At 33.7% G+C, this 144,179-nt stretch overlaps 1 protein-coding gene across 1 annotated transcript; it reads left to right on the forward strand.

The window, feature by feature from the left end:
* The first annotated feature begins 26,137 nt into the window (after positions 1–26,137).
* On the forward strand, positions 26,138–109,502 carry oc (ocelliless). The gene is made up of 5 exons (XM_068768336.1): positions 26,138–26,489; positions 66,379–66,766; positions 102,026–102,180; positions 106,354–107,115; positions 107,547–109,502. Exons 2-5 carry the CDS (start codon positions 66,514–66,516, stop codon positions 107,835–107,837), a joined length of 1,461 nt encoding a protein of 486 aa, XP_068624437.1. The 5' UTR covers positions 26,138–26,489; positions 66,379–66,513; the 3' UTR covers positions 107,838–109,502.
* The last annotated feature ends 34,677 nt before the right edge of the window (positions 109,503–144,179 follow it).

Raw genomic sequence — 144,179 nt, forward strand, 5'->3', positions numbered from 1 at the left:
CACTACCACGAGATTCTCGTGGTGATATTCACATGACATTGATTCCTTGGTGAGCTATAACATAATTAACGAAGCTATAAAAGCTAGATAAGCTATATAGCAGACCATAGATTCGAAAAAAGCTAGCTATTGCAGAGCAAAGTTCAAACAAATTTTATTAAAACACAGACAACAGCACAATAAGACATAATAAAACTTAAAATATTTATATATATATATATATATATATATATACATCTATATATATATGTACATCTATATATATATGTATATGTATTTACATGTATATTTGTTTCTTTAACAAGACCGTGCGCACTTAACATCACAGATCTGAGAAAAACCATCGCGGTCCCATTCTGAATAGGCCAGCTTGCACACATACAAAAACATGACTAACACACACATATTCTCATACACGGATACCATTACGGTCGAAACGACTAAGGTATATTTATGTGTGTATATTTCTTATTATATGTGTATATATATGTATGTTTAACTTAATATAATATAATATTATGTATTATTGTTATTGCAACAAATTATGAATTTGTAATACATAAAACCTATGTTAACCTGCAATTTTGAAAAAAGGTACAATACCTTTGGAGTCATTCAAACCATAATCGACATTATTTCAACCGCAATAAGTCCGCCTGCAAGGACAAACGACTCTATGAAGGTCGTCGCAAGCCGTTGAATAAGGCCACTTGGAACTTGGTCTTATTACAAATCTATGGAGGATGCACTTATTCAGTTTGTCCTGCGAATGAAATGATATTGTTGACTTTATTTCTAAAATTGATAAGGAAAAACAAACTAAATTGGTTTTGGGCTTTTTAAAATTTGACCGCGTTCAGAAATAAAGCCTCCAGGGCTATATTTTAAGTTGAATGTTATTATAGAGAAACTCAATATGATTCTAGATTCTATTAAATTGTTCTACTCGGCATTCTTGTCTTGATGTACAGGTGTCATCACTATCATTGACAGAAGGCGGCCCGGAGGGGCCTATATCCTCTCTCCTCTCACACCCGACCGCAGAGTAGTCCTCGCTTCGCATTTTACGCCTACACGGGTATAGTCCCGACAAGTAATATTTTTTAAACGCGGACCTCAGCTCTTGGAGGTGAATTTCGATGAAGCTGTACAAAGTCCTCACTACCTATTTTCAAGAAAAAGGTTAAGAACCATTTACTAGATCTATAATTATCTATCTCTTAGTTCATTTCTTTTTCTTCTTGCTTCTTTCTGAGGCAAGTGCGATCGAACCAATACTGATCGAAGTCAGTTAGATGTTTTTATTTATTATTATATTATATTTTTAATATGTATTAAACCTTTTTTATTATAAGTATATATGTTATATACGTATGTATGTATGTTTAAGTATGTATGTATATCTATGTATATTTATGTTCATTTGTGTGTGAATATGTGTTTTTTTGTACACGTGAACTACCCTTTATAAGTAATTTTATCTTTTCCTTACTATGGTTGTCTGTAAGAGATTGCCTTGTGTGATAAGACCGCTCATTGTACTTTTCTGTATATTATTGTAAAACTTGTTAAATGTATCTTATCTTGTACAATTAAGAATATTAAATAAATAAATTAAATAAAAATAAGGTCCATGCAAACACTGACAATGGCGCAAAGAGTCTAATAAAAATTTACAAGTATTATAATTTATTTAAAGTAATATTACCGAAAGTGTAAGATGTTAAAAACATATTGAAGGCAGCAGTTTACAACGTCATACAGTACTACACGAAACATAAAACAGATAGCGATCGAAATTATTCACAGCGACGAATATAAAAATTCCCAAATTATCTATACGTACAAAAAATATGTAAGCGTTTGTTACTGCTAATTCGACTAACAAGCGAAACTTAAAAACGAGAGTCGAACGCGAACAGTAATTAATTTTAAATTAAAATGTTTTAAATCCAACATTACGATTTTTTGTATCCATCGAAAATTCCAATGGATATTCCACGGGATATTTCTCTTTATAATACTTTGTATACTTCTTCGGCTATCATTTGACATTCTTTTGCATATTCGGTTAGGTACTCCACTGGATATTCCTTTCTATAATACATTATATACTTCTCCGTCTATTCCGGTTGATATACTATTGCATATTCGATAAAATACTCCACTGGATATTTCAATTGAAATTTTATTGCATATCCGATTAGATACTCCACTGAATATTCCACTTGATAATACATTATATACTTCTCCGGCTATTCCAGTTGATATACTATTGCATATCCGATTAGATACTCCACTGGATATTTCAATTGAAATTTTATTGCATATTCGATTAGATACTCCACTAGATATTCCACTTGATAATACATTATATACTTCTCCGGCTATTCCAGTTGAAATACTATTGCATATTCGATTAGATATTCAACTGGATATTCCTCTCTATAATACATTATATACTCCTCCAGCTATTTCAATTAAATTTGTATTGCATATCCGATTAGATACTCCAATGGATATTCCTCTTGATAATACATTATATACTTCTCTGGCTATTCCAGTTGAAATTCTAAAGCATTGCTGGATTTTTCCTAGGGCCGATAGGTCTTGGAAGTAATAACAACACGGAGTCCTAAAAACAAGTCCTAAAATCAATGTAAATGAACAATGACATTTCTGTGGAATTTCCCTTTTCGATGCGCCGCTGAAGATGACGTAATGTTGCTCAAACAGCATATCCATTTCTATTCCACTGGATATTCCACTTGATATTACTTTGTATATTCGTTTGTAGGTCACTCTTTAGTCAGGTGGACATGCCATGAAGTGCCATAGAGCTAAGCAAGTTCCTAATATTTATTACAATTTTTTAGTTGAACACAGTTTATGGAGTATTGTCAATGATTGTTCCTACTAACAATTGTTAGTACATTTTAATAGTAATATATGTGATTATTAGTGTAATATAAGCGCTTGTTTATCTCTATTTAGAGAAGCACAAGATAAAACAATCCGTTTTGGCAATTTAGACTCGTTATGCGGGGTAAATATATAAGGTTTCATATCGAAGCAAAAGAGAGTCTATAGAAGAAAGAATGTTACAAAGCCCTGTGGATAGGCATGTAGAAGTGACAGTGGGCAGATCACAGCAGAATAGGCTCCCTGAGGCTCTAAGGTCCTAGAGTGGAGACCACAGACCGGTAGACCAAGGAGGCTTGCTCACAAAATGAATAGACAAGTTAAGTTTGGAGACGATATATACAGCTCTATCTGATTTTAATGGAAATATAAAGGAGAGACCCATTTTCAGTGAATTTCTTGATTATGTATAAGTAAGTAAAGTGAATCGCTCAAAATCTGGCGGTTCTACGGACAACAAGGAGTACTCACAGGTGTGAAAATTGCCGATGTACAACCTTGACCAAAAGGTAAGTACCCCCGTAAAACAACTTAGAACTTATTGTAAAAACTAATTATCTGTTTGACAATACAGTCAAAGGCAATAACAAAACACTATTTTAAACAATAGACATGATTTTTTTTTGGGATCCATAAAACATCTGACCTGCATAATATAAGCAATGTTTTTGGAAGTACACTTCGACCTTTGAAAAGAGACAATCGGCTAATTTCAGCTTCGTGGAGCATTATCTCTGTCCCACACTGCCTATGTGACGGTTTGTCAGACGTGCGACAGAGATAACCCTCTACGAAGCCGAAATTGTCTCTTTCCAAAGGTCGATGTGCAATATTTATCGCCGGGTAATAGTCTTGTTTTAATTCTGGTGGTCTAAATGACGAAACAACGAAGCTTATTATCTATAACTAAGTTACACGTCTAGTGCCTGTAACAGAACTTAATTGTTACTTTGGTAACATCGGATTACTGTTTATGTTATATGTCCACGATTATGTCAATACTGTGTGTACAACGCATAAATTTATTTGCAATTCCAACTTATGAGATAGTGACAATAAGAGTGATGTTTTAGTAGCCTTGTTTTTTTATGACCTCCGCTATTGGGGGCCTTTCGTTTCTCTATTTTATTTATGGGACAGCGACGTTTTTATCGTTTAATGATTCACTTTCATTTCTTTCTTATTTCCATGCTCTTCTGTCATACTTCACATGACCTATCTTTCTTCTACTTACTTTCTACCGTTAATTCATCTCCTCACTTTCTTTCGCCTCGTTCCTTACTATCACAGCTTTTGATTATAACATTATTTTTACTTTATCTTGTCCTTTATTTTACATTTTATCACAGATTACATAGTTTTTGTTTTATTTACTTTATAATTATTTCTTATTGTTTTTAGCTAGTACCTGTATTAGTTTTGTTTATATTTATTACATGTTTTGCTATTTTTTTTCAATAATCAAGGAATACTGACCTGTCGGGTTTTTCTTCTATTAATGAGGCGATGGTGTTCTCACTTATTTTTTTACCCAACCTGCTTCGAAATCGCACCGAAGTCCTCCGATCGCGGGACAGTGGGCTGTAAAGGTAGACCGTATGGTCCATGCCCGGTTCACAGAAGCACGAGGGGTCCTCGTTGAGCTTGAACCTAAAGCAGCTTCGTTAAAGTCGTTCTGTATTAGAAGCCTTTACTAAATGGAAAAATATTTTATCATCATGTCAACAGTTAAACACACACTGCTCGAAAGATACGGACCTTGATTAAGTCGAAGACCTATCTAGAGTGGGGTCTCTCTACGGCGCATTTACCTCCTCATTGTCGTCACACGAGAACTTATTGACTCCAATGGCCATCAGTTTGTCAGAAAACTGGGTCCCTTGATCCTGATGAAATCATCGCTATTGTACGAGTTAAACTGTACTAAGTACATAGCTGACTAAGGGTTCCTATTGTTGGTATTCCAACAGTATGTATTTGTACTACTTTTACGAGTTAGAAATGAGGAAGAAAAGGACCAATATATAGCTACTTCCGCCATGCAGCAGTAGTCGTGTAATAAAATGCATCGCCCGCCAGTCCGCTGATAAATGCGCATGCGGCAAACAATACGAATTACAAAACTACCAAAGTTAAATCACTCAACACGTGTTCCACCCCTCTACGGGGCATCCTCAAGAGTAATGTTACACCGATTAGTGCCAAACACAGTGTCTGTGTTTGCCGCATATTGCACGGCTACTACTGCATTGGCGGAAGTAGCTATATATAGTTCTTTTTATTACTTAGCATGCACTTCCGACAAATTAACGCCTGAATCCATTAGATAGAAATAAGGAATCCGTGGACAAAGGATAATAACCGACATAACCCAATCAAGTTCAATTAGCAGTGGAAGCCACTAGCGCAAACAACTGATTTCCTTTCAGATTCTGGACTGGAGACCACAAATCGACAAACGCAAAATAATACATCCACCTCCACATGACTGATGATCTTATTAAAGTCTTCGGAAAGCGGCAGATGAAGACCGTTACCACCGGTCTCATTGGAAATATATAGGAGAAGTTTATGTCAAGCAGTGCAATTCATCAGTGCAAATAAGCTCATGTGTCAGTAAAATGAATTAAAGCTTTTATACCTAATTGAAATAATTTTATCAAAAGTGATCACTCTGATGTTGGATTTTTTTTATTAGAATGCATCTGGTTGATAAATTCCGGCAGTACAGTCTGCAGGGACTAATATTAAAAAAATATATTAATTCTAATGTGTAATCATTTGAATTTTGAAAACGCTTTTTCTTACTATATTATTACCATGTGATTTATTTTATCTGAAATCATTGATTTTTTATATAAGGTACACGCTTACACCATACATTAGTTGAATTTAAATACTTTCACCACTTCAAAACTTTTATACCTTTAACAAATCAACGTGTGTAAGGAAAGGTGTTCATTCATCAACGATTGAAAATTGCTTCACAACTCTACGATATAGATATTGATTTAAAGATGTTATAATAACATATATTTTATTTGTAAATGAACAAAGGTTCAACATTCAATGTTAATTTTATACATTAACCAAAGTAAATGAAGGAAAGGAACGTTTTGTATCTGTACCCGCCTGTGCCGTACCGGTGGAATGTCTTTGGCCGTTTACTTTTTTTCGGCGTTCCTTTTTTAAATATTCAAATCGAATCACCCAAATTAAGTAGCCATAAACGGAATCAGCTTCCAAATTTGAATATTTCATTCGTGCTCATACGAGCACGCGTTTTGTTGTTCGAATTGTATATGTGTGCGTGCGTTAGTGATGTCGAGAATAACACGTTATACGATATGATTTATCGGCGTACCGCGAAATAATTTTAAAATACAACAATTGAAATTTTATAGATTAAATCTGGAATAAAATTGATTATAAAAATACAATACAATAATTGATCTTAATCCTTTTTATAACTATATTCATACATATCTCCTGAGTATTATTTGCCTTATAATATTTAGTGTGCTTGTAAAAATTTATCGATTTGAAAAATGTACGGTACTGTTAATGTAAAATAATTTAAGTGTCGCAAAAATTAAATGTTTATTTTGCATATTTATTTTTATTTTGGACTTTTATCCTCGTTAGGATACATCCACCTCGTTGTGATCATGTCCCCCATTAGGTAAACCGACAATATAGTCAAGGTTGCAGAAAGATATTCATCATCTTGGCTGTCTTTAAGGAATGATTATGCTTTGCAGTGGGCGTCTATCGTGTAAGTATGTCACCATCATACTTTTCTTATTTTGGTTTTGATAAAATAGTGTGCGTGGTACCAACATCATATAGATTAAATGTCAATTGAATCGACTTTTGACTTATTCTTATATTACTGTCTAATTTAAAAATCGAATGCACCAAAAAGAAGAATCGATATCGATGAGACATAAAACTGTTAATCCCTAGAGCTTTTGCCGTAGCGCGCCGCGTTGATAAGGTAACATTTTAAATTAGTAGGAGAAGAGAAAAAATATTATAAAATTTATTTTTTATTTATATTTTATCACGCGAACACAAAACGGGTAGCCGCTTGCTACCAGCGCACCGATATAAATTATATCATTTTTCACTGCGACAACCCGAACGGACGTAAAAAATGACGCTCCATTCAGTTCCAAGTTTGAAAGTTTCGCCGCGGTTTTTATACGTTTCCGGACGATGGGATTCCATTATTAAATTTCAACCGTTTAAACATCATTTGATTATTCGGATATGATTTAAAGCAATGCGTGTTTTAAGGGACACGTTAGTAGAAATCTTCTTAAAAAGGAGCAATGTATGTCGCGTCACTAATAACACTCCACTAATTATTAATTTTAGTGATGACCTCGCTTTGACTTTTTACGATTGCCCTCTAGTTCGGACGATACCGGATTCTATGATCAGTAATAATATTGGAATTTATAATTGTGTCTCGGCGACCATTAGTCAAAAAGGTCTGTGAACTTGAATATCGCTCGGAACTTTCGATACAAAATTCTTTAGGGAAGTCTTAAAAGCGTAAGTACAAAATGTTATCGGAAAAAATAGTTTTTTTTTTATATATGTACAAGTAGTGTCATGAGTTATAGCGTGAGAAATAAATTTATAGTAATGACGTGAAAATTATTAGGACCTCACTGGTTGAACCACAAATTAAGAAAATAAATATGGACGTGGTAAATAATAAATCCATATTTCTATTCAATATATATTTTATATAAAAAAAACTAATCTTATTTAAATCTAAAATATGTATTTAAACAGATACCTAATTTAAATAAAAACAAATTAATAATCTGTTCGATGCGAATACTTCAAATGCACATTTGGCGGGAAATCAAATGTCAATCTTGAAACTGCCTTTAATAATCTTTTCTATTGATATATATTTAAAACTTAATTTATTATATTTAAGTAGATTAAATAAACTAATCTTTTAAATGTAAATAAATAATTTTTAAATTTATTTAGACAATATCGAATAGAGAAGGATTATTATTTTCGAACATCTATTGTTGAACATAGATTCTTTATAAGACATGTTGAAAGCGGTCTACATCCAGTGTCTTCTGAACTTAACAAGGTGATCCATCTACCTTGAAGGTGGAAGTCCTGTACTGCGCCGATCTCCACTCAAAGGCTTCTCTTTTCCTTATTGAAAGTCGTGGATTATCAATTAAACTGCTTTCAGCCTGTTCAATGAAGTTCTACTGCGCATTGGTGGTGGATTGTTCACAGTAGAAGCAGTTGCGCGGAATCTTTGTTCTCAGGAACAAATTTAATTCACTTGCGGTTCATCACTTATTTGTTGGATAAAGAATTTTTAACAAAATTGTCGAGAAGCAGTAAGAATCATTACAAGTAATAAATAGCTCTACTATAATCACTAGACTACTGTAAAGTTGTGATTGAGAAATTAATATTCTTCTAATTACATCACCCTTTCCACATACCGTTTATATTTTTACCACCAAACACTACTTTTTTATGGCCTCTATTTTTGGGAGAACTCTCATTCCAGCCTTGTTTATGTGGAAACAGGGTATTTATTTTCTATATTAAATTTTTCAATGTTTCATTATTTTTATTCTCATCTTCCATTCCTCAGAATATCTATCTTTCTGTCTCATTCATTCCATAATTCGTTCTATTTTTCTTTTCCGCTAATTAAACCTTTCTTCCATTCTCAATCACTGCAGTTAGTTAGGTCTAATTACTATTGATAATATCACAGATTTCATTTTTTATTTTTCTCTTATACATATATCATAGTTCTTTAATTTATTATGATTACGGTATTGTTGTTTCTTAAATTCTCACTTTTTCTCATATAATTAATAATAGTTCTCATTTTTTCTTGTCTGTTTTACTTATTTATTTTCATGCCTTAACCTGCAGAACTTGATGAATGATACTCTTCCTTCTTCTATCATGATGGAGGCGATGGTCGTCTCAATCTTTTTCTCCAACCGGCACTCGATGTCGATGTATAAAAACACACTACTAGAATAACTTTACACATGAAAGTTTTCTTTTAAAGTGTTTCGAACACGATACAAGGATCTTTATAAATCTATGCGAGGCATAAAATCCTCGGGTGCACAGCGTCCTTTCGTACAAAGTTAAACAGCCGACAAAAATATCATAAATTTATGTGCACCGGCCGATGTCGTATTGAAAAGTAAAAAAATGTCGCGTTTAAAATATATCTCACTTTTGTCGCTAGCCGACCGGCCAGCCTGCCTCGGAGCGGATTATACTCGCATCAAGCCTAATAACGTAAACGGAGTAGGAACGGCGAAATATAAAAATATATAAATACTTTTTGTTATTCACCCGAATATACTGATTAAAAAAAAAATTATGACACATAAAGATATAACAATCCTTTGACAAATAAATACATTTTTTTTTAATTTCCTTTTTTTGAAAATAGAACCTTACTCGAGCGTCATTCGCAAACTCCACAGATACGAGGCAGAGTATAGAGGGCGCATACCTTAAGACCTCTTTTAAGATAGTGAACCTCAAGTACCTCCGGATAAGACACAGTTTGGGCTACATACAGTAGTATAAAAAAGTATTTTCTATAGTTATACTCTGTCTTTAGTTCACGTATCCATAACCCTCAGGTGAAAGACACATTAATGTTAAATTAAAAAAAAAAAACAATTGTTATATAGGTCTTCCCAGATTTTTTATAGAAACAGTAGGAATCTGCCGTCTTCTTGTAAGCGTAACTGATAAAAGAAATCAATTATTACAGCACATGTAATGTATATTTTAGGTTTAATCACGGCAACGTCATTTTTAGGTATTTTTAGATTTATTAATCTGGCAACATTTCTTTTTCTTCTGTCATTATGCCTAATGCACATTAGATGCTGTATCTTGTATTAATTTAAACAATAAACAGCATTTTTTAAAATATTACCGCTATTTTACTTAACAGTCGTATTCAAATCTCTGGGCAACCTTCGAGAAACTTCGAAACATTTATTAGTATGATATTACTCAGTGTTATACTACTGTGTTACTTGTCATAATTATAATATTAGTAGCTACAGGATCGTCCACTGTTGAACATAGCCAACTCCTTACATCTCCAATAGTATCAGTGTGCGATCTGTTCGCAGCGTCTTCTAACCTTAAACAACCTTGTAAAGTAATAGTTAGACATGTGACAAAAATAAACAAATAAAACAATGTAATAGAGTAAGCATAACACCAAATAAAAATGTGAAATAATGTAAACAAAGTTGTAAAATATAGAAGTAAGAAAGCGATGTATGATCGAGAATTAGAACGAAAGAGAAAGATTGAATGAATTGTGGATAGAAAGAATTGAACGATAGATTATGTGATGAATAACAGTAGAGGATGAAAATAAAAAAGACAGTGAAAACAGAATTAATAAGACCTAAAACGAATTGCTTGCTATCGTCTTGCTTAAAGATAGCTGCGGTCAGTTCTGCAGGCTATACTGCTACTTCAACACTTCAGACCGTTGGGATAGGTCGCTTATTTTCGTTAGTCTACGTATCTCTTCATATGATTATCTCTCTGATTTAATCTCATAGAGAAAACCAGTGGATAATTCCCTCCGTGGTTCGTTGAACGACTATAATTATCACGTGAAGAACGAGTTGTAACAAGGCCAATAAAAAAGGTTACAGTTATTGTTACAATCTCATTTAAATGTTACAAAGTTACACATCCAGTTTATTGCATAATTTCATTAAAAAAATATTATCTATAAAGCGTATCCATGTTTTACCCCTTCATTAGTTCAATACATGAAATGACATTTACCTCCGCCGTTCAAATGAATAAACATTCTAACTTTGAAAACAAAATAATATAAAATCAACTTTATACCTTTGTAATAAAGTTTAGTATGTCATGAGAAAGGGTGTCGACTAAAGATGTTTTAGATACATAGCAAATGTATGACATTTCAAAATGTATGAGACTCGGGCGTAAATTCAAATATGATTTTTCGAACGTCGAACTCAAGTTTCTATTAGTTTTAATGTTGCCACATTGAAGGTGAAAGATTAAAATTCTTTTGTATTCGTTTACTATTTAAATTTGCATAGTTAAAAAAAGTTACTTATTGCCAGTATTATAAAAGTGTCATAAAAATTAACATCTGATGAACAAAAGACGAATTAATAATTTATTAATGAATTGTGAACAATAAAAATTATTTTTAGCATAAAACCTTAGAGGTATACAGGGTGATTGTTTAAAAATGTTAAAACTTTTAAAGTGGAGAATGTGTGATTCATTTGCTGTCAATTAATGTTTGATACACCCTATACAAAAATCAAAGGTTTCAGAAATAATAAATGACGTATTAAAATTTTCAACTTTGAACATTTTTTGCTGACAAATATGCTATATTTACACAGCTTAAACATATATTACAAATAAATTAAAACAAGAGAGAAAAGTTATTTTAAAATTACTTGAACGATTTATATATTGACCTTTATAAAATAAACTTATTTCACCGTCAACAACAGACAACAAAAACCGGAAACGGTGAGAATTGATTTTTTTTTAAATTTTTAACGCAATAAAATTCGAACGGCCAATTTATTTTTATCATATTTGAAATGATGATGAGATGAAACTTTATTGATTACCTACTTAAGATGCATCATATTAAATGGATGTTGAAATAAAACTATTAACACTATTCACACGTTTAAATATATCTTTTATTGTTTTTTTTTTAAATTGTGACATCTTTGACGTTTATTATTCAAGATGGCGTCGACGGGTGCGGTTTTTAATTAACTCTCTATAATGACGGGAGTGGATTGCAGTCAAAATTGTGGTTTAAATTTAATGATATATTTAAAAACGCTAAAATATATTTCTTATCTATTTATTTGATTGCGTCTTATAGTTTAAAAACTTATTAATTGGATCATATGATTAGATTTTCAAATGATCTTAACCATTCTGATGTATTTTGAATTATATATTTCACTTGGTTACGCCATTACATGAAAACGATTTTGTTATTTCAATCATCTATTTTTCATCATTATTATGTCTGCCGTGGAAAGTCCATCGCAGGTTATGTGCCACCTTCATAGATTTTAGAACCTACAACCTTCACAATGACTGTGGTTTTCACATCAGAAACATAAGGCCCTGCGAGCCTATACTTGTAAGTACTATATGATTTGCCCAATATACTACTTAAATTGGCTATTCCGCTGGCAAAGTCGGTTTAGTTTTGTACTTCTTTCAATGTCCTCATCCCTGATTCGATCTCGTAGAGAAATATCAAAGCAGCCTCCTTCATGACTCCCTGAGTCTTTACTAGTTTAAACCTTAATAACCTAGAGTTTCAATTTTGATACCAATCTTTTAAACCGAATGTTCACATTACTATTAGGTTTTTTATAGGTTGGCTGTACGGATTTTACTGTTGTATAATATTCTTTCCAACGAAATTAAAAAAAAATCTATTTTACCTTCATCTAGACCCTCAAGCAAACAAAGTAATATTAAAAAAAAAATCACTTTCGTAAATCAGGCTACTAAGGGTTAAGGCTCGAAGTGATCCAGACGCAATAAGTTGTAACAAATCTTATTTGAGGTAATATTTTCACGTATGTGAATATGAACTAGCTCTAAGAATTTATTATAATTTTATTTTTTGTGCCTTATTGAGACAATTAAAAGACAGTGTGTTTGGCAATAAAATCCAAAGTTTTAAGGCTCGGATGGTTATTGGACATAATTGTTTTCCAAAAGCAGACGAGAACCTACGATTGGACGGTATGCAGTTTCACCGTTGGCCCCAGGTACCTGAATACGAATAAATAACTTCAAAAATCCTTTTGTTTATCAGCCAGGAACATTTTCAATTTACTTGCAGCGAGATACCACGTTTAAAATTAAACAAAACATTTTAAAACTACTAACTCGACACTTATTATTATAAGAAATAATTTAATTCTAAGTACAATTAACTGATATGGATATAACGGTTTACTTATGTATTATTATGGCGTTAGAAAAGAGGATTATTGCAAGTACTCACCTTTAATAATAAACTTACATGTTATCGTAGACAAACTCAAATAATTTATTTATTACTAACTGTATTTATAAAATTATATTCAAAAGAAAAGATATTTTAATTTTTAAAAATCTGCTAGAAGATATATAATAGAAAATATATCATCATATCCGATAGAGGTCCACTGTAAGATGGAGCCTTCCCCAAAAATCGCCACTTTGACCGGTCTTACCCTGCTCGCAACCAGCTCCTTCGCAGCCTTAACTACATCGTTGGTCCGTCTAGTGAAAGCCTACCCACGTCTTAATAACATATAAAAATGAATCCTAACACCTATTATAGCAAATTATATAGTATAAGTATATATGTGTATTATTTGTTTATATATTAGAAATTGGAACAATCCTCATGAAGTATTTCAAGTTGGAAGATGAATACGGTAGCTCAATCTAATTCCAAATTTAATCAAATTGGGCTCATCTAAACGGAATAAAAATATGTTTTTTGACCTGACTTATATTTCTGCTTAATTGTCAGGCTTAGATGAAGCTTATACATACTGCTATGTTAAGTTTCGAAGGCTTCTTGGGTCGCCTCTACTCGAGTGGCTACAGACTACAGATTCATTGGATAACCCGCCTAGCTATTAGATCGCTTAGTGACTGGACATAATGTTTCCTTCGAGAAATCCTCGTACTGTCACTTGTAAATTTATAGTAATATGGATAAATAAAAGGAGAGAAAGCCGAATCATTGCAATCACTTTTACATGTATTATTAAATACTGTTTACATGTATTAACATGTGTGTTATGTAGACAATTGAATTTATTTGTTCGCGACTGAATGAACTATATATAACCTCTTTATATTTTTATTTGTTTTTTAAAACTTTATATATTGAAAGTTGGTGTAGATTTTCAGTTTTTTTTTATCATATTACTGTTACCGAGTATTGTAAAATTATAATTAAATTACCGACGATTATTTTTGTTTATTTATTTCTTTTATACAGTCTACACGCTTGTGAATATTTTTTGGACTAATTTAATCACTCACTTCGGTCGATCGACATCCAGTTCCCGGTGTATATATCCAATGTGACATCTAATAACTTCTAGCAGTACAAAGTCTGCAAAACGGATAAAAAATCAGTAGTTGATTATAATACGTTTTATAAGGTATTTTGAAAACGCTTATTCTTACTTCAGCATCATCTTATCTGCCCATAGACAGCCATTGCAAGGCATAACCACCCCCAAATCACCACAATGATATTCCACTGCCCAAATTAACAACTTCCTGCAACCTCAAATATGTCGTCAATCCATCTAGTGATGAGTTTAATCACACAGCTTTTTGTTTGTGTATGTTTATTATTTATGATAAAATATCATAGACAACCTATATTACATGAAAAAGATAAAGATAACATACGTTTAATCAACGTAGGAAGCTTTAACAGAACACTTGTTGATCGTCAACTTATTATCTATTCCATTTTTGACTCTATTCTGCTTCGCAAGATGTTATAGTTGTTGAGAAAACACAGAAAAAAACTCCACAACAACACATCTTTTAATAAATAAACAGATTTATACATGTATGTACAGATTTCACATGTACACTTTATATATAGCTTTAATGAAATAAAAATGATCAAGCGACATCACTGCCGAGGATTCTTGTCATTTAAATATTCGTTTACTGAATAATAAGCTTTTTCTGGGAATTATGTAAAATTTACATGATAGAAAAAATATTGTGTAAATGTTACCATATATAAAATACGTAATAATAATTGGTTAAAATAAAACCAGCAATTTTTTTATTTAATATATGACAAACATTTGACCTCTGTCTCGCATGACGTTATGTCGAGGTCTATGATGCTACATGCTTGGAAACCTATTCACACTTAACATAAAGACTCCCAAGTTATAGATACTCTAGTTGGTTATTCTTCGCTTAGGGTTGAAGGAATTTCAACCGTGTGAATATGTCGTAAATCCGTGGGTCTTGTTGTCAGAAGGAAATGGGGTATAATCAATAGAATTAGCTGTTATAGATATGACGGATTATGCCTATTGTTGTGGCATCGGACGAGAACAAGGATTATTGCAAATTCTTTTCTCTTAATCATCCCCTGTCATAGACAATTGGATTTGTTTTCGGAATTGTTACTTAAAGATTATATTAAAACAAAAGATTTGGAACACTTTGTTTTATTATAAATACGTGGTAAAGATAAGAAAACAGAAGAGCCATAACACGAAAGCATGTTCAAACTAAAAGTTTTAAAGGCTTCAATGAATATCTCGTTATTTAGTGTAAAATTATTTTTTATACTATAATGCGATTGGCTAATTACTCCTGGCAGTATAAACTACATGTAGAGACAGTAAATCAATAATTAATTTTAATACGTATTAATTTAAATTTTGAAAACAATTTTAGTCAATATTACGTTATCTATAAAAATAAAACCTTTGATTTTTGAATAGGGTGATATGTAAGTTATTTAATGGAATCAGGCGTTACCTTGCGGAAGTCCATCCTAAGTAAGAAAAAGGCCAATATTTAGCCACTTCCGCACATGCAGTCGTGCAATAAAGTGCACCGCCCGCCAGCCCGCTGATAAATTCGTATGCGGCAAATAATGCGAATCACACAACTGCCACCGTTAAATCACTCAACACGTGTTTCACCCCTCCACGGGACATCTTCAAGAGTTATGTTACACCGATTAATGCCAAACACAGAGTATTATGTAAGTTAGTTCATATTATAAAAAATATGTACAATTAAAAAGTATTCATGTAATTTTTTTAAAAGAAATTGTTCACTGTAATGGCGTTTTTGTGGAAGTGTAGACTAGACCTTAACATGAGTCTTCATTAATAAAATTATATTAAAATTTCGATCGTAAATAACACACAACCAGTTGATTGACAGAGTCGTTTCGTTTTTTTTTTTTTTTACTATGGCAACATTTTGTGCGAACGAATCGAGCTGTCAAAATAAATTGATATTTTTATCACCGCCAAAATAAGTAGCTATAACGTAGTGAATATGCAAATGATGTCGGGTGTTGAAATCCGTTATAATTTTATTTTATTAATTTCCCGCGAATCGCTATGCATATGATTAGAAACAATTAATTAATTTATTTATTTTGAAAAGCACACCACAAGTAAAACATATTAAAGTATCATAATTACGCATTATAATAATTATAAATTATGATGCACCTGCTTATATGTCTGTACACAATATTCATTACGGATCCCCGAAAACTGGCACGTCTAAATACGAATCAATTAAAAAAATATGTCATATTGCAATTTCAGTGACAGGCGACCGTGACATGCGCTTAATTAAAAAAAAGAATATTAAAAAACGATCAATAATTTAAAATTAAATTCATATATAACCAATATGATCTATTTTTTTGGCTTCGAGAAATATATATATATATATATATATATCTAATATATAAAATTTCCATGTCACTATATTATTTACCGTACTTCTCCGAAACGGCATGACCGATTTTTACCAAATTTAATATGCGTATTCAGTAGGTCTGAGAATCGACTACTATCTATTTTCCATACCCCTAAGTGATAAGGGTGGTTCACCCCTTAATGTTTTATTTTTATTTTTTTAGACAATTTTTTAAGTTTTTATTGTATTATGATACAGCATACAATAATACATACAACCCTAAATTTTCACTCTTCTACGATCAACCCTAATTTTTTATTTGTTAATTAGAAACTTTATTTTTTTTGCAAAACAACGTTTGCGAGATCAGCTAATATATATATTATATGTTATATATATATATATTAAACATATATAACTATAACAGTAACGATGATTTTTTAACGCTAAGCTTCAAAGATCATAGGCGAAAAACTACCAGTTTATATGTGTTCTATAGACTGTATTTAGAAGAATGTGCGTCGGAGATATATTCAATAAACTCCCCCATCTCCTTTCTTCCATCGGACAACAAGAAGCACAGATTCATGACATTTCTACACGGTCGAAATCCTTTTAACCCACACTAGACGTTTTGATATTACTTTTATACAGCGAACAGCCAAGGTATGGAATAACCTACTAGAGTCATTATAACTTGGAGTCTTCAAGTCAAGGGTGAATAGGTTTCTTCTAGGCAAGTCTAACATCGTAGACCACATCTCTTAACATCAAGCACACAGAGATCAAACGCTTTACCTATAGGCAATAAAAATAACATTTATTACATAAATTTATATATAAAATAATTATTCAAATTAAAGCAAATGTATCGATGCTTCTTTACATGCATATGAATGTACCAAGTAAACCAGACAACTCAAATATATCAAGCACCAACAAAATACATGTAAAGATGCCTTGTTCAAAATACTTTTTAGCTTTACAACATTACTAAGACTTACGATGGAAGGTCGTGGATTCGATTTCCAAGATACAATCGTGCTTTTTACATGTTTCTTTTATTTTAGTTAAGTGTGTTGAAAAAGAGCTATACATATATAAAAATATCTTCTTGTTAGAGTGGTCCTGGTCTTCCTCGGGTCAGATCTGGTGCCCATGCTGCTTTCGCTAAACGTCGCCATATAACTGTGTTTAGCGGAATAATACCATTCATTTATTGAGTTATTAATGGCAGTTTTAATAAGATCTATCCATGTTGCTGGAGATCTTCGAGATTGTTTGCCTTCCACTTTACCCGCACTACCAAATGTTCCATTCAATTCTCATTATGGGTGACATGTTCAAAGAATGATTTGAATATTCATATAAATCAGGTGGACCGAAAAGTAATGTCGCTTTCTTAAGTTTAATTCACGCAACTACATTGTTAACAAGTTTTTATTTCTAATCGACAATATATTTGTATATGTGTATAATTTATACAAAATCAATGCCGGAGCGGTAAAAATCCATCGGTTATTTATAAAATATATCGAAAGTACATTACTTTCCGGTCCCCGTGTAAATATATATATATATCCCAGCAGTAGCGGTCTGATACTTGTTATTCTTGGTTGCTGGATCGATTGCTGGCGTACAATCTTATACATACACTAGCTGATCCCGCAAACGTTGTTTTGCAAAAAAAAAATTGATATTTTAATTTACAAATTAAAAATAAGGGTTGATCGTAGAGGGGTGAAAATTTATGGTTGTATGTATTCTTGTATGCTGTATTATAAAAAAATAAAAACAAAAAATTTCGTTAAAAAAAAAAATTTAAGTGTGAACAACCTTTATCACTTAGGGATATAGAAAATAGATAGTAGCCGATTCTCAGACCTACTGAATACGCATATTAAATTTGGTAAAAACCAGTCAAGCCGTTTCAGAGGAGTTCAAGTTCGAACACCGTGACACGAGAATTTTATATATTAGATAATATTGCTACCGCCAACAAACAGATGATGGTCAGCAACGTATGCGTACCATAATACCGCACTATGATCGCCAACCCGCCTACCGTGGTTTACCGTTTATGGTATATCTCCCATAGATATCTTCAGTACAGGCTTATGCCTTGCAATAGACGTCTCTGGTCCGGACAACGACGAAGGCCTGATTATGAAACTATATATAACTTAACTTATTGATACAAGAACACTTATGCAAAGTACGCAAGACTAGTATCTATGTTTCTGCCAGGGTCGGCACTAGATCGTGTAGCGCCCGTGTGCAATGAAACCCTGGCGCCCTCTAGGCCTGACCCCCCCCCCGTGGCTATTATTAACTTTGTCGTCGTAACAAGAAAGTATTTTCATATTCCAACAAGCTATTTTATAAGTAGACTAGCTGATCCCGCTAACGTTGTTTTGCAAAAAAAAAATAGTTTTTAATTAACAAATGTTAGATAAGAGTTGATCGAAGAGGGGTGAAAATTTAAGTTTGTATGTATTTTTGTACGCTGTATCATAATAAAATAAAAACCAAAAAAATGGTCTAAAAAATTAAAAATAAAATTTAGGGGTGGACCACCCTTATCACTTAGGGGTATGGAAAATAGATAGTAGCCGATTCTCAGACATACTGAACACGCATGTAAAATTTGGTAAAAATCGATCAAGCCGTTTCGGAGGAGTTCAAGTTCGAACACCGTGACACGAGAATTTTATATATTAGATATAGCTTATAGAATGGTATTAGTTACGGCCTTTCTTCTTATGACGGCAAAATTATTTTTTTTATGCCTGTAGCACATCTCTGTTGTGAAACTAAGCGGCGAACCGCGATAGATTCCAAGACGATGCTCTTAGCGAGACGGCGGCGCCAGTGTGCATTGCACACCCTGCACTATATGTTAAGCTGTCTCTGGTTTCTGCTATGTAGAACCATTCTGCAGCAGTAAGATGTCCACGATTGGACATACACGTTCACTATAGAGTTCCCATAGGTCTGAAAGGTTTGCATGCTCCTTAATAATGTCGTCTAAGCTCCTTATTAATGGACATCATACGCTGAGGCAGCCGATTCGTGATCTCCACTTCGGAACCTTGAAGCCACAACAGCTATCTCTTATAGGCCATGTGGTCTGTCATTGCCTATTCAAGTTGCTATTGCGTTGGACTATATCGGTTACTTTTGTATTAATACTGATGTCCTCATTCCAAATTCAATTCCGTAAACAAATCCTGAGCATAGCTCTCTCTATGGCTTGTTGAGCAAATGTATGAGTTAAGGCTCCCGTTGGTGATGTTAAGCTTAGTTCAACGCTTAAAAACGAGCTCTAGACTAAACGCGCTCAATGCTCAATGCGCTATTATATCATTATAAATCATTGCAATGCATTGATGACAATAATAAAAGTACGTAGAGTGATAAAAAAATTTAAAGGGTTGAAGGTATAGTTCTTCATCTTTAAAGCTTCCCGAAACAAAGAAACATCATATATCTAACTCACATCCAGGCCGATAAACAAGTTGTCTTTACCCAAGGCTACGGTACAGGGACAGGTTCAAGGAAGCTCATCATCCACGAGGCTCAGGGGCTAAAGAGCGAGGCGATTGTCGTTGGCTGTTCAACAACAGACACCCTCGGACTTTATAAGTGTCCATCATGGAAAGTATATCACGTCACACGAACTCGTGCGAATTACATGGATGAAACTCAAGATATCGCCTACTCACGCCTTTCAGATACTAGCGAACAACTTGAGTGTATATATATATATAAATATATATATATATATATATATATATATATATATATACAATATGGAGTAGAGACGACGAAGTGGTCGCACGAAACGTAATCTTAAAAACTGGACATAGTTATGGCGTCGATAACATTGATTAAGAGACGTTATTTTTACTAGAATATTGATAACGTGTAACAACGTGAACATAAAAAAAAATCGGACGCATATATTTTTGGAATAAAGATAATAATAATAAAAACAAAATATAACCTATACATGTAGTAAATATGAAATATGTTACGTTATTTTTTTATACGACAACTAAAACTGCTTGGAGTACAAAATATGTTAGGACAGATAATATACAAATTATAATTTATTTTAAATATGTAGTAATTCGAATTTCGAAAAAGTTTTTCTTTTTTTATTTATAACCAAGTTATTAGCTGGCAAACGCACACAGCCAAGTATTGCCTACCGGTTTTGCGCTGTTTGTATATATAACAAAATTGTTATTACTTTATTTATTATTTATGAAACTATTTTTAGAAAAGGAAAACAATAAAATTATTGCAAAAAGTAATAAAACTTTCGCAAGCATTTGAGTTGATTTTATAATATAACAGCGTCATATTATATTGATCTTAGAAACACTGGTCAATAAAGTTTTACGAATACCGACAAACGAAAGTAATAGTATGCATTGAACCTTTTTTAAGAAATATAAAATTACCTGTATCGTCGCTTTACGCGGAACGGTTCCACTTTCATTGTGCTAACAGATTATTGTTTAGACACAAAATGAAATAATCCCCTAACAATGCATTCATTACCATATTTAGAATTGCCACTTTTTTACAAAGTTACCAGGTTTTTTTTTTTTTAGTTTCACAGTTTCAACTACTGACATTGTTCTCGAAATTCGAGCGAAATTTATGAAGCCTTTCTTTCTGTGTCTACCAAAATATATGAGTGTTTTAATGAAATTTCATTGTATTAACTTTTTTACTTACACCTTCGAATGGCAAAATAACTATTGTTTATATTGTTTAGAGTATGATTGCTTTTCGGTGTAAGACCATTGTTTTGTATGTATACCCTTTTTGTTGTTAATTAACATTTTTTTGAATTCGCTTACACTACTGTCGGAGTGACATTTGCAAGTTCTGCGGGTACGAGCAGGTAAACCTCTTTTAAGGTTGCGAAATTCGAGTGTTGCTTCATACTGCAATTATACTGGATGCTCCATGGAGTGTCTATGCTCAAAGGTCCCCATGACACGATCTCGTCTAGGGCTTACTCGTCGACGATACCTGTTTACCATGTGGGCTTAATGAACTCCCAAGAGCGTCGACATGGTTGGTTCTTATTACCTGTCTTATATTACTAGCACTTCGGAAAGCGCCACTTCTATCAATTGATCCAGGGTTTCTGAATCCTGTGATACAAAATTCCAATAATGTTGACAGTTTTTCAAATGGCTTGTAAAAAATAAATGGTATAAAAATAAATATCGTTATTCGGATTACAACATAAACAAATTTATTATTGTTGACTATCTATCCCTAACTTACCCATAAGAGAAAATTGTGTAAGAAAAATTGTAAAAAATAAAACGCTGTCGTGCCTCGCAGGTGGAAAAAAAAATCCGTATTAAATAGCGGCAACCCTCTCCCATCTGTCTGCGTTTAGTTTAAGCGAAAACTAAATATTATAAAAAAAAAACACTGGCGATACAAATTAGAATTAATAAAAAAAATCATCTGTCCTTGCATACTTTACTGCCGTAAGTTATTGGCTGTTATATCAAAAGAAAAATATATTAATGTAACATATTTCAGAGTGATCACTTTATGCAAGTTGATAGGAAATAGGTGTAAAATATAACCTTATGCTATTAAGTGAGCTATGCTTTCAAAAACTTTTACACCTATAACAAATCTGTGAATCTTTCTCAATAAAAATTCGATTGGTGCTCTTATGTTGTGCATTATTTCTTGGTGTTAATAAACTTTTTAAGTACAGATATTTAAAATACTATATTTGTAAAATTAAGAGTATATAAATGAGGTATACGAAATAAGATTTATATAGGCGAGCTATTTGTGAGATAGTATCTAATCTTTTTCTACTTCTTTTCAGTCGAAGCCCACAGCTGGAAGGTATAAGCTTTCCCAAAAAATCGCTATGATGACCAGTCTTGCATTGCCCAAATCAGCAGACTTCAGGCGACCTTATCTATATCTAATCAAAATACATTTAACCCTTAATAGCTTTGAGTTTCAATTTTGATACTAATCTTTTAAACCGAATGTTCACATTACTATTAGTTTGTTTTATAGGTTGGCTGTACGAATTTTACTGTTGTATAATATTCCAACGAAATTAAAAAAATATATATTTTTCCCTTCATCTAGACCCTCAAGCAAACACAGTAATATTAAAAAAAATCACTTTCGTAAATCAGGCTATTAAGGGTTAAGTCTGTTCTTACGTCGTCATTATAATTTAACTTTTAAGGAAACGAAATAACACGGTTTATACCTATGTTATCAATAAGAATAAATAAACACAGGCAGGAGACTTGACGATCGCAGTGTGGTATTATGGTACGTAATGAACGCTGCTGTTCATCCTCTAGAAACTTCTTTGTTAGCAGTGGCAATAATTAAGGCACAAAGTGTGAATTATTAGGTAATATATCCCGGGAATAGAACCCTCGACATACGATCGCAAGTCTCTGTCCTCCACCGCTCGACTACCACTGCTCAAGTTCTTATGGAAACATATCTATGCAGTAACGAAATACAATTAAAGGAATATGAAGTTATTCAAACTTAAAAATTGTGCTAGACGTATGTAGCACATCTAGTGATGATAGTACACTTAGTTCAGTTCCTAATAAACTAACAAGTTTGCTATGAAATATAGGTGATTAGTTCCTAAATTGATTTGTATTCCTAATTTAAACTTGTACTTTTGTTTTTTTTTAGTTTTGAATTCTGACTGTATACATCTATTTCTAATACACGGTACCCAGCGATAAATATTGCTCATCGACCATTGGAAAGAGACAATCGACTAATTTCGACTTCGTATAGCGTTATCTCTGTCGAACGAAATACGGCTGACAAAGGTCACATAGGTAGTGTGGGACAGAGATAGTGCTCTACAAAGTATTAATTAGCCGACTGTCTCTTTCCAAAGGTCGACGTGCAATATATATCGCCGGGTACTGTAAATCATCGGATGCAAATTTTTGAAATCATTATTTTAGCCTGTCGTCCACTGTTGGGCGTAGGCGTTTCCCATTCATTTCAATAAAACCGGTTGGAAGGGGTATTTGGCGTATTATGACAAAATTAATAAGGTCTTTTGTATTTGTTTTTGGGAGATAGCTTCCACTCTAAACAAGCCATAACTGCTGGAAGAATTTGTACAAGTTAGTCGTTCGTTGAATTATAGAGATATAAGGATAGAATGCCAAAGAGAAGTAAATGACAGCGTATTAAACGACCACGTGTTAAAGGTAAGTTTTTAATTTCGACTTTGTAGAGCACTATCTCTGTCCCACACTACCTATGTGACGTTTTGTCAGTCGTTGTATTTCGTGCGACAGAGATAACGCTCTACGAAGCCGAAATTAGCCGATTGTCTCTTTCCAAAGGTCGATGTGTAATATTTATTGCCGAATACTGTACTTCTTTTGAACGGTTTTTTGGAAGTTTGTCAGATTTTTCATCTTAAAATATTTTTAAAAGTTGAGTAATATGTACCCAAATTTACCGACAGACACATGTATTTTTACACTATTTATTTTAACGTTATTCTAAGGATTATATTTAACGTGTGAAAAAGAAGTGTTATATAAAAACGTATCCTGGTTTCCATTGATCACACCATAACTACAAACCTATGACCTTGAGCCTTTTTATAAGGCTCAGTGCAAGCGACCTCGTCTCAAACCGTATGTCATCACTGGGAACACACATTAGTCAAAAACCTATGCCTTCAGACATTGCGGAAATATGTACTAGATTTTTCGATAAGTCGTTTAACAACATTTTTTTGTTAAAATACTAAAGCTCAATAACTTATCGCAGTATAAAGTACAAATATATTAAATACTCGTAAATATATTATATAAAATTAATATGTAAGCAGAGTTTTACTATTAATACGTTTGTAAGGATATAACTTCCATTGCGAATGTTAATAATAAGTTAAAAATAAGTTAAATGAAAGTATATTGCGATAAGAAACTATAGACACGGCTTCTTTAATTCTTGAATCCGAAAAAACTTGAAATCGATATCAATTTACGACCAATCGTATACAAGCTATGTGAACGGTATACATTTGCCCGATAAACTGTTGACCATGTCTTCGTCGCCATTTGACATCCTGCCGGTCTCGTCGGAAACGAGGTAAGATCCTGTATCACAGGGAACATCAACCCCAGTATCATACTTGATAGAAGCGTTGCTGGAATATCTTTTGCCACTTCTTCTCCAAGCGCTAACGCTTTACAAAGAGGTAACAATGATAGCCAGCCAATAACCACCGGCCATGTCGAGGTGTGACCTTCTCCAGCGCCCTTGTGTCTAGTGACAGCCCTAGCTGAGGTCCCTTCTTAGGTGCCCTTGAATTTAATCACTCCATGGAACGTTTAACGAAGCGATCTAAGAGCTCGAAGACCTTTTAATTGAATATAATAGCAGTATGTAGCGAAACGAGCCAAGGCTATTCGGGAGCCCACGATTTGCAGATAGCAGGAAGTATCAAAGCATACTTCCTGCTATCTGCAAATGCCATTAACGCAGCAGTGAGAGTCTTTACAAAAATAAAAAATTGACCTACAGATACTAGACCTAAGTGAGATTTTAACAAGATTAAATGTCGTAATTAATAATTCTAAACATTTGTTTAAATAATAATTAATAGTACAATGAAAAACAACTTTATGTCATCATTTTAATTATTTGGTCTAGCACCGTAAGTTAAGATTGTCTTGGACAGCAGGCCTTACTAACTCATCAATCCTCGATGAAATCTAAATAAGGATCCTACTAACCACAGTTTGATCGCGAAGAACCCTGAAATACTTTGGCCACATTGCACGGAGGAGGTCAGAAAATCTAGAGAAGTTTATAGTAGTCAGCAATTAAGAAGGTTACCTAGTTTCTGGACTGACCCAATTAAAATATGGCTCCATAAGATTATCCGAAAACATAAAAAGCCTGGAAAATGCACGCAGAGATTGTTGTGATTCGCCACGCCTATATGTAAATATTTTACATAAATTCTAAAATTAAATTTGAATTTCGACCTGTCAAAAAACATAGTAAAATGTCTAAAAATGACAACCGCCCAAATTTCTGACTATATGGCCACGTTAAAAAAAACATCTAAACATAAATAACAAATAAAATCTGCTATATTATGTCAATTCAAAATATATCAAATATTTTTGGTTTATAAAAATGTATTGCTAACCTAGTTTGCTCTAAAAAATAATTGGCATGGGAATATCCATTTTTCATAACTACTGACAAATAATTTACCGATAATTGTAGTAGTTTTATGATATTTGTGTCAATTGCCATAATTATTATTTAAAAGAGATTATAAGTAGATATTAGTAAGTCTAAACAATTTTAAATGGCTTTTTGTAGCGCGTGCCTGAGGTATTACGCCCCTAAAACAAAGAGGTAGCTCACAAATCATCCGAACGGTTGGGACCACCTACCACAGTAACATTGTCCGACCCATATACAAAACTACTAATTCCAGGTAAAAGAATTGTGGAATAAACATATAGGCGTTGTTATCTGTATTTTTTTTTCCCTTTTTTTTTTACCTGAAAAAATGTTCGGGCTCCGAACGGAGGGGCAGTGACGCGAGGGGGCCACGGCGAGCGGCAGTCTGGCGCAAGCCACGCGACCGTCCGTGCTTGTGGTGTTCCGATCGAGTTCTATTTCAAGCGTCTATTTCTCTAACAACGTGCTCCGTATTATAATTATTGTAAGGCCTAATTAACAACGAAAATATATTTTTATTGCAAGACTGTTTTATATCGTGAATAATTTTTTTTTGGTTAATCAAAAAGGACGCGTAATTAGGAAATTTTATGTTTTTTTTTGACAATAAAGTTCATAGATAAGATATAAGAAACGCATCCATCACGTGTTCGTGCCCAGTGATTTATCGCTATTGACGTTTTGTGCAATTATCGAGTTTGTCACTTTCAGTGTTGGGTGTACCAGCTTATAAGTTTGGATTTTACCAATTTAAGAAGGTAAGTATCATATTTACAAGACAAATATTTTAATTCATATGCATATTACTATAATCTTTAAAACATTTAAAGTTAGTTAATCCGCCATTGGATCTTTTTGTCATCGAATCATAAGAATTATTGATAAGTACAGATTATATTTTGATGACAATTATTAGTAACGCACGGATGTCTTGACATTAATGCGACTGATTGCCACAGAAATTTTAAAACATAACATGTAAATGATAATTTACTTTTTCTTTTATATTAATGTAATTTATAAATCATTGTACGATTTATAATTGTTAATTATTATAATAGAAATTAACATAACCTTTTTGCGTTTTAAGAAAAAAAGCTTTTCGATTTGTTGTCCGTCGCCAAAATGATATTTCTGTAGATCAAATTCTAATCGGCCCGTATTGTAATTTATTATTATTCTTTAATAATATATCTATGATTTAAATTGCACGAATCTTTATTTATAATGAAACAAAACAAATATATTGTCTTTTGTTTTACGTTGTTGTTCAACACTGTTACGATTTAGGTATTTATTTAACAAGGCGATTTTAATACATATTTTTAAAAAGTAATTTTTCTAGAATTCCAGTACGTAATCAATTAAATCATTCCAAAAGATATATATTAAATATATCATTTTTACAATGATCCTCAGTCTATGGTAGGCCTAATCAGTTGCTACGTACAACATTTTTATCCACCTACATAGCTATCAGTTAAAGATATAATAACTATTTTTAATTATCTGATAGATTGGTTTAGTAACAATTTTTGAATATCGAAAGATCACGAAGGATTTGACGGTTTTTTTTTTTAAATCAAAACAATGATGAAACACTTCTGGACATTAGGTCAAGAATATTTAAATAAAAACTTTTTCATTTAGAAATAATTATCCCTCTGCAAAATTATTTTTAATTCAAGCTGACTTTCTTTGCATTTATAAAATTATATGTATAATTTCGTTGATGCATTTTAAACAATTGATAATTCAAAATTTAAAATCAATATATTTAAAAAAAATGTAGTCAATAAAAGGCTATCAAACAATATATAAAAATTAAGACTGGTAGCTAATTTTACATTAATTTACTTATATCTACTTTATCAACGCATTATCGAAAAGATTAATTATACGGATTCGTAGAAATGAAATGTCGATAATAATTTTGATAAATGTAAATCTATCTTTATATGATATGAAATTTAGTTTACGATTTGAAAAGTTTTACCAAATGTTTTGATCTACGTGAGATATATAATAAATCTTTTTTGATAATCTTATTCAGTTTTTGGATGACGTTATTTAACAAAATTTAAAGATCTGTTATCACGCTATAATCATGCTAAAATACGATATTTCTATGACAATGAATTCAATTCAATTTTTATCCTTATGGTTTTTATACTTTCATGAACTCAAGGTATTAATTATTTTATAATTAGTAATTAAGGTTATTAAAACTTTATACAGGGTGATCGGAAATGGTTGCGAGAGCTTAAAAGCTTTTACATCTAAAACTAATCAATCTGTATATAATATGACTTGAGACTTAGCAAAACGAACTAAATGCGTTTACAACTTTAAAGAGAGATTAATAATTATAGTATAAATAATAAACGATAGATTTAATTCAATAATCGCTTATTCACAAATGCACGAAATATATTTGATTAATATTCGTTAGCAAACAAATAAATTATTTATAGCATGCTATTTTTCAACCAGCCAGTTCTTCACTGCGAAAATACAATTTATATACAAACTTAATTTTTAGTGTTGTACTATTTATCGATGTTCAGAAAAATTATCGATAATATTCATGGTTTAATAATTTATTTTTAAATCTCTCCTTTTTTGATATTTCATAGTTTTGATATATAATACGGTTCTGGTATTGTTTGAAATGAATTTGGCTGTCGGCCATTTTGTAAACAGTATCACTGAAGACATAGCGACGGACTATTGACTTGTAACATATCTTTACAATGATTTTGTTTGGACTATAATGAAGTGAGACATGGTGAAATATTCTCCTTTGAGATTTCCATGTGAAATCGCATTAGAAATAATGAGATTGAGGTGAAGTGGCCAGGCTTTAGAAAAGATGGCCGCTGAGGATTTAAGTAAGATGTCACCAAGTGGACAGATAGACCTTAGAGTCGAAATACGTTAGATGGCGCTTAAAACCGGTTCTTTTTTTAAATCTTTGGGATCTATGTCCAACGGTGGACGCCTTGTAACTTTAATGGTGATGACATGATTAAATGAATGACTTCATTACAAACATGATCTATGATATTAGAGAAGAAATATTTCAGTATCAAGGATATTTTTTATTACTTATTATACAAATATGAAGTTTACTATAATGAGGTTATATGTACATTTATGCGATATATATGAAACTCAGAAAGTTCACTTTACACTATATGATTGCAATAGTAGAACGATTCATTACCAATTTTCATTATTACATAACTAAATAGTTTATACTATGTTAAGAATTTTATACAAGTTTTTGATTGATAAGCATAGGTCTTACCCTATATATATATATATATATATATATTTATATATATGGTGGTTTGGTGATCGCAGTGTATTATTATGGTACACAAAATGCCAATAATATGGTGCCGTTATTCTTAAAAGTTTTTTTCTGAACAGTGGCAATCCTATATAATTAATGCACAAAGTGTGAGTTACGTAACATTGTGTCCCAGGAACTGAACCAGCGACCTATTAGTCAATTATATATAAATCTATCACATGATAGTTCAAAGACATACACGTTAGTGTTTGTTAAAATGTTCAGTTTCCAACTATTACTAATTATGGAGATTAGAGAAAAGTATAACACGCTCGTGTAAAACTATAGAGTTCTTATATTTGTTTATATTATTATGCACATAGGTAAGTTTTTAATACTTTATCGAGGCCTCAACACAACTCTAGTTCGATTAAGTTGGAACCACGCTTGGACTTGTCGAACCGGCCATATACTTTCATAGAACCTAGATCTTCAGTGGTGAAAGATATGATGCAAGAAGGAGGTATATATTGGATGGAACGGAAAGTAATGTCGTTTCTGTCGACATATTTTACAGAAAAATCAATTGATTTATACCGCTCCGGCATTGATTTTGTATACTAGACGGCAAAAGGTTGTTGATACGAAGGTTAATATATTGTTGAGTAGAAGTAATAACTTGTTAAAAATGTAGTCGTGTGAATTTAACTTAAAAGAACGATATAACACTCCGGTTCCCCTAATATTTAGATTTATCACATCTAAGATGCTATGCATCAAATATATTTTACCAAAAAAATATTCTCGGAGACAAATTCGCGTTACTTAGTAGTTATATTTTTTTATTTTAACCGGTACAATGATACTTCAGACCCCCTGCCGCGTACAAGCCGCCTCTCCTGTTCAAGTTTGGGGGCACAAAACACCCCTAAGTTACGGAGGCGTGGCCCAAAACCACGCCCCATTTACGGGGTTGTAAATTCACGACGTCGAACTACGTTTTTGATATATGCTTCCTTATCTTACGGGATTTTTAATAAAAAAAAAGAACTGAATTGTCACTCTCGCAAATTCAATAATCAAATAGTTTTCATAGATTTTTTTACTTTAATTTAAAAGTGACAGAACAAATGTCGTGATTTATGTTAAAAATATAAAGTTTATTGTAATGATTTTTGATTAACAACATTGTTACCAGTTACATTAATGTAAGAATCTGGTCACAGAGCGAAAGAGAATGAAAGGAGAAATGTGTAAGAAAACTGAATGAAAGATCTTATAAAGTATACATGAAGAGAAATAAAATAAAAATTATGTGAATAATTAAATAAATTTGACCGTAAAGTCTCTGTCCCACAAAAGATAGGGGGTACGAGAGGCCCCCAATAGCGGGGGCCATTAAAATAAAAAAATGTAAGAATCTATTAATTATACGTACCTTCATTAAGTTTATGTTTAAGCTAGCATAAAAGAGCCACGCTAACAAGTTTAAGTTCACGGAACCGCTTCGTGAACTCAGTTATGATGAATTTGTAAAAACTAACAACATTAACTTCGACCGAAACCAAGTAATACGCCAACAAGCGACATCGAAACTCGAAGACTGTGCATGATAGTATGGCCTAAGTTCAAGTTTCTACCGCTTTTACATGTTTACAACACGTGAACATGCCTCGCACGATTACCTATGTAAATAAGCTAGACTTAATATCCTGATTCAAATTTTAATTGCTATATACATATACATATATATATATATATATACTAGCTGATCCCGCAAACGTTGTTTTGCAAAAAAAATTAAAGTTTTTAATCAACAAATGTAAGATAATGGTTGATCGTAGAGGTGTGAAAATTTAGGTTTGTATGTATTTTTGTATGCTGTATCATAAAAAAATAAAAACCAAAAATATTGTCTAAAAAATTTAAAATAAAATGTAGAGGTGGACCACCCTTATCACTTAGGGGTATGGAAAATAGATAGTAGCCGATTCTCAGACATACTGAATACGCATGTAAAATTTGGTAAAAATCGGTCAAGCCGTTTCGGAGGAGTTCAAGTTCGAACACCGTGACACGAGAATTTTATATATTAGATATATGTTTATATATATGTATATAGTAATATGTCGTGATATTTAACGTTAAAAAATTGGGCAATGATTAGGTTTTTGCAATTTTATCCAAAATAGGATCACTTGTCTTCACTTTTGACTCTTACATAACGACTCGAAGGCTATAAATTCTGTTACAAAGAAAATATCTGATAATTACTTTAAAATTTTATATATGATTCTGTAGAGTGAATAAGATATGTAAACGTACTGAAATAGTTAATCAAAGTGTCCACCCTTAGCTTTAAGGCACGCTTTTAAACGATCGGGCCATGCTTCGATGGATTCACGAACGATTTCCATTGGCAACTTGGTCACTACTGCCTTCAAAGATTTCTTGAGCGGCTCAATATTTGGGTGACGCTTAGAGCAGACCGTGTCCTCTAGCACTGACCAAAATTTATAGTATTTAATGGAATCAGGCGTTACCTTGCGGAAGTCCATCCTAAGTAAGAAAAGGACCAATATTTAGCCACTTCCGCACATGCAGTGGTAGTCGTGCAACAAAGTGCACCGCCCGCCAGCCCGCTGATAAATGCGTATGCGATAAACAATGCATATTACACAACTGCCACCGTTAAATCACTCAACACGTGTTTCACCCCTCCACGGGGCATCTTCAGGAGTTATGTTACACCGATTAGTGGACTCTGTGTTTGGCACTAATCGGTGTAACATAACTTCTGAAGATGCCCCGTGGAGGGGTGAAACACGGAAGTGGCTAAATATTGGTCCTTTTCTTACTCACAATTTATAGTCCAAAGGATTTAAGTTCAGATTACCCGAAGGTCAAATATCAGCCTTTACGAACGCTGGAATATTTTGCTTGAACCAAACTTGGTTAGTGCGCGTCTTATGTTACGTAGTATCACATGAACGTCTTCAGAAAAATGTAAGAAGTCCCCAATTTGATTGAAATTACAATCAGATTGAACTTATACTGGCATCCTTTATCTAAAAGCTGTTTCAATCATTTACAAAAATTTCAAACGCGTCTGGAACAAACAAGAGCCCACAACAAACTAAAGTTTTGTGCTATTTTCGAATTCAAACTCTGTATATTCGAAATTCGAAATTTGTAACGGCTGCTCGCAAATTTTTTTATAATCAAAGCCAATGATAAAACACTTATTAAGCTTGTCAGTGGATAGGTATTAATCAACATATAATCATATAATATCGACTGCCACCGGATAGTTGATACAATCAACATATATATGTGTATATATGTGGTCTTATCATGACCCCGCACTATATCTTTATATCGGTACGTTTAATTTCCTTATATAACATACAACGTTATATTTTATACAGAGATCGAAGGAAATTTTTATTTTAAATATCTATTTTACAAATTTTTAGTCACTCAATAGGAGCATGGAAGATATCCTACAGACAGACAGCCTACATTGCCTTGCAGATTTTCAATTAAAAGTGACAGAACCCGGTCTTAACTCTAGTCTTTCTATGATCTTAACAAAGATATCTGTCAACCATGTGAATGGACATTCTACTCCGTGCTTCCATGTTCGTGGTTTATATATCACTTTATATTTATTTAATATTTTTATAGTGGTAACACAAAGGCCTTCCGGATTTGAATCTGGAATGAAAAAAAGGTTTTATATTTACGTTTATATACCTTTCTCTAGACTATATTATATAATTCAGATGCAATTGTGAATATTATAATTTATTTATGGACCTTTGGCAAAGTATTTGACCTCTGTATATCCTTATATTAAGAGATGAAGAGATCTACGATGTTACTTAAGCTAGAAGAAACCTATCCACTCTTTACTTGAAGACTCCCAAGTTTTAGTTGCTCCATACCTCGGCTGTTGTTGTATAAAAGTAATAGCAAAACACTCAGTGCGGGTGTAAGGAATTTCGACCGTGCATCTTGTTGTACGATGGAAGGAATGAAATGGGAGAATTTATTGTTTAATACACTCTTATGTAATGTCTTTTAATAATGTGATATATTTAAAAAGTTTATTGTGCAAAAAATTTTAATTTAATTCTATAACAGTGTAAAAGAATTGCTCTATTATTTCTATATTTAAATTGAAGAATGCCATTATAAATATATAAATTTATTATTAATAATGACATAAATCAATGAATACATATAGTGATGTGCTACTTTATCGGTATAATATAAAGATGTACGAATAATTATCGATGTCTAGTGACGTAACAAAGGCGAATCGATAACGGAACCCTTGCGCAGAGGGAGCTAATTGGCCACTTGCCCATCTTTGCATCTCGCCGACAGATTATGCTATTCAAGGGTGGATTTATGAAGTTGTTTGTTTTTAACTTGCCTTGTTAAAAAAAAAACTCTTGTGTTTAGTTTATATTGTATACGAGCATATATTACGATACAATAAGGATTAGGTTAGGCGAAATAAGTAGGAATATATTCAAAGTGAATTTGTTCGCGATGGAGGTGGGTTCTGTGGTAGTCCAGTGGTATAGGATTAAGACCAGCGATCATAGGTCTCGGGTTCGATTAAGATGGGCATCACACAGCGATCTGCGTTGCGATTACGGTATTTCAAAGATATCTTTGAGGGATATATTATAATATGCATACGCCTTACAGAGAGAATATCATGTCATTTGTAACAGGCTTTTTAATTAGCATTTTAAGAAACATTTAAATTTGGTTAGGGGAGCCTGGTATATATATGTAAACGCCAATATATTGCAGAAGCTCTCTGAAACCGAAATCTAGTACGGATCTTTAGTCGCAAGCACTGAACACATTCCAACTCCCTACAACGCTATGAAACCCGTGGTCCTAGAACGAGTTAATTGAATGCTAAGAAAGTCTAATAATATATATATATATATATATATATATATATATATATATATATATATATATATATATATATATATATATATATATATATATAAAATGATGAAAGAAAGACAAATAAGAAATTTTAAAAATATATTCTCAATAAATGTTAAGGAAGGGCTTGGATAATTCGGCTAGTTATTTTCATATTTTTCTTTTGGTAGGAGATATTGTCTAGAAAAAAAAATTAAAAAAGCAAAGGTTATAATAAAAAAATACATTTATTCTTAGTTGTTTTGATTAGTGTGAATTAAAAATAAAATAATGCGAGTAGGACAGAATATATAGAGGCAGACTATATATGACATTAGTGGACAGAATATTAATGGCTTTAAAATTAAAAATGACAGCTGTAAAATCATGCTATATATGAAATAGGTAACTTATTTTTGTTAATAATAAATTAAATTAATAAATAAAATGGTCACTGTGAAATACGTTTTACATTTTTTATACTAAACTTAGACCGATAACTTTAACAATACGAAGATTGTTGTGTTAAATGCTTGTAGAATGCGTTATACATTTATTAGGGGAACCGGAAAGTAATGTTTCTATCGACATATTTTACAGAAAAACCGATTTGTTACCGCTCCGGCATTGATGCTAGATGGCAAAAGGTTGTTGATAAAGGTCAATATATTGTTGATTAGAAATAAAAACTTGTTAAAAATATAGTCGTATGAATTTAACTTAACCCTTAATAGCCTGATTTACGAAAGTGATTTTTTTTAAATATTACTGTGTTTGCTTAAGGGTCTAGATGAAGGGAAAATATTTTTTTTTTATTTCGTTGGAAAGAATATTATACAACAGTAAAATACGTACAGCCAACCTATAAAAAAAAACTAATAGTAATGAGAACATTCGGTTTAAAAGATTGGTATCAAAATTGAAACTCTAGCCTATTAAGGGTTAAGAAAGCGACATTGCGGTCCCTCTGATATTTGAACTTACGTTCGATTCATACGGATAAATAAAAACAAATAATGGACTAGTCAATCTAAAAACGGTTTAGTAAACATTGCACTAAAACTTTAATAGGGCGAGTCCACCTCCCCCAAACATTCCATTTTTAAATCGTCCGTGACGCAGATCAAAAAACCGTTTGCGCCGGTTAATTGGCCTTATCTGACGTCATTAGTTGAGCGTCTAACCCGTCACGTTTGTATGCAGCCTAATTATTGTGAATATTCCCGCCTCTAGTCCCTCTAATTAGTGTATTTCGCCCTTATGCACGAAAAACATATACACTTTACATATGTCTTACTGCATTGACATAAGAGCTAATTTTAAACTTTAAAGAATTTATTGCATAAATTTTTAATCTGTACTTCTGTTTGTTTAATTTAAACTGGCCAGTTGCCCTTTGCTGTCTTTAAAAATAATATAACGAAAGAAACTTTAAGAGCTGAATATGTTGCTTATTTAATCTATTAATGTATAGATAAGATGTGCCATTATAAAAAAGCCATTATAAATATAATTAATAACGTAATGATACCGTAGTAATAAAAAACGATTTCAAAATTCGAATTACTATAAATTATAATTGGTTTTTTTTTACTATCTGTACCTGTAGAGTTTATGCTGCCAGATATCATTGTTCTGTCGCATTCTAATAGAAAAAATAAATGTTACATATTTCAGAGTAATAACTTTCGGTCGGTTAATGAAAAAGAGTTTTCTTTTTTTGTTATAAATTAAAGATATGTGAGACCTGATAAACCAGGTATTTCAAGGTCACATATATCATCCCTGACACGCAGACAATGGCACGTGGCTTAAAATTGTGCTTCAAGATATACCCATAATAGTTGACACCACTTGAGTGTGACTTTTTGAACTCGAGGTGCTGGTGCACCGTGCAAGCCTTATTAGAGAGGTTCTCTTGAGATCTACGTCAGATGAATGTAAGGCTTATTTGCTAGCAAAAAACTAAAAACAAGTGAGTACACACATTCATGTTTACTCGAGTGATGTAAAGATTCTCATTGTTGCCTAAGTGACATTTGCAGATTGCTTGTGTTTAGGGAGGCATAGTGTAGATAGAATATAGCCTATCTAAGGTAGCAAAGCTCGCGGAGAAGCCTTATCTTTGACCATTTTTTGATATTTACCATCTCAATGAATCATCAAACAAAATCCATGTTCAATGATTGTCTGTAATAATCTCATAAAATGGCTAATCTGCCAATAGATTTGTATTACGCGTGTTATTCCCAACTTAGCCGCGATTCGGTTGCTCTCTTATCGATAATTACCAAAAAAAATAAAAAAATCGATAAGCGTCACGGTGTTTGGCAACGTCTAGAGATATTATCTGTGACAAGGCGCCGATATCGGTAATTGATGAGTTATTTTTTTTTAATCTGTTACTGTAATGTAATGAATTTAATTTTCTTTGTTCGATAAAAAAAACATTGACGTTTGCACGGAGATTTATAATAATTTTTAAACATTTTTTTTGCTAAATATATATAAGGTGATCGGTAAAATTCAACTAAAAGGTTTAAACCTTTTAAGATTCCGATCGTCCTGTATAAAGTAAACATTCTGAAAGAATAGAATGCTACAGATAAATAATTTCTGCCATACAGTATTTTCAATAATGAAGTCTATTTTTACTACTATATCATACTACACCTTATTATTTCTAGCTAACATTGATTTTTGAATGTATACCATACATTACATTCATCCCTTAGCTTTTACCTTTATAACTGATCACCCTGTATATGAGTTGGCTTACATTTAGTAGACGATTGCAGTCCGTTGATGCTTGACCTTATCTTATAGCAATATACGGACCTTGGCGTCGAATCGTCTTTAGTACAAAGCACAAAACGTATTCACCTTTGTTCGAACAGTGCGTCTATTGTGTCGAATGATGTTTTGAACATTGTTCATGCTATCAAATTGTAGTTAATCTCGCTTTAAAGTGGAATTAAGGGTAACCGTGACTTTAATGAGGTTTTTTTTAACAATGCTATGTCCAATAGTATTAACAGTTACACTGGTAAAAAGCGCATAACAGTCTAGAGCAGAGTTCCCCAAACTTCGCCATGTTTTTCCGTGTTGAGTAGACCCCCTACTTACCTGATATTGATTTCCTGTAAATTTCTAACTGTAGTGAAGTTTAGTGTTAAAAACACATGTTAATTTATACATTTATTAATTGAATTTAAATTAAAACTACTCAAAATAAAATTTTGTATCTGTTATGTAAAATATACGTAACATTAAATAAACTATAAATAAAATAACATAATCAATAATTTTTTTTACTTCATAGGTACTTTTATAAATAATGTAAATGTTTTGATATTATAAGATAGTATGATGTAAGTAAATAGGTACTATCAGTGTATGTGTTGAGATCCACTATCGTGGACCCCCATTTTCATTTCATGGACCTCCAAATTTTATTACGCTGACGTAGACCCCTTGCAGGTTGTCATAGACCCCTAGGGGTCGATATAGACCTCTTTGGGAATCACTGGTCGAGAGCTCTAAATACTTACATTCGTCGTTTCAACCCAAAGACACAACTGCAAAAATAACTGATGCAGTCAGCGCATTAACAAATTGAAGTGGCAATGGAAGACCACGTACCACCTCATGTAGAACGTCCGGTGTGATAAGATAGCATTGTTAAGGATCCTTCCAATCGGCCTCATTGAAAATCAATACTGGACATCTATGTCCAACTGTGGACATCTAACGGCTGCAGAATGGAGATTCTACTCAGCAGAACATAGATACTAATATATATGTGGGCAACCCCAAAAATGTCATAAATTTATGAGTAATAAGAATGACATTTGTGGGGGTTGCCCACATCTCCCCCTCCATTATTATTATTTAGAGTACTCCACGATCTCCACAAATATGACTTCTCTTAACTGCACTTATAACCATAAATTCAACCATACATAGTTTCGTAATGTCGTCGCCGTTTCAGCCCATAGACGATACAATATATATAGGGGATTTACCATAATTACTACACTTGGCAGATAGGTAGACGCATCATGATGTTGCTTAAATTTGTTTGTGAGCAATGGCAATCCTATATAATAATGCGAAAAGTGAAAATTTAAAATTGTATCTCAGGAATCGAACCCGTGACTCAGTTCTCTACCGCTAAACTCATTGGGTACAAGCTAAGATATTAAAAATGTTTTAAAATTATTAAATATCGATTGTTATGCAGTGAAAGATTTGTGGGTCAGACAATACAAAGCGATTGCGCCCACGGCAAATGCACGGTAAAATGAATATTAGATATGTTAATTACTCTTTTGTGTCTATTGCAAGACATATTGCCGCTTGTTACAATATACTCGAGGTATAGTACTGTTTGTGGATTTGTTTAGACAACCACTACAGAGTATAGGCCTCCACCAAATATAATTCTTTGTGGCCAGCATTCTTCATATGCTGCAGCAACTGATATAGGTTAAAAATAAAAGTAAAATTAAAAGGACTAGGAAGAAATAATAAAAACCCAAAACAATGTTAGGTAAATTTGTTATAAATTATCATATTAAATAAGATTGAAAAATAGGAGAAAATCCCAAATCTGTGATATTAGAGGAACGAAGCGAAGGAAGTTAGGCGTTGAATGAAAGGAGATATGAAAAAGAATGAAAGAAGAAGAATGATAGATCATACAATGAATGATAGAAGAGTACAGAAATAAAAGGAAAATAAACTGAAAAAATTCATTAACGAATATCATACCCATTCTTTCAAGATACAGAGTACGAGAGCCATATACATAACGGGGGCCATATATAAAATAAACACCTTCAAAAAGCATTCGTATTTGCACAGTCGATGATAACCTTTCATTGAAGTTGAGTTCTTTGAGGATAGATATGTTCGGTGTGACATCCACGGGATTCTGGACATCTGTCTCCATCACCACATATCCAGGAAGTCAATTACGATCCAGAATTCTTAATCCATGTCTGAACTCCGTTCAAAAATATAGGAGCATTTTGAATATATTACTATAATGTAAATGTCTTCATAGAAGGTATCACACCTGTGAATATCTTTTCGCCTACAGGCTATTTCAATATTTATTCTACGTTTAATTTATATATTTTTTAAAATATATAGTCCTACTAAGTTTTTTTTGTTCGAACATATGGTAGACTTAACTTTACGCCAGTGAATCTTGACATCGTCTTTTTGAATTAAAAAATTGAATTTCCAAGGTCATAAATAACTTTATATAGGGTGTTTGGAAATAGGTGTAAAAGCTTCGAAGCTGTTAACGACTAGGTTATATACACCAATACCTCGCTTTGCATCGTTTTGTTTTGCGATTTTTTCGAAGTTGCGTCGCTGCTTAATTAGTACTAATTTTCACTGTGCGTCGTTAGATGTTCGAGGTTGCGTTGTTTTGGGTTCGAGTCTTTAAATTTTTTTTTAAAGCGATGGCAACACTTGTAGCTAATTGCGCCATGCCATCAAAACTCGGGGATTCCCTTTCTAACTAAAAACAGCGCAATTTGAATACAATTTTATTTTCACTTTGTTTTGCTAATTTTAGAGTTCAGTTTCAAATACGTAGTGTGTTGTGCTTTTTTAAAAGAGAATAATAAATTTATATAAATTTTTACGTGTTGTTTCTGGTTACAAAAAAGAATAAATATTTTACCAATTTATATATTGGCAGAGTTATATTATGTTTGTTTTTGAAATGTTTACTTTGTTCAATTTACTTTTTTTTTAAAAAAAAGTAGTATTGTCGTAACCCTGGAACCTATCTTCGATTTTTACATGGTTTGCTATAGAAAATCTTAATTCTTCGTGTTTTTTTTTGGAACGTAACCACGACGCAAAGTGAGGTATTGGTGTATTAACACGTTTGAAGCTTTTATACCTATAGACAATCATCCTGTATTACGTATTACGTAATTATACAACTGTAACCTTACATTACGAGTCAGTCGTGTGGCTTCAGCAGTTGTATCTAATTGGACGTGTATATAAAACACGCTGAGTCAGGTTTCCTTTGTTGTTTTATTTACACAGCCACACCTACTGCGCGTGGTACAGCCTGTTTGTAAACTACAACAGCTGAATATATCGTCTATTAATACTGTAAACATCGGCATTAATTACCGAGGTATCCGATTTTATTAAAATAAACATCTAATATATAAAATTCTCGTGTCACGGTGTTCGAACTTGAACTCCTCTGAAACGGCTTGACTGATTTTTACCAAATTTAATATGCGTATTCAGTAGGTCTGAGAAACGGCTACTATATATTCTATACCCCTAAGTGATAAAGGTTGTTCACACTTAAAAAATTTTTTTATTTTTTTAACGAAATTTTTTGTTTTAATTTTTTTATACTACAGCATACAAGAATACATACAACCATAAATTTTCACCCCTCTACGATCAACCCTTATTTTTTATTTGTAAATTAAAATATCAATTTTTTTTGCAAAACAACGTTTGCGGGATCAGCTAGTTGTCTTATAAAATTCATACAAAGGTATATCGATTATAGATTGTAAAATCGTTGAAAGTGCAATCGAACAATCAATAATTTCAGAAATAATAAATGACTTAATGGTAATATATGTAAGAAAGTTTTTTCAAAATTCGAACTACACATATTAAAATTAATTATTATTTACTATCTGTCCATGTAGACTGTACGGCCAGAAGTCATTTGCCTCTCTCGTTCCAAAATTAAAAATTATAATATATTTCAAAGTTACCACTTTATACAGGTTATAGCTTACAAATGAGCTATTCATCCCTTTATAGCTTTTAGATATATAATAAATCATCGTGTATGAAAGCTCTTAACTATCAGCATAAAAAACCTAAGCATTGGCAGCTTAGTGGTTTGTAGACTGTCTTATGATCGAAGGTTGCGAGATCGATTCCAATGTGTATATTTTGAACAATGGTAGAGAATTGAGACATGATTGCACGTCGTGTATAATCGGCTAGTGTATTTACTGGCGTATGTTACATATATAAAAATACTATATATAAAAATTAATGCAATACCGTACTGCTATGGTAGTATTACATAGTTAATATCAAGTAAACGTTAATACTTTATAGCTAAAAGAATACTTAATATTGTCACCAAAAAAACATTAAACCTTTTGTATATTTCTCTTCACTTTGTCAAAGATATTGTTAAGTTTTGATTTTTTTTTGTTCTCTAGAAAATCTGTTAAAAATACACGACTAAGGTGAAGCAATACTATGACCTAGACAATGAAATATATAGAAATTATTTCAAGAAATATAACATTACTTTATTTTTGAAACGCGATTCTTAAACATGATACAGTCTTATATAATTCACATTTTGTGTATTAATTATGACTCTGTGTTTGGCACTAATCGGTGTAACATAACTCCTGAAGATGCCACGTGGAGGGGTTAAACACGTGTTGAGTAATTTGGTGGTGGCGGTTGTGTGATTCGCATTGTTTCGGGCTGGCGGGCGGTGCATTTTATTACATGACTACCACTGCGAGGAAGTGGCTAAATATTGGTCCTTTTCTTACTTAGGATGGACTTCCGCGTGGTAACGCCCGATTTCATTAAATATGTATTAATTATATATGATTGCTGTTACAAACAAGTTCCAAAGGATGGACAGCAGCGTCTTCTGCGTACCAAAATACCACACGGCGATCGCCAACCCACCTGATAATCATGGTGACTAAGGTATATCCCCCATAGATATCTTTGAGGGATGGCCTATGCCTGTACTGTACCAATGGACGTCTTTGAGCTGAGAAGAAGAAGAGTACTTAAGCCATTATGGAGAAGAATATAGTTTCAATCAAATCAGGCTATCTCAGATTCTTCTTTTAACTGTCGAAAGTCGACATTTGGTTTAATTAAACAAAAAAAAAATATAAAGAAATGTAAATTATTTTACATTTTCATTTCCCGGCCCATTGTTAAACCCTTTTAAAGGTAGCTCATAAATTTAATCAAGATATGTAACTTTATAAAAAGCTTAACTCGAATAATTAATTAAAATGACTTAGATTCGTGCGCGCTAACCTACCGTTAGATTTTAACAATTGTTAACTTACAAAAGGATTATCCTAGATTATTTAGTTGCTCTTTACCAAAATTAAATGTTTACGATTGTGTTAAATCTATTATTTATATTGTAATTTATTTTATGAATTACTTTAATGTTTTTGAGCCATTTAATTATTACGGATTCAATTAAAAATATTAGGTATTTTAGTTTATTCATTATTAGTTTAATTATTTATTTTACCTTGACGTCTCCGTCAGGAACCTTCTTTGAGATAAAAGAAATATTTTTCCGGATTGGAAAGTCGTCCAGTTATGATCGTTAGAAGGTACTTCTTCTTTGAGATAAAAGACCTATTATTCCGGGTTGGAAAGTAGTCCAGTTATGATCGCTCAAGCGACGATCACTAGAAGGTACTTCTTCTTTGAGATAACAGAAATATTTTTCCGAATTGCAAAGCAGTCCAATTATGATCGCTAGAAGGTACTTCTTCTTTGAGATAAAAGACCTATTATTCCGGATTGGAAAGTAGTCCAGTTATGATCGCTCAAGCGATGATCACTAGAAGGTACTTCTTCTTTGAGATAACAGAACTATTTTTCCTTATTGGAAAGCAGGTACTGAATGCGGGTAGCACAAAATTGGTCGTTATGGCTATCTTTGTTGGAAGCCTTTTTTCAATGGATTAAGACGCCATGAAAAATCCACGAGGTACCTAGGAGCAAGAGTTCCTGTGGAACTCAGCTATGGTCGTCTCTCGCGTTATATAATTTATTTCACCGGATTGAGAAAGCCTAAAGCTTTCAGGTAGTTTAAGTAGATGATATTGGGCGCGATAGTACCATCAGTCCTATTGGAGATATACGGGAGAGACCATGCCTAGCTGTGGACATTCTACTGCTGAAATGACGATGACTGAAGGCAAGGTATTGCGACTTAATCTTGATCAGACTACCCACGGAATAGCGTAATATTTAAACATTATAAGTAAGAAAGGGACTAATATATAGCTATTTCCGCTATACAGCAGTAGTCGTGCAATAAAGTGCACCGCCCGCCAGCCCGCTGATAAATGTGCGTGTGGTTAACAATCCGAAACACAACCACCGCCGTTAATCTACTCTACACGTGCTTTACCTCTCCACGAGGCATCCTCAGGAGTTGTTACACCGATCAGTGCCAAACACCGAGTCACTTGGACTCGGTGTTTGGCACTTCATTGCACGACTACTGCTGCCTAGCGGAAGTAGCTATATATTACTCCCTTTCTTACTTAGGATGGACTTCCGCAAAGTAACGCCTGAATCTATTAGATATTTAAACATCAAACAGAAGCCATGTTATTGTCTAAAATTGATGGCATATTACTGATAAGTGTGGTTTAGTTAGATTGTTTATGTAGTGAGTTTTATCCATAGACCTGGGTAAACAGACCCACGACATAAGGTCACGGAAAATCTCTGGGTGCGGGCAACGCAAGACAGGTCGTGGCCATCTTTGAGGAGGTCTATACCTTGCAGAAGGTATATGTGCTACCTATATGTTATTTTATTTATTCAATGTCAACTCTGACAGCGTAAATATAAAGATATATATATATAATTTTTTGTTCTATTATTTACTATAAAAATGTGTAAGTTTGTTACTAAAGAAAAAAGAAAAGAGTTCATAAATAGTTGAATATAATCTGTGGAGGCTACCGACCTGATATAATTACTGTTATTATCCCGAATGGGGACGGGTGACGAGGTTTTTGCCCGACCGAGGGGCGTTGTGGGGCGGTATTGTGATGCCCCCTGGGTTTTGGGGCGTACCGATGTTTTCGCTGTTTATTGTTATTACCGGGTGGAGCAGATACTCGTATGTGTACGAACATCTGCCTATTTATAAATCTGTGTTCGATTTTTGAATTCTTCTTTCTTCTGAAAGGGTTAAATTTATATATCTATTATAGTTTTAATTACTTCGTTAATACTACTATATATTTAGCGCAGTATAGTATGTCCACCTACAAGATGTATATAGGAACTTACTGAGCTGCAGACTACTTCCCATCGGGAGCCATTGGAAATATCAGATTGAGCCATCTCCATTCTCTTACCGGACTTCTAGGCGCAGGCAAAAGTTTCATCCATACGTTGTTGACATATCCAAAAGTCGAACTAAACGGTTTGACAGCTCGTTTTTGGTAAGAGTCGCCAAGATTTGGAACTACCTGCCTGGGTCTATTTTTCCTGATGAGTTGGACTCGGAAGCCTTTAAGAGTAGAGAGAACAGGTTTCTTTTGGATGGGCGTGTACCACCTTCGTCTTCATCTACACTTTCCATCAAGTGAGATGGAAGACATACGACTGTTTCATTATATATTCAAAAAATATATATCTTCGGGAGGCTTTTGATTAGCCGTGGAGGTTTTATAACTGATACATTGATAATGATGTTTCTAGCAATATACGTGTCTTCTACAAGATTGTTACAATAATTATTTAGACTCGTTCGAAGAACAATGTTGTCATTAGACAAATTAATATATTAAAAATTACTTTTATTAAATACATCTTAACTATCATTACGCATGTATTAATATTAATAATTATTAGATATGAATTGCGTGGTCGCTTACGATGGACATCATAAGAAGTTTGAAGTTCACCCAGAGAGCAATTGAGAGATATATGATCGTTTCAATGCGAAATCGAATTATAAATGAATGGAGAATCGCAGAGTAATTAAGGTCACAAGGTGTAATAATTGTTGTCTGTAGTGGCAGTGGTCTGAGCACATCGGGGCCATCCGTCCACATCCACCTACGAGACCGATAATCTTAGTGATCTTTGGCTGAAAAAAAAAAGATTCTCCTTACTTCGTATACTTCACTACTGAAATTATTGACCCTGTTTGGAAAGTTCGTCGCGCAATATATCGTCATCTGTACGAGTCTTCGTTTATTTTATTTAAACGGACCCCGCTATTTGGGACCTCTCATACAACCTTTGTATGGAATATAGGTGCTTACTATTTTTATGGAGATACTTCGGCTTATTTGAAACTTAACTACAGCATAGACTCCTTACATAACATAACACTTTATATTAAGACACTGTTATAACCTTTTCGAAGGCTTCTCGAATAATTCTAAATCGAAAGGTCGTTGGAATGATCTTTGGGGGAGACTTGTATTGCAGTGGGTATCCATCAGCTGACACGAGGACTAAACAAGCTAAACTATTTGCAGTAACCCATTATGTCCTATATCGCTTCATGTTCGTCGTTTTAAAAATTCGTCATCTGCTCGATGTAAGCCTACCATTGGACTTCGAAGAAGATAGGCTATAAGCGAACTGCATCCAGTGTCTTGTTTATTTTATAGGACGTCCAGCGCTTGCTGGTCCGTGGTCTTCACTCTGAGAACTTAGGTCCCGGCTGCCAAACGTTTTTTTTGTTTTATGGCCCCTACTAGTTGAGACCTCTCATGCAACCTCTGTGTTGTGTTCACAGGGACAGTTCTTATTTAATCTTTAATTTACATTCGTTTTTTTCTATCTGGCTCTTATATACATCTTATTATATCTCATTTATTCTTCTCTTATCCTTCGAAATACTTCCATTCTTATCTATTCCTTTAACTCTCATCCCTCTCCTCTTATTTTTCATTTTTCCTCCTGATTGCCACTTTATAGTTTTCTATTTATGTATTCATTTACTTATTCTGCATTTTGTTACATTATAATTTCATATTTTTATTGTGTCAACTTATATCTATATCACAATACACCAATACCTCGCTTTGCTTCGTTTCGTTTTGCGTTTTTTGCGAAGTTGCGTCGCTGCTTAATTAGTACTAATTTTCACTTTGCGTCGTTAGATTTTCGAAGTTGCGTTGTTTTGGGTTCAAGCCTTTAATTTTTTTTGAAATTTTCTTTTTTTTTTCTAAAAGATGGCAATGGCCCTTTCTAACTAAAAATCAACACAATTTGAATACAGTTTTATTTTCACTTTGTTTTGCTAATTTTAGAGTTCAGTTTCAATTACGTAGTGTGTTGTAATGTAGTGAGTTGTGCTTTTTTTAAAAAAAAATATATAATATTTTTACGTGATGTTTCTGGTTACAAAAAAGGTAAATATTTTTCTAATTTATTTATTGGCAGGGTTATATTATTTTTGTTTTTTAAATGCTTACTATGTTCAATTTTCTTTTTAAAAAGTAGTATTTTCGTAACCCTGGAACCTATTTGCGATCTTTACATGGTTTGCTATAGAAAATCTTAATTCACTTCGCGTCGTTTCAATTTGCGTCGTGTTTTTTTTGGGACGTAACTACGACGCAAAGTGAGGTATTGGTGTATTATTACTTATTTGTGCCGGTCTTCGGCGATGTATATTGTTTTAGCTACTATGTTATCATAATTTTAATCTGATCAGACCAGCTCATGGGGCTAAGACCTCTTATTTGCACACCATCACCTTTATCAGTGATCAAAAGTAAAAACTAGATATCAAAGTATAATCCCAAAGAAGTAATAAACTTATAAATTTATATTTTTAGGTTATATTTACGTCATATCAGGAAACAGACTAATCTACGTTCAGAAATAAACGCTACGTTCAGAAATCTCTCATGCGTATTGATGTCCTTAGATGTTTACAGAGAGTTAATAGATTTCAAATTCAAAATATCTTTATTTAAGTAGGCATTTAAATGCACTTTTGAATCGTCAATATTTTTTATATTATAAGTAGTAAGCCACCATCGGCCAGAAACTGTCATGCCTATTTAAATTTAATTTCAATAATCAATCATGTAAATGCGCCAACAAACAGATTTTACGAATTTTGATTAACAAAAAACATTGTTTTAATAAGATTTATTTAAGGTTCAAAATAAGTCTAGGATATGTAGTGGAACTTAATTATATGCGTGCACTAAAACCCATGAAGGTTTTGTTAAATTTTTGAAGTTAAATTTAATTTTAACAATAAAACCGACAATGAATCCACGACACATAACTCAAAAGGGTTCTTTTCATCTCATTTATACAATTAAAACACTTTTCCTGCGCCAACACAATCGTCACATACCGTTTGTAAACTCACGTATCCCATTCACTAATTTAAAACGGAACGAATGCAATGCAGCTTCTATTTAATAAAGTCACGTAGAGAGGAAATCGTTGAATTTTTTGGCGCGCTTTTTTACAAATGTCATTCGTGTTATACTTTTTCTAGCATCCTGTTGTGGCCAGGTATTATTAAAAAATGTTTTTTTTTAATACTAGAAACCAGACTAGAATTTGATTGATTAGTAAGATAGGTACGCTTAAAAAAAATAATTTTATAGCCCATTTGAAATTAATCGTTAAAAATAGTTCCATTATAATGTGAATGCTTTTTTAACTGTTAATAAAAGTGTGTAAATGTTATTTCAAAAATTACATTTCAGTTTGTTATGCGTTCAGTATGATTCTTGTTTGTATTAAATACGGCTTTTCTGGGATTCTTCTCATGACATACGCAATAATATGAATAAATGGATCTAGTATCATCTTTTTTTTAATAATAAAGAGTGATTGTCTAAATCACTTTATCAAAACGTCGACTAAATATCGTTTTGGCAAAAGAACAAAGATAAAACGTGACATCCTATTTTTAATACAATTTAAATATAAATTAGCCTATATATGAAATCAAAACAGATTATATCATTGCATATGTAAATAAGTCAGAAGCGAGGAAATATGGCGCGTTTTTTTGACAAACGTCATTCATTAGAGACATTTGTTAAAAAAACGCGCCAAAAAAGAACTGTCAAAAAATTTATTCAGAATTCGAAACTTTTTCTAGCTATTGAATAATAGCTATTGAATTAATATTACTGGCCGCTATTGAATAATAGCGGCCAGTAATATTAATTCTTTAATACTTTTAATTAGGATATTGTGATTTTTATTTTACCGTTAATTATGCTATCAATAACAAAATTTTATAAAACCAAATATGGTGCTAATCTGTAGCTCTCCTTTTTTAAGATGATGCGCCTTATTAGGAAATATAATCAAAAATTCTAAATTTTGAAATGGCCTGTTCGAACTCCGAATATTCATTAGTTTTAGACATTCTTACTTCTAGTAACATCCATCTAATTATTGAATTAACGCGTGAGCTCGAAACTGTCTGGCATAGACGCCGGATGGAAAAGAAAAAAAAAATAAACGTTGCGTATTCTTTTTTCAAAGATACTTTAAACGTGAATACCCTGTTATTGGCTCCACTATAAATAGACCAGTAACGTTTAAGATGATTTTTTTTATTTTGATTTGCCTGTTATAAGTCTAGAACAAATAAAGAACGCAATATAATTTTCTCGAAAAGCATATCATGTGTTATTTACTGTCAACCTAGGTCTCAAGCTGGACATAATAAAATAAACAGAAGTATATCTATCTCGTTCAGAGTGGCCTCCCTCGCACATAGTGTTACTCGACAAATTGAATTCTTGTTTACTAGGCGGGAGTCGCCACGCCTCTCTGCCCTCCTATAGCCCGTCCCTCTCCCTCTACCGTAGAACCCGTCGCTGTTTCCTTCCCTCTCAAACATCAGCTATCGATTTTACAACCGAATGTTCGTCGCCCGAATACCGGAGGCAGTTGTTTATGAACGTTGCCTTTTGAGTATAAGGTTTTTTAATCTTGCCGGGTTATATGTAATTGTGGGCAAATTTATGGTATTGCGAGCGCTCGGAATTATATCGCGTGGGCGATTTTACTCGTTTGCTTTCTTTTGTTTTTGTCGTGCGGTAGCAGAATGGGACCCCTAATGTGAATTTATAGTTTTTGATTCATTTCACTTTATTGATGCATATAACAGGCGATACATTTTGAAATTCATGATTTTAGATTATCAATTTGCATTTCATTAAGAAAACTTGTTATAAGTTTTAAATGGGTGAATTTATGGCTCATTTGCTGTGAACACGTTAGGGGATTTTCAAAATTTGATTTGCTACTTATTTTTTATATAGTTGTAATGGAATAGGCGTTTGTCTTCCATCTCACCTGATGGAAAGTGTCCCATCCAAAAGAAACCTGTTCACTCTACTCTTAAAGGCTCCCGATTTCAACTTATCAGGAAAAATAGACCCATGCAGGCAGTTCCAAATCTTGGCGACTCTGACCAAAAACGAGCTGTCAAACCGTTTAGTTCGACTTTTGGATATGTCAACAACGTATAGATGAAACTTTTGCCTGCGCCTATTATCATATTAAAGTTAGTTATTGTTTACTATCTATTCCATTATACTTACGACAGAAGTAACTGTTCTGTCGCATTCCAATAGAAGAAACAAATTAACACATTTCCGAGTGATAGTACTAGGTAGACATGAAGATAGTTGATAGGTGTAAAAGTTATGTAATTTACCTTTCCAAAGCTTTTAGACCTACACTCAATCACTTTGTACATTTTTATAAAAAAATATTTAATAAATACATGTAGTATGGATAGAACTTACTGTTCCCAGGGAACAAATATAACTAAGAGAAAGTAGGAGAGAGAGAGGTATAACAACAAAATTTGTATAACCTTGAAGGATTTTGTCCTGTCAAGAGTGAACATCATTCAGGAGCGAAATTCCAAGGCAGCATTGGTAGTCATTTAAAATGCTGGTAGGAAAAGGAGTCTGGTCAGTGAAGGTAAACGAAAGTATTGTCAGTAGGCCCTCCTAAACCCTCTGCGAGGGTCGTCAGCACCGCACTCAGTCGCTCTTCCCACAACGCCAAGGACCAGGCACCCTCACGGTGAATTCAAAGAATGCTGAGAATATATGGGTATATATCAACACTTTCAAGACGGAGAAATCCAATTGAAATAGCCGCTGAAAACTAAATAAACGAACAGATCAACCACACTTTCGTAAGAGAAAGGATACAGGTAACAGTAGTAGGCGTAAACAATTATAAATATCCTAAAGATGCGTTCACATATGTTTTAATTTGTACAAAATAACTATTTTATTTCCGCAAATATTATACAAAAACACGTTATTATTTCACATATGAAAAGAACATTGTTCGTGTAGAACAAAGATATTTTCCATTTTGTCATTTGTACTAATTACACATTAAATGTTTTATTTTACGTGTACTGTGACCACAAAACTATTTTACTTTCATGGGACATGTCATTTCTTCTTTTCTTTACGTTTTCTTAAATTCTAAAGATTGAGACTTTCTACCGCTTATTATACGCTATATCCACTAGTTGCAGGAATGTCCTTAATTTTTGAAACGATATAAATAAACCAGATATTTCCAGTCTCTATAAATAGAGTGTCCCATAAATCAACGTCAATCACAAATCTCGTGACAAAGCTAACATTGGATTACCACAGAAAATTAATAACATATTGAAGTAGTTTCAACAAAATGTCCTTTATATACGTCTTATTTACATATAATTCCGCAGTATGAAAGATAAATACTTAGTAATGTAAAGATATGTAGTAACAAAATCAATTACTTTTTTTCTGAAACAAAATTTTTAAATACGTAAAATCATTAACTTCATTTGAGCCGTAGTCTCTCACGTAGATTTCTAATAGATCATGTTAGAAGGGTAATGCATCCAACGTCTTCCGAGGACCTCAACATCATCTGCTGTTTACCATATTCTATTCTCCGTTGAAGTTAATGCTGTTAGCCCGGGGGTTTTTACAGCTTCATCTGAACTGAGTTCACGGAGCGGAAGGGTCCGTGAACTTAAAAATAAAACAGAAGCTGGACAAACGCATTTCAGTTGTAAGATGTTGTTCACACGTAGTGAACCGCTCTACCCGAGTAGAGCTGTGTAGTGTTGATGTTGTGTATGCGGTTTGAGACGATAGCGTTGATCACAGGCGAGCCAAGGAGTGATCCGTATTCAACCTTGGTTCGCCCACGCTGTTCAGTTAGGAAACGGGCGGCCACTCTCCAAACACGGGTGTTATGGTGTGGTCTACTCACCACACCATAACATTTGGTTCTATGGTGTATATACCCCGGAGTCCTGTGCGGAGTATCGAAGGTGCAGTGGTGTTCACCTTATATATGGACGTCAGCGGCTTGCCAGTCCATGTTTTCTAATCAAGAACCTTAAACCCTCGGCGGCCATCGTTTCCGCTATATGTCCTTCCCACCAATCATAGTAACCTGTTACCTATATCCTATTAATTGACGTTGATTTATGGGACAACGTATGTAATAGCATCGTGGTTACTCCACAAACCAAACGTAATAGATTAAAATAATTGTACGAACTAGATTAGTATAATCAATGGGCGAAATTAATCTTCTCACACAATGCCGGCACGTGGCGGTGAAGGGGGGCAATATAATGTGAAATAAATTAATATCTTTCGTTCATAGGAAGCCATATTTGTTTCGATTGCAATCTCTTCGGTACGGCGTGCGTAGACAAAGGCATTGCACGCACAGCCATTGTTCAGTGTTGCCTGTTAAGAAAATGCATTCGTTATAATTGTGATGGAAACACGCCACTTGGGTTCTTTTACTAGTCTCATTTAACTGATCAAAAGTTATCGTTGCATACAGCCTACAGATAGATGTGCAGACGCAGAAATTATTAAATTAATTAAAGCAAGTTTATTTGTGCAGGTTATACGTGGTATTCTTATGTATGTGTGTATATATTGTTGTTAAAGCTATTCATTCACTTTAAAAATTCTTAAAGATATTCTTGCAAATAATAAATCATTCTTGTACAGTTTATTTGTCGGTAAAACAGCTTCTAAACTTTTAAACTTATTTTCAATCAATTTGCATAGTGAATTTTGGAATGCCACAATCCAATAACTTCAGGCTACTGCCTGTCTGTGCAAACTATCTGTGCCTGGTTATAATTAAGTTAAAATGGTGAATGTAAAGTTCAACCGTCAGAAAAAAATTTAAAGCTGGTACATCCATTTCCGAACATCCTGTATAAAATGATGATTCTCATACTAAATAGTAATGCGATAAACCAATAACTTATGGCAGTAAAACGTCTGATATATAGTAAATAATAATTAATTATATTATGTAGTTATTAGATTTATATACGCTATTTCTTACTGTATGAATTATTTCTAGTATCATTCATTTATTCGATAAGTTTTACTACATATTAATTCATAGAATACCGGTTATTTCAATAACCAATCGCTCTGTACATCACTAGTATGTTATTTTAAAAAACGAACTTTTTTTAAAAAAAATAACTCGTCAGTGTTGCTAATTAAAAGTTTTTACGTTTTTGTTTAAATGTATCACTCAACCGAGAGAGTGTAAAAACTATCACCGAGCGAATGGCAACATTTTCCAACTCTTATTTTTAATCCCGTTTAATGGCTGGATGGTTTTGCACTCGGCCTGTAAAAACCACCTTCGTAATGTGATACGAAAAACTATTTTCTCTTTATTATATATTTTCGCGAACATACAACTTTTTATCTTGCAAATTGAGTACGTTTTATAACTATATGTATGTATTAGGTTATATATAATTATAAACATTAATTATACAGTACTAGGCAATACATATTGCACATCGACCTTTGGAAAGAGACCGTCAGTTTATTTCGGCTTCGTAGAGCACTATCTCTCTCCCACACTACATATGTGACGTTTTGTCAGTCGTATTTCGTGCGACAGAGAAAACGCTGTACGCAGCCGAAATGAGCCGATTATCTCTTTCCAAATGTCGATGTGTTATATTTATCGCCGGGTACAGTAAATGGAAGGGCAAAGTATTTCAAAAGCACCTTGTGTTAAGATATACGCTTCAATAATAAAATCGCTGAAGTTGTTGTTCCGTTAGTTCTCATTTAAGTTTGGCTGCATTTCCTAATGAATATGTAATCATATACATCCCGTCGCTTGCGCCGCAAGTTCTCCTGTAGTTGCACAAGTAATGAGGGTATCCGGTTACGCCCTCCGGGAGTGCGCTGATTTGCTTTTAACATTCCTCCTCCGGCGCCCTGGGGGCCTGCTCCGTTCTAATTGTTTTCCCTCAGTCCGCCGGGACAGCCTCCCACGTATTTAGAGCTTTGACTTAATCTTTATGGTACTTTCATTTGTTGATTTGATTTTATGACGTTGATTTACATTCTTTTTTAAATTAAGAATTCATTTTGATAATTAAATTTTTACTATTTTACTTATCAGACTTAAAAATATTACTTTATAAACTACTATTGAATTTAAAAAAAAACATACATATAATTCATTTTTAATAAATGAAACATTTCGAGAGAGATTTTTTAACCGGCTTCACTAAAAAATAAGATGAAGCGGCTCGTCTCAGGCATTAGGTTAAAAAAAAAAACAAATGGGTTTCATTGTATAGGACATTAATAGTTCAACTACTAAGTTTGACCGCGACGGTGTATTCCTTAGCTAAAGACCAGAACAAATTTTCATAGACATATACACTAAAGTAACATCTCAAGAAATAACGTTCATACATTAAAAAAAAATCTTTTGTGTATTTAAAAACATAATAAAATGAGTGTACATTTCGAAAAAAAAAATAATAACACTGGCATATAACACGGCTCGTATCGATGAATATTAGAGCAGCTCAATTTTCAAATTTCGAAATAGAGACGTTCCAATTTCAAAGCGCCCATTCAAAATGTACGCCGTAGAGCGGGAATGTTTGGCGAACTGTCACCGCGGACAATGCGCGGGCCTTTGGGATGCGTTCACAACGCGTGTCCGATGTCGAATTAATTTTTTTTTTTCCTACGCCTCCGACATACGAAAACAAATATACGCGTCTTGTTTACTTAACAATGATATGTTTATTTATAGATTTAGATATATTCTAGTGTTGTTTGCTATTATTATAATAGAGAAAAATTAAACATCCCAGCTGGCAGGAAATAATGTTTTTTCATTACATATGATTTTACTTTTTTATTTTAATTTTTGTGTTAAACAAATTATTATTAGCAACAAATTATTTATTACGGTAGAGGCATTAATTATATAGGAGATTGCCACTGCACAAATAAGTTTCTCTCTGTATTCAGGTTGATGAATTCGTTGTTAGCCTTCTAGGGCTTTTACAACTTCGTCGTTAAGATAAGTTTCTAGAGTGTAAATACTAAATTGCGATCGCCAACACGCATGCCAAGCGTGGCGATTATGGTATATCCCCTCATAGATATCTTTCGGAGAGGCATATTCCTTGTAGTTAGCGTCGATAGCGGAAAGTGAGAAATAATTAGAAACGACGTCGACTCCAAGGAGTCCCAGTTCAGGGCGATACATAACAAGCAACAATTACGCTTAGATCGCTTAGGCCATTGAGTAACCTAAAGAGACTACCTAACTCTACTTGGACTGTACATAGACATAAATTTAGTATTCCCACTAAAAAGCACCCGTGAAGGCCATACTCTACAACCGGTTTCTTATAGCGAATTACATTTCAATATTTATTCTTGGTCAGACTCTAACTTCCAAATGGCATTTGTGAACCCCGCCGGTTTGAAGTGGCAGGGCACATAGAGCGCCTATCCTAAGACCTCTTTCAAAGTAGCAAAGCTCAAAGGTTCCTGGAGAGCCGCGACTGAGGCCGCTCCATACTACTATTTCACCGGATTAGGATTCCACCGAGATCTTAGATCACTTAGATGTACTTTCCATGGAGTGTTCAAGAATTCCCACTAGTGGACCTCGTCGATATCCTCTTAGTATACCGATACAAGGGCGCCTGAGAGAGCCGAACCTCGGCTTGGTCTTGGAAATCGATAGCGCTGAGTGAAGTGATGGAAGAATCTCCAGCAAATCTAGGATTAGGAGGTTATCTCTCGATAAACGTTCAGCATTTCGATTAGTGCCAGGGTGTGTTAAATATATTTAGCTAATGTAAATAAAAATGGCCGCCGGGATCTAAATGTTTTAAACTGGAGATTACAAATAGGTCATTACTACAAAGGAAGTCCGTACATGATGATTAGATGACACTGAACGCAAGCCGCTTCACGCCTACTAAAAATCTAAGGGGGAAGAGTCCAATCGAAACCCCAACAGCTAAAATAGTAATGATATATATAAACATTTCTTTTGTGTTTGTGTTTAAACATCATATCTGATTGTAATGTATGGTAGGCATATGCCAAACAGTGGAAGTACTGCGGCTGAAAGATTTCTTCAACTGCAATCCAACATATACATACTATCAATTAGTGTATATGTTTTTCTACGATTTATAAGTTTAATAATAAATATACATTGAAATTGAACTTCAATTTTTATCGAGGTTATTCTCTGTATCGTATTTTTAGCTCTAGAACATTTTTCTAGCGTTTATATTGCATTACAATCCAATATGGCGTCTTTAAGATGAATTCGTATCAAAACACGCCCACCTTCATATTATTAGACTCGACACTGAACTTGGATCTCTTGATTGAAAGAGAATAGCATATTATATTAATAATACATTGGAACTTCTTTACGTATATCACGTTTTTACTATACGGGCTGATTAAATTTTAATTGTAATAACTTTTAAGGCTTTAATTATTTAATCTAAATTCAATGGTTACAGATAAAATAAAAAACAAAGTGGTAAAAAAGTAAAAAAAAAACGTTTTTAAAATTCGAATAACTACATATTAAGATTAATTATTGTTTGCTGTTTTTGTAGACTATCACATTTCAATAGGAAAAATAAATAAATGAAAAATATTTCAGAGTGATCTCTTTTTATGGCGTGATTAAATATAGGTATAAAAGTTTTGAAGTTTTTAGTCAACAAATAAGCTATTCATTACCAATCACCTTATATATAGATATAGTATACCTTATTACATTCTTTTATTGTATCTTATTTGTATCGCACTATTTCCAACGGTTTTTTAGTGTATATTTTACATTTATTATCCGTAAACAAAGTTGAAAGTAACTCTTTGTACTTTTAAAATGTTTTATAATTGTAACAATTGTAAAATGTAACAGTTTGTATGTTTTCCGAAATAAATAAAACAATCTGCAAAGTAGCGTAAAAGAATTATAAATCCTTTTGTTTGATTCTGTAGAAACAATACGGTACTCTCATTCGACGCTTTTTTTAAAAAAAAGTTTTTTATTGTTTATATTTTAGTCAATTGTTTCGCGAATATCTCCGCCCCCTCACTTCTCCACGCACCGTCGATGCGGGCACAATGGGAATTGGCAAAAAGTGCCGACAGCCCATGCGGTACGATCGACAAATGGTTACTCGGAAATTTGGCGAAGTGAAAAAAAAAACCACATCCATTGAAACTATAATGGCGTCCTCCGATGCGAGAAATTCGTCACAATGGCGGCCCTGGTCGACAATTATCGCGCCCAAAATTAATTCTTTTGTCACAACACCGTCACCTACGACGCATGGTTGCGTCTGAGTATATAACATTTTTAATAATACTTTCTAAAACTTCGACCATCCCATTCAAGATATTATATACATACTAGCTGATCCCGCAAACGTTGTATTGCAAACAAAAACTAAAGTTTTTAATTAACACATTAAAATAAGGGTTGATCGTAGAGGGGTAAAAATTTAAGGTTGTATGTATTTTTGTATGTTGTATCATAAAAAAATAAAAACGAAAAATTTCGTTAAAAATTTTTTTTTTAAATGTGAACAACCTTTATCACTTAGGGGTATAGAAAATAGATAGTAGCCGATTCTCAGACATACTGAATACGCATATTAAATTTGGTAAAAATCAGTCAAGCCGTTTCAGAGGAGTTCAAGTTCGAACACCGTGACACGAGAATTTTATATATTAGATTTACTCTGTGGAAAAACTTTTTTATTGCTAAAATTAAAAACATTTCTTTCTATATTTTTAAAAGTATCTTTGTCACCATTTCATCTGAACCTTCTTTATCAAAAAAGCCTTCTCCATTCAGTCCGGTTGGTAATGTTTTTATTGTAGGTACATATATATACCCATATCAAAAAAAATATCCTTTTAGCAATGCCACGGTTTGAAAGCGGCTTGTACCCTGTGTTGTACACTCCAGAACTTAAAGACCTGCCAATATTAGTTCTACACCCTACATAGCCTGCCAACTGTCACTTCGACTTTCAAATTCAACAAAGCTATATAGCTTACAGTCATTCATTTATAAATCTGATTCATGATTCTATCTCGTAGAGAAACATAGAACGAATACTATTTTACGATTGTTGTACCGAACCGTATTAGAAGCAAAATGTTTCCAAGGTCTGTGAAAATAAATTAGATGCAAGAATTTAGACTAATTTCATTTGTGCCTGCTATGTTATTTATTACTCAATTTCCTTCGATACCAAATGAAGAAGAGTAAAATTAGGGCCGAAAGGTTTGCGAGTGGTGACCACTTGCGTGTGGGCGCAGCGTGGGTAGGCCCACTAGGTAGACTTATTAAGGTCACGGGAAGAGGAAGTTGGAACCAAAAGGTTGTCGAGTGGTGACCGCGTACCTGTGGACGCAGCGTGAGTAGGCCCACTAGGTAGACTTATCAAGGTCGCGGAAAGAGGAAATTGGAGCCAAAAGGTTTTTGAGTGGCGACCACTTGCGTGTGGATACAACGTGGGTAGGCCCATTAGGTAGACATATTCAAGATGACGAGAAGTGGCTGGATGCGGGAAGAGGAAAAAGCCCAGAGGTTTTCAAGTGGCAACCAGGAACTGATAGGCGCAGCGTGGGTAGATATAGTCAAGGTAGATAGAAGTGGTTGGATGTCATCGCGGAACCTGTTCATTGAGCCGGATTTTTGGGACCCATAGGCCTCGTAGTATACGTCAAAATGAATGAATGAAAGTAACCCCATTTCCCCAAGGTCCAATTTGCCAATCCGCTAAGCTTTTACTTTCTAAACAAAACTTAATGTTTGTCATGATTATAGAACCTTTTTGCATTACTTTGCCTTTTGTATTATAATCGCTACTAGTGTTTATTATGAGAGCTTCCCTATGGCTTCGTATTGTCTAAAGCTACTGGCTTGTCATAGTACATTAGAAAAATAAAAAAAAAACAGGTTACATATTTAAAAAAAAGTTACGTTATTCAGAGTAATCACGCTATTTATTGATAGCTTTCAAAGACATAGTGAAAGGTTATAGGTGTAAAAGTACTAAATGGGTAAAAACATAGCTCATTTATTGACTGAATCAAGGATTTCATAAATAATATATACTATAATGATAATATGGTGAGATAAAAGATTTTAATAATTCTATATAATTATTTTTATTTACTATCTATTCCTGCAGCCTTTAGACTGCCATCTACTACTGGCCTTTCACATTCAAATAGAAAAAAAAAATTATTTTTTCTGTCGTTTGTATTGGGACAAAGAAGTGTTGTTTTACTATAACCTTTGCAATTATTAATATCTATATTTTTTATTTTGTTTTTAATAATTTAATACTTGCTAGTATATTTGTTGATTAATTATTTTTTAACGTAACCATGTTGCGTATCCTTAGATTTAAAATACACATTGTTTTGTGTAAATATTTCTCGTGTTATCTTTTTAGATGAATTTAAAAATAGAATACGATAAGATATCGTGATTTTTTTTAATGAAAATTAGAATTTAAAAAAAAAACGAAAGTGATGTATCGATGAAATATAGGAATATAGCGCATCACTATTTTGGTGTTGAACGCACCGATTTGTCACGGCAGCCTCCATTGCCGCCAACTGCGCAAACACGAGTAATTACATAGAAAGGGCGCGAAATGTTTGTTTTCCGCACAATATGGCCGCTGTTTGCGTTACGATATTATTTATGGCGTTTATTGCGACCCCGGCAAATAGATTTTTGGCGTTATTGACACCCTGTTAGGAGGGGACGCTGAATGGATACATTTCAAATTACAACCTACATGGTTAACTAAAAAAAAAATTTGTTCTTTTTTTAAATTTTCTCCTATGTCTCACACTGGAACATTTTATTACTCTATAACAAGCACGGCTCTGGACATATGTGGAACACTTGTCACCGACAGGATCGCTGGACTAAATACCAACTCGAAGCTCTTGATTCAGTAGCACAACATTCGACTAATAAGTGATAATCACTTAGTTTCTCTGAAAATTCTCAGCCATGAACCCCACCAGCGAATGGCAAATCTGTAAGTTTAATTACAGGATTCATTTTGGGTAGTGCGCTACGGAAATTAATGGCCTTATCCCACCATAAATGTTTCTATAAAGAAAGAGTAAGATATCAACCCACCACCATTCTGAAATAACGCTTGGTACGACTCCAAGGAAACTCAATGGAACGTTTCTGATACACATAGCCCTACTTGGGCTCTGGAAAAATCTTCCGGCGTCCATATTTCCCGAGAATTATATATTTACAATTATATAACTCAGCTCTCTTTAGGGTCAAAGTGATAGGTACCCTGAATCTGCGTTCATCTTAAACCACATTGTCTCTTACCATCAAGCGTGTCTTCACATAGCCCGACTTGGGCCCTGGAAAAATCTTCCGGCATCCATACTTCCCGAGAATTATTTATTTATAATCTATCTAGGCTCATGCATATAGTATATCTAGGCACTCTTCAGGGTCAAAGTGATAGGTACCCTGAATCTGCGTTCATCTTAAACCACATTGTCTCTTACCATCAAGCGTGTCTTCACATAGCCCGACTTGGGCCCTGGAAAAATCTTCCGGCATCCATACTTCCCGAGAATTATTTATTTATAATCTATCTAGGCTCATGCATATAGTATATCTAGGCACTCTTCAGGGTCAAAGTGATAGGTACCCTGAATCTGCGTTCATCTTAAACCACATTGTCTCTTACCATCAAGCGTGTCTTCACATAGCCCGACTTGGGCCCTGGAAAAATCTTCCGGCATCCATACTTCCCGAGAATTATTTATTTATAATCTATCTAGGCTCATGCATATAGTATATCTAGGCACTCTTCAGGGTCAAAGTGATAGGTACCCTGAATCTGCGTTCATCTTAAACCACATTGTCTCTTACCATCAAGCGTGTCTTCACATAGCCCGACTTGGGCCCTGGAAAAATCTTCCGGCATCCATACTTCCCGAGAATTATTTATTTATAATCTATCTAGGCTCATGCATATAGTATATCTAGGCACTCTTCAGGGTCAAAGTGATAGGTACCCTGAATCTGCGTTCATCTTAAACCACATTGTCTCTTACCATCAAGCGTGTCTTCACATAGCCCGACTTGGGCCCTGGAAAAATCTTCCGGCATCCATACTTCCCGAGAATTATTTATTTATAATCTATCTAGGCTCATGCATATAGTATATCTAGGCACTCTTCAGGGTCAAAGTGATAGGTACCCTGAATCTGCGTTCATCTTAAACCACATTGTCTCTTACCATCAGGCGAGTAAGTGCTCAAATGCGGACATGAAAGCGTTAAAAAAAGTCGAAATTTTCTCTATCGTTAATGAACTGTAACATGGTTTGATAAAAAACCGTATTTTGTGTGTTTATATTCGATTGCACTCTAACATTATTCCTGAGGTTGCCTCGTGGAGGAGTGAAACACGTGTTGAGTGATTTAACGGTGGTAGTTGTGTAATTCGGCTGGCGGGCGGTGTATTTCATTGCACGACTACTGCTGCATAGCGGAAGTAGCTATATATTAGTCCTTTTCTTACTTTGTATTTACATTCGATTGGTGTTCAGCGCTGTCACCTTTATATTTATAACAACTTTCTTTTCTTCAAAGTTCGGTATAAATTACAAAAAAAAAATACCTACGTAAGATGAGACGTCTGAAGTATTTTGTTAACTAAGCGATATGTACTCGGTTGTCGTAGGAAGAAATGAACTTCTTCACCGACAGACATTAAAAATACACTCGTTGAAATAATATGATATTGGGTTTCATTTTACCTGCGTCATATCACACGGCATTTGATTTGGCACATTGGACCGCGATTACCTAATTTTTTTTCTATTACGCACTACTAATGATTTCTTCATTAAAAATGATTATATATTTCCATAAGAATATACATATGGTTTTTTAGACAGTGTGAGACCTGTGTCTAGACAGGTGCTTTAATTAACACTGTAATATAAAGAATAAAATGTTAAATTAGTGGAGCCGCTCTAAAGATTGAGATTTATTCAACTGAAATTCTGAAGTCTAGGCCTCACTTAATATAACTTATATAAATGCAACTTAACGATAGGCCTCTAAATGGTTGACCAGACATCAAGGTCGCGGTATGTCAAAAAAGGCAGCAGAAGATCGGTCATACTGGCTACCTTTTGGGAGACCCATGCCTTGCAGTGAGCTGACATGAATTAAATTTTTATAAAACTCCATGAGGTGAAGAACAAAAGCAAAAGACGTTAAGAAATGTAAAGTTCACATAGGTGCAGTTTCATAATGTTATTCACACATAGCCGATATGACAATTCAATAATCAGCCAGTCGTTAGAAACGAGACTGGATTGTTTATCACAGAGGACTCCAAGTCATCAGGGGTTGGAGTCCCACTGGAAGCGTTGCTGGTGATTCTCCATCAACTTCTTTTCCAGTCGCTAATGCTTTCTCAAATGGTAGTCATGTGGCAAGCATAAGTCGAAGACTTTCTCTGGCGCCTTTTCATGAAATACTAATCGGGTATGATTGACGAGTGTCAAGACTATGCATCCTTTAAATCATGGATGCACAGACCGCGGCCCGCCGGTCGAATACTGGTGGCCCGCCGGCAGCAAAAATAATACTCTCGTACATTCGAAAAATATTGAATTCTAATTACTATCAATTCTTTATTGTCTTTAATTACCTATACTTCTGGCGGCCGGCCCGCCATCAGTTCATGATTTGCCCGAGTGGCCCCTAGTCTTTATAAGTCTATGCAACCATGCTTTCAATTATCTAAATGATGCTAGGCTACTAGGTGAATCAACGACATAGTCAAGATCACGGAAAGTCGATAAAGGCAGTGCAAGGCTTTTGGGGGAGGCCAATGCCTTGCAGTATATGATATATGATGATATCAGATGATGATGAATAACACTTTGAAATGCATAGTTGTATAATAAATAAGAAAAAATCAATAAGTATTAGAATTAAGCATACAAAATAGTATAGCATATAAATAAAGCTAAAAACGTAAAAAATGTGGTAATTAAAACACGTTTAGACGTGTGACATTTGAATAACGAGGTTATGAAACGGCGATGCGTGAAACAGATTTTAGTATGCAGAAGAATTCTAGAGAATTATAAAATAAAAGAAGAGTAAAGTTAGATGACATAAAATAAAACAAGACTGGAAATTAAAAAATATGCGAATATAATTACTAAAAAAATTTAAATGTAAGTATCCTATCCTATAATCAGACAGGGGAGTACGAAAGGGCCCTAATAAAGTGGGACCATATATATATAAGAAAAAATGCACGGGCGGTCTTATCACTTAAGATATGTAATCTAATAGACGTATGTGTATATATATATATATATATATATATATATATATATATATATAATAATGATTGGATTATTTTATTGTCTTTGTTAGTACTACGTTAAGAGATTCTGTTTTACTCTTAACAAAATAACAAAAAAATGTTATCTACATTTCCGAGAAATGTCCCCAAACGAGAGAGTTATTTTTTGTCTGCATTTCTTTAAAAAATCCAATGACGCGAAAACACTACGGAGTACAAACGAAAACCCCAAGTGTGGCCTTTCCTTATACAATCGAACACCTTTGGAGTAGTTCTTTGCAAATTCCGTTCAACCGTACATCCCTGCAAAAAAATTACCACAGCCTAAATTAAACTTTATCACCACCACTTAAAGTCCATATTTGTTTTAACACTGTTGTATTTTTGTTTTAAATCTCATTTGATTTTATATCTTATGGTGTATGTAATAGGGTTGAAATTAAAAAGACACTGTAATAAATAGAGATAGTATCTGCGGTTTAGGGATAATCTGTTGACAGAAGGCGTCTGATGAATAGGCGTTTCGTTTCCTAGAACCGATATCTATTAGTCGAAGGTAGGACGAAAGTGACAATGTGACGAAAATGAAATAAATGTAATTATTTAGTCGTACTTTCACTGCAAACAAATAAAAGATAATACGGAAAAAAGGTGACAATGATTTGTATCTTTTGTAAATCTATTGCGGGCTTGTTATAGGCTACCTAAAGCGTACTAATTTACTATTCTAATACGTTGTTTAAACAACATCTGAATATTAATTTTTTTTTAATTTACGCCGCAAATTTGACGAAAATATAAAATATTGACTATAATTATTTTAACGTACAGATTGTTCGAGTCTTGTTTGTAATATAACTTAGGAGCGCTTAACACTAAGATCGGAGAAAATATGTGTTAAATGTATGAACAATAAATGTAATGTTGCAAAATAAAATAGTAAGGAAACCTAGAATGTAGTAGTCGAGGATGGATGTATGGCTAATGAAATGAAAAAGAAAGACTGGGAAAATTGTACAACGAAAGAAACAGTGCGACAGATAATATGATACATGAAAGAGGAGAATGATAATAATAAAAAATTATATGAATAAATTATTAGAAATGAAAAGTCCCTGTCCCACACGAGATAGGAGAACGAGAGGTCCCCAATAGCGGGGACCAAATAAAAAAAAACACTGAGATCGGCACAGTGGAGGCTATTTGTCCGGTCCTAGAGGACTGGAGAAACAGGCGGTACGGTACTCTAACATTCCGGATGGTGCAGGTGCTTTCAAGGCATAGATGCTTTGGTAAGCACCTGTGTCGCATAATAGTGTCATTTGTGACAATTCGAACTCGAATGACGCCATCTTGTGTTAGACGCTTGACGCAGCGCGTTTGGCGTACGTGACGGTAACTTTACTCACGGCTTCCAAATTCAAATCGTCGTTCGAATTCGAACGCCCGAGATTTATTTTAAACTTTACTTAGTGGCCAGCATTTTTAAATTAACGACCCATTTTTGATAGTTCTATGCCATCTTTGCTCTAATTTAAGTTTTTTTTTATATTATTAGCTATCTTGTAGGAGTCGAAAAAATAACGCAGTCGGATAAAAACCACGGTATCCAGTCCGTTAAAGATTGATACAATTTAAAAAAAAAAAACTAGCAATGAAAATTATAAAAGATATTTACTCAGTTACATTTGCTCTTTCCGACTCATACGTCATCACTTGGATATACCCATTTGAACACAATGCGCCCGTGGCCCCATCAATTCGGCAAAAGAAATCTCAGGTAACGTAAGAAAAAAAAAATAAACGTGACAAAATGTCTGTAAACATGTACCTACATGTTACCTTTGCAAATGAAAGAAAAAAAAATATAGAAAAAGTGTCTATGGTGCGATCCGGCCACGTGTTGGAGGGCTCCGTATGTAATATAATTTGTTCATATTAAAGTGATCGCTTGAGACATTGACGTGAATGTATCACCAGTTTTATAAAGTCTAGAAAAAGAAAATTCATTGATATTCTTATATATAAAAACTGATATATATATAAATATATATATATATATATATTTATATATATATATATATATATATACATATATATATATATATATATATATATATATCATACATGTCTATAACTGAAACTTACGAACATAGATCACGGATTCGATACAGTGTTATATGCCACAGACAACCACTGCAAGGTATATGTTATATGCCTTGCAGTGGTTGTCTGTGGACGGAAAGATCAATCTATAAATGCTTGCAGTATTTGTACTAAAAATCCGAATAACAAAATTCTGGCGGCCAGCACCTGGGCAACCTCAGCTATATCTCAAGATGTCAAGGCTTACGTTTAACAGCGGTTTTCTATGGACTGAAACAACGACAACGACGACGACAATCTTGTCTAAAATAAACTAAGCCAACACCATTAACGCTATTGTATCCAAGGCTGTATACAATAGAACGGCATCAGATCTGGACAAGTAATCTAAACTTAATGTAATTGTAAATTTAGATTTTTATATATAATTCTAGGTTTAGATAGTATAGTGATGGAAGCGGCTTTCAAGTGGTTCAAAAAAAAAAGGTATTACATTTATGCATTTGTTGACAACTGTCTTATGTATTGCAATACAGTTCCATGCAACGTCTGTCTATAATGACGTCGTAAGTGTAAAAAGCTGTGTTAATAAAATTTGTGAAGTTAAACCGCCTAAGTTTGTTTCCGGATGCGTTTGGGAACCCATGTATCTTTTAGTCAAAGGATGACATTAAGAGACTTTAATTTGATTTTCGTTTCTACCAAAATAGACTTTTGTGGTATTCTTCTCATGACATATCAGCAGTACGCGCACTGTTGGACATAGGCTTCCTCCATAAATTTCCAGCATATCTTTCGGGAACCTTGTGGTCTTCCGTCCACCTTCGCCTGCTGGCCCGTGGTCTCCACATCAAAAACTTAGACTCTACCGGCCATCTCTTCTGTGCGCTGTATTCTGCCAACTCCCACTTTAATTTGCCAATCCCCTGCTCTACTAATCTTATTCCCTGATTTTTTTCCTATAAAAATCCTGAACATATAAATGTATACTAGAATTTAACGTTACAGTCTAAATATAATATATGAAAAAGGTTCCAAATATAAACGGAACCCAAAACCCATTTAATAATTACTTTTCGTCCGTTCGATTCGTTACGAATGCGAATTCAAAAAACTCACAAGGCGTTCCCGCGTTTTTGACTCGCATTGTGTTGCCAGTGCGCGAAAAATATCCCAATAACACGGCAATTGTCGGTACAAAGAAGCGATGCAAAAAAAATTGAAAGCCTCGATGCATAATTGCATATGATGCACTTAATTGAATGTTAAACTTACCGAATGATGCGGAAATATATTTAAATTGCAATTAACAACGCTTTTTGTGTATTTATTATCTGTTGCATTATGGTATTTCTATAGAAAATATATGAAATTTGTGTCGTATTTTATTTGATAGTAGTATTTTATGTTGTCATTCTGTTACTTATCTACAATTATTCAGGAAAACAATTTCTTTATTTTTATATCGTTTTTTAATTATTTTTTTATTTGCACTATCGTGCAATCGTTGCATTAAAGTCTATAAGATGGCAAAAGGTGTGAAGCTTTAAATCTTTTGCTAACAAATAAACTATACATTCACTAATATTAAGATTTTACACCTATAACCAATCATCCTGTAAAACTGCCGCTATAGCAAGTCAGTGAATAAAAAAAAATATTCTAGATAAAACGAGTCAATGCAAAATTGTTAATTTAATAAATTGTTGTTACAGATTAAAAAGCGAAAATGTCATCACAGCAGCCCTGCGTCGCCATAGATTAAAAAAGAATCAAACATCAACCATGTCAATACACACGCGGAAAAGGCTGACGCGGTGACTACTTTTGCTTCTTGAAACAAAAAGAAAATGGCGCTGCTGACGAATTCGGCATCGGCTACAGGTCCCACGGCCACGGGGCCTTCAGCACCACAGGCGCATCATTCCACCACACCATTGCACCACTACTTCCACTACCTGAAGCAGCCTTCGCCGCTGGCTCAAAACCCTTACGCCCATCACTCCAGCGCGCATCACATGGGCATGGGGCCTGGGCCTTTAGGTGGCTTAGGGCCATTCGGACTCACTCATCATGGACTTGAAGCGGTTGGCTTCCCACAAGGTATGTCGTTTTATTAAACTACCAATCTTACACTACTCGGCATTTGATTTGGCATGTCTGAAACCAGTGATATTCAAATTCAAAATATCTTCATTTAACGACGGTTTTAACAAGAAGGTTAATTATATACGAAATAAACAATAATTAATATTCCATGTTATGTTAAGTTTGGCATTGATATTTCGTTAATTTGAAAGAAATTTGAAGAAAATTTCTTTCATTACTTAAAAACCTTTACAGAATCTTTTTTTATACTTTCACCAAAAAGTTTTTATATATATCGCAAAAATAGCTTCAGTGACATACATGCTTTTACTGGCAGAAATTATTGGCATGTAACATTATAATAGAAAAAAAATATATATTTCAGATTGATAATTATATACAGGGTTAGATGGTTATAAGTTGTAAATGAGTTATATACATATCCAATCATTCTGTATAGAGAAAGAAATAGAGTTATAAAGAGATATTTTATTTCACCCGATTTCGTAAAGAAAAAAAAATTGCGTTTCGTGTTTACTTTTATAAACGAGATACGAAACGTTCTTCTGAATTCGCTTCGGTCGTCAGAGCTTCACCCGAATTATTTCGGTTGACGAGAGCATTATGAAGTCCATATTAAAACTCCATTAAAGCGACTGCTTTATACCCTCAAGTCGTCCGCTCATATTGCATTTACGTCGAGGTGGTCGTACGAAAAAAAAATTCATTAACATCAATTAATTATTCATAAGATTTTATATGTGTACTAGCTGATTCCGCAAACGTTGTTTTGCCATGTATGTTATTAACATAAAAAAATAAAGAGTTGATCGTAGAGGTGAAAATTTAAGGTTGTATGTATTCTTGTATGCTGCTTCATAAAACAAATAAAAACAAAAAAAATTGTCTAAAAAAAATTTAGGACCACCCTTGACATTTAGGGGGATGAAAAATCCGATTCTCTATCCTTGCCGATATGCACGCTAAGATTCACGAAAATAAGTCGAGCCGTTTCGGAGAAGTTCAATCACGCACACCGTGACACGAGAATTTTATACATTACATATAAGTGCGTTTTAATTTTTTTTATTATATAACATTCTTTATTGTACACGTAAAAGTAGAAATAACAATATAGAGTTGTAATACCAAAGTACAATGGGCGGTCTTATCAAGCGAAGCAAATTCAAGACAACTATAGTTTTGAAACAGAGGGACAAGTAGTGTAGTTTAAACACAAACGCTCACTGCAAGGAAGAGATCATCCCCAAACATATATATGGTGGAATATACTATAGTCACCACTCTTGGAAGGCGGGTTGGTGATCAGTGTGGCATTAGGATGTGGTGCCCATTCTCTAGGAACTTCTTTGTAAGCAATGGGAAACTTATTACTGCAGTAAGTGCGAACTATGATTTTAAGATTCGTTTCAAAATACGCATTTTAAAGGAGTCACAACTCAATTCTCCTTGCATGTAGAGTTTTGTCAAAATCTTAGCTGATCTTTACCCAACGAAAAGAATATTCATTTTAGATATCAAGTCTCTAAGTCTTATGGTTCAATAGATATCGTGATGAGTCAGTACATAAGTGTAAATGTGTAAACTCTTGTATGTCGGTGTGTTTTAAATCACGGAGTGATACCTAGAAAAATGCGTTCTAATATTTGATGTTCGAATGTAATATAAATATTTAATGAAACTAGTTCTCAACTTGGTCGCAGCATTTCCGACAAATTATCCAAATTATATATTTACGATACCGTCCCAAGGAGCCATCACAACAACGGGGAGCAGAACAGCGAGCGCCTTGCATAATTTACGTAGCAAGAAGACATCCTTCGAAATAATCAAAACAGCCCGCGTGCCCCCACTCTAAGCCGCTTATCCCCACCCAGCCCGGTGTTGCCAGTTGCCCGTGCCTCCCGAAATGCGGGGAAACGGAAGTCGCTTGTTAGTTGCTTTAATTAGTGTCTGGTTGGAGTTTTGATGTCGCAACGTTTATTGTGCTGTGTTATGATAGGATATTTAATTGAATACCACCAGACGCATTGGTAACACTATTGTTAGGTATTACAGTACATTCAAACCAGTTTTTAAATGGTACGGTATCAAACTAAAAAAAAAATACATAAAAGTTGTTTAAAACTTCACGAACTATTAAAAATAGTTTTTGCGATTATTCTTTTTGTGTGGTAAGAACCGCATAAAATAAATCTCACGAAGAAAATAACATAAAATAACTAGAAATTGCTTAAACATTACAACCATTATCGTTCTTAGTCTGACAATATGTGAACTTGTGCTAAACTGGTTTAAAATCGCTTTCTTTACTTAAAGATACTAACTCACACTTGCTTATAATTAAAGTTTTTTCAGTTACCACGTACAATTGTATATGTGTGACGTTTTGTCAGACGTGCGACAGAGATAACGATCAACGATGCCGAAATTAGCCGATTGTCTCTTTCCAAAGATCGACGTGCAATATTTATCGCCTGGTACTGTAATCGGTTATGTTTTTTCGACGACTGTTGGTCCACTAGATACGTATATATATATCAGACAGACATACAAGATGCTTCTTATAGTTTTTTTTAGGTTTGCATATGCATATATACAGTACTGGCTGAATCGAAATTTGAATTTAAATTTAGATCATGAACAGGGTTGATCTAGGTTACGCTATTCTTAAAATTATTAAAGATATAAATTATTTTTTATTAATAATTAATTAAAAAAAATACTGTGTCGACTTTGGAACGTCAAAAATTAATATTTAATAGAAATTTGTATCAAATCGAACTACCTTGTTATGGCATTATTTAACCAGCTAACTGTGACGCCCTCTTTGGCGAGCGTGCACTGTTTTGCGTCGCCTAAATCGAGCCATGACGAATATACTCGTCAATCACAGACTAAATCGGGCTTGTAGTATATTTGACGAAACAGATGCGTCTATTTTATTTGACACCCTTATTACTAATATATATTTATCTCGTTAAAATCATAGGTGTATTTACAATAATTTTTTACTCTTTTACTAAGCGCAGACAGTTGGGAGAGAGTTGCCGGTATTTGATACGGATCTTTCTTCTCCAGCTGCGAGTCATGACAAAGTTTTATCATTATTTACATTTTTTCTTATGGGTAAATAAAGCTAAAATGCATATATATATATAATACAATTTGGAAGTTTTACTCAATTATACATTAATTGGTGCATTATTTTATTGCAAATCACTGCCCAAGCGCTACAGACAGTTAAATGCCTTGAGGTTTAGAACAATGTGCCGGGCCGACTCATCAAAAGATTGAATCCTGAGAAGGTCCGGTAAGTTGAACGAATATTAAGGTTTTTGCATAAGGTCACGTGGTTACGTCTTTTGGATTCTTTAAAACCAATATTATAGCAAAATTTTAAAATCTTGCTGTGGCGTTGTATTCTGCAAAACAGGGTCTTACACGTAATGTAACTTTGAAACTGATACACCAATACAAGGATTCTTTCCTGACTTTGCGCTTATAACAACGCGTACACCATCTGGTAGGATTTTTCGTTTCCGATTTTCGTTTTGTTTTTGTTTTACAAATGCTGATTATATTGTAAAGTAGTTACAGATCGCTTCTAACTGGTTCGAAACAATAAATTACGTGGTAATTGATCACATTTTATTACGATTATAAACAATAATTATAAATAAATAGTTTTAATTTCATTTTTGAATTTCTCTCGCAAGAAAAATTAAAAGTTTAGTTTATATATAAATTCAAGATCAACATTCACTACTAAAGTATTTATTCGTAACCCTCAAGAGAACATAAAACATATAACAACAGTTAAAAAGGGGAAACGTTAGAGGTTTTCGAACGCAAATCCACGCGCCCGCAAAAGGGAGTTTCAGCGAGGAGTACCGGATTAGGGTATCCCCCGCGCTGTTCCATTCTTAGAACTCCATTCGGAAGCCGCTTGATGAAATCTTACCCTCAGATAAAGTCCGCCCCCAAATATTGATAATGGGCGCCTAATGTGGGTACTTCAAAAATACTTTCATCTAAGATTTTCATACGATATTTATCGTATACATTTTTAATGATCCGTAATAACATTTACTAAAGGTAACATGAAATAAATCGTAGAATTTAGTCAAGTTTATTTTTCTGTAATTGTGACATTTTATTTTCTAATCAATATTTCAGCGATAGAACCTCCTTTGCTTAACATAAACCTACTCTAGACATCCAACAAAACTAGTTTAAATATCCCTATATGTACGACTTTACAAAAAAAATAATGTAAATATCTTTATTCAAATAGGTATTTACATGCGCTTTTAAATCGTCGATTATTTTAACATTATAAGTAGTAATCTGATCTGTTGAGAAGAGCCGGAAAAACTCAACAATAGGTACATTAAATGAAATTTAATAATTTTTTACATATAAAATATAACATCAATCATATAAATGAGTCAACAAACCAAATTCAACACATTTAGATCGACTAGGATATATGTCTACCTGGTGGGGTGGTTCGTGGTTTCCATTCCAGAATTTTTAATCACCAGTCATCAGTTCTGCTCACTGTGCGGCTGTGATAGATGTGCATTCCGAATGTTCCTTATTATTTCTAGTTGTAGCATAAGATGTGTTAATATCTTTGACTTACACTGCTGAAATGTAAATCTAAATAAATTTTAAGTCAGAAAAGAAACAATATTTAGCCACTTCCGCACGTGCAGTAGTAGTCGTGCAATAAAGTGCACCGCCCGCCAGCCCGCTGATAAATGCGTATGCGGCAAACAATGCGAATCACACAACCGCCACCGCCAAATTACTCAACACGTGTTTCACCCCTCCACGGGGCATCTTCAGGAATTATGTTACACCGATTAGTGCCAAACACAGAGAGCACTAGATGATGGAGAGGACACTAAGGATGGACTTCCGCGAGGTAACGCCTGATTCCATTAAATATCTAAATAAATTTTGTTTTTAATTTATTTGAGGAAGGAAGAGAAAAAGAGCTTTTGAAGTTTTTATTATTTATTATAATAGCACTTGTTAGATTACTGAAGGAGATAGATATAGTGTATGTGTATGAACGCAGCATAGACAAATAATAGGGATAGACTTTGACAAGCTATGGCAACGCGTCCTCTTGCGAATATTGCGACTTAGGAATGCTTTCACAATTTGTAAAATTTTAAATTAAAATTAAATAATTGTGTTTCTCCAAGGAGTGTTTAATTAACATTACAGCCTCCTTCCATTTAAACAAGCCAATCCGCTGTTCTAAATCATTAGTTTATGCATATCTTTATTTCTGATTCAATATCATAGAAAACTCTTCGAGAATAGCTTTTTCTGTGGCTTGACTTTTCTTATGCATTAGCGAAAATATTACGAGTTTTTCTCGTGTTTTGTGTTTAGTACATCAGGCGATTAATTTTTATTTATGTTTATATTTTTGGTAACTGAAATCTCGGGTAGACAAATGAAACGTATATACAAATACACATATATGTATACAGAATATTGAAAAAAAAATTACTGTGTTGGCATTCATAAAAATAACCACGTGGTTGTTTAGAACATAAAAGTAAATTATAATAAAGAATAGGTAAAAAAATGCCAGTGCCTCGTAATCCTTAAAAGGGTTGTGTGAAAAAAAAATTTGCAATGTGTTTTTGTTCAAAGTTTCTCAGGTAGCCATCTTCATTTGAACGAATAGAAAAACGTCGTGCCGTCTGTTGTCAAATGTCTCGTGTGCGTCTTGTAGTTCGTGCTATCCCTCGTCTTACCGTTCGTGTACCTCAGACGGCTACATCATTTAAAAAATACCACTATTGTTAAAAATGGCTCTAACACGAAAATTAATTAATATATACATCAATGAGTACATATTAAAAAAAGATAACTATCATTATTACAGACAAAGTAAATAAAAATAAAAAATTAGTATGATTTAAATTTAAAAATTTTTAAATGCATTTAAACGGTTAAAAATCATCTTATTACATATGTCCTGCCAAATTAATTGTTTTAAAAAGTATAATATAATAATACGTAATATTATCAGTATGTAACAAAACATATACTCAAAAAGAAACTTCAGAGATTGTCATAAAAACGCACGTAAATAATTATGTTTGGTCAAAAGATGTATTCTATGGAATTCTCAACGTGAACTGGTTTCGGCTACTGGTCTTTTGGCCGGAAAACCAACATTCCTTTAAAATTCCGGAGCATTAATAAAACTAGTGTAAATCAGTAAACAAAATTAACGACTCGCGACCTATTAGAATTAAAGCCCAATACACATTTAATGCCGGAATAAAATTAATCCTCCCTATAATCCGTATACCTCTCCCTTTCACTCGTAATGTAGTTCATAATAACATCGTCCCCTTCGCACAATAGACGCTATGCGGCGTAACGCTGGCAGCTGGGCGTTCTTTTTTTAAATTTATTTTTTTCATTGTATATTTCCTTTTTAGTGGCCTCCCTTAGAATTTTATACGGCCAGTCGCTTTTTTAATCTTTTTCCCCGGGCATAATTAATTGATTTTTTTTTCTGGATGTCCATTTTCATTTTTGTAGCAATCAAGAATTAATTTTCAATTTAGAGAATAGAAAATGTAATTTCTTTTATCGTTATGATGTTTTATTGAAAAACATGAAAATACAGACTAAAATTTTCGTTCCCAGTGTTAATTGTTATGTACTTTATATCAATTTTTTACCACTTGACTGTTTACCGTTCTTTATTATCTATCAACACCCTCACATTTCTCTTTCTACATGTTTTTATACATTATAACGAGAGATTTTCTAACAAAATCTTAATTAAACCATTCAAAAGCCTCCGTCGATGGTGAGATCGGCTTGTACATCACTGGGGACCCCAATTCCTGGTTACATTAGACAAAAGCGTCGCTAGAATATCTTCCATTACTTCTTCTCCTAGTGCTAACGATTTCCAAAATGATATTAATGTTAGCCAGATGATAGCAACTGACCAAGTCAAGGTTTTGTTCTCACTCGGTCGCCCTTAATTCAGAATGCTAAATGGATTTTAGGTCACAGCCAAGCCTAGGTCTTTTCTCGAGCTCTTACGCCCAGAGCCCAGGTTCCTGAAGAAACCTTTACCTTTAACTTTGCCACCTATAAAAGAAGTTTTAGTTTCCCCTTGACGATGACTCTGATTAATCTAGATCATGGTTGCACAGACTTATTAAGACTAGGGGCCCTTCAGGCCAATTACTGATGATCATGAAAGAATTGATAATAATTTATTAAAATTATTCTGGAATAGAATTCAATATTTTTCGAATGTACGAGAGTATTATTTTTGCTGTCGGCGGGCCACCAGTATTCGACCGGCGCGCCGCTGTCTGTGCATCCATGATCTAGATAGAAGCGTAGGAGTTTTTACTGCAGTTTCTCCTAGAGTTAACATTTTCACGGAAAGGTTTTTGAGTGACGATCGCGAGCCGGCAGACACGGCAAGAATAGACCGCCCATTAGGTGGACCAGCGAAATAATTAAACTCTTGGGAATTCACTGGATGCGTAGGGCGCAAGATCTTGCCAAAGGTTTCCTTCCGAAGTGGAAATAGGTTTAGGAAGAGGAGGAGAACCGCCACACTTTGTAAATGCTATATGATCAATATGTGCTGAATGATAGAAATTATGATGGAAAAGAGAAGGAAGGTGAAAGTAGAAGGGTGTATAACCCTGTCCCAAAAATAAAAAGTGTGTATTAGTATTTTTAAAATAAAAAAAAAACTTCAGTGGTCTTTGTAGGGAAGTTTAAGCTTTGCAATGATTATTCATCATGAATTACATGATGGTGATGAAGATTGTATATATTTCCTTCTGTCATTTTTCTCCGAGCGTTAACGGTTTCCGAACTGGTAGTAAGATAGTAAGCAGAGTTTCGGCCTTCTGGGGCGTTTTCGAGTCGGAATGGCACGTACAGAGTGACAGTTCAAGCGGATAGCGAAAGATCGGTCATCGTGTCGATATTTGGGAAGGATCTGTGCCTACAAACTAAAATTGACTATTTGTAAATTTCAAAAATCATTTTAAAATCTAGATTTTTCTCGAAAGATCTTATTTAAGCAATTAACCGCATCAATTACCGAATGCAAGTACCGTTACTGTCGTGTCACAGCTGTAAGGTTTCCTGTTCCGCCCGGTTGGCACATTGACCCACTTATTGATCCTGTAAATGGATACGGCATCCGTATTACGTTTAATAAAGTTTTTTCAGGTGTGTGTTTTTTTAAATATAAATTCTATTACATTACAATATAGTTATAATAGTATTATTTTAAATTTACAAATATATATCTATATAAATGTAAAGAAATTAATTTTTTTTACAATTATATTTTGTATTATTCATACTTATTTAATGTCACTTGATGGCATTCTTAAAAATGTTGTTATGATCATTTCAAATTATATAACTGTGATAAAAAAAGTCAAGTGAAATCTTCATATAAAACTTACGGGCATTATGAATGCAGGTATTTTTTTCCTAAGTTGCCTAGGACTGTCAAAAGTTGAAATATCATTACGCTGAGTTATTTTGAAGGATGTTTTGTTTCTTAAACGCGTCAAGTATCGATTGGTCGATGTTATACTGCATTGGTTCTTTGATTTTAAGATTTTCTATAGCAAACCATGTAAAGATCGAAGGTAGGTTAGAAACTTGAACAAACTAAAAAGATTTAAAAACCAAAATAATGTAACTCTGCCAATAAACAAATTGGAATAATATTTACCTTTTTTGTAACCAGAGACAATACGTAAAAAATTATATAAATTTATTATTCTCTTTTTAAAAAGCACCACATACTACATTACAACACACTACGTAATTGAAACTGACCTCTTAAAATTAGCAAAACAAAGTGAAAATAAAACTGTATTCAAATTGCGTTGATTTTTAGTTAGAAAAGTAATCCCCGAATTTTAATGGCATAGCGCAATTAGAAACAAAAGTGTTGCTTCATCTTTAAAAAAAAAGAAAGTTTAAAAAAAAATTAAAGACTCGAACCCAAAACAACGCAACCTCGAAAATCTAACGACGCACAGGGAAAATTAGTACTAATTAAGCATCGACGCAACTTCGAAAAAAACGCAAAACGAAACGACGCAAAGCGAGGTATAGGTGTATATTATCATTACGTTATTTATTATTTCTGAAACCATCTCATCATTATTTCATGACTCCCCCAAAGATATCTATGGGGGACATATAATCATCGTTTCAAACCGCTTGGTTGGCGATCGCAGTGTGATATTATGGTATACTAAGGATACTGCTGCGCATCATTCAATCAACAAATAATCCTGTTTAAACTTGTAAGCAGAGCCATCATACATAATTAATGCACGAAGTATGAATTATATTATATTGCTTCCCAGGAATCGAACCCGCGACTAACACTCCTTGACACTGCTCATATAAAACATACCATGTATTGACTTGTAAATGCGCTTATAAACATAACTAATCATCCTGTATATGAATTATTTCATATATGTAAGATACATTTACGTCTTTCCCTGTAATATTCAGATAATCACATGACGAAATGTAATATGATTTCAAACTTTTAAAGTTAACTTTTGATGCAAGCGGAAACAACGAAAAAGTATTTGAAACGCTGATTTCATAACATAACTCGCAATCGCCAACTGGTGGACCATCGATTTTTGAATCCTTTGAAATTATATGATCGGTTTCTTCACAACTTCGTAACGGTTTTACAACCACCTTACGTAATATATTAAAATACAATCCTGTTTACTGTTTAGAATTTTGTTAAGATGACAAATATATGACGAAACTTCTTTCTTAATTTTCGTAATACATTGTTTTAACTTTTCATTGTTCAATCTGTGCTATTTACATTTGATATTTCGTGATCGCTGCCCGGATACAACATAAAATGACTGTAGGCTAAAGTTTCCTAACTTTTTTTCTAGCATAACCCACGTAAACCAATCTAAATTACTTACGAATTATATAACATACATAGATTTTTTTATCAAAGCGAAATAGTTAAACTAATACTGGGTGATGATGATAATAACAATCCAAATCTTCAAAAAACTAATAGAAGCCTATTAGTTTGACAATTACAAAATTAAATAACTGGCAGAATGCAAACGATGTCTTTGCCTTAGTAAGCTCCGATGCGGACGATGATATCATTAATATGTTTTTTTAGTTCAACCATCAAGTGATATGTCCAAAATAAATATTTTCTTTAAAAAATTCTTTAAGTAATGAGTCAGATATATCAAAAACGAGCTGGTCCTTCGACGGCGTGAAATCGGGGTCGGCGTAAGTTGAATTAACTATCATATTTTACGGGAACCCGCGGGGATATGACACGAGCTGTGTTTACCGCTCGGCATTTATGCACGCATCGAAAATATTACGTTCCATATTCAAACAGTACATAATTTTATTGGAGATTTCATTAATTCGTCTATTGTTACAATACCCGGCGATAAATATTGCACATCGACCTTTAAAAAGAGACAATTGGCTGATTTCGTCTTCGTAGAGCGTTATCTTTGTCGGTCGCAAGAAATACAATGATAGTTAGTGTGGGACCGAGATAGTGCTCTACGAAATTAGCCGATTGTCTCTTTCCAAAGGTCGATGTGAAATGTTTATTGCCGGTTACTGTAGTTTACTAACCAAATCTATACATGTATGTTTATAAAGAACTCTTTTACTTGTGGTGGCGCCAACAGATGGCGCTAGAAGTAGAATGCCTCACGCTATCGTTTGACGTGTAAAATCACAAGAGTAAAGCTCGGTACTGTCCAATCTAGTTCACCTAACCTTCCGCTCCGTGAACTCAGTACCGATGAAGCTGTAAAAGCCTTAGGGCTAACAGCATTAACATCAACAGAAACAATAGAACAATAGATCGGTAGTCTTCGGTTAGACCGAAGTCTCATAACGCTCTTCTCGTATCTGATATCAATTCAACTAAAGGTCATCGGAGAAGATAGTACACACTTTTCCGACGACATAGTAGATATAATTGTCAACACTTTTTTATGTACATTTTCGCAAATTTTGGACCCGTGAGTCCTTGTTCTAACGCTCTAAAAGTCAGAATAGCTAAAAGCGCTTAGCTCCAACATAGTATCCAAATTAGAATTATCGAAGAAACGACTATGTATAAAAAATACTGGAAGTCTCATGATCCCGCTGTATACAGGCAGAGCATGACCAACCATCATAGCTATATTTGAGGACGAAAATTAGGCGCAATAAATTTTTCTCTGTATATTGTTTTTATCTGTCATTGTCTTTCACTATTTTTATACAAGTATTTAACTTCTGACGCTTAAACAATACGTAAACATCTAGTATAAACTGTTTAAAGTGGTATCCGTAAATGCCATTTGATACCATAATATCATAAATGGCACGATACAAAATGCAAGAAATATGGAAATCTCTGTCACAGCATCATTTAATATATTTCCCGTTGTAACATCTCTAATTCGATCCGAAGCGTCATAAATTATATTAAATTTATCATTTATGAATTCCAACACGGCAAGCCGCTACCGTCGGCGCGCTTTGACGTGCCGCCATCTTGCGCCGCCATGTTTGTTTTGTTTTTTTCTTCTTACGGGCTTTAATGCAGTGGTCTTGTCGTCGTCATTCCTTATCAGATATGTCATTCTATTGGAAATTATATTTTGCTACTTTTAAATGTTTAAGGCTGAGTATAATGCATCTTCGGTACTTTCAAAGCTTTAAAACTCTTATTTTACACTAAAATGCAAAAATAATATATATAATATCACAATATATACTGTATAGATTTCCAACCTTTTTTTAGTTATAAATTAACTGGACTAAGGATTAGGTCTCTTAGCGATGAGCAACAGCTCTCCCAACATCATCGTCATCATTGTCTCAGAATTAGGACATCAACTACTGGATATAGGCCTCTTCCAAAGATTTCCAATATAACCGGTTGGAGTCTGCCTGACCACCTTATGAATAGACGCTCCACGATGTGCTTGCTCCGTAATCTCAACCTTAAACCTTCATTGACCATCAGTTCTGCGCGATGTGGCATGCTCTCTGCTCCCTGCCACTTCGACTTCTCAATTCGCGGGGTTACTTTCGTTCTTTCCATAGTTGAGCGACTGCGCTTTTTTCCAAGAAGTCTCATTTCCATACTGGTAAAAAACATAAAATTTTTACTGAACTAGAATTATATCCTGGTGAGAATTTTTAGGCTAGGAAAAAAAAGAAAGAATGAACATCAATGAACGTTAGATGTAAAAACACAAAAAAATAATATTTAACGTGTGATGACGATCCGATTTAACAATGCATTTATTTTTTTTATTATCATAGATAAAACAAATCTATCAAGCTTAACCCATCGCAGCTATATCGCTGCTAATTCTTGCAATAGTTCGTTATAACGATTAAAATATACCGTTAATGTAGAAAATAGCATATAATCCGCTAATCCGTATTAAATAAAGGAAAACAACGTGTTAATTAGCTTTTTTCGTTTTATGCTATTTTAGGATTATGGTTGATGCATCAGCTGTCTATCCGCGGTTTTAAAAAAAAGCGATTAAATTGCGACAGAATAATTTAATTTAGAAGATTAGCTGGCAACACTGGCCGCAATTGTTCGAAGTGACAACTTTTTAAAAACACAACGCGGTATAGTAAACATATTTGATTACATCTGATATAGATTTTCTTTTGGAATAAAACGGCTTTTTCTCAAACATACCACTAAGGACACGGAAAAATGAAAGTCACGATTTCTTTTTTTTTCTTTTTAAGAAAGAATACGTACGTAATGTATACTCACATATTCTCCAAATAACACATCACATGTGTTACATACAACGAACTTCCATATAATGGCATACAGTACCCGGCGATAAACATTGCACATCGACCTTTGGAAAGAGACAATCGGCTAATTTCAGCTTCGTAGAGCGTTATCTCTCTCGCACGAAATACGACTGACAAAACTTCAGATAGGTAGTGTGGGACGATTGTCTCTTTCCAAAGGTCGATGTGCAATATTTCTAGCCGGGTAATGTACTTCATATTAAAACTTCAATTTGCGTCTTAACATACATATAATATAGTCGCATTAAAACTGCAATTTGAGTAGAGCTATAGTCGAACTAAAGCTACAAGTTGCACATATATACAGCATGTTCGTATTTAAAATAAAATATTTAAAATCATGCAGTTTGAGTGAGAGCTATAGTCGAACTAAAGCTACAAGCTGCATATATATACAGCAATTCGTATTTTGTTTTACAAAAATCAGAGAGCATATCGCCCGAGTCCCAAATAATCTGTTTTTGTATTTTTAAACTAAGAAAAGCATTCAATTATGCAAACACCGTCAATATAACACGCAGTCAATCAAGCGGGCCCAATCCAGCCTCACCCCACGCAGCTGGCAATTCGCACGACGATGTGGACAAAATCACATTTTACATTCATTCAAGGAAAATTGTTTGTTGATGGTAACACCGTTTAAGATGAGGGGGATGCTCTTACATAGCCCTGCATGTTTTTTCAGCGACAATTTTGATTTGAAAATCAAAATATTACAATTAAATACAGTAAGTTTAGTGAAAGTGGCGTTTCCCAATAGGTTAGGGCATAGTCGATGTAGCTATCTTTTGGTTAGGTTTACACTTTACAGTGTTGCCCACTATCATTATCAACATTAATCGGCTGATATATATTTCACATTGACACAAATTATCAGTGATACACACAGCATCATCTAAAGTGACTGTAGTCGTCTTCCATCCAGTAACGGTGATCATATGTCCAAGTGTGTTTCGCGTGGTCACCACTTTTCTTGGCTTTAAGACCGTAAAACACGAATCAGATTTGTTAATATAGTGGAAAGGAGAGTAATTTGAGTTATATAAGTATGGATCCGTTGATTGTACAAGCAGACAAATAGAACAGAATACACCAATACCTCACTTTGCGTTGTTTCGTTTTGTGTTTTTTTTTCGAAGTTGCGTCGCTGCTTAATTAGTCCTAATTTTCGCAGTGCGTCGTTAGATTTTCGAGGTTGCATTGTTTTGGGTTCAAGTCTTTAATATTTTTTTTTCTAAAAGTTTGCATCACTTCTAATTACGCCATGCCATCAAAATTCGGGGATTCCCTTTCTAACTAAAATCAACGCAATTTTAATACAGTTTTATTTACAATTTGTTTTGCTAATTTTAAGAGTTCAGTTTCAATTACGTAGTGTGTTGTTCTTTTTTTAAAAGAGAATAATAAATTTATATAAATTTTTACGTGTTGTATCTGGTTACAAAAAAGTAAATATTGTTCCAATTTATTTATTGGCAGAGTTGTATTATTTTTGTTTTTTAAATGTTTCCTTTGTTCAATTTTCTTTTTATAAAGTAGTATTTTCGTGACCCTAGAACCTAACTTCGATCTTTACATGGTTTGCTATAGAAAATCTCAATTTACTTTGCGGCGTTTCAATTTGCGTCGTGTTTTTTTGGAACGTAACCATGACTCGAAGTGAGGTATTGGTGTATACGTATCGATTATATAATATTTTGTATACATTTGTTATGTTAAAAAAACAGTAGTGTTATTAAACACATTAACATTGAGATGCACTCAACGACAGGTGGTGTACGAAAGATTGTTTTCCCAGCGCCAACATCCCGGGGCTCTATAAATTGGTGTGCGAAAATTCACACCCAGCCCATGTTTATTTATGCTACGGGGAACCCCCGGCGCGTGGGGTTAACTGGAATTAGATTCGGAGGATTCCATCCGAGGCCGTACCGCTAATGTAACAACATACTGTTTTAATTTTCCCATCGATTCATGTTTTCATTGCTTTTTAATATGCTATTTATTATCGACCGTTATTTTCATTATTGGCAACATTGATTCACTCGAAGATGTCTGATAAGAGTGCGGAGGGACCACAACGTCAATAATAATAAGAAAATTGAATTTCTGAACAGCCTAGTGTCCATATATTTCTACGGTGTGGACTCTGGAGACTCCAAAATGACCTCCAAGAACTAATTGGCCTGGAAAATCTAGAAGTATCGAGGGGGCAAAGTCTTACCCTATTATCTGACCATATCAGCACCACTCAACATGAATGTTTCTGCTGCCGTATAAGTCGCAAGGAACCGGAACAGGCGGTCGAAGATCGTAGTATGACGTCACGGAGCTAACCTTTTAGAAAAAAAAGGCGTAAGGCAAAATAGGATAGCGTTACAAATCAATTTACACTATATGATAATCAGTGATAGCATAAGTTTATAGAACTGCGCAGTTTAAAAATTATTTAAAAAAACATTTTGAAAATGGAACGATTTACTATTTCTTTTTTATGAACGTGACGTTACTTCTTTCTGTCATTTATTTTCACGTAATGGCGGCAAGTTATAAATTACGTTCCGTCATCATTAAGAATTTAACATCTGAAATTTTTCGTTTTTATTTTTTATGATACACTTCGTTGGTTGGCGTTTATATTGAAACGCCATCTCGTCTATCATCTATTTGCGTTTGGTTTTTATAAGTACAAACGACTTACGTTTTATTACGTTACGTTACATGGTAATATTACCTAAAATATAATAGTTTTAAAAATAATGGATAAAGGATAATATTGTAAGAAAAACCGTTTTACTAATTCAGATCACTACATATAAAAATAATTTAACATATTCCCAAATGATCACATTATACAAGATGATAGGAAATGGGTGTGAAAGCTAGAAAGGTTTTTGCTTACAAATAAGCTATATATTCACTCTTTCAAAGGTTTTACACTGGTTTTAAATATCTATATAATAGATTAAAAATATGTTGACGATCAATAAGAGTTCTATTAAAAGTTGTAATGTTGAATAAATTAAATTTATCTTTTACAATGCTAAACAATCAGGAGTCATTATTCTGAATGGTGTTCCATAGTCAAAATCCATAGATTATTATTGTTCCTAATTACAAAAAAAAAAAAAGAAAATGGCAGTTATTCATATTTATTTATGCAATAGTACCGTAAGTGATATTTATAACGAAAACCACACTTGTATGCGGAGGAAAGTCATCGAGCCCGAGGGTGTTTTCCAACCCTCGAAGCAGGAAGTGTTACACACGACTCACTAATTGCAAAGTCAACACTCAATGTTTGCGGAGCCGTTTTACTGTTTGCTTGTTATTCTTTTTATACCACCGGCCAGAGGGCTACTGGAGTTCCACGATCTGTTTTAGATTTAAAATAACTTTATGAACCACGATAAATTATTAACCAGATTCGTATTGTACATCCCTGTAATGATATAAACATTCTTTTGTAATTTTATTTAACTCAAAGCGTACGATTTATTTATTTAATATTCTTTATTGTACACGTTAAGATACATTTAATAAGTTTCACAATAATATACAAAAAGGTACAATGGGTGGTCTTATCACACAAGGCAATATCTTACAGACAACCCTAGTATGGAAAAGGTAAAAGTACTAATATGATGTATGATCAAAAAAAAATTTACTAATTTTATTGCGAACATAGTATAAAGTTTACATTAATCCTTTCAACGTACTCTTCCTGGCCAACGATTCACATATCCCAAAGTTGATGCCACTATTAAAGGTTCTTCAGTTCTCCCAACGTCAGGAATTGTGTCAAAACATTTTCCTTTCAGCGTGCTTTTTAATTTTGTGATGAGCCGAAAGTCGCATGATACTAAATCCTTTAATTAAGGCAAGTGTGCACAGACAAACATATTTTTTTTTTCGCGAATCATCATGATAGAGAAAGAAACCATTGGCCTATTCTCCAGGTGTCTTATGACTCCATACGAAATATTAATTTCCTCGGCAAGCTCTCATATAGTCAATCCTGTTAGATAAAACCATTTTTGCTACACTTTGCACGCTTTCATCGGTTTTTAAGATCGAAATACGCTTCGATCTTTGCTTATACCACCTGTAAACAGTGTTAAAATTCACCACATTATAACCATACTCTAATTTTAACATTTCATTGTAATAGATGTAATTACAGTAGTTCCTTGTATAGATATAAACGCTATAAAAGTAAATGTTTAGCTTATTTACCATTAATTAATGACACGCCCTTTTTCAAAAATTAATGGTTTCAGAAGTAATAATGTAATAATGATATAGTAAAAAAAATTGTTTTTAAAATTCGAATTACTACATATTAAAATTAATTATTGTTTATTATCTGTCTCTGTAGAATTTATACTGCCAGAAGTAATTCGACTGTCGCATTTCAATGAAAAAAAGTAAATTAATGTACCATATTTATTTGTGACCATTTTATACAGAGTGATTAGAAATCGCTGTATCTTTTTAAATCTTTTATACCTATAACCAATCATTCCGTATTTAACGACTGCAGTCGACCATAATATTCTTAGTCAATACGTTAAATTATTTAAATACTTGGTTATATTTATTACGGGTTTCGAAAATGATGGATACATACATATATATACTAAACATGTATATATATACATATGTATATATACATATGTATATATACATACGGCCAACTTCTCTAGTCAAATATTCTTCTATCCTCTGCAATTTGAATTCTGACCGCCATAGGCAGGATTGATGCAATTTTTTACATATTCAGATGTTCTTAAAAATATAGCATAATATGATGTTCTTCCTCGTTTAGGGTCAAATCTTTTACTACACAGGCCATTCTATTGTCCAATGCGTACCGCTGAATATAACTGATGCTAAATCTGCTTATTTTTTAAAAAAAAATCGTTAAGAAAAATTGAGTAAACCATTGATTATTTATTATTTAATTCATTTTTTATTCCTCTGTTTATTTATTTTTTTCTGTGGCAAGTGCGATCTAAGTCACTTTGATGTTTTTATTTATGTATATACATTTATATGTATGTATATCTTGTCTATATGCACACGTAAACTATCCGTTATTTATCTCTCTACTGTTTCCATACTATGGTTGTTGAAGAAATTGTCTTGTGTGACAAGACCACTCATTGCACTCTTTTCTTTACTATTTTACAACTATATATATAATATCTAGCGTGTACAATAAAGAATATTAAATAACATATCAGTTTTAACAATCTTGATAAACCTATTAAAAATAGCAGTAGCTATAGCTAAAATAGCTTTCAATCGAAGCGTGTAATGCTAATAGAAATTAAAAAAAAAATCAATCGGTAGTTACAAAGCACTTTTTTCTCCTGGCAACGTTTAATCATCCGCTAATGGGCGCCCCGGGCAGTCCGGGGAATCAAACCGGGTCCCCAAATTGCGTTTATCTTCCCCGGCCACACAGCCCGTAAGTTTACGCTGTTCCAATGATAAGTTAATCCTCTGTGAGACGGCGGTATGCCTCCGTCCCTCGACCCTCCCGTTGGGGGGCACTCAACTATTTGTGAACAACCAGCTAACTTAAGTGTCTAGATTTTGTACTAAGACATTTATCATGCTTAGGTCAAACTATATTTCACTATTAAATCGTATTAATGGATAATATTTAAATCTATATCTTATTGTTATTATTCGTTGTTCGGAAAGTAGTTTGATTTTTGATTTTGTAAAAATTAAAGAAATTTTTTCGAATATTTGTTAGGTTACAACACCTTCAGCCATCTTTCTATAGCATTAGCGTGATTCCATGCTCATAAAACGTTTGGTTTTTGCTATAAAAAACCTGATTAGTTTATTTTTAACTATTTTAACAATGTCTCTCACCACCCTACGAGCAAACGGTGTTATAGTACGGATGCCGCTGTCTGTTCTCTGAAGACTTGTTTATGATCTGTGAAAATCTTATATAATTAATGCACAAAGTTTGAATAATTGTATTTCGGGAATCGATCCCGCGAACTACGATCGCATGTATCAACCCTCCACCACTGAGCTACCACTGCTCTTAAAAATATTTATATCTGTGGTCCGGCGAATATATCGTCATAGTCTATGACTTGATGGTGATTATATAGCTCTTTATCAGATGCGTTTCGACTCGCACGTGACTCGCACGCGTCCTCACTATCTGTTTGCGCAGCTTTCGACGCTGCAAATTAAGTTTTACACGCCCATTTCAAAGCATAAAATTAAACTTTTATCTTATGAACGCAATCTTAAACCAGACGAGTAACAAGATCGTAAAGTTCAAACAACAATATAAGAAAAACCATAACATCAACTATTTCTTTATTAGTAACTTTAAGTTTATTTTCTTTATATAAAATAACGATAAATAGTAAATGAACAAGAAAAGGACCAATATTTAGCCACTTCCGCACATGCAGTGATAGTCGTGCAATAAAGACAGAGTGACACTCTGTGTTTGGCACTAATCGGTGTAACATAACTCCTGAAGATGCCCTGTGGAGGGGTGAAACACGTGTTGAGTAATTTGGCGGTGGCGGTTGTGTGATTCGCATTGTTTGCCGCATACGCATTTATCAGCGGGCTGGCGGGCGGTGCACTTTATTGCACGACTGCATGTGCGAAAGTGGCTAAATATTGGTCCTTTTCTTACTTAGGATGGACTTCCGCGAGGTAATGCCTGATTCCATTAAATAGTAAATGAACCTTTTCATTCTTGCTTAATTTCTAAACGCTGAATCCGTCTTGAGACACATTGATCAAACCGAAGACACTCTATTCATACCACCATTTTCTTATTCCTCATGGCAATATGAAACTGGTCATTGTATTGATCAGTAGGTAGGTGATCGGAGATCAATAAATAATGTAATGATATACATAGTAAAAAGGGAATTTTCATACTTCGGTTAATTATGAAAATTAATTATTGCATACTATTCACTCCCACTAATGGTAACCTAGTGGGAGTGGGCAGATAGTAAGTAGTAGAGTGGAGTGACACTTGCGATAATAGTTTGGGTTCGATTCCACATTGTGCGTTAATTATAGGATAGGCAGCGGCGTCTTCTGCAATCGCAATCCCATCTGTCAAGCGTGGCGAATTTGATATATCCCTATTAGATGTTCATGTCATCTTATTTTCTTGACTTCAATAAGAGAAGTAATCCATTGTATGAATAAACAATTTTTTTGTATGAATTTCATTATAAAATACTTATCTTCTCTCAACCTTGACGTGGTAATTGATTTCTCCGCTTGAATTCCACTCTGCCACGCGCCATTGTTTTGTATGAGTTATATACATAAGACACGTGGACGTAACGACTACCACGCCAGATTCTAGTGTTTATTGTTTGCTAATACGTTCCTATTTTGAAACCCAGCTCTTATACAGGGCGATTGATTATAGGTGTAAAAGCTTTATAAAGTAATCACTTTGAAATATGTTTTTTATTCTATTTAATTGCGAACAGTACAAAAACTTTTGGCGATACAGATTCTATATCGTCAGATCCTCGTTGTTTACATAAACGCCCACTACAAGTCATAGTTCTCACCCAAAAGAGTGGTATCCAGCTACTTTTTAATTTTTTTGCAACTTATGGTTTTGGTATTTTAGAATCAGCACTAATTAAGTTTACTAATCAGTGTATACAAAATACTAAAACGTATACTTCACCCATAGATGGAATTACAAATTAGAAAATCATAAATCTATCTATAGCAGAAGTGTAAAGAAAAAGAAACAATTATATTTCTTAAAATACTCGTAAATAAACGAATCAACTATCAACGAATGCACATAAAGATATATATTCGCTATTGTAACAAATTTCCACAATATTTAGCACCCTTGTTCACACTGCAACAAATGGCCAATAATTTATTAGATAAATTTCAATTTACTAACAATTCTGTTAACGCAAGCCCACCCCTGCAGGGTTGCCAACATTATTATGCTAATAGAATAACTCATTGCATACGCTTTTACTGTTCAATCCAATTTCAACTGTAACATGGTAACTAGAAGAGCTAAAATCGAATGAGTTTACATATTAGAGTTTTCGCTAACGGTAATCTGTCACAAGTTGTCGCATCCAACCCCTAGGGCGGCGTTGGCAATAGAATTTATGTGTTAACATGATTTATAGCCCCGAACCCTTATATCACCGAATATTTTCATATATCCAACCATCCTTTATGTTTTATGTATATATGCTTTATTACGATATATAATAGTCCAGCGAAGTGATAGCATGGAACAGATGGACTCTAGAACCTTAAATCTAGTGAGACCACAGACTGACAAACGTAGTGTAGGTTTCGATTTCTTTTCACTCCCTATTTCTAGTGACATTACATTGACTTGACAGTTAAGCGTCAGAAAGCCAAAAGTGACAAGGTATACTTAAATTTTAGGTAAAAAGTAAATAAAAACCCATAAAAATATTTTGTCTTTAATGCACATATATATGTAATTACAGTTCGTGTGTTTAATTATGTTGAAGTATCAGCTTACTACTACCAGTTGTCTGTCGAAGTTGTTATGAACCTTCAAACTAAAAAAAAAAGATAAATTATCTTAAGTAAAAATTGTAAAATTATTTAATAAATAAATTCAACTATAATTTGTTAATGAAATGAATTAATAAAATCGGAAATCGTAATTTAAATTTCATAACATAATTCATAAATAAACAAACTCTGAACGCATCCAAAACAACCGCTAAGAAGCTGTCAATTTGACAGTAAAAGTCCCCGCCATTACGAAATAAATCACGCGTATTGCATAATATATTTTATTTCTTTGCGTTACAGTCTATTTGCCTGTATAAATAATAAACGCAGCTGTATCTTTCCCCCTAAAAAGGTTTACACATCATTAAAAGAGATGCTCTAGGGACGTATCCGGGGTCAAACTGCGTGAAAAACGTGAAAATAAATTATATGGATGGGGTGGCGTGGTTAGTTGATGGCGCGTGGCGCAATATAACAGAAATCTGTTGTGGTTTAAAATCTATGTATAGACGTAAAGAAACTAATTTATTACACAGCTTACTTGATAAAAATAAAATCTTATCATGTTCGATATTTTTATGGCTCCATAAACAGATACTACTGACGCGGCCGCAAAAACATATAAAAAATGCCAATATTTACTGTGATTGTACATGATGTTTATTTTATGTTTAAAAAAGGAATTGACGATACAAGTAACAAAACATAAATGACGTTTCCGTCTGTTCTGGTAGGGCATTTTTTTAGGTTAAACATTATATTGACAGTGGCTTGCATGTAAGATTGCACGTATCACTGAAATAATTACTATATCAGTGCTGGATTTTTTGTTATAGTCGCCATACACCTTTTTTCTGGAACGGCGTTCGTTTTTCAGTTTCACCGATTCATATCAAATTAATTTACTTGTAATTGATTTAAACCCTGTTTTATATAAAATTAACATTAGTTTTGTATTTCTTACTTTTCTATTTATATTATGCAAACTTACTTTTCCTGATCTGGCAGCGGCGCCTTAATATCACCAGGAAAACTTGTGCTACCATTCTTGGCTAGTACATTATTCATCACCTGTTATATCTCAAATACTGTCTTACATAGGTTTTAAAGGTTTTTATAGGTTTTGGTTTGTATAGTTTTCGTGACCTTTATTTTTTTGACGGCATCTCTTACCCCTAACTAGTTTGGTGTAGAGACTTTCATTTTTCTTTTAATTATTTTTACGAACTCTTCTACCGTTCGTATTAAGATCTTTCATTCCTTTTCTTACTTCCTACATTTCATCAGTCTTAATCTTTCATTCCACTTTTCTTCTTTTTCGATGCCTTTGATCCATCACCTCATTCCTCAGGTTTTACAATGTTCATTTTTATTTTGTTTACATTTTTAATTCTTATTTCTTTTTATTATCTGTGTTACAATTTTTTTGCATAGCCTAAGGGATTCAGGTCGCATTTCATCGGTCTTAATTAGCGAGGCTGTTGGGTCCTCGCTGATCTTAGTGCCTAACCGGCATTCTGAGTCGACTCTGAATGTTTATATAGCTGAAGTATGGCCATAACGTTTTGGAGTGGAATCCATGGATCGGTGATGTAGAACGACATATCAATTGTTAAAGTCATCGAAAGACGCTAAATACAGACTTCCAAGCTATCCTATTAGAAATATATGAGGAATACCCACTTTCAGCATTAGGTGTTTTACAGTTGAAACGGTGATGATAATAATTTTTGGCAATAGTTTTACGCGGTGACCTTTTACCAATATTTATTTGTATATTAAACAGAAAATTGTATATATCACTTTTCATCAAAAATATCTCAATTTTAACACCTATTTCTAATCATCCGGTATAATGTGATCTCTATGAAATATGTTACGTTTTTTATTGCAATACGAGAGTCCAATAACTTCTGGCTGTACAAAATCTGCAGATAGTAAATAATAATTAATTTTAATGTGTAGTAATTCGACTTTGAAAAAAGCATTTTCTTACTGTATTATCATTATTAAAAAGGTTGTTTTTTCGATGCAATGACAGCATACATTAATTGGTTGTCAAATGAGATATAATGTTTGTATGTTTTGTATACTTCATATCTGATTTAAAAAAAAAAGAATTAGTAAATGAAAGTGTACAACCATACCTCCGATTATATATCTTTAACGTTTCAAATGACTCGATAGATATGCATCCAAATACCAGAATCTATTGTTATGCGGTCCAGTAGGAACTAAGTGCCAATATCCTTTCCGACTAAAGAGATTATAAAAGAGAGATTCTAAACCGCACCTTTCAAAATTTATCGATACTCCGTAACGAGATCTAAACACGAATCTACCATTAGCAGTCATAGACAAGTAACCATAAACAAGCCTTATACGCAATAGGGTTGCCACAATGTTTCAAAAAAATTTAATATATATATATATATATATTTTAAATATTACCTTTTTAATTTCAATAACTTTATTACATATCATCATAAAAAATTGATGGAAGCAATCCGTAATTGCATATGACGTATTTAACCCGTAACTTTGCAGATTTTTTTTAATATTACATTAATATTCATACAACTTGACTTTTAAGGATGCCAACAGAAAAAACTGAAAAAGCGTTGGAAATTAAGAAATTACCTAAACATTCACATACATATGATTACTTTGCGTTCAAAATTGATGCCTTAATTTTTTTTAATTCTGATGTATCTCTGCAGATACATTATCAAGAAAAGGGTTAATGTTAAATATACCAAATGACGTGGAAATATATTTCAATTAACAATAATTTTTGTAATTTTTTTTTATCTGAGTTATCACGATTTCTATGAATAAATAATAAATTTGATTCGTAGTTTCATGTTGTGATATTTTTATCATCATAATGTCAGTCAATAGATGCCAACTTCAAGGCAAAATCAAAGCAAAATGATTGCCATAAATATCGGTCATGCGCTGCCCGAATGTACCGACTACCTTGACTATGTCTTCAAACAACATATTATGCAGCTCACCTGCGCAGCGTCTACATACGTCTACATATATTACATGTCATATATACCATAAAAACTTAGAAACAAAATTAAAACTGAAAATGGGTATATGTATGTATATGGGTATGGTTATGTATATAATAGGTATGTATATGTATATGGGGTATGTATATGGGTGCAATACATAAAGCTTTGCTCAAATAATAAAATATTATATTATTTTTTTAATTATAATATCACTATAAATAAAGCACAACATCATGTCTTACTAATTTAATATAAAAATTTTTCGTGTATAATTATTGTTTAAAAGTTCGTTTGGGTTTATACGATTTATTCTCATAATACTTATAAATAGTTTCCCAAAATGAGATATAATATTATATTATTTATACTACTTTTAAATCCGGTGAAGATACTCTGTTATACAAAGCATGCACAAATGTTTTAAGTGCTTTTTCAAATATTACAATATCATTACATTTCTTCAAATCATTAGGAAAGCTTTTGTAAAAGTGTTTTATTTACCTAAATTATATTGTTTCATCCTTCAAACAATATAGTTTTCTTTCAGTAGTTTGTTCTGACATTTATGATTGTACAGTACGCGGCGATAAATATTGCACATCGGCCTTTGGAAAGAGACAATCGGCTAATTTCGGCTTCGTAGAGCATTATCTCTGTCTCACACTACCTATGTGACGTTTTGTTAGTCGTGCGACAGAGATAACGCTCTACGGAGCCCAAATTGTCTCGTTCCAAAGGTCGATGTGCAATATTTATCGCCGAGTATTGCAGTGTATATCTGTTTTGTAAATTACAACTATACTGTGTTCTTGTAACATTTGTATAAGAATGTAATTTCAAGGTAATTTTTGATATATATACTTAGTATACGAGTTTTTTCATCTTCAGTTTAATATATTTTCCGTTTTATATAGTTTCAGATATACGTTTAGATGTAAACTAGCATGGTTGTTCTAAAATAGTTGTACATATTTTAAGTCTATATTAGTGTCGTCTAATTTAGTACAAAGTTCAGGGCTGTGCATCACAATGTGCAAACATATTTAAATTTTGTATATATACGAAACTAAGGTAAACTTTTTTAAATTTGAAATACTCGTATATTTTAGGACAGTCCTGGATAATGGTAGAAACGCAGCACCCCTACGCAGTAGCACTATCAGAAATCAACCGTGAAGATAATATCGGTAACTCCAAAAAAAAAACGCCGCCATGTCATGAGGATTAGCGTTCGAGCCCCCATTGTCAAATATAACAATCGAAAACATATCCGTCCCTGTCTTGCACGCGTACATTTACAATAGCAGAGAGAGATGGATAAACGTGTATTTATTTCCACTTTTCTATGGCAAGGTAATGTGACAGTTTTCGTATGAAATGTTTGTTTGGAATAGAGTGAATGGGGACGGTCTGCGACTAGTTTCAAATGGATGTTGTATTATTTTATTTTTAATCCTCGTACGTACGCGATTGAAAAGTCTAATAACAATTTGCGCCCCAGCTGAGTTCTGAACCATTGTGTAATGGGTTTTTCATTTTTAATTCTGGCCAGCTACAAATAAAAAAAATTAATTACTGAATTAAAATGCATTGGTCAGGGTGTCACATAGGTTCGATTTTGGGCGCCAAACTGAACAGTACAATATACACACATTTAACCCTTAATAGCCTGATTTACAAAAGTGATTTTTTTTATATTACTATGTTTGCTTGAGGGTCTAGATGAAGGGAAAAATAGATTTTTTTTTTTAATTTCGTTGGAAAGAATATTATACAACAGTAAAATACATACAGCCAACCTATAAAAAAAGTAATAGTAATGTTAATTTAGTTAAGTTTTAATTCGGTTTAAAAGATTGGTATCAAAATTGAAACTCTAGGCTATTAAGAGTTAAACGGTGAAGGTACATCATAAGATAAACTACAAATAAAAATTTAAAAAGTGTTTGCCCTGAAACCTACAAAGAGGTGAATGTATAGCAACGTAATGATAATAAAGTAAGTGAAGGTGTTATTAAAAATTTTAATTACAACATATTTACTATCTGTCCCTGCAAACTTTTTTTGCCAAAAGTCATTGAACTGTAGTATATTTTATAGTGTGATCACATTATACAGGATGATTAAAAATAGGTGTTGAACTTGAGATCTTTTTGCTGTAAAATGAACTAATCAATTTTTTGTTTGGTATACAATTGAAATATTGGTTAGAGGCCACTACATAGAACTACTACACATCATCATCACCTTTTCAACCGTAGCACATTTAGTGTTGGAAATAGGTCTACTAAATAGATTTCCAATAGTGATCACTTTGTACCGATATACTTTTTTCGACCAATAAACTGAGACTAGAATACTAAACCAAATTTACAGTACTACTCCTATTATACTTTAATGTAACCTAGATGTACCTAGAAGACCTTTCTAGATATGACGGAAAACTTGCATTTGAATTAATAACAGTATTTATACGTAGATAAATGTAGATTTTACTTCTACCCGCAAAATATCCTAACGGAAAAGGCCATAGCAATCAATTAATGACATCTACTAGATATGAAATGCTAATTTCCTGTCACCTACTGAATTAATATAGGATAGTGAAATAAGTATCCGGATACTCAACTCCGGTAACTGTCAGGATATAATTATGTATTTATCATACTACCCGCAAAATACTATATTCGCTTAACGATTCTATAGCTCTCTTTATAATATTTTTGTAAGAAAAGGACAAACTATAATTGACACCCAAAAATAAATGTAAAGGTTCGTTTACACGATAATATTTTTTTAATGCGCAAATAAATTGATCGTCTTTTTATACTCGAATGCGTATGCATATGACAAGGTTGAACGAAATGTCGAGAATCAGTAGACATAATCGAAGAGATTCAAGAGAACTCTGATATTAATATTCGAGTTTAAAAAATAATGTGATGTTAGAAAAACTATTGTGCATTCCATGGACTAAAGAACGCACCAACTCATCCTTGACCAGTTCAAGATAAATACCATGCTCCTTACAATACGCTACTAACGAATCTTAAGTTACTTTGGCCACTTGACCCGCAAATAACTAGATAAGTTCTAAAAAAATGTCTAGGTAAAATAGACTTTTTAAGACCACTGGATTACCTATACGCTGGATTGAACAAGCTGAATCAATAACTATACTCTCCGTCTAGACCTAGGAAAACTGATGATGGTGTTGTTGGAGCCAGTCATCGGCTCCTACAAGACGTTCCGACGTGAACACGTGAACACGACCTTTAGAAATAAACAAACAACTGAGAAGATTACCACTGCCAGATTCTTGCTGGTCGATGACATTTATCTTTGGTTCTGCTATTTTGACAATATATTTCAATTACAAGTTAAATAGAAATCAAACTAGAACAATAATTTGTAGGTAACACAGAGTGTTTGGCACTAATCGGTGTAACATAACTCCTGAAGATGCCCCGTGGAGGGGTTAAACACGTGTTGAGTAATTCGGCGGTGGCGGTTGTGTGATTCGCATTGTTTGCCGCATACGCATTTATCAGCGGGCTGGCGGGCGGTGCATTTTATTGCATGACTACCACTGCATGTGCAGAAGTGGCTAAATATTGTTCCTTTTCTTACTTAGGATGGACTTCTGCGAGGTAACGCCTGATTCCATTAAATAATTTGTAGGGTACGTTGGAAATGTTATCAAAGCAGTAAAACGCGTCTGCATCGTGCAAACGACAGATGTAGACTGACATTTTGCTGCTATGTGAAAGCCTCTTCGACTAGTAATACTTACTCATCTCCTCTGCGTACTACACTGCCATACACTGCCATCGCTAACCTGCCTGCCAAGCGTGGCCATTATGGTATATCTCTCCACATACATCTTTGAGAGCGTCATATGCCTTGCAGGTGGACGTCCGTCGACTAAAACGACGGCTACTTATATTCTGGCTTGAGCTTGGATTGGTCGAAAACCATTAGAGGGACCAGAAACTAATGTCGTATCTGCGCATATCGATATTTGATTGTCATTTGGTAGATCTTTACATACTTGAAAGACGTTGTATACTAGACGGCAAAAGGTTGTTGATAACGAAGGTGATTAGATATAGAAATTTTTTTAAAATATTGTCGTTTAAATTTAACTTAGGAAAGCGACACTACTTTCCGTTTCCCCCTAACATTTTTAACGTAATTAATTTTTGATTTATTAAAGAAAAATATGTTAAAATGAAAGCATGCGTCTCATAGAGCGTTTGACTAAAAACAACAAAGATTTGTCTATGCCCGTTCAGAGATTATCTGTGACAAACAAAAGCGCGCGCTTTTTGACATTACGTCAAGCAGAGTAACAATCTGTCAAAGAAATTTCTTTCTTATTTCATACAAGTATACATGACGTAAAACAGCCATTGTTAATTTTTATATTTGAGTAATGGCGTGCTATTTAAGTTTAATTTGTATAGGGATTACAGTGGAATAAGTGGTTAACACGTTCCGTTCTCGTGTACGAGCATGTTTGTTTTACATTTGTTTAAATGATTAATGACTGGGATCCGTTGCATAAGTGATGTTAAGTAAAGAAGTTTAATTAACTTAATTTATTTCATACTTACGATATTTTATAATTATCACTTGTTTATGTCAGTGGAAGAATGTCCGAAGAGCAAATTTTTTTTGTGAACTAGTACTAAATTAATTTAAAAATACCGGCACATTCTTTCTCGCTTATGACCAAATCTTTCAACACACAGACCGTTCGATTGTAAAATGATTTACCGCTAAATATAAGACGTGCTAACTCACTACCTGTTTTCAAGAAATTGGAAAAAAAAAAAACTATTTACTAGACCTATGATTATTAATCCGTTAATTCATTGATTTTTCTTCCTCTGTTTCTTTATTCTTTCTGAGGAAAGTGTAATCGAAATCAGTTAGACGTTTTTATTTATTATTGTATTGTATTTATAATAAGTAATATACCTTATTTATTATAAATATATATGTTATATACATATGTATGTTTGTGTGTAATACGTATGTTTTGTACACATCAACTACCCATTATTTATACTTTTACCTTTTCCATACTATGGTTGTCTGTTATAGATTGTCTTGTGTGATACGACCGCACTTTGTACCCTTTGAATATTATTTTTAAACTATTTAAATGTATCCTAACGTGTAAAATAAAGAATATTAAATAAAATAATTTGTACTGTAATGACATCAGTCAATTTTAAATAAAGCTACATGGTATCCAAATGTTTCCTAATCTGAGAAAAGTCCACAACATACTTGAATATTTTTTTATTATTTATTATGTTTATGTTTATGATTGTATAATTTAATACAGTAGTTAAAACAATTCTAGCTGTATTATCACTTAAAATACCCTTTGCTCTTTTGTATATTTGTAAGTATATATAGGATTTCCGGTGGCAAAATTCAAATTTCGGGAAAAAGCAACAGCAACCAACAAGCAGCAAACAGCGATCATTTCTTTAGTGAGAGGCACTAATAATCGAGTGAAGACAAATAAAATTTGTTAAAAAAAATAACGACCGTTTTGTAGATATATATATTTTTTAATTTCAACAAAACGAATCGTGTCAAATATTCAAAGATATAAGCATAACATCAGGCCTGTAGTGAGCAGGAGCCACAAAACGAAATACAGATTAGATTTTTTTATATCAATCATAATTCTATCGTATGTAGATTAAGACAGCGGCTCTCAAACTGTGACAGACAGATAAACAAAAGTTTTTCAGTATATATTTTTGTAAATATACACATCGATATATGCATTAATAAAGTTTCAAAATAATAATAATATCGTCTAAATAAAGCTTCATATTTAGGAACAGATAAATTAAAAAAATAATCTATAAAAGGTTATATCTCTATAACATATAACGTGGCTCTGGGCAGACCACAGAGCGTGTAGAGCAGTTAGCCGCTGACTGACTGTTGGAGGCTTTAGTTTCTGGACTAGACACGAATCGAGGTGGACAGGTGAGATTGCTGATCGTCGGAAGATGAGAAGAGTGATGATGAGTGTTGGTTGGGAGCCGCTTTCAAACGGTCCTATTTGAAAACTACCAGGGTTCCGAAATGCTGTAATGAAAACGATGTTGTAACATTTTAATTTCAAAATACATAAATTTTAAACAAAGGCATCTTAAACAATATTCACCTGTCTATTTTTTAACTTTCTGTTAATTTTGGATACTCTAGTTTCGTTATTTTAAAAGATTGAGAGGCAAACTATCTCCTACGATAATCACACCGTATCTAATGTAAGTACTCTTGTCGTGTACTCGTGTCTAAACCATATATATATATATTACATATATGGTTTAGTCGAATCCCTACATCAGGATTTAACAGAAATATTTCTTAAAATTGTCGTTAAAACCTAATGGTAATCGTAATGACATTTTATACATTATTTAGGTACGCCAGCAGTGCACATAAGTTAAAAGTACATTACAAAGTTAGCGCATAAATAATGGTCCTGTTGTTTGTTCCTTTATAGGTGACATAACATAAATTTACTACTTACAACATTGTACAAGGTCAGACCAAAAACCATAAACCAAAAAACATAGAAGTGAAAAGAGTTCGCACGTAAGAGGAAACATCTGACGTACGACTAAACACCAAAAGAGTTTTTTGAAAATGTTTTGTAATTTTCTTCAAGACTATATGCTAAAAATATGTTATGCATACAGTGAATTATAAAGATGTTTCAGAGAATATTTTACAAATACCCACAAAAAAATTTCGTAATGCCTTCAATATATTACAGTTTGAGAACATCTGAACAGTAGTAAAATCATAGGCCCGTAACACGGAGGCGGCGTTGTGGGGCATTAGCATAATTTTATTAGTACAAATTACAAATGCAATAAATTCTTGTATTTGATGTGATGCCGGTATATTTGTGCCTTGATAGGCAAGCTGGTGCTTGGTTATTTACGGGTTGTGATAAACGTGTGGACCTTATACTGTATCAGCCGTATTGATTGCTATTGTCGTATACTCTTGTAACGTTTAGTCTCACCGTCCATTCAGTGAAAATATACAGGATGTTTTTACGTAATTATTTAATGAATCTGTTGGAAAAAAAAAATATTTTTGTGATAAAATTTTGTGTCATTAGATATAGGTGTAAAAATTTTAAATAGATGAATGTATAGCTTATTTGCTGTCAATTAATTGTATGGGACAACCTTACAAAAATCAATAGTTTCAGAAATAATGAATAACGCAATGATGACATTGTAAGTGAAATCGTTTTTGAAATTCGAACAGTTTATTATCTGTGCCTGCACACTACACAAGGAGTATTTAGAAATGTTCACTTTATACAGTATGATCTATACATTTACATCTTCAAAGTATTTACATCTATTACTAATCAGTGAGTAGTTGTTGTCCCATATATCAACGTCAAACATTTGTAATAGAACAGATGTCCAACTCAAAAAAATATAAAAAAAAATCTATGACATATTTTAAATAAGATGTATTAATAATTATGAAATTTAGACAATTGCTTTATGACTTTTTGACTGACGTTCATGTTTTTCACGGTAACATAGAAATGGAAAAATAGAACAGTTTAGATGAACGGGGAATCCCTGCGGATTGGCAGGTTGAAGTGGCATGCTACATGGCCGCTGGGGACCTTGAGGTTCCGGAGGGAAACCACGAAATAGCTTACGCAACGAAGGACATCCACCCATAAGGTAGACAAATTACCTTATTAAGGTTGGAAGACGCTCGATGCAGTACGCTACCTAACGGGTTTATTTAAAATATATTTAAGAAGACTATGTCCACTAGTGGACGTTATAAAATATATGATACAGATATTTAAATAAATAAAACTGTCTCCTTTATCTGACTTCTACTTGACGTTGATATATGGGACACCTGTATGTATCTATTGAAGTAATCTATTTTAACTGACAGTTTGTACAATTATCCAAATTATAAATTAAATACAATATGAAATTAATGCATGAACACGTTTAAAAAAAAAGAATTGTCTTCAAATGGTCGCATTACTAAAAAGCACATCGAACTGGCAGCTGACGTCGGCTTGCTTTTGCTGTGAAATTAAAAACAAAAGATGCGCGGTGTATCCGGTTAGCGACGGATCGTATGATTAACATTTCAATTTCCGCATTCACACGACGGACGTCGACACGAACGGTTGTTTACCGCTAATGAAGAGTTTTTTATTTATTGCGTTAAATTGTTTTAGTGTTAATATGCTCATCGTGTATTTAGTATAGTCTGTTTTGTTACGTAGCGAAGCTAGATGTCTCCCAGAGGACCCTTGGGTCAGACCGCCGAGCTCTTAGATCGCTTCGGCTGACGATCCATGGAGTGACCAGACTCTGTGGCCCCCCGAGAGGACCTGGGTTAGGACTGTTACTCGACAATAAAGCCCAGGGCACGTTTAGTTAACCATAGCATGTTAGCAGTAAAACTTGCAACACTGTATATGGTGTGACAAATTTAACAAGACAACTGTAAAAAGAGTTTAAAGACGTTGGTAGGTTGCCGTTTGTCAGCTGATACGATGATCATAATAGAATATTATTGTATTGTTGTATTGTTTTGTCTGAAGTTTGTGCTGTTAGCCTTGCTGCTTTTACAGCTTCATCGGAATGAGTTCACGGAACGGAGGGGTCCGTGAACTATATAGAATATTATTCGTAGTAGTTCATTAAAATCTACGATTTTCTAGTTAGCATTGTACGTTAAACATACGTTGAAGGAATCGAAATACTGAATTGCTATATCTTGTCTCTCTCTCTCTCTCTCTCTATATATATATATATATATATATATATATATATATGATGGTTTTTCTACGTCCGTCATTCACATAGATAAGGAATATATTACATATATTTTGTTACAAGAGACAACGTAAATATTTCGATTTAACAATAATCATATCACTGCGAGTATAATGGATAAGAGATGAAATTTTACTTGACATTACTATTTAAATTCAAAACATATTTATCCAAAAAGTCATTTACAGGCGCTTTAGAATCGTCAATTTTTTCACGTTACAAGAAGTAAGCTACAAGCGATTCCGAATGCTAATCTGTTGAGCCAGCCAGGAACTTAGCAATTGCTATTCTTATATTTAATTTAACAATGTTTGATATATTCATTACCAGCTGTTAGTTGCGATTGTCGGTCGCGGGTTCGATTCCTGGAATCCAATCTTATATAATTAATACTGATTGTTATTTATAGTAGGATTTCCTTTGCTTACAAACAAGTTTCCAGCGGATTGGCATCTTCTGCGTACCATAATACCTTATTGAGATCGCCAACCCCCCTGCCAAGCCTGGCAATGTTGTTCCTTATATCTTTGGTAACGTACGCCTTGCAATGGGCGTCTATAGGCTAAGATGACGATCTGTACATTATAATGTCAACAGCGTGAACGAGTCCAAAAACAAACACATTTCAATCAACTAAAAACTATTTAGTGCTATAATAAAATTTATTATGACTTAGTAAAAGGAAAGTTTAAAATATATTATGGAGACAATACGGATCTTGGAGGCTCCGAAAGAATGCCGAAATTGAGACTTTAGTAGCACAGCCAAATATCATTGGCGAATATAAAGCTCAACGTATCCGCTGGCTTGGTCACTTGGAACGAATGGGATCGGATCGGAGCGTGAAGGTAGCGTACCTGGAAAAACCGAGGGGTCGAAGACCAGTGGGTAGACCCAGGTATCTTTGGATCGATCGCGTTGAGGCAGACTTGCGCGAATTGAATGTCAGCCAATGGCAGACGATGGCGCAAGATAGAGGAAAGTGGAAGTCTCTCGCTTCGGAGGCCAAGACCCACTTTGGGTCACTTAACTAGCGGAGTAGTAGTATTAGTAGTAGACAATAATAAACATAGCTACGTAAAGATAAGTTTTAATTGCCATAATTTTTTGGTGTACACAATTTAAATGTAAATGTTGTTAACATGTTTTCGTTGTTCACAATTTGCCGTGATGTTTTTGTATATGATTGTGTACAGTATCACTAGTAAAGGTTGTAGCTACATTATATTTACCTATTATATTATACTTTTATTGTACAGTATAGTTGCATAAGCAACACTTGGTCCGCGGACCGCTTTCAAAAATTGAATTTGTTTCATCCACTTTCTCCCATCAATATATTATAATAAAATTAATTATTATAAACTGGTAGTACATACTAAACCGAAAAAATTCTTTTGTGACTACTTGTTCAAACATGTAATACGTATACGTCGCATCTACGCGATTTTTTCGTATTAAATATGTGAATGAAAAGTTTATTATTTATACACTATTACATATTATTAGTTCTTTTTTTAAAATTATACATTTTTTTTATATTCTAATGTTTATTATGAAGATAGTTTTGGAGATTAATTACGAATGTTAGTTTATACGCGGCCTGCCTAATAATTAATTTTATTTTAATTCAACCCCAACAACCATCGGTTGTGTTAGTGATATGCGACTATCACTACAAACGAGATTCTTCGAGCTTCAATGGTGGCCTTGTGCCTTTTTATAAGAACCTATGACATATAATATAAAAATATTTACATTAAGATATTTTGAATTTGAATTTATATATATAGTCTATTACTGGTTCTTCAACTACATTTCTACTATCAAAAGATTTATACATCACGTTTTATTTAATTTTCGTTTCAATCCAGGTGTTAACCCGCGTAAGCAACGCCGTGAGAGGACGACGTTCACGAGAGCGCAGCTGGATGTGCTGGAAGCTCTGTTCGGGAAGACACGGTACCCCGACATCTTCATGAGGGAGGAGGTGGCGTTGAAAATCAACCTACCAGAGTCCAGAGTGCAGGTGAGTCTACAATAAACATATAATCATCTCCACTAACTTATATATATATATATATATTTATATTTATATATACACGTCAAGTTCTAAAAACATGTTTTCAAATTTGCTTTGTAAACCATGAGAACCTTTCTCTTGGGGCAAGGAAAATATTCTCGATTAGTCGAACCACTCTCAAGTTTCGGGCAATAATTTAAGCAAGATTGAATAATTTATTAAAAGGAAGAAACTGTATAATAATTCGAATAACAAAAATACATTGTCAATCCAATGCGAATTCTAACGACCTCACTTTACGAAGTTTGTCAAGCGACTGAGCATCGGCGGAGACTCGTAAGCGACACGGAGTGAGGCATTAGCGCGCAATCGAATTACACGTTCCAAATTTGAAATTCGAAAATCGAATCATCCAATTGTTTGACAAGGCATTATCCAATGCGGAAAGAAATCCCTTTGAGGTCTTTCGGCAATTTCTTTTAGCATTTAATAATCACTTTGAATCATGGAATATTTCATTAAATTCTTTTTTATTAGAAAGAGACAAGACTAGTAATAGGTTAAATATATCTAGATTACTATCATGTCACAGACTTCCGGTTCCAATATTACCGATAGTTGGCTATTGATTTCGATACAGGGTGTTTTTACTTGGGAAGATGCAACTAATGATTATATTTTCTCATTATTGTTAACTTAAATCAGTTTAAATGGATTGGAATGGAAACCTCGAGGTATAATTGCCAATACGACTGGTTGAAAGCGGCCTGTATACATTTATTATTTTTATTATAAAATTTTTATTAAACGTCAAAATAAAAACAATTAAATCTTCCCAGTTCTTCGCCATAGTTTCACTGCCATCATCGCGTTTATATTCAAATTAACCGCGAAATAAATTTAAAAAAATCCAACCGTATCCGTTTTCGTAATTCAAAGAAATTCATGTTGCGAAAAATTATAACATTTAACTTAACTTAATAGCGCATAAAACCGTTAATTAGCATGCTAAATGTAGCTTTTTCTTTAGTTTCATTTCACGCCCGTCTACCGCGGTAATCTTTCGCGCCCTTTTGTATCTTTATCGTCCAGAGAGAGATCTGATAGTCGAGTTGTATCTCTAATTGAATAATTTCGATCTCTGCCACAGATAGCATTAAACGGCACACTGGTGTGTTAATAATTATTATTTTTTATCTGTATTCTTCCGTCTGCAATGAGGAACAAATTAATATAACAAGATTTTATCTGCGAATCGTCTAGATGACCTTAGATTTTACGATTCCGTCTCTATTACGAGATTTTTGTTGTTTTTGAAATTGATGCAAATGATTGCGGTTCATTATGTAGCCTATTAGCGAACATTTTTCACGGTTAAAACTATTAAATGTATATAATTATCCAATTTAAAATCATGTTATCGCTTCAGATCTTTTGTCTGGCTGTAAACTTTGTAAAAACATTTGATTTATTTTTATAAGAAATTAATGTACATGTATTGCGTGATGAGTACACATGTATTGGCAAATGTCAATGTGAAATTAACACAAAATTACATTCATTTTTCTTGTACGGAACCAGTAACTTAAATTTAACCATTGGATAGATCGTTTAAAGTGCCTTCAACGAACGAACCGCTGGGATCCAGAGATAGCCAAATCCGCGTACTATTAAAACGCCATCTCACTGTTTAGAAATATCTTACACTGACACCGGTTTATTGAATACTTCGCAATATTTCATATTTAGAATTATTAAATTTACTTAAGAATTTGAAAAAAGAACAATAGATCAAATAGTAAAATAGATGTATAAAAATTAGAACCTAGATGATCGTGGATTTTATTGTGTTACCAGCTGTGTGGTTTCGGTTGAAGCCATCGCTGTTACTATTGACGATCCTAGTTGAGGTACTCTCATGGGAGCTTTTAAAGCCTAGTAACTTCGTGGAACTTCTCCCGAAGCGATCCAATTCGATGATTAGCCCTCGGAATTTGCTACCTTAAAAGAGGTTTTAAAAAGGAATTTTTAAAGAACCTGCAAATGCCGCTTGTGCAGCAGCCAAATTATATTAAAAAAAATATTAAAAAATCATAGCTTTTATCCTTTTTAAGGCTGTTACAGCTTCGTATGTTTCTAGATTTATCTGTTATTCTATCTGTTTCCTCCTACCCCTTCTCTTCTCTTTTGTTCTTCTTCTCCATAGGTTTTGTTCGAGAAATTAGCCAGTTTATTGCTGTAGATGTCGTGTTCGAACTGTCGGTATGTTAGTAACTGTTCCAACAAATAAATGCTCTATCTCTATGCAGTTATATATATATATATATATCAAATAGCATGTACCTATCATTAATTGATTGCTAAATATCTATATATTCACCTGTTAAAATTTTTAAAATTCATTATATGAAAACACAAGAAATATTCTTGATGGAAATATTTTTTAGGTTTCTGGACATAGAGGTGTAATTATATGCGTTTAATAGTTTTAACCGTAGAACATGTCCGTAGCGTCTACATATATATTCAATCATTCAGTATATATGTTATTAAATGTAATTAGATGTCAATTTAACATTGTGAAGTAGTTCTAAATTTAAATAAAATCGATGAAATAATTCGTAATAGCATATCGAGACATCGTGAATTCAACGAAAGTTATTTTCCGCTACCGTTGCATGCGGAGGCCCCGTGCCGTCGTGCACCCGCATCGGATTATACCCCCTGCCGACCCTCTCCGCATTGTGCGTCATGAATAAATGACTTAATATGTTTTATGAAAAAGAGCAAGTCCCATCAATGGCCGCGAGTAACAGATGCCGCGTCAAGCGAATTAGGCTCGCGAAACAATGGATTCGAATGCGTTCGCGCTTTTTTTTTTTCACGGCCGTGTTACTAGCCGTTAGCATATTTCATTCTATTTTTAAATCTGCAATCATTTTGATATTTAGAACGTCTATGTGTATTCGCCTCTTTGTTTCTACATTTCCAAAACTGTTAATAATTTTCCAGGCAATATTAACAGCAAATGTAGGTTACATTCACCTCTGTAAAGCCTTCACAGATATAACCAATCTCCATATAGATAATTAGCTAATACACTGACTAACAGATTTTAAAACGAATTATGGAAGGTCGATGCAAATAAATCACATCTCTACATACATTCTTAAAGCAATAAGCAAATTTTGGCGTGTATACATATTCAACTACTTGCAGTTATGTTGTTTTTAAATTAAGACGCCAACTAGCGACATCTATATTCTGTTTAAGAAACCTTAGTGTTTCAAGGTTCCATCCAGCCAAGCTGATCAAAGCATAAATCACGCTAAACTAAGTTGATCTTAAATAAGCTTAAGTTAGCCTGTAACTTTACCTACAAGCGATTATAATACAAGAAGATTGTGGCAAGTCTGATGAAATCAATTAAGTTGCGTACAAACAAAATATATCTAATTTGTCTTGTGCTAATAGCATTAATAGCTTTGAATCATTTTTAGTGATGACTCGTGTACGTCAAAAGATGTTATATCCCAATTTGATAGAATCTAGTATCAAATTGGGATCCTACATGATGGCATATCTTAAATTATAATAACATTACGAGGTTTCTTATACGCCCAGATCGAAGAATTCATAATTTTTGTGTACACATTAAAATATGACAAATTTCATTTAAAAGAGCAACTTTTGAGTTTCCGGTTCTTCTCAACAAAAATCAGCGTTCAGAAGGTGGTAGATTACTACTTATGTTAAAATAATCGACTATTTAAGGCACATATAAATATAAATGTCTACTTGAATAACGATATTTTGAATTTTATATTTTTTTGAATCATCATGTTAGACGATAGAAGCCTATTAGGTAGGCCTTCTCGCGACTTTGACTATGTCCAAAAAAAAATTACTAATGTAATAAGATCTTTTAACCCCTTTATCGTATGATTTCTAGATGAAGTAGAGTAATATGATATTATACAAAAGAAATCGATAATACACCGTATTTATCTGTAAATGCCAAACTCAGGATAAGTATTCTGGGGGTAGATGTATGATAAAGTTCTGTATATGGTTCTTCCAGCTACCATTACTTGTTGCTCAATGCCACAAATGTTTCTATTCCTCCAATGAAGACCGTGTAAAAGAAGAAAATATATTAACGTATCCTCTGTTCATTAGGTGTGGTTCAAAAACAGAAGAGCGAAATGCCGTCAACAGCTGCAGCAGCAGTCAAACACACAGATATCCAGCAAGTCCTCGTCCAGCGCCAAGTCTTCGCTCTCGTCGAGCAGCAATCTCAAAGGTTCCTCCAACAGCACCTCCAAAGCATCCACATCGAAAACCCTCACAAATTCTTCAAACACTCCCACATCCTCAAGCATCGCAACTTCATCCCCTAACCTTCCTATAACTCCTACCACCTCCGTCAGTCCTCCTATAAACGTGATATGCAAGAAAGAGTCATCAAACTATGACACATCACCGCTGACGAAGAATAACCTATCGATTACACATCAGTACAACTCAGAGGCCTTAAGGCTGAGTGGCAAGGAATCTTCGCCTTCGGAGAACATATCCAACGTCCACGGGTACGGTGTGACACCAAAGCAAGAACTCTATAGTAGCCCCAAGAGACTTGACTACTCCAGCAAGATCGACTACTCAGAAAAAACATTCGGAAGTAACTTAGTAAAGGACCAGTACAGTTCCCGCCTGACGGGGAACCTGACTCCTTTGGGGTCCAACTCCTCGATCATGACAACTCCATCACCACCCATAACGCCGCAGAGCATCAACGGTCCAGGGAACGTGTACCACCCGGAGACGTACAACAGCTTCCACTGGCCGGGCAGCTCGGACTACATTCGTAGCTACTCCACATCCCATCATCATCAGGGTTATGGGCAGAGTGCTTACAATTCGCCGTACTATCCTAGTCAGGTGAGATTTTACATTCATTTCTCTTATTTTATCTTTATTTTAGCGCCCAGAACAGTTGGCTACTGGGTTTTTAAGTTCTGGAGTTGAGACCACGGATAAGCGCAATGATGGACACCCTACAAGGTGCACGGTCTCGTTAAGGCCACTTCCAATCAGTTCTATTAGAAATCAATGGCGAAGGCTTATGTCCCGTGACGTCATACGGCCGAATTAATGACGATGGTCAAATACAAATTATTTAAAAAAAAAACATCTTTATTCTGTATTCCTTACGTGTAAGAAAATACATCTATAGCACTATGAGTACTAAATTCTTAGATCAGCTGGTCAACGTGAACACGTCTTTCTAATTTGACGTGTTCAAATTTGTCAAGAAATTAAGTGTCAAGATAAAAAAATTACTGTTTTCTTAACAACTCTTTTTTCTTCAGATGGAATACTTCAACGGGTCCTCGGTGAACCAATCGCACGGAGGACACCACGGACACAACCTGACTGCTAACGGTAACCAGCTCTACAACCAGGTATCCTTCGGAAACCCATCTCCCCCTGCCGCCTGGCCTTCCCACCACAACATTCTCTCTTCTGGACCGGAGTCACCAGAGAATCAGAGTCAGAACTCCCCGCACCTCAGCATGCTGCAGGCCTCGCAGATAACGAATTTCTCCAACTCCGGCAACACTTACTTCGCACCCGAAAAGTACGGAATAAACATGGTTTAGTGTCTCTAGTCTTCATTTTTAGAATTGTACATATGTTATAATATAAATATCATTTGTGTGCGACGACTTTTAACATTGGCTGAGTTATTTTATATTTCTTTGCTTTCTGCGTTTACAACAGGCAGCGGTTATATTTATACGTCACGTTTAAATTTCGAAATCGCGTTCGATGTTCAAATCCTTTCCACGTTTCGTGTTACGTAAGCGCTTAAAGTTGTTCCGAAACGTTGATTGGATTTGAAATCTAGCACAAATTTCGATGTAAATACATATCAAAGATTGCCACTTATTCACGGAGCAAATAGATTTGTTAATAATTCAACCAATTTTAGAACGGGTAATGTTGAAAGTTAAAACTTTATGGTGTTTTAATATTTTATGTCACGTCTCCAGGCGAAACTATAAACCATTCTTGTTTCAAATATTTCTTGAGTAAGTAAATATCTAATATTTTATTTAATAAAAAATCTAGACGAATGATTTCTAGATTCGCCCGGATTCCACAATATCAACTAAGGGAGACTATTGTGTGAACGAAAAATCAACGAATTTTGTTCAATGGCCTATTATTGAAACGAAATATTTGTCTTTGTCATATTTTATTACGTAGTTGTATAGAGATGTTGTTTTCGGTTTCATAGCTTCCTATACCTTGTAAATTCCCCGAGTCATATCAATTTATTATATTTAAATTAATTGTAAGACGCGGCGAGGATCGTTTACAACGGACAGACGAGCATTTTTGTACATTATTTTAGGTGTTTATATATAAACACACTTATTTTACATAAGTAATTATGATACTTTAATTTTTTTTATGAATGACAGTTAGTGACAGGTAATGTAGACGTCATTCAATTCGAATTTGACAGATTTATTCTAGTAAAATTCCATTTTATTTTTTTAAACTGCATGTTTATTGTTATAATATATAGGATAACGGAACATTAATGAAATTAAATAAAACACTTTAAATTAAAGTGTTTAATAAAAGATCGAAATAAGAGCGTTTCTTTTTTTTTTCGTCACCGGCACTAACGGTGCAGCCATACAGCTATACAGATAAAAAATCGATCCTTGCTCATGACGTTCGACGACGACGCGTATATATAGTTTGTAATATTGTAAATATGTGTTTAAGCAATTTCATTTTATTATTTTCTGAATAAAAAAAAATGTAAATGTGTGTGCTACATTTTGTATATGTGACTTACATATAGTATCTAAGGTTTTATTGTTATAACTAAAATTAAACCTGGTAAAGACATTTCGAGCGAACAAATTACAACATGATCAAAATGTAAATTTGTAAAAACTGCGAATGGACTCGAATCTATTCGGTCGAGTGGCCGCATGTCTCAGTTTCCTTCGCTACGAAAACTGACTAGTTTATTTTACTTGCATTTAAACTGTAATATGTTTGACTGCAATAGAATTTTTAATTAAAGAAAATTTTCGAAAGAAACTTTTCTTTATTTCTGTTACAGAGAGATTATTAGTTTTAATTATATGATTTTATATATTGTAGTAAGATTGGAATGTAATAAAAAAATGTGTAATTTATAGTAATATTAAGCTTGAACATAGCTAAGTTAATTAAGTACATTCACTGTATATGGGTTCGATGAAGTCAGTGTATTTTTTTTTAAGTTTAAATTGTATTAATTATTGATAGGTAATAAAATATTGAATCCGAATATATGCATACGAAAAACCAACGTCTCTTTTACTTGATGCCTTATTGTGACGATTTTACATTGAAGCAAAAACCAACACAATGAATAAACATTTAAGAAATTTTATAAAAGTAAACAGTAGAAATATAACACGAATAATTCGAAGCTTTTCAAATTTTTATAATTTTGATTCCTTTAAAAAAATGTTCAAATCTGATCAATTTAAAAATAAAATCAATTTTAATATTTTAAATATAGAACTAATTTTGAACAAATTGGCGGGAACTTAAAAATTACGTTTCAGCATTTAAAATTCGAACTACCACGTTCGTTTTTTATTAATAGTATTTACGAAATAAATTATAACTTGCCAGGGTTTATAAACATTTTTTTAGCAAACTAACTTAGTGCGCAAAAACAAACTTCACTTTTACAATGTAAATCATAAATTGATCCCACATTATTAAAGAATTTAATTTTAGTCACAATATAAGAAGGTCTTAAGAACATTAGTAAGGATTCTTACATTGTTACTAGCTAGGCATGGCAATTCATATGACGCCTTTAATTGAAAATGAATATATATTTTTTTAAAAGACACCTTCCATCTCACCTTTAAATTTTTTTCACAATTATTCGAATTTTGAATATCAACTAAATTTAACCCTATTTATATTATATATAAACCTAGTATTGTACAGAAAAAATCTCAAATTACAATTACATTGACAGATCGAGTGATGTTATTGACTTAGTTGGTTTAAGTGGTAAGTACAAAGTATATGTTGGACTGAACCTGATAATAATATTTCTGTATCGCTCTATGCCATTAATTATTATTATAATTGTATTATCCATATGTTTATTAGGACGGACCCACAGAGAGAAACATGCACAAACACGCACACACGCGCCCACACACACACTATAAGGTTACAATAGTATAAGGTTTATACAGTATCACCAACAGGCTTTCTAGACCAGGGGTGAGCAACCTTTTTTGGTCGGAGGGCCGCAGTTTTAAAAACAGTATGAAAAATAAAGTATATATTCAAGGTTCAAACTATGTTCTAAACGTAATTTATTTTCGTAATCAACCGATTTACATCTAATTAGACACTTTTATTATCTTTAAAGTCTTGATTCTAGCATTTTATTTAAAGTACAAAAATAAATAAATATTTACTTGCCTCGAGGGCCGCATGCGGCCCGCGGGCCGCGGGTTGCTCATCCCTGCTCTAGACGAATAGAGGACGGTAAATGGTTACCCTATTCACGCGGTGCAATAATTTGTGGAGTGGTATAGGGTCGTTCTAGAACTATGTCATGAAGTAAAAGGTGAGATATGTGTGCCTTACGAGTTTCAGAACTTGTACCTCCCGGACTTTAAGGTCAGGTAAGAGAGGTGAGTTCAGCGAGTGCTAGAGCGATGATGTATATGGTCTTGAAGGCCTTGTGATCCTGGTGGCGATTAAATCCTAACAAACTACCTACAAGAGAGCGCTTCGTGTAAAATCTAATATAAAATCTTAACACTCTTTGAGGCAAGTTTCGTCAATATAATATATATATATACATATTTTACAGAAAAACCGATTGATTTTTACCGCTCCGGCATAGATTTTCTATAATAGATGCAAAAAGTTAAAAACGAAGGTGAACATATTGTTGATTAGAAATAAAAACTTGTTAAAATGTAGTAGTGTGAATTTAACTTAAGAAATCGACATTACTTTCCGTTCTTCCTAATATATATCAACACAGTCTACATATATATACATGATAATCTTTTCAATGTGTATAAAATTAAGAAATTAATAATAATTACGATATACATAGTTCACCACTGCAAATAAACATTAGCTTGTTACACCTTCCTCTCCTAACTCATTGAGTCAAATCAGATTGTGACCGCTTATCACCACGCTTATCTTCTCCATACTGATGATGATATGATGCTGAAACTTGGATTGGAAAAGCGGGTCAATTAAGCATCGTCTGTATATTTCCCTTTCCACTACAGACGCAAAACGGATTTTGAGTTTTTCAGTCGCATAAGTCAGCAAAGACATTGAAAAGTTAGAAAAAACATTACCAGAAAAGTGGATGGCGACAATTAGATCGCATCCTCATCCGCTGACACTATCAGGTCTGAACTACCTTTCCACTATATGCAAAAAGTGGATTTTAACATTTTCGCATACCCAGGAAAGAGATTGACAATTTGGAAAATTCATCGGAAAAGTGCATGGATACCGGCAATTAGATTGCAACTTAATCCGTTGTTGCAATAACGTCCAAACTACCTTTCCACTATATGCACAAAGTGGATTTTAAGATTTTCGCATACGTGACCTTATGCGAAAACTTTAAAATAACTCCGTTCAACTTACCGGACCTCCTCAAGAAAATATCTACGGTAAACTTTGGAGGAGTTGGCCCGGCACTTTGTCCTAAACCTCAAGGCATTTAACGGTGTATAGCGCTTGGGCAAAGACTTGAAATAAAATAATGTACCAATTAATGTATAATTGAGTAAAACTTCCAAATTGTATTGTTTATATTGTATACATTTTAGGTGTATTTACCCATAATAAAAATTGTAAATAATGATAAAAGGCAGTCGAGAGTCGCAGCTGGGAGAAGAAAGATTCATATCAAATAGCGGCAACCCTCTCCCAACTCTTTGCGCTTGGTGAAAGTAAAAAAAAAATTGTAAACAAAACACTAGCAATACAAATAAGAATTAATAAAAGAATATAGTGTGTGATATTACTTCGTAAAAATATAAATTAGTAACCACTCACTCGCCGAATCAAATTCTATTGGGCAGCTTTCTAGAAGTTTCGAAATATCTTTTCATCTTGTGTATCGTGTTTAACCAGTGTGTTTTGCCGGAGATGACTTGCAGGGGGCCTTATATGAAGACTCCAGGTCACGTAGAGAAAATGGCGAAGAGCCATGCTTGGAGTTTCGCTGCGAATTTTTTTTAAATTGTTTTATTTTTGCGACTCGTTCCACCTGCTTTGTTTGAGATAGGTACGTTACAGTCAGTAAAGATAATCTTTTCAATCTTGTATATATATTTTTTAAATCTTTCTACTTTCTTTCTTCACAATTTCTTTTTCTCTTTGCTTGCATCCTTCACATTATTTTTTATTTGTTCCTTTTATTCGACCTTTCCTGCGAGATTGAACCAGAAATGAAATTCGCAGAACTACGGTCACCGACGAGGATCTAAAAGATGATCATCTGAAGTGACAGTGGTCGGGGTACATCCTTCATGCAACCGATTGCAGTTGGGGCCGAAAGTTTCTAAAGTGGCGACCACGATCCCGTAGACGCTGTGTGGTAACACCACCACTGTGTGAATCGACGACATATTTATGGCAACAAAAGACCGATCATCACGGCGATCTTTGATGCAGCCCTATGATAGTGGGCGTCCATTTGCTAAAAAGAAGAATAAGTTACTTAAGCTTTTACTAAATGATATTAAAACACTGACAGTGTATATTGAGTTAGAAAAGGACCAATATTTAGTCACTTCCGCACATGCAGTGGTAGTCGTGCAACAAAGTGCCCGCCAGCCCGCTGATAAATGCGTATGCGGCAAACAATGCGAATCACACAACTGCCACCGCCAAATCACTCAATACGTGTTTCATCCCTCCACGGGGCATCTTCAGGAGTTATGTTACGCATTTATCAGTGAGCTGGCGGGCGGTGCACTTTGTTACACGACTACCACTGCATGTGCGGAAGTGGCTAAATATTGGTCCTTTTCTTACTTAGGATGGACTTCCGCAAGGTAACGCCTGATTCCATTAAATAGTGTATATTGATCTATAGTTTTATCTCTAGTATTTAAACTACACCTAGCTCAGGTCTTAGATACTATAGTACACGTGTCTATAACATGGCATATACCAGGGGTACCCAAGTACCTTGATAGTTCGAGCCATTATTCGAAATTTGAAATTTTTAGCGAGCCGAATTTAATACGCATTTAAAACACGCAAATGTTTTTTTTTAACAAAAATCATATTTATTTAAATTTTATGATATAAGTACAAAATATGTGTATTGAAGTTAGATATAACGGTACACGTATATGACAGCACTCTTAATAATACTTAAGATGCCGGTTAGTTAATTACGATCGGTGTTTAAATTTCGATAATTTTATGGTGGAATAATATTAATAATTATTATTCACACTTGTAATTTGTTTAGATTTTCCAGAAGCTGACATAGGTTATATAAATTTAAATATTGAAATAATTCGACAATCAAACGGAGCAGAAAATAATCGTTCAAATAGATGTGGCTCGCGACAGTTTGACCACCCCTGGCATATAAAATTTTATAAGGAATCAGCTGATCCCGTTAACGTTGTTTTGCCATTTATGTTATTAACATTAAAAAATAAATATAAAATAAGGGTCGATAAGTTGGTATAGGGATAAAAATTTAAGGTTGTATGTATTTTTGTATGCTGTATCATAAAGAAATAAAAACAAAAAATTTTATCAAAAAAAAATTAGGGGTGGACCACCCTTAACAAATAGGGGGATGAAAATAGATATCCGATACTCCACCCTGGCCGATATGCACGCTTTCATGAAAATCGGTCGAGCCGTTTCGGAGGAGTTCAATCACGCACACCGTGACACGAGAATTTTATATATTAGATAAGCTATCATATTTGATGTCTGTTTCTCTTGCATTTCCTTTTGTGACTGACTGAGAATCATCATCATTTCAGCTGATGGATACCCACTGTTGGACACAGGTCTGTTCAAACATTATACTGGACATAGTACCAGAAGACCGGTTTGAAGCTGCCACCTTCCACAAGGTCTTTTATCCACGTTGTAGGTGAACATCTTATGCTACACTTGTCAGTCCAGGGTTTTCACTGAGTAAAGTAAAGGTCCCAGAGGCAATCTTTTCAACGCGCTATAGAACAACCCCGAATGTGCATTAATTTATTTATTTAATAGGAATTTTAATAATTGACAGAAACAAGTATCGATGTTTTGACATTCATATAACATAATCATTTTAAATAAAATTTATTAATAACTTGCCATATAAGTGTATTAATAATACTAAAATTTACTTGTCTTTTTACAATGTTTTTAAGTGATAGATGTGTTAATGTATGTATCACCATGTTTAAAATTATTACTCTAAAACCCTTCGAATTATACAGGTCAATAGCTTCTGGCAGTACAAAATCTGCAAAGACAGATAGTAAACTTTAAATAATATGTAGTAATTCGAAATTTGAAATCTGTCTTGCTAGCCCAGACAAGCCCCCTGCAAGGCATAAACCTCCCCCAAAATTGTGTCATTCGCAAAAGACGCGGCTGTTCATCATCGGAAAAATCTTATATCACTAATGCACAAAGTGTCAATTATAAAAAATGTATCGCGGGAATCGAATCCGCGACCTACTATCGCAAGTCTCAATCCTATACCGCTAAACTACCACTGCTCATTAGTTATTAACCTAGAGTTTCAATTTTGATACCAATCTTTTAAACCGAATTTTCACATTACTATTAGTTTTTTTATAGGTTGGCTGTACGAATTTTACTGTTGTATAGTATTCTTTCCAAGGAAATTAAAAAAAATTCTAACTTTCCCTTCATCTAGACCCTCAAGCAAATACAGTAATATAAATAAAATCGCTTTCGTAAATCAGGCTACTAAGGGTTAAATCATTAGTCGATAGGTGCACGATACATTAATTGGCAGCATATGAACTTTACATTCACCATTTTAAAACTTTTACACCTAACTCCAATCACCCTGTATAAGTATAAATATACTATAAGTGTGTTATTATTAAGTATATCACATCAGGTAACACTTGGCTATAATCAGTTTATTTAGAAAGGATATTACAGACGGCGCAGTAATAAGTCCTACGAGACTGTTTCAGTATCGAGTATCCCGCGGACACGGTGTCGCCGGGGTCGCGCTGCGTGACCACGCGGAAGGATATTTACGGACATTCCTTTTTTTTCGTGAACACCTCAATTAAACTAGATTACTTGCAGATGTCTTCGGTCATAGGAGATGTAATACAATAACACGCCTTACAACTGATAGCAGTAGTTTTATTAAGTTAAAATAACATCACCATCATCATTCCAGCTGTAGAACTGCTGCAGGACTTAGACCTGCCCCCATAGGTTTCTAAAATCTCCAGATGGAACCGGTCTGTGTCCACCGCTAGAAAACCGCTAAATAACAATATTCCTTATAACAACAAAACTGCATTTTAACTTTATTTATATCGGTACTCTTGCCCTATATCACTAAAAATCAAATACGAAATCCCGTGTGAAATTAAATATATATATATTTTCCTTCTTCCATACAATTCAGAGTTAAATAAACTACCTAAGGTATATAATCAAAGACAAGAATTATATTGTACTGTGAAATAAAAGGAACCCTTCTATGATATTTTTGGAGCGAAGGAGAAGCAAGAAAGGTGATGTATAGAAAAAGACTAGTAAGACAGAGGAAAAAAAAAGGAAAGTAAAAAATATATAACTAGAAGTGAAAAACTTATTGAATCATAAAAAACCCTGTACGCACCAAGATAGGGATAAACGAGATTAAAAAAAATAAATTGGCTATCCATAGCGATCAAACATTTGACCTCAATCAAAAAAAGACGTGGTAAGATGCAATGAAATATATCGTGTAACTTTAAGCATAACAATCAAACATAACCTCACTTTTACCAAACCTTCCTGTTTGTAAAATTTAAAAAAATATGAAGATAGTTGTTATTTGATATCTAGACTTTAAATCAAAAATTAAATAAATGATTTAAAATCGATATGATAATTCTTTATTAGAATTGGACATTCCAATAAATTTTAACTGTTCAAAATCTCTGAAAGCAACAATTATTAAGTGGACCAGAAAATAATGTTGTTTTTGTCGACATATTGCATGGCATTGAAAATTTGTATACTAGACGGCAAAGGTTGTTAATAAAGGTGAATATATTATTGATTAGAAATAAAAACTTATTAAAAATGAAGTCGTGTGAACTTAACTTAAGAAAGCGACTTTACTTTCCGGTCTGTCTAATATGTAATATATATAGATAACCGATGATGACGAAACCATGACCACGAAATGATAATAAAATTGATGTGTGTATGGAAAAAAAATTTAATATGTTTACATATGGTCACCCTACACGAGTCTCGCCCGAGCATACGGCTTCAGGCGTCGACCTATCGTGTTACCCGCAGACATTCACGCTCACCTATTTCCCGCCTTCGTGTTTATTGTCCTTTATAATCTGTTTAATATATTTCTTTTTCTATCTATTAATTAGGAAGAATTGATTTAACACATTTGTCAATTTATGCTATTTATTTCTAGCGTTATAATGTTATCTAAGCTATAAGCATTCAGCTGTTCCAAGAGACTTCGTTATGTTAAACGCTATTAGCAATATAGCATAATTACAGAGTTATTAATAGCTGTAAAAGTTTTAAAAAGGTGAAGAGTGTATAGGTCATTGGCTCCAACGGCCAAAAATCAATGGTTTCAGAAATAATATGCAACGTAATGATTGTATAGTAAAACAAAGCTTTTTAAAATTACAATTATTACGTATTTAAAACAATTTTTGTCTAAAATCTGTACGTTTTGAACCGTCAGAAGTCATTGACTTGTCGCATTTCAATTAAAAATTAAATAATTTAAATGTATTTCAAATTTATCACTTTATACATAGCTGTGCCCGCCATTTTCTCCACGTGGAATTTAAAAAAAAGGATATTTAAATAATATTTTTTTCAAGATTTTTTTTTTTTTGGAAATAAAAGTTTGAGTTACAGCCAGTGTAAGTCCCGTTAAAATCGGTCCAACTATTTTAGAGATATTATATAGATATAGTAAATGCACGAAGTAAAAATCGGTTATTTGACATATTAAAATAGCAACAAACAGAAAAGGCCATTGGGGCTGAAAGGTTCTCGAGTGGGGCCCACGAACCGATAAACGCGGCGTGGACAGGCCCCCACTAGGTAAATCGATAACATAGCTAATAAGGTCGTCTTAAGTCGTTGAATGCGGGCAGCGCAGAGTTGATCATCATGGCGATCTCTGGAGTAGGCCTATACATTGCAGTGAACATCCGGCTGAAATAATATGAATGATCACTTAAAACCCACTGAGTTTGTGGTAAGTTCTCGGATCACAGCGCATTTGAAACCCTTAGTTATAAGTTCCATATATGTCTAAATATACTTAGGACGTACATACACTGTATATGTATACATATATATGAATAGATATGTAATGAAATTATAAATTTATCTTCGTAGAACTCTAATGTTTCATGTTAGCGCGTTGTTTATGACATGAAACGTCAAATAGTTTTTTTTTAATGACCATTGGTCAAAGGTCATTGAAGAAATTCTGACGGACAGAAGTGATCGCTATTATTATAGATAGAGTAAAAATATCAATTAATTAATAAATACGTTAAACTGTTATTTACGTAAAAGAATTTTATATCACGCGCTACAATACTCGAACGACACCACCGGATTTGCAGAATTTGCAATAATTGCAATCAATTTAATACAGAAATACACGACTTGATGGTATTTTTTAGGCTCTACTGCTTTCAGTGATAGAAACACTTAAACCTTAACAATTTTCGTAAGTCATTTACCACATTTTTTTCCTATAATATTACTATAATGAAAATATAAACTCCAAGTAGCAGAACGTTAACTGTTTTTATTTAAATAGAAATTTAATTATGTATATTTAGTTATCAAAGTTTAGATACATATAAGCAATCATAACTATTGTATTGGCTGTTTACATTTCGTAGTCGTTTCAACAGATAGACCCCCATGGCATATAACTCCCTTAAAGAAATTTATGAGAAGATGTACCATAATCGCCACGCTCGGCAGACGGTTTGGCGATCGCCCATCCTCTGGAAACTTTTTTGTGAACATTGTCAATACCATATAATTAATGCACGAAACGTAAATTATATAATATTGTGTCCCGAGAATAGATGTCACGTCCGCTGCTCTCATACGAAACTAATGTAAACTTATAACATGTGTTGTTGATTTGCGTGTCTATTTAAAATAACCCCAAATTCTTCCTCTAATGGATGTAGGCATCGCCCAATGATTTTCTTCGGTCTTCATTTTGCATCTAATCGCTTCCAGACATCTGCCTGTTCTGAATTCTTTAATTCTAGCCTTGCATTTCCATTCCAAAACTTTTTACCTTTAACTGGCTTTTCATCAATATTAATCATAATCAATACGAAACGTCAAGTGTATTTTAAAACTCAACAATAGCTTGCCCTATTCGGCTTTTTTTTTCATATTAAGACATGAAAGATCTTCACTGGCCACTGTGACCTGTCTTGCGTTCAGTTTCCAGCTTCTTCCTGCGACCTTAATTATGTCGTCAGTCTACCCAGTGGGGGTCTCACTGACTCTAGCAGTCCTGATCACTACTCCAGAACCTTTGAGCTCCGATGGCCATCGGTTTCACGAGCGATGTGCCACGCCCACTGCAATTTATGTTATCCTATATATATACCGTTCCATCCGTTCACAATGGCAGCTCGGAAGTCAAGTGGTACACCAGTGCTATGGACCTTGAATTGCACATAGTTTCCACTATGAGCTAGCAAATCCACCCCCCACTGCTTGCCAGAAAGTTTCTGGTTCTCTGTGTACTTTATACCGTCTGACTTTCTACCTTCCAAAACTGAGAGAATGCTTGTGCAATCAATTATTCTACCTATAATTGACTATGGTGGTGTGTGTTATATTGATCTAAATGCAAATATACTCGACTAACTGAACCTGGCCTTCTGAATTGCATTCGATTTATTTTCAATTTCCGCAACTTCGACCATATATCTTCCTACCGTTCTCAGCTAAAATGGCTGCCTATCCGACAGCGTCGTTCCTTGCGTACACTAACTGCAGTTTTCTCTTTCTTCCTTTTCTCCTACATCTCCTTATTTATCATCTCAATTCCATTTCGTAGCTAGTACACACAAAACACACTTTATTCCTCGAACAGTCGTCTACTTAAATGTCTCTCTCATTGTACCGACTTCACTCACTCCTCCTTCGCAATACAATCTTGCATTGTTTTGTGTCGAAGTTGATGCTGTTAGCCCTAAGACTTTTATAGCTTCATCAAACATGAGTTCACGGAACAGAAGGGTCTGTGAACTATACGAAAGCTAAGCTCACGGAACAGAAGGTTCGTATTTCAGACTCTACGATAACGCTTCCATGAAGGTAAGAGGGATTCTTACCTTGTCTGTGTAAATACAACCTATTCTTCTCGATATAAGGATGATCAGGACTCGTTGCGCATTTAAAGCGAAGGTTGGGAAGCTGATGTTTGAAAGCTGACGGAATCATCGCGGTAATTGGATTTTTATTACTTATTACATTTATATAAATAGTATATGTAGATATTTGAATTTATATATTATATTACATTATAGCTAGAGGTACTTGCAAATCTAAAATTAAAGGTATTAGGGGGACCGGAAAGTAATGTCGTTTCTGTCGACATATTTTACAGAAAAACCGATTGATTTGTTACCGCTCCGGCATTGAGTTGTATACTAGATGGCAAAAGGTTATTGATAACGAAGGTGAATATATTGTTGATCAGAAATAAAAACTTGTTAAAAATGCTATCGTGTGAATTTAACTCAAAGCGACATTACTTTCCGGTCCCCTTGATATATTATTAAATAAATCTACAAGAGTTTTTAATTGATCGAAATTTGTGAAACCTTTTTTGGTGATTCATTCACATGATTGATATTATAATGTACACATATAGTAAATTTTTAAATTTCATTTAAAAGAGCAACTGTTGAATTTTAGGCTCAGCTCAACAGATCAGGGTTCCCAGTCTGTGCTAGTTTACTGTTTATAATGTTAAAATAATCGACGATTCAATAGCGCATGTAAATACTTTCTTAAATAAAGATATTTTGAAATTGAATTTGATTTTTTTATTGTTTAGCCAACAACGGCTAGATTATAGTCAGGTTTATATAGTTACGTCATTAATAAATGCAGTTTGCTTCTTATTTTTAAGTACCACGAATTTAAGAAAGCAGAGGATTGAACTCTCTTAGCTTAGACCTGTTTAAATACGAACTCTACCTATATACAAGTTGATTGCTTACAGGTATAAAAACGAGAGATGAATGTATAGTTCATTTGTCATCACAAAGCACATATTTTACATCTATTTCTAATCACACTGTATAAAGTGATCTTTCTGAAATATGTAACATTAACAATATCTTTTGAAATGCGACATGCCAATTACTTCTGACAGTAGTGTCTCCAGGGACAGATAGTAAACAATGACTAATTTTAAAATGAAGTCATTCGAATTTTAAAAACGATTTTTATTTTTATATTATCGTTATATTATTTATTATTTCTAAAACCGTTAATACATGAATAGTCTGTACTATTAATTGACAGCAAATGAGTTATACATTTATACCTACAAAGCTTTTACATTTATAAAGAATCACTCTATTTATTACGTTTTAGGGCAAAATAAAAATCAGTAATTTTTACCAACTATCTACCAGTAAAAAAACAGTACTATTATTTACCTGCAAAAGTGTGTATTTCATATTATAAACAAATCTATAGCATATACAATCATTAAAAAAACATAGTATAAACAATCTAAAATTGTTAGTTATAGAATATTTTAATGTACTTATGTTAATATTAATTCAAAACACAAATTTAATTTATCTTATAAAAACATATTTATGTTTTCATTCCTTGTGTAAAATAAAGAGAAAAATGCTTTTCAATGACGTTTCATTTCAACAAATATTAAAGTGACAACTGCGAAACGTTCGCCATTATTATTAAAAAAAAAAAAGTAACAGAAGAAAAAGAGACACCAGAAAACTCGGTTAGAGTTCTCTCGAAATTAGCTGTTTAGACGCGACGGTAAATTGTGCTCTACACACAAGTATAACTACGTTCAGCGCAAACTTTACTTGTAGCATCGTAGATATTCCCTGGAAAATGTATTTTTATTTTAAAGCACTGGCAACTGTTTTATAACGCCCGAATTACCTCCATTTTTAAATCGTTCTTACAATGTTCGAATATAATTCGAATTTCGAATACCGGCAAAATGTCTTACGTCATTTTTACCCGCCAACTCTCGCCCGGACGTACGCAGTAGCTTCGGCAGCTGTATATAGAGATGTATCGCTTTCTCTCTCACTCACACATCTGCACTGTATAGCGCTGTCTCGTTCGGGTGCGGAGCTAAGCCGCTTATCTTCGGCCCGCACGCCGCGCCCTCTCTACCCCGATGGCTGCTGCGCGTAAGATGATCTATTCTGCAAAAAAGTGTCTTTTTTAGTTCCACAATTTTGTTGACATACCATACTTTTTAATAAAGTTTTTAAAAAACTAGATTAATAGTAGATAATCTTTATTGTTGAATTTTATTTAAAAAGAACTACTGTTGATTTACTGGCCGTCAACAGTTACACGTCATAGTTGCTTACTAGATATAATGTAAAAAAATTATTTTAAAATTTGTGTAAATGCCTACTTAGATATCTTAATTTTAATTTAAAATTGATTTTATTAGATATTTAATTTCTTAACACATTTTTGATATTACATCTGATTTACATTATAATTTATCACATTACATTTATTTCAAAATTATTTAAAAAATAATTTTACAGTTTAGACATAGTTTCATCATCATAATCATTTCACCCACAGGACGTCTACGGCTGGACATAGGCTTCTGCCAAAAATTTTCAATAAGACTGGTTGAAAGCAGCTTGTATACAGCTTTTTCCGTCTACCTTAACAAAGTCATCTGACCACTTTGTGGTCGGACATTCTACGCAGCGTTTGCCCGTGGTCACCAGTTCAGAACTTTAAGATCCAAGCGACTATATGTTGGCGTTAAAGTATATGTGTAGAGTTCTCAACGTACGTTGAGTTAGAGAAACTCTTCCTTCTTGACTACTAGGTCTTACTTCCTGTGAAGGAACAGACCCCGTGCCATAGTTTAGTTTTTTTCAATTATGTCCCTACTTTTTTCAAGTCTCAATATCAAAAAATATTTCCAAATGTCACTCAAATGTGTTACTGTAAAAAAATGTTTTAATTAAAGAAAAAAAAATTAAGCAAATTTTTGCAGAATACCCGTCAACAATATATATTACAAGAGCGTGCTACCACTCTCACTCGATATCTCCCACTACATATACTAAATTTATAGAATATAGCATTGCACAGCCTCCAGGCCACGTTACATATATAGGCGTGCCTTTTCTATAGGCAATTGATATCACGCTCCTCCTGGTACGCGTTTGTGTTTCGTTGTATTTGAAACATTGCTGCCATTTTTATTCAATTTATTTTTTTTTAATGAAATTTAATTCTTTTGTATAGATATTGTGAAGAGCGACGTATATTTACTATTAATTTTCTGATATCACATCCTAATTAAATGATGGTATGTTAAATTATTAATTTACAACAATAAATATACCAGGAAAGAAAAACATATGGATTGTGGTCATATATATAGATGTGATTGGTTATTGGTGTAATATATATAATGTATATATATCTCGTTTGCTGTCAATTAATGTATGTACATCCTTTCGAAAATTAATGATTTCATAATTTATATATACCGTAATGATAATATGATAAGAGAAAGCATTTTTAAAATTCGAATAAAATCATATTAAAAACAACATAATACTGTGTGTCTTTTTAGACTTTTTACTGCCAGATATTATTGTCACTGTTGTGTTGCATTCCGATAAAAAACAAAATAAAAGTAACATATTTCAAAATATGCACTTTATTTAAAGTAGGTGTAATGCTTTAAAAGCTCCTTCTTGTCAAATAAGCTGTATATTAACCATTTCAAATATTTTACATCTATAACCAATAATTCTGTATAAAGAATATACCGTAAACTGTTTTTTGAAAGCCTTTGCTTCGGATCATCAGGTCCTTCTCAGATAAGAACGCGTTTAGAAACCCTTGTGGTTTTATTTTAAGCTGAAGTCATCATAGGGGAGCTCAATTTAGATTAAGTTTTTATCCAATTGGAATCTTCTAGAATTCTTGTCATGACGTACAAGTAATTACACTTTAAATGGTTGCCGTCGCAAAGAGGAGCTGGACACATGTCACCAATTGTTCACGGGAGACCTAGGATTCACGTAGTACTTACATAGGTTTAAACTCAAGAAGATTACCTCGAACTTTTGTGACCCAGGTAGACCAGACCATGTCACACGTAATAACTTGGTGTCCTGTATACAGAGGAAAAAGAGAGAATTGTGCATCGCTTCCTTCCTATTGTAAAAAATAAAGCAAAATAAAAGTGGGGATAAAAAGAAAATTCAGGCAAGAAATGAACTGTGCGAGTAAATTAAATAAAATTTTAATTCTAAATAAAAACCTGTATTTATTAAAATATTAAATAACGTAAGAAAATGTTAAATGAAAATTAGAAATAAATTTTAAAAGTGTAAAACAAGTCGTGAAATGTGGCACAGGAAGGGAGGCAATGCTCGAATGTTATGATAGCGCAAGCCGGGAGGATGGTAGATAATATGAAGTATGAGAGAAGAGAGAATAGAAGAGACTGTTAAAATAATATGTTTAAAGAAAGTCTCTATCATAAAATAAAATTTAAAAAAATACCCCTGTAAATATATTACATTTTCGTAAATGGAATAATACATACTTGATCATCATGAGCTTGCATTCATCTGCTGGACCTTTCTCCAATAAATTCAACTCTTATAATAGAAAACATTTTATTTAATCATAATAATAAATTCTTACAACTGAAATAATTATGATGAAACATTTCGTAATAGTAGTAAAAAAAAATATGAAAATTATCTTTACTTCATAAATATCGTGAAAGATGTGTCAAAAATAATATTTCTAGTCATTTCTTAATTATGACATAAAGTATCATAGGCAGTTGTTTTTTTTTTTTTTTAATAAAAGGTCAAAATAACTTGTCCTTCTGCCATGTAGTTTTAATACGCCGCACAACAAAAGCCCGCGCAAAAGTGCCAACAGAGTATCATGGCGGGATATTTAATAAACTCGACCGCGTGTGGCCACTTCGCCGCCACTCGAAACTAATTCAAACAAATGTTGTGCAGTTATTAAAACGAGCAATTGATTCGGGTGTATACCACTATTAAACTGGCAACTCGGCGCTATTTTTTATCTGTGATCTTAATACTTTGCGGCGTTAAAATATTATGACAGATCTGGTGATGGTGCTTTATCATCATAATTATCATTACATTTGACGTCTACTGCTAGACATATGCTTCTTCCTTTGATTTAGAATATAACCTGTAAGAAGCGGACTGCATTCAGCGTTTTATGACTGCTGATACTAAAGCTGGAGAAATTAATAATACTGATGATTGTTTATAGATATAAAAACATTAATAGGTGAATGTTTAACTCATTTGCTGTCAATTAATTTACAATACTCCTTGTAGAAAAATCAATGATTATAGAAATAATAAACGAAAACATAGTGAGAATTTTTTTTCAAAATTCGGATTGTTACATATTAAAATTAATTATTATTTATTATCTGTCCCTGCAAACTTTGTACTGTCAGAAATTATTGTCCAGTCCCATTCCAACAGAAAAAAATGTAACATATATCATAGTCATTACTTTATACAAGGTAAAAGCTTTAATGATTTTTGCTGAACTGAGATAAAGATTTACTCCTTTAAAGCTTTTTCACCTATAATCTATCACTCTGTATAATTATTATCTTCAGATTCAGCATTAACAGCAGTCGTCGGAAGACGCTGGATGTAGGTCGCTTCTAAACGGTTCTCTTGTAAATTAAGGACGCCCTTAAGATTTAATGATGATGATTATATATCACCATCACCTCATCTGACTTAATATATTTTTAAAAAATATATGAATTATAAAATTTGTTATTTATATTGATAAAACAATTAGCAGAACCTTTTTTTTAAAAGTGAAAGCTTATGTCTTCCATTAAGCACTAGTGCGTTTTGATTTAAAACCAATCATCTTGTATATTACAGTAAAATTAAACATGATTTTAATAACACAGTTCAAATGTTATTATCGAAATAAAATTCATAATCAAAAACACGATACTTTGAACACGTTTATTTATAGAATAATTATAACACCATATTTATTATTCAATTAATAAAACGTGTCAGAATAATGGATTAAATGTGTGATAAATAAATATACATGATTTTCACGAATTCCATTTTAAAACTGTTGACGTCGGCGGCAAAACTTCACGCTGGCGATGTGAATAATTTCCATTGATTAAATTTTAATGAGAAACGCATTACTTCATTTTCAGTGTCCGCCATAGATGATTTCACCGACCGCATCAATCCAGAACTCATAACCGTCCGATGAATTAGTGAAACTTATATTAAATCCCGCCAAACAATGGCGGCATTAGTGGAACTATAAGAAGCGTTCGCAATTTACAAGGGGTGCGTTCGTAACACAATCCGTGCACGTCAAATCTATTATTTATGGATTCTTTAACATGTAAGGGCCGTGGAGGGCCCTCGTGGCCCTGCACCGACGCAAATACAACGGACATTTGGCACAAGGAAGTGTTTCTTCTGCCTCGCCGCTCGGTGAGTGCGATTTGGGTCTTTTTTCCCCGCCAAATTACTTTTAGGGTAACAAGTGTATTGTACCAGCGTGTATATGTTTCGTGTTGAATGCGTTACTAATGACCTTTGCCTTTGGATAATATTTCTTTTAAAGAGTATAATTTTTTTTCAATCTATCAAAATATGGAAAAGGTGTTTTAATAATACAGCCAAATTATGTGTTAACATACAACATTTTGAATTTTTTATTAACGTTTAATTAATATAAATAGTATTGAAATTAATATAAATAAAAATAAATTAACTTCATCACAATATTATTTTGACGATTTTGTCAAAGTCGTCGGAAGAGGCTGGATGTTTTAATAGATCCTATTGGAAATTTATGGTACAGGCCTATGTCCGACAAAGAATGTCTTACCGCTGAAGTCATGATGATGATATTATTAATAGTGAAAGGAATAAATAAATAAAATAATAAGGGGCGTGGTTAACCTGATTAACAACAATGTCCATATGTCAAATACCTTTACTTATTCTCTATCGATGTTGTTGATGTTAGTCTGGAGGCTTTTACAGCTTCATCGAAACTTAGTTCACGGAGCGGAAGGGTCCGTGAACTTAAAAACTTAAAAATAAACAAAGCTGGACGGTAGCGTTCCAGCTGTAAGAAGACGTTCGCACGTAGTAAAGCGTTCTACCCGAGTAGAGCTATACAGTGTTGATGTTGTGTATGTGACTTGGAACGGCAGCGTGGACCACAAGCAAGCCAAGGATGGATCCAGATTCAACCTCTGTTCGCCTACGTTTTTCGCGGTTAGGGAGCGGACGGCTGCCCCTTATAAACAGGTGTTGTGGTGTGGTGAGCAGCGTTTGGTTCTGTTGTGTACAAACCAATGTCTTGTGCGGATTGTCGCAGGTGTAGTGGTTGCTGGTGAGGTTAGCACTTGCAGTGTTGTGGGTGTCTGCAGCGGGTGTGGTGTGATGCGTGTTCTAGCAAATACTTTTATCACAGATTAATGGTCTATAGTAGGGGTGACCAACCCGCGGCCCCGCGACCCGCGGGCCGCATGCGGCCCTCGCGGCAAGTAAATTTTAATTTCTTTATGTTTTTTTTTTTTAATAAAAGTGTCTAATTAGTTGTAATTACGAACATAAATTACATTTAGAACATGGTTTGAACCTTGAATATATATATTTTTTTATGGCCCACTGTTTTTGAAACTGCGGCCCTCCGACCAAAAAAGGTTGCTCACACCTGGTCTATAGATATAAATGCATATCTGTTTACTATATGTTCGCAGGACGTCGGTGGAAAGTGCAGTGCAAGACCGATTATCGTAGCGATCTTGGAAGGGGAGGCATTTGCCTTGCAGTGGGTGACTATCAGCTGACATGATGATCGAGATCACAACATAATAATTATATAAAAAGATAGCAACATTAATGCATAAATATTAAAAAAAAATAAAGATCAAAAGCGAATATGGCCCGGACGCAAATTGCGAGCTGAAGCGTTGGTAAAGCAATAAATTTGCGTATCGGACGCGGCTTCTAAAATGGCGCCAAATCGAATTTAGACGCTTTCCCGAGCGCACGGAGGATTCCTTTTGAAAATACAAAATTCAATTTCTTATTTCACCCGACAATCAAATCTGTACAATCTTGCGATGTACGTATGAGTTTTTATATTTACAATATACGCAAGTTTATTTAATCTGTTGCCATAAATGTTTCTTATTTATCTATTATCATAATTAGTCTAAACCTAATGATAGGGCAACCGCAAGGAACGTCCTTAATTATGTTGTCGATGCACTTAGTTGGATTCCTACTTGCGAAGCGTCTACCGACTCCTGATCGCCACTCCGCCTTTCAGCCTCAACAGCCATCAGTTGACTAGGTGTCCAGATTACCACCAGTTCAAACTGGCAATTCATCGAGCTATGTCGGTGATGTACATTCTTCTTCGTATCTCATCATCTCTGATTCAATCTCGATCATTTGGTATACGATAAAAATGTAGATTGTAAAGAAATATTTATAAAAATGCAACTGTGACATTAAATAAAGTTGTTTCAGAATATATTGTAATAAAATAACCTACACTGCTGTATTTAAATTATTATTACACTGCGCTTGGTGATCCGTTTCCACTATAGAACAAAGACCCTAGCGGCTATTTATTCTGGAGCTATGCGGCTTGCCCACTATCATTTCTACTTGCCAATCGGCTAGTTGCTGAAATCTGCTGAATCTACTAATTGCCTATTCGATCTCTTAGAGGAATATTTATTATAAAACATGTTGTTATTTGCCCCCGCTATGTGGACGGAATCCATATTGACTAGATCGTCGGAAGTCATGTCGGAAGCGTGCAGCACCAGACTGGTTGCAGTAGCTATCCTTGGAGCAGGCCTGCGCCTTGCAGGAGACGTCCATCAGCTGAAAAGAAGAAGAAGGAATCACCAAAAATATAGATAACATACCGTGTTCCATAATTGTGTGCATTACTGCAATACAATTGGTGTACGAAATAGAAAATGTATTTTGTAATTAATCTTTGTTTATGATCAAAATATGAAATCTATTAATCGAGTTACTACTCTGAAAATTTTATAATTTTTTTTTGAACTGCGGTAAGCACTTTTATAAAGAAACGAACTTTCATGGCCGATATGATGATAAAGATGATGACATAGTTTAATAAAAAAAAAAACTCCAAAATTAAATTTGTATTTCGTTAAACAAAGCGGAGACGAATTCATCGTAAATGAACACGTTTTTGTTTTAAATTATCCAAAAATAAAAATAAAACAAATCGGCAAATGACATTTCCGTGTAATGCGTAGGGAGGTGCCAATTCTACTCGTTTAGTAATTTTCAAAACGATTTATCGAATTAAATCGGCAAATTCTTTGATGTAGGTAGCTATTGAGGGAATAAATGCTATTCGATTATAGAACTCGACTTTTCAATTTGCCGTCCCTTTTATCTGTGTAAGAAATCACTGGTGTAAGCAAGAAACGAATTATCGTTCTCAAAGCGGTATAAAATTTGGCAATCTCGATATTATTCGTTCGAGCGAAATCTTTGATTTTCGAATAATGAATATAATTTTCCGGTTTTTTTTTAAACCACTATATGTTGACGAAGCAGCCAGAGTTATTCTGGATGAATCCAATCTCTGCGCAATATGGCCGGTGTAATTATTTCAGCTGTATACGTGCAAAGACGCGAAGAGATAATAGCTTAAGGCAATGTAAGGGGTAATCTAGAGAATGGTCACCAACTCGCTGTTCTTATAACTTCGCAAAATAAAAAAGGCTGAAAAAACATGGTAGTTTAAACTGATATGATTGCGACCCTCTGTCTGAGTAAGATGTTGCGAACAATGTCATTTTATTTGAAGTATATATCATATTATAGTATATATAAGACCCGCCGGTTGATTTTTTCAGATGGAAATTTTTATGGCGTCTCATTTTACACTAATTTCTAGGGTGAAGATATAGTTATATTGAATTCCTACCGTCTAATATACCCTTAGCGGCTGTTTTGCGAGCGACGGTACAAGAATTACACGTTGTTACATCATCTTCCTTATACCATCACGAAGGTTCAAGACCGTGATGATGGACTGTTCTGGGTTAGCTTTTTGATAAGCGGAATAACTTACATACTATCTCATTTTTAAAAATGACCATAATATGCAAAATAATAAACATATTAGTTCTATTATTTTAAATATCAAGAAAATGCGGGACTTTTTTTGAAGGAAACCCATTTATACTATCTAATCTCAGTAAAGATATAAATTTAAATGTTTTTGTATTAATGTTTTCAAAAAAGGAGTAATTTTAATAAAATTGCATCAAAGGTTTATTAATTTTTTAAAAAAAAAATTATTTTACACCTATACATAACCACATACCATGCGTATATTTTAATTATTCTTGTAGTTTTTATTAAGCGAGAAGCATAGAAACTTTCTATCCAATACTGTTTGTTCCTTTAATAGCCACAGATTATGTAAAAAAAATAATCATTATATTTATTACCTATGTAGTATACAATATAAAATGATTGAGAAAAAAAAGAACTATCATTCCTAATTCAAATAAATCGAATACACCAATATGGATAAGTAACAAGGTCAAGAGCGTGTACACGCTTTAGTTCGTGCCGAAGTCGACGATTAGCCGCCAATCCTCTTGATTCCTTCGATTTCAGGAGTCCATTATAAGCCGCGTGCCCACTGCAAATAAGGGAAGACTAGACGACTATATACAGGTTGTTTTTTCCCATTTCTAATTTTTGTTAAGTTGATTTTTATTGGTTATTAAAAATGTCCAACAATAATAATATAAAGTATAGTTCCATTAGAAAAACTATTTATCTTTTTAGAAATCAATAATAAACGTATATGTGTTATTACAATCAAATATATGAATATCTTAAAATTTTGAATATATCTGTATTTTTATAACTAAAAATGGTAAGATAACTTATGATTTAAAAATAGTTAAATTGGACTTTCCTCGTCTGTTTTTTTTTTCGTAAATAACATCAGAATCTTGTATTATGTAGTATAACCTCAAAATAATTAATAAAATTAAGTAATGTTTTCATTAAACCAGTATCCTCGACAGTACATTAAAAAATTTGGCCGACGATAAACAGATATTTACGTTCTATGAATATCTCTCATTCTTTATCTAATATTAATGCGAGGGATATATTTGATTAAATAATCATTTATAAATACAATAATACATTGTATAAAAATATTTTTGATCAAAAAGTTTTTTGTTTACCAAATATCTTCCATTAATATATCCGAACGCGAATTATTATTACGTCATAGTACGATAAAAACATTTCAGGTCCTAATTATATTTCAAATGGAAGTCCTTTTAAATTGGATATCCATCTTTTGGAGGTGTATAAGATCGCATATAAAACACGATTTCTGTTAAAAAGATTTTATAGACTCTTCTTATCACATTTTTATATATATAATCACATAAATTGTTATAATCAATGTTCTAATATAAATTAACGGAAGCCGTGTCAAATAATCTTTGCTTTTTATTAATAAAAAAAAAAACATATTATTACGTAAAGCACTATACTCACCAATTTTTTTTATAAAAGGTCAAAGTAACTTGTCATACTGCCGCGTACGATTTATAATATATTTTTTTTTATTTTATATTGTTACATATGTATACAGCGAGTCGTTTTAATATTTTTTTTAACAAATTCATGTTTAAAGGAGCACGCTGTAGCTGTCACACAACCCGACACCGTAATTGGAGCACTCAATTTGCGCGCCACTTCCCCGCCGCGTGCCGCCGCGTGCGCGTCCAATTGTCTATGACTAAGCCCGCCAAATTTTTGACAGATAAACGTAAGTGTAAATATTTTAACACTTATATATATATTTAAAACTATCAACATGGTGTATTTATTTATAACGACCTTCATTAATTTAAATATATGTTTAATTATATTTAATTTATATTTAATTTATATTTATTCATATAAGTTTTTCTAAAATATTTGTGCATTATATCTAAAGCAAGAATTTAGGTTAGGATATATATCGATGTAATAATGATATCTTTGATTTGGTTTTAGACTAAAGAGTTTATGTACAGGTTTGAGTATAGAAAATTTTGAAAGCATAATAGCAATCTGTTCTTTTTTTAAATAAAAATACGAAATAACGGAAAATTCAAGTTTTGCTGTATCGGCCTAGAGATTGCGTTTTTGTCTTAGATATAAGTAAGGAAGTGTTTTCGTTATACCATTAAAATACACACTTAAGATGAAAATGCTTTTTTCACTAATAATAGTCGAATATCCAGGTTCAGGTGAACGGCATTTTATAGGTCATCACAATATAAAATACTGTGTTACATTTTTGATTGAAAATATAACCTGAAAAACTAATTAATGTCGATCGTGTAAGGTCATTACCGATTTATGGTAGAATATGTAAGGCGTGAAAATTAACATATATACATATATATGTATATATACTTAGGAATTTCTTCCATATAGAATATATACAGACGTCTAAATGGCTTCAAAGCCACGATAAGTCTCTGCATCAACGAACGGACGTAATCTATGCCCGTTGGCTGGATATGAAACTTGAAGAACATTTTCCGATTCGAAATTCAAATATTATAAAATGTTCTACTTTGTTCCGGTTGATGTTTCTGTATATAGAGAAAAGATTATTTTAAAAATATAATGAGAGAGAGAAGATAGATTTAGAGAGCATCGCCTTAATGATGGGCGACGACAACCTTCGCCCATCATTCCTATCGTTTGCTCGTAGGGTGGTGAGTGACACTGTTAATAGAAACAAAACAGTATAGATAAGTAGGTACTTAATAAACTACACATAAAATAACTAGTCAATTAATAATAGTAAAAATAGATTAAGAAAAGTGTAGTAAAGTATTAAGAAAGCACAACCCAAAGAAAACTGTGATAAAAAAATAGAATATGTCAATAATAAAATAAAGAAAAAAAATGTACCTAGCCACCTAAGAGTAATAAGATGATGGAAGGAAGGCGATGAAAGCAAGAAGGAATGAAAGAAAAAAATGAAAGCTATTGTGATGGAAATAAAGTAAGAATAAAAGAAATTGAGAAGAATGACAGTGAGTGAAGAATAAAGATGAAAAATCTGAAAAACTTAATTGCTAACAAAGACCCCGATCCCAATTAATTAGTGGTACGAGAGGCCTCCAATAGCGGGGGCCAAAAAAAATATAATAAGTATAATAGAAGTTATCATAACCATCACCATTAATAAGAAAAAGACTAATATTTAGCCACTTCCGCACATGCAGTGGTAGTCGTGCAACAAAGTGCACCGCCCGCCAGCACGCTGATAAATGCGCATGCGGCAAACAATGCGAATTACACAACTACCACCAAAAAATTAGTATGGACTTCCGCAAAATAACGCCTGATTCTAATACCATCACCATTATTTTAGCCGAAGAATGTCTGCTAGACGCAGGGTTCTCCATATATTTTTATAGTAACGCATGGAAGAGGCTTTCATATACTCTTACGACATATAAATATACTCCTCCTGTCTTGACAGACTTCACTGAAAGAAGCTATTGGCCTGTCGCATTCCAATAGAAAAAATATTAATGTAACATATTTTAATGTAATCACTTTATATAATTTGATTAAATGTGAAATAAATAAATTTTTGAATTGCAATCGTGGGTCACGGTTTCGATTTCCAAGATAAGATCTTTTATTTCTTTTGTTCTATTCTATTGTTTCTGAAGATGTTAATGCTGTTAGCCCTAAAGCTTTTACAGCTTCATCGGTACTGAGTTTACGGAGCGGAAGGGTCCGTGAACTAGATATCTTTTATTTACATTTTGTGCGTTAATTACATAGGATTACCACTGCTTGCAAAAAAGTCTCCAGAGGATGGACAGCAGCGTCTTCTCTGTACCATAATACGACACCACGATCCAACACGTCTGCCAAGCTTGGCGGTTATGGTATATTGGTAATATATATATATAATAATATATATATATATTGATCGATTTTTATGTCGCCTGTGCTATGCATACTTTACATTATATATGGTTAGTGTAGATCCCTTATCTTCAAATTTCATCACATATTTCTTTATAAAAGGACCACTTGGACATTGGCTTAAGTCAAGTAAATCGTGTTTAAGCAAACTATTGATTTAATAAAGTAGTTTTATATATATATATATATATATATATATATATATATATATATATATATATATAAATCGGTGTAAAACATTAAAAAGAGTGAATGTATAGTTCATTTGCTGACAATTATTTTATTGTAAATCCTATCCAAAAATCAATGGTTTCGAAAATAATAAATAAAGTCATGATTAAATATATTGTTTTTCAGGGGGGTCTATAACCTATAATGGGCGTCTATCGGCTGATATATTGATGATAAATATAGAAAGAAAAGGCGTTACCAAAATTAGTATTACTACATATAAAAAATATTTTAGTTTTCTATACATCCTAAATTTTGTTTACTATCTAATTAAAAAGTAAATTAAACGTATATATAACAGAGTAATTTTTTATACAGGTGATTGAAAATAGATGCAAAAGATTCAAAGCTTTTTGCTGACAAATGAGCTAAACAATCATCCGTTTATAGCTTTTACATCTATAACTAATAGCCCGTAGATAACTTAAAATCGCTCATGTTAAATTCGCTCAATTAGACTGGTGATGATGATAGATAGGTTTAATCATCCATAATCGATACGTCACTCAAATAACCTCTATTTGTCCCACGCCTCTATCATCTTTTTATATGTACGTATTGACAAAAAAAAATTGTTTCTTAAATGCGCGCCATAAAACTGTTTTTCGTATGATTTACTCGGTTGTAAAATAAAAAAGTTCGCTAACGTAAAGCCTTCCCTGTATCGAGTTAAAAAAATCAATCGCAAAAAATATCGGAGTCGAAAGATTAAATCTGTGTTTCTCAAACCTTTCGTTAATACAATAAAATTATATTGTTTTAGTAAAGCGAAGTTGTAGACGACTATATAATAATGATGATGGTTCCTGGTGCCAGAAAAATTAGTAACAACAAATGATCATTATATCATCATCATTATATAAGCCGATAGACGCTCACTGCAAGGAATAGGCCCCTGCCACAGATCGCTGCAATGTCTGCTGTCCTCTTCCATGGATCCACCTAAAGAGGAGTTTAAACACGCCGCTATATAATAATACCAAATGTCAGGTAACGAAACTCTGTTCAAAGAGTTGTAGTAATATTTGCTGCAGAAATCCTTCCGATACTTCAATAGTAGCAAGTAGATACTACAAAGTTACTCTCGAAGATGTGGACGATGTATACCTGGGACAAACCATCCAGCTAAGACGAACTTCGAGAAAGAGATAACTTGCCGAACCCGACTCGGATGCCCAGCGTTCGGGAAGCCCAGAAACCTCTTCTTCTCGAAAATATCGCAATATTCGATGACGGATGTCTTTGAACAATATGTGTTGCCGGTGATGACCAACATACAACGATAAAACGAACCTCATAAGACGGCTGAAGGTCACCCAGGGAGCAATGGAGACGGCCATCCATAGAATTTCGCTGCGAAATCGAATAAGAAATGAAGAGATCCGCAGAAGAACCAAAATCACCGACGTAGCTCGAAGAATTGCTTGTCTGAGTTTGCAAGCGACGGGGCACATCGCTCGTGTAACCGATGGTCATTGAGGCCGAAAGGTACTCGACCACAAGCCGGTAGACGCGGCGTGGGTAGCACCCCCCACCCCTTCCTAAGTGGACCGACGATATAGTTAAGGTCGCGGGAAGTAGCTGGATGCAGACAGCGCAGAACCGGTCATCGATGATCTTTGGAGGAAGCCTTACAGTGAGCGTTTATCTGCTGAAAAGAAGAAAAAAAAGGAAGGGATTTCCCTTTTTCGGGATGCCAATTGTCAGGAAAGAGATCAGAACATTTGCTAAGTACTAATAACGACCAATAGCCATCCAAGCTAGTTCGCTGACAGGAGTTATGACTTTTTCCTATTTAAGCATCGGAAAATCATACCAATTGTCTTATGCCATGATAACCTCTCAAAGCTACGTGTCTCTGTTCATAAAGTTATAGTTAGGAAAGGGAGTGGCTTTGTATGAACACACAGCACGGGTACATATAATATTAATCCTATTTAAAAAGGGTTAGTGGGCACAAGTAAAGATGGAAGAAACTACAATTACCCTTCTTCTCGATTTGAAGAATTTTGACTACTTATGGAGACTTTGTTGCTGACTAAATCACGCCGTCTATGGCAGTCTTCGACTGTGTGAATTGCTTTTGTAGAGTGTTTTGAACAACATTCTCGAGGTTCAGAACATGAGACTGCGGCCACTTGGTAACCGTCCCTAAAAAAAGGTACAAGATCCTCAATAGAGACCTCTTTTTTCTCGTATACCTATACAACACAAAGAGCAGATATATCTCTATCATCATCAGCGAGAATGGTGTGTAAATAATCTACGGTGATATATTAATGTATATATTTTTTTTATTTAAAATACGATACGATTTTATTAAAGTTTGACGAACACTGCACTAAGAAGCGAGCTCCATAGGCGTTCATTTTCGCTTGAAATGATTTGTTAACTTTTTTTTTTTACAAAACTCATGCAACAATCCTTCGTCAATAGAGCCAGGTGTAGATTCGCAAAATAGTATTTAATTGGGATATATTCGTTTGGATGGATTGCTAAAAATTAACAACAATATGAAGACGGTTTTATGGCCAGCGGGGGGCTATATTTTTTTTTTACAGAAGGTCACTGTTTTTGTTATAGTGCCAGTAAGATATTGGCATATACATATTCCACGCTTTGAAGGTAGCAAAGCGCTGAATACATTTTATCTTCACGTCTATATATACGGTTAGAGTTGGATGTAAATTACCACCCGAGCTCATTTTCGTTCCTTTTTAATTAAAGAAGAAAGCAAAGAAGATTGTTCAATCCTTTACACAATGTTTGGTGGGTAGGAAAATATTTCAAAGCTCCACTAATTTTATTTGAATACCGTCGTTTTGGATTGTCGGGGAATCACCTCCCTGTGCCATAGCATCGCTACAAATGTTTCGTAGAAAAATGCTTTTATTGTTAATTATTTGAACTCATCATCCGTGAGAAGCCATACTGTCCGAGTGTTGTATCCATTGAGATATTTAAAGAACGAACAACACCCGTTATGAAACATGGCGTGCCTTGGTGCCGCCTTCACGCCTGATCTTCCACCTGCGCAGGGCGACTGTCGAAAGGTTAGTGGAGTCTTATCTCTGATCAAACGTGACTGGGTTTTTCATACTTATTCATCATACAGTCCGCTAATTTATTAAACACCAGCGAACACTAGATGTTTCTCAAACAAAGACGATGCCCATCATCGAGGTGGTGTATATTTATATATAAACAAAAACTATTTATTTAATGGAATCAGGCGTTACCTCGCGGAAGTCCATTCTAAGCAAGAAAAGGACCAATATTTAGCCACTTCCGCACATGCAGTGGTAGTCATGCAATAAAATGCACCGCCCGCCAGCCCGCTGATAAATGCGTATGCGGCAAACAATGCGAATCACACAACCGCCACCGCCAAATCACTCAACACTTGTTTCACCGCTCCACGGGGCATCTTCAGGAGTTATGTTACACCGATTATTGCCAAACACAGAGTGAGCTCAGTCAAAATAATTAACAATTAACACAACAAAATTTACAAGTTCAATCCGAACGCAACGATAGCTGCTACATCACTAACGACGGATTCAAATTGACGTTCGAATTTGGAATTCCCGCAAGAAATATTTAACGACAAAGAGTGCACGTAGTGACCAGAAATATGAAACTTTTTTCAGTAGCCCCGCCTCAGGCAGTTACATATGAAGGTTGCAATCCACTGTTATAGATACAGCTATTTATATAGAAACTGGACTCGCTTCAGGTGATTAGTTTTAAACTGCTTACTGAGAACTTTTTCAGGATCCTCGGCACGGGCAGCCAGAGGCAGGCACAGCGAAGAGGATTTAATAACATAAGTACAACAAATAGTGGTTTATTTATTTATTTATAAGACATATCAACGATATAAACAACATAAATACACAAACAATATAATTACATTCATATTAAATATTATTATATATACTTTGTAACTGGCATGGTTTTAAAAAAAAAGCATATAAAACCATTGAGATGATTTTACTTGTAAATTTTATATAATCATACCGGGAAGCTATTTATCATTTGAAATCTCCTATAGAGTTAATTTACCCTGGTCATACTAGATAGAAGCCTTGCTGGAGGTTCTATCGCTACTGCTCCCAGCGCTCACTTACCAAGGTGATAGTAGTGATGATAGACAGGCGGTGGACCTTGAGCGGAGTCATACCAAGGAGCCATTTAAGATCTTGGCAGCTTCCGAAGCTGCTCTGGAAGCTTTCGAGCTTCGCTACCTTAAAAGAGGTCTGTGCCTATTTGCCCTCTATGACCTGCCGCCTCATATAGGCCGCAGTGGTAGTTCGATCCATGAAAAAAATAGTAAATATATGAACAGCAATAAATTTTATTATAATAGCAACAAAACTAACGTAACAGACGGTTCACCACACTTTTTCTTCTTATTTTCTTATTTTGGGTTCCATTTGTATTTCTTTTAATTTAAATTTCGAATGCTTGTTTTATATGTCGATGAATCAAAGTCACTGAGGTAGCCCCTAGAATTGCTTAATGGCAGTGAGCCAAAGCTAAAATCATAGTAATTAAATTATATTGATTATAATAGGTTTTGATAACCTAATATATAACAAGTGTAACTTCAAGGAACTCTGACCATTAACAACAAAAATGTAGAGATAATGTTTTTATATAACAATAATAATTCGTGTATATGACTAGAACTTTGTTTATTTATCTTGGAATATTTCAGATTTTAAAATAAAAATCAGTTTAACTACATATCGATTACTATCAAATAATACGAAGTTATAAATTGATGATTAAAAATTCTCAAAATTGTTACAATTTTAAAGCATTAATAAAAAATACAGGAAGAACATCCGCTGTATTGTATTTAAATACATTAAAATACGGTAACGTCCGATTAGTTACGAATGGAGTCTGTGTCTAATCCAATCGTATTAAAAAAAAAATCTATAAAGTATAAATATTCCAGATCTACAAAACACAAAGGTGACCTTCCGAACGGCCAGGAAACGATGGCATTCGGAAAAAAAAATTAAAAAAAAAAGTTATAACCCCATAATTCACAATTAAAAGCGGCTACTGGTCATGGCGGAAAGTATACATAATAAATTTCTTCCTTAAAAAGGTCCGACTGAAAAGAGCAGGATACAGATACAAAAGGCGGGACAGGCTCGAGCGCTGCGAGAAAAAAAAAGTTGTTTATGGTTAGATGCACCGCGCTGCGCGATAGAGTCCGGAATATTCCGATAATTTCAAATGTCAATATTTTTTAGCCAGAAATCTCATAATTCCCATCTCTTGCTTCATCCTATATTACTTAAAATATATCTATTATCATTTAATATATTATTTATTATTATAAACGATACTTTTTAAACAACTAATATAGTGTTTTGTCTGTATAAAATACACTTTTACAGAACTTTATCGAAATATCGAAGGACAGTGGTAATACTAAAGATTAGAAAATATATCTCTTTTATTGACAAAAACGAAATAAAAAGGCATTTACCTGTGGTCCCCAGCGGCTATCAGTTTTACTCAGATAATCAGATAACAACAACTTTGGATTTTATTTAAATAAAACTAAGTTGTTATTTACGTACTTTAAAAATACACATGTGTAAACGCATCTTTAAATTTTCTTGCAACAATTGACGCACAATATCATCATTTCTCCTGCGATGTTTGATGAGTGTGCACTCATGTGTAGTGATCAGTCATTATTATTTCAGTTGTAAGATGTCCACAGCTGGACATAGATCTTCCCAATATATTTCCAATAAGGCCGTTTACAAGCGGATTACTCAAGAATCTTCCGGCGATGTTAAGGAGGTTGTCAATAGTTAATGCTGGCAAGAAATAAACAGCATTATCTACATTTCGAACAACAAATATGGCGACCCTTGCCGCGGTCATTTTACCGCCAACGCTTCGTATATTTAGAAGAAACATAAAGCGAGGTAGCCGTAATAATGAGAGGGAGAAATTACTTTTTGGACTTATAAAAATATGAAAAATGTGAAGCTCTTTGATACTCTTCGGCATTACAAGATACGTGGCCGGCACAATGACGCCTAATAAGGTAAATTTATTCTCTACACGTTATCGATCCCAACAATACTCTTGGTGGAGTACTGTAATTGCAAATATCTTTAACTTATGATGTAAAACGATGGTAGTTTTGTAATGACACATAGAAGGACCATTTCATATCCTTTCTTACAGATTATTATTAAAATATTTTGAGTTTTTTGAAGATTTTTTTTAATGGACATATATTTTTGGACAGGACATTACAATATAATTATAATATATAACATTCTTAATTATAATACTTATTTACTTTCACAACTAAACAATTTTAGTATATTTACATAGGTTTCTGGTTCCTTTTATTTCACATATAGTTTTTTTCCTATTCCTTTAATTTCTTACCCGACCTGAACTATTATCACGTTTATTTATATTAATTACGTCTTCAATTATTGCTCTGCAGCATTTAATAAACACAGTTCTGTCTTCATCACTGTTTATCAGTGAGGCGATGCTGTCTTCACTAATCTAATTTTCTAGCAGGAGCTCGAAATCACATCGAAGTCCTCCGAATGCGGGACAGTTGACCACCAGGTGCACCACGGTCTGATCCACCCCCGGCTCACAGAAGCTCGAAGGACTTTACTTGAACTTAAACCTGTGAAGGTACTCCGAGAATACCCCGTGCCCAAATAGCATCTGTTCCAAGATCGTCTCCAACTCAATGCCACCATTACCACCATTACACTTTGAGAAGGCGTACCTAGTGTTTCTACTCGACGTCTCTGTTCCGCATAGCCTGAGTAAGGAACGATATGCTGGTTTCTTATTTCCCGAGAATTATAGCCCAGGGTCTGTCTCTTTGAATAGGTACCAACTGACTCTGTGTGCTTTATCTTGGAACACATCGTCGCCATTCATCAGGAGAGTTTGTGATCAAATGTAAACTAGGAAGTGTTTAAAAAAAATAAAAAAGTAGTTTCGTGGCCGAACATGTATATAACCTTTGCTCTTAAACAAAATTAAAAAGTTGATCTGTCATTTTCACTCACGGATTACTCTTGTAATAGGGTCTGAGAAATCAGTGTCACTACAAATGGTCTGATTGATGGTAGTCGTTATATCATAAATACACCTGTGCATACAGACATGCAACTCAGACGAAAAAAAAAAACATCAACAATGCTTCATTCATGGCGAACGGAACTGAATTCTATGCGTCAATCGGACAAGGGATAGCAGCGAGCCATAGACAAATTCCCACGTTTTTTTTTCGCTCCTAACAACCTTTTGATGACCACGGTAGCGAAATTTTGACGTGCCGTGTCGAAATTAAAATTTAACAGTTACAATAGAATAAGATTTAACTATAATAAACTTTTTATTATTATATTTGTACAGGATATATTGTTTACAGATAAAAAAGCTTAGCATAGATATATGTATAGTTCATCATAGATAGATGCCCACTGCAAGGCCTTAGATCTAAACGATGATGTAAAGTTCATTCTTTTTAATGGAATCAGGCGTCACCTCGGGGAAGTCTATCCTAAGTAAGAAAAGGACCAATATTTAGCATTGTTACACCAATTGTAACACCAAGACTCTGTGTTTGGTAATATAACTCCTGAAGAAGCCCCGTGGAGGGGTGAAACACTTGTTGAGTAATTCGGTGGTGGCAGTTGTGTGATTCGCATTGTTTGCCGCATACGCATTTATCAGCGGGCTGGCGGGCGGTGCATTTCATTGCACGACTACCACTGCATGTGCGGAAGTGGCTAAATATTGGTCCTTTTCTTACAAAGTTCATTCAGTCAGTAAATGTTTCAGAAATTATAGATAACATAATAATAACATTGTAAGAAAAAGCATTTTACAAAATTTTTGATTACTACATATTAAAATCTGTCCATGCAGCATGCCAGAAGTTATTGGTCAATCGGATTCGAATAGAATTTCAGAGTGATCACTTCATGCAGAATGATTGGAAATAGATATAAAAGATTTTTATCTGAATAATTTATTCTGCGTACAGCTATATTGATTTACTCACATAAGTTTCCCTACGAGACTGTTTATATCTAATATTTACCTTAAATACCTAACGTTTAAAGAGATTATTATATTCAATATATATATTACAGTGTTTAAGACTGTCTGTGAATGTATGTAGGCGCAAAGAATAATGTGTAAGTGACGTTTCGATTCAGTGCATGCGCCCACGCATTCGAACGTTATATAGAATTCTCTCTGCAAGTATTTGAATGGCAGATTGATTGAACAATTGGAATTTGTGTTCATATTCGTACTGGTAATATAAGTTTAACATACATGAATAGTCAACACATTTTTCGTCAAAAACTGATAATGTTTGCTTGTTGGCATTAGTAGTTTCACTGTGTTTGAGATGGTAAAGCGCTGCTGCCACTGCTTAAATCTCTTTAATCATCATCACCTTTTCAGCCGTAGGACGTTTACGATAAGAAATAAGCTTCTCTGTAGATTTTTAATAGGTGCAGTAGGAAGTGGCCTGCGATCAGAGTCTTCCGAGGACTTTAATAAGATCATCTGTTCTCCTTTGTGCGGACGACATACGCTGGTCTTCCCGGTCCAAGGTCTCCACTCTAGAAGCTTAATTCCATTGCAGTCATCATCAGTTATCGGCGCTGCATATAAATAAATAAATTGTTTTTATTTCAGAAAGCTTCTAATATTTGTTATGTTATATGCTCACACAGTTTCATAATGTTAGTTTAAAAAGTTGATGGTAAATTTTAATTTATGAACAAAATTATTACTTTTAAATAATCTAATTTAAAAAATAAATTGCGATTCGATAAATCGAAAATCAAAATATTCTTTATTCAAATACGCTGTTATGAGCACCGGCATTGAAATCGTTCAATACATTTTTGTTTTTTTTTTTAAATTACCTATATGGCCTGATAGATAAAAATTTACAAACAGTACATACTTATATAAATAAACATCAGGAATTTAAGACTTTGTTATGGTATGAATGTTTCTTGTTCTAAATACATTAAAAAATTATTAGCTGCTGATTGTCTCGTTAGGAGAAGATTGTAATAGAATCCAAATTATTTACTTTATGGGTAGACGTCGTACAGCCTCTCGTCTCCACACATGAGATCTGGCTCTTTACAGTAACTAAATGTTCAGGGGCTCTCACAGGAATCTCAGCTAGGTCTAGTTTTCTAAGTTATTTATCCACTTACTAAGTAACTGAGGCTGTTACTTCAATCAAAGCCTCTGCTCGTAGTATTGAAATCAATGTTCTTCTACAAGCCGTAGTCTTGATAAATCCAATTACTCACTTTCTTTTTTCTACTGCCTTAATATACCCTTTGCTTGCCAGTCCACGGTCTCGACTCTAAAACCTTAAAGCCCTACAGGCCATCCGAATTGTTAAAAAGAAGTCCAGGAGTAAATGGTAGAGAAAAAAGGTGATGTATGAATGGTTTTGGAAAGAAAATGAATGAAAGATTATGCAAATAAAAAAAAGAGGAACTAGTGAAATAAATTGAGAAGAACGAACGAAGAGCCAGGAAATAAAAACAAAAGGAAAAAATTATTTCAATAATTGTCCGCGTGTATCTAAGACAGGGGATTTTACGAAAGGCCCCTAATAACGGAGGTGATAAAAATAACTACTCGATGCTTGAAGTGAGAGACCACGTTTCATCACCGTAAAACACTTTGTCATACAAATTATTCTTTTGTAATTTTATAAAAATTTCACATATTTTATGTTTCAAAATTAAAAATCTTTAGGATCTTTCAAAAACTAGATTCTAAGTTTTAATATGTTTATTGAATAGAAGTTATTAGATAGGGTTTAATAGTGTTTAAAGATTATCATAAAACCTTAAGTGTGACACGTGTAAGCTGATATGAGTGAAACCAAGGTTTTGCAGAATAAACGATACAAATTCTATTAAAACAGCTTACACATTATTTACATGGATTTGGTGATCATTTATTTTATTTTTAGTTTAATAAGTTTCTTACATGTGATTATTTATAGGT

Source organism: Battus philenor, unplaced genomic scaffold, assembly GCF_028537555.1.
Source record: "Battus philenor isolate CCGP_79_NKW_IND1 unplaced genomic scaffold, ilBatPhil1.0.hap1 SCAF_25, whole genome shotgun sequence".
Classification (NCBI taxonomy): Eukaryota; Metazoa; Arthropoda; class Insecta; order Lepidoptera; family Papilionidae; genus Battus; species Battus philenor.

What these genes read in the sequence shown, in the direction of transcription:
- oc (XM_068768336.1), top strand. Translation starts at nt 66,514, where the DNA reads ATGGCGCTGCTGACGAATTCGGCATCGGCTACAGGTCCCACGGCCACG. An exon ending in AGCGGTTGGCTTCCCACAAG is followed by an intron (nt 66,767 to 102,025) that starts GTATGTCGTTTT and finishes GTTTCAATCCAG; the next exon opens with GTGTTAACCCGCGTAAGCAA. An exon ending in TACCAGAGTCCAGAGTGCAG is followed by an intron (nt 102,181 to 106,353) that starts GTGAGTCTACAA and finishes TCTGTTCATTAG; the next exon opens with GTGTGGTTCAAAAACAGAAG.